Consider the following 144179-nt stretch of genomic DNA (forward strand, 5'->3'; position numbering starts at 1 on the left):
CTCTGGGGGATCTTCCCGATCCAGGGATCAAACCTGCGTCTCCTGCTTGGTAGGCAGATTCTTTACCACTGGAGAGATGCAACCTTTCAAATATGAGTTGGATCAGAAAAAGTGATAATAGCAAATCTTTATACAGTAATTACCATGTTCCAGATACTATGTAACATTTTCTAATACCCTTAACTCATCCGGTCTGTCTTCCTATAAACTTGTGAAGGAGGTGCTGTTGTTATCCCCAACATACAGTTAAGGAAACAGGCAGTAGCTTAAATAACTTGCCCCAGGATACAGAGCCAACTAATACAATCCGGTCCAAGTTCCAGTCATAGACGCCGTTAAACACAACAATGGTTTACTCACATTTTAGATGATATTAATGTCTTAGAGAAAATGAGATTCTAGAAATTTGTACTTTGTTCCTGGGGAAAAAAGCGTAGTACATTTTTTAGTCTCATATACTCATGACATGAACCTATGGCTAGTGGAAAATAGGGGTGGACAGCACATTTCAAAAGGCATTTTCCTGGGCGTTAAGCAGTTTAAAGATAGGCTTTATTTTGGTTGCTACAGTCAGTTTATTTACGCAACATGAAACGCTGGACTGGAAGAAACACAAGCTGGAATCAAGATTGGCTTAAAGCTCAACATTCAGAAAACGAAGATCATGGCATCCGGTCCCATCACTTCATGGGAAATAGATGGGGAAAGAGTGGAAACAGTGTCAGACTTTATTTTTCTGGGCTCCAAAATCACTACAGATGGTGACTGCAGCCATGAAATTAAAAGACGCTTACTCCTTGGGAGGAAAGTTATGACCGACCTAGATAGCATATTCAAAAGCAGAGACATTACTTTGCCAACAAAGGTCCGTCTAGTCAAGGCTATGGTTTTTCCTGTGGTCATGTATGGATGCAAGAGTTGGACTGTGAAGAAGGCTGAGCACCGAAGAATTGATGCTTTTGAACTGTGGTGTTGGAGAAGACTCTTGAGAGTCCCTTGGACTGCAAGGAGATCCAACCAGTCCATTCTGAAGGAGATCAGCCCTGGGATTTCTTTGGAAGGAATGATGCTAAAGCTGAAACTCCAGTACTTTGGCCATCTCATGCGAAGAGTTGACTCATTGGAAAAGACTCTGATGCTGGGAGGGATTGGGGGCAAGAGGAGAAGGGGACGACAGAGGATGAGATGGCTGGATGGCATCACTGACTCGATGGACGTGAGTCTGAGTGAACTCCGGGAGTTGGTGATGGACAGGGAGGCCTGGCGTGCTGTGATTCATGGGGTTGCAAAGAGTTGGATATGACTGAGCGACTGATCTGATCTGATCTGATTGGAGAATTTATTATAAGTCTTGTTTGAGTATGTCTGACAACTGAAACTTTACTATCTGATTATCTGGATGCTGCAGAAATGGAACCACCTTAACTATTGGAGTGGATTAGTTCCCTGGTCTGTAGCTCCTTTTATATTAAAATATGATATGTTGCCCATAACTCTGGTTGTTATACTTCATAATATTAGATGGCTTATGAAAGTGTAAGGGCTGACATTTTTGCTGTTAAGAATTTAGATATTCAAACTGCTTTCAGAGTAGATTTTAGGATATTATTGGCTAGGAGATAACAGGTAACTAAAACTTTATAATTTTTCCTCTAGAAAAGAAGTCAATGGAAAATATTATTGAGGTGAAGCTTAATTGCAGTTTTCTTTTTAAATTATAGCCCAATGACACTGTATGATTGTTTAATAGGCCGTGATGAAAATATCCAGGGAAATCGAGCATGTCAGTTTTCTCCACAAATAGAAAGTTGTGAGACATACCGCTTTTCTCCTCTAGGTGGCATGAGTTAGGCTCTCATTGAATTAACTGATTTTTTTTTCTTTTTTTCCCCCCAATAACAGGAGTGTTGATTCCATTTAATTGTTATAACTGGTCACATAACTAGATTGATCTTATAACAATATGTAGTTTAGTGACTGTAAGAAACTTAATTAACAAAGACTTCTTAAAAAACAAAAACTTGTTATCTCTAATAACTAGTAACTAAATCATTTTTATGTATTGCTGAAGTCTCTCTGCCTCCTAGCATGCACTCTTTTCTGGATTTATTTCTTTGGTCTTTGATAAACAGTTTGCCATTTGATAGGAACTGTAAAGATCTGCCTTTGTTCTTGGAAAGACACATAGATATAGCTGAAACAATCCAAAAAGAAACCAGAAATGTAGGTGCAGCTCCCAGGTGTCCCTGGTTTTGTTGCAGCCTTTACTGTTTACTAAACTGGAAAGATCAACATGTAAAAAGTCAGTATGACATGACCTGGAAGCGGCAAATGACACAAACATTCTGTTCTTTTTTTCTGTACACTAAAATGGGGAGAGGACACTTTATTTTTACCTTGCAGATTGTTTCTCTGTTGTTCACTTTCCAAAGTTTAAAAATGAGTTTGGCTGTACCCAGAATACAAGAAACACTTGCTAATCCCCAGTCATTTTCATCCTCATCCTCTTCTTCCTGTCCATGTGGCAAATGGGCTTTCATTGAGCTCAGAAGAATCTTGACCAGGTACCTTTCAGGGGCTTCATCTTGGGGGTGATGCACGTTTATATAAACGCTACAATCATACAATTCAGCATTTTCAAATTATAGCTCTCATAGTGATTATTAGCATCAGTAGCATAAGCAAAGAAAAAAAAGGCTTGAAAATATGCATAATACTGATATATCACTCTTGAGAAAAGGTGAAAATTTAACTGATGCATTGTTACAGGTTCAGATTTGAAGGTAGCTTCATTTTAGGGTGACAGCCTGGGACAGTCCTGGTTTCCTCCTGTTGTCCAATGTGTTGATGAAAAGCATCCTCTTCACTCTTGAAGGTTTTTGGGTTTGTGTGATGAATTATACTGTTGCCCTCGATGTAAGGACTAACCTTTTCTGAGACTTGAAACAAACATCAGGAAAAGTTTGTGGCTCTTAGTCTCCATTTTTACAAACCATTACTACCATGTGGCTTTGCTTTTTACAATATTTATTAAAATATATTTACACTGCTTTTTAAAGGACTGGTTTGATAGTCCTTTGCTAGTTCTTCCTTCTAATGTTTAAAAAAAAAACCACATCCAGGTTTTCTGTTGATGTGCAGTTGCTACTGCCTGTTGGTTCTTGTTTTATTTTCATTTTTTTAATTGCAGGATAATTGAAGCAGCAGAAAGGGAAGGCTTTGGAAACATGGTTGGTACCTTTGCTCATGGAAATTTGCCCATTCAAACTTTTCCACAATCTATGAAGCCCCCTGAAAGGATGACACATTCATTTAAAGACTGTATATGTTAAATGATAAAAATTCTACTTTATGTTGTCCTACTCATTTTAATTATGAGAATATCATTCTGTTTTTCTCTTACCCTTTGCCTTTTCTCTTCCTTCCTCATTCTTACATTTTTACTTTGTTCATACGACTCTGTCACACTTTTCCCACAGCAGCCTAATTCCAGTCTCTTGCTTTGTGAAGAGTCTGGGGACTGCTGACCTAGTGCAGTTAGTGAAGTAGGAGCGGAGATTCAGTAAAGGCAAGTGTCAAACCCTGCCCTAAAAATGAAGGAAAACTCTGCTGCTGGCTTCATTTGATCAGCATTAGGGTTTCATCAAGCACATATCCATATTTTACTATATGAGCACTGTCCCCATAACGTCCATGTATTTGTATCTATCACTCAATGCTATTCATTGATATCCGTCACCAAGTGCTATTTGAGTGGCTGAATTGCACCCGGGGTAAGAACCAGAGTAACCAGAGTCTGGCTGATTTCTGTAAGCCCTGGCATTGACAGGATACAGGCCTCTGGAGGTTTGCCCCCCTTGTTGGAAATCTCATGGAACTGAAGAAAATGTAGAGACGGAAGGGCCGCAAAGCCACCAGCAGTAATCCATCAACTAGTCACAGTTCCAGGGTGTTAAGACCAGTGTTCCCACGGTGCATCATCAAAGTGTGAGGAGTTTGTCTCTTTGAAACCTCACAACCTACTGATACGCTCTGCTTTCCCTTGTCCCTGTCTCCTGAGTTCACCCCTTTATCTTTTACCACCTCTGATCTTCTCTTTCAGCTTTTCTCCTCCCTACCAGTGTTCCTCCTTCATCCTTCCATCACTTCTTTCTTAAGATAAACCTGTAGATACAGAATGGAAATGATAATTGGATGATTTTTCATGGCGAAAAACAAAAAACTATATCATTTCATTATTTTGAGAGCAGAAACTTGGATAGACATGTATACAGAACATGAGACGAAACATGGTGTGGACCAAAAAATTGTTTTTGAATCGTGTTACCAAACATAATGGCAAACCATTCCAATATTCTTGCCTGGGAAATCCCCTGGACAGAGGACGCCTGGGAGGCTATAGTACTTGGGGTCAGTAGAGTCAGATTCTGCAGTCTGACACAACTTAGCAAGTAAACAAGACAAAACCAAAGATATAAGTTAGAACTTAAAAAGGCTTTTGGTATGTCTTCACATTAAAGAGTTATTTTTCATCTATCAAGTGTAACTATTGAGAGTATAATCAATTACATTTGCTCCATATATTTCTTTTCTGTACCTCCTGGTTTATAAGGCTTGAAACCCTTGGGGAGGCTTTCAGAATTGTTACAAATGAAGTTATTCTTCCACCAGACTTAGGAAGGACCTACTAGGTTATAAACTTTTGTCTGTGATCCTTAGGGGAAAAACTCCTCTGTAGGGGTAATTGTTTTGACATCAAGCATTTGTTTAGGATCTTGTAGGAACTGCAGGTAAGTTAAATGAATAGAGCAAAGAAGGGCTAGCAGTTGAAACAGCTGTACCCTCTACTGCTCTGATCTGGAAAACAAAGAATTCTATTTTAGGGTGTTAAATAATAAGAACTGAAACTGGGATTTGGACTTAATTGGATTTTGGTAATCACTAAGTGTTCTATTCACCATAGAAAAAGTGTATTTTCTTATCCTTTCTTCCTATAACTAGTAGGGGCAAAATATCATAACATTTAAATAACAGTGAGCTTGTGCTTATAGAAACTGCATGGAAGCATTACCACGAAGCAAATTCTTAGCAGCATCTTCCCTGGGTTTTTCATCCTATTTATATTGGGGAAAGATCTGACAAATTGAAGCTGAAAGAGGATACAAAAATGGTCGCTAACATTTAATGAACACGTATTAAGTGCCAGGTTGTGTTAGAAGCTCTCTTCGTACCGTGTGTAATTCACAATCATCTTATATTCTTGGTAGCTGTGTGTTATCCCCATTTCATAGATGAAGAAACTAACACAAGGTGTCTGAGTAACTTGTCCAGGATCATAAAGCCAGAAAGTGACAGATATTTGAATCCAAGAAAACTTGAATCTGGAACCTACCTTCTTTTTTTTTTTAACCACAATGCTCACCTGCCTCCTTGAGGGAATCAGGATGGTCTGTGGAGGTTAAATACCCATATGGCTATGGCAAAGTGGGGAGACAGCTCTTGAAGTCTTACCTGTTGCATCTTCAAGGGATTGCTCACCTGAGTGATAGAAAGGGGCTCCTCCTGCTATACTCAAGACACTGCTCAGTCACACTACAGTGACCAACCCCTCCGCTGTCCTCCCTTCTTAGGCTGTGGAAGTACTAAAAGTAGCCTCTTATGAATAGGCCAGGAGTCTAAGGAGTTGTAAAGTAAGCAATATGTGTTCAACAAACTAAATATTATGGACAAAAGTGTGTGTGTGTATGTTGGGAAGGGGGTTGTCAGAAGGATTTATGGCTTAGCTTGTTTTCCTAGCAGTGATGGAGATGGACTTCTGCTGCTTTATCCACACTGGAATCTGAATCCACTTAACCTCAGGTGTGTTTGCCTTTATATCTCAGAGGTAGTCTCCCTAATTTGAGGGGAGGCTGAACCTATGTCCTTGGCAGAGTATGGTGCCTGAGGTAACCAGCGCCTTCCAAAGCCACATCTTCACTCAGTCCCTCCTGCTTTATGTTCTGTCATTGCCCCCAGTGTAAGGATATTCAGTGTTCCTCATTTGTGTCTAGCTAGATTAGAGCAGTTCACAAACTTAACTCAAAGGGATGACAACTTGATGAAACTGCTCGCCCCACGGTAGGGCCTCTAATTTGCTTTGACTATTGGAATTGTAGCTGGTTGTCCTAACTCCTTTCAAGCTGCTTCAATTTTCAGCTGACCTAAAGAAAAGAACACACCTATGTCGATTTATACGTAATTTTCAGAATTATTCAGAGTGCGCTGGAACCATTCCTTTATGTCAGAGTTTTCCAATGTGTTTGAATAGGGAAAAATCCCATGTCCACAGGAGTTCAGAAGAGTCTCAGCCTTTAACATGGTGGGAAATATGAACCCCTGAGAGGGCAACAGTACCCAGTATCTCCTAAACTTCACTTCACCACAGAATCCTTGTTTATCAGACATGTTCTGGAACCAGTGCTTCTTAGAAATACATAGTGGGTGAGAACATGGAAATGGATTCTGTTCACAAAATCCAGCTCTGCTTCTTACTTGAAAAAGGTACTTAGCTTCTCTGTACCACAGTCTCTTCATCTGCAAAATAGAGATAATAAAAATACTTTGTGAAGATTAAATGAACATGTACATCTAAGGATCTACCGGCTTCTCTAGTGGATTAGACAGTAAAGAATCCACCTGCAATGCAGGAGACCTGTGTTCAATCCCTGGGAAGGGAAGATCCCTTGGAGAAGGGCATGACAACCCACTCCAGTATTCTTGCCTGGAGAATCCCATGGACAGAGGAGCCTGGAGGGCTGTAGTCCATGGGGTCGCAAAGAGTCGGACACGACTGAGTGACTCAGCACAGCACAGCACGTTACTAAGTGTAAAATGTGTCTGCTACTGTTACTACAGCTATTTTAACTCTCTACTTACTAATGATATAGACCCCATACACATGGAAAGTTTAAATTCCAAAAGTTAGAGAAAGTTCCTTGTGACCTTTCTGTAATAAAAGGAACATCTAAACTACAGAATGATATAGTGGCCTTGAGTCTGGGGGAAAACTCAACAGTTTGCAGTTTAAATCATCTGTCTAGTTGGTATGGCTACAGTCATGATGAAAATGTTTTTTGAGTAAAGGTAAAAGAAAAGAAAAAGGGAAAAGTGAACAGGGGCAAGCATTATTTTTATTCATCTCATTTGGACTAGGTTGAAATAGAAAATGTCAAGTTATAAGTAGTGTATAACAGCAGACATCTAACACTTAAAATCCCAGCTTCCTGGATATATGCTGTGGAAAAAAATGAAGTTGGTCACTCAGGTCTAGCTGGGGAAAAAGGTGAAGAGAAAGCCTTTGGCAGCAAATTAAGAGGATATCCATTCAAACAGCAAAATAAATGCAATTCATTCTCTGGGTGCACAAGATAAAGTTCTGTTTCAAGTGCAGAACCAGGCTGTGAACAAAAAAAACCATAATAAGCTTTAGGACAGAGGTAGCAGCGCAGGTGCTGTGGAATCTCAGAAAATGACTCCACTAAAAGACCCTGGTGCTGGGAAAGACTGAAGGCAAAAGGGGAATAAGGTGGCAGAGGATGAGAAATTAGATAGCATCACCGACTCAATGCACATGAATTTGGGCAAACTCCGGGAGATAGAGAAGGATAGGGAAGCCTGGCAGCTGCAGTCCACGGGGTCGCAGAGTGGAACATGGCTTAGTGAGTGAACAACAGCAAAGAAAGTGGAGCTTGGATGACCTATCTCAGGGGCTGGCCTGGCCCAGAGTCAACTGTTTGATGCTCATTTGCCTAAGTGTGCGGGTGTGTGTGTGTGTGTACAATATGGGAAGACTAAAGCAAGTGATCCCATCTGGGAAGCCGGGAGCAAGCCACATGAAGTAAAAATGGGAGGCTTGGTCGCCTGTCCTTCACCAGACGGGTCCAAAATGACTATATAAAGTAAATACCATAAATCACTTCTGTCAGGGCGCACACTGCACCTCCTCTCTCCCTGCCTCTCAGCCACCCTCATTTCCACACCCCCTCAACGGTTCAGGGAGAGCTCGTGGTCTAAGTAAACGAGAGGACTCCTGACTGTAATCCTAGCACGTCACTTTGTTGAAGGCAAACACGTGGTTCGGGGAGAACTTATAAATCTCTCCTCCCAGGCAGGATCGTGATGTTATCTGCTGCCAGCAGAAGGTTCGCTCTGAGGGGAGCTCCAGAAGCTCCCGAAGAGAGAGAGAGACAGAGACAGGGAGAGAGAGAGAGAGGTCAGCCAGAGAGATATAGAAGGACCGAGAGAGAGAGGCAGAAAGGAAGCGACACACCGGGAAGGGAGAGAGCGCAAGTGAAGGAGGCCCTGGGAGAGGGATGGAGAGCTAGGATAACGGTCTAGGGAGCCATTCGGGAGCAAACCGAGGGGGCTGTCCGGCTGCAGAAAGGAGAAAGCAGGAGAGGACCTTCTGCGGGCTGCCAAGTGCCTGCTGCCCTAAGCGAGAAAAGCCCACGTGGGAGAGAAACCAGGCGAGGGTGGGTCGGGGTGGGAGTCCGAGGGAACCCCTTCGCCACCCCGCTAGGAATAAAACTCCCCCGCCGGCGCGTCGCCGGGCTGCCGCTGCGGTCCGCCGGCGGCGAGAGCCACGGCGGCGGCCGCCGCTCGCCTGTTGCCGGGTTGGCGTTTGGAGCGAGAGCAGAAGGAGGAGCAGAAGGAGGGAGCTGGAGGCCGGACGCGTTCGCCAGCGGCGGCAACGTGGAGTGAGCGGGCGGGTCGGCGCGCCGGCCGGGGTGTCGGCCCCCGCGCGCAGCTCCGGGAGCAGGATCCTCGCCGCCTCCCTGCGCGGCCTCCGCGGCCCGCGCCGGACCCGGCCGAGTCCCGGGCGCCGAGCGAAGCTCTCCCGCCTCCCCGCCGCGGGCCGGGCTCGCCCCCAGCGCGCGCACCCGGGCGCGCGCGCGCCCACACTCACACCACACACACTCACACGCACACTCACACACACACTCACACACGTGTGCGCTCCTCCGCTCCGGAGCTGCTGCCGCTCCTGCTCTCAGCGCTGCAGTGGAAGGCAGGGCCGCGCCGCGCCGCTCCTTCTTGAAATATATAAATTGGAGCCGGCCGGCCTCGGCCGCCCCTCTGACAGCGCGGCCCGCGCCCCTCCCGCCGGCGCGCCCGCTGCCAGCCCCGGGACCTTTTCATCTCTTCCCTTTTGGCCGGAGGAGCCGAGTTCAGATTCGCCACTCCGCACCCGAAACTGACACACTGAACTCCGTTTCCTCCTGCTAAATTTATTTCTGCCTAATAGCCACTCGTCTCTTTTTTCCGCCCCCCCTCCCCTCCATCTCGTCGCTCCAAGAAAACTTTTGCCGACTCCCTCAAGTGCAGGTTCCCCCTGCCCGTCGTGTATTAATATTTCCACTTGGGGAACGACGTTGCCTTTTCTTTTGAAAGGAATTCAAGCAAGATACCTTTTTCTCTCGGACATTGACTCTCGATTGTTTGCAAAAGTTTCGCATTAAAAAAAAATCTACCTGATCTGTACTTTGAGAGTTGCTAGGGTTTTTTGTTTTTTTTTTTTTTTCTTACTTTTTACTTAAAAGAAAAAAAAAATTTTTTTCCACCTTTAAAAAAATGCACTACTGTGTGCTGAGCGCGTTTCTGCTCCTGCATCTGGTCACGGTCGCGCTCAGCCTGTCTACCTGCAGCACGCTCGACATGGACCAGTTCATGCGCAAGAGGATCGAGGCGATCCGCGGGCAGATCCTGAGCAAGCTGAAGCTCACCAGCCCCCCAGAAGACTACCCCGAACCCGAGGAGGTCCCCCCGGAGGTGATCTCCATCTACAACAGCACCAGGGACTTGCTCCAGGAGAAGGCGAGCCGGAGGGCGGCCGCCTGCGAGCGCGAGCGGAGCGACGAGGAATACTACGCCAAGGAGGTTTACAAAATAGACATGCCGTCCTTCTTACCCTCGGAAAGTAAGTACCGCTCTTCGCTTCCATTCCCCGGGGCTTAGCGCTGCCCGAGGCTTCCAGAACCGCAGCCACTCCAGGGATAGCCCTGCCCTCTGGGGTCCCCGGCTCGCTCCTTCCCCTTCTCCGGTCCTCCGTCCCACCCACCTCCTTGCCAGTTGTGTGCTTGAGAACATTAGGCTTTAAAACGTGGAGTTGCGACTTTATTTTCTCCATTTCTTCCTCTCCCCCACAACGCCCCCGTCCTTTATAAGGCGTTATTCTCTCTCTCTTTTTTTCCCTCTTCCCTGGAATTTTCGACTCGGCCACCGGCTAGGAGTCAGCCCTCCTCTGTCAAACTCCAGGCACTCCCCGGGGCCGAGTTAAACCGGGAAACCTCGGTGGGTTTGTTTTCTTTGCTCCGATTGGCCTGGAGCCCGCCGAACTGGGGCAGGAAGGGTTAAAAAAAAAAAAAAAGAGTGGCTCAAAACGAGCCTCACCGGAAGGCGCCCCATTCCGTGCCGACCTATCAGCTGATTCTGCAAGCCTTCCCTATTGTCTCTAACTCCCCGAAAAATGTCAGCATCGCCAAGACGAAACCCGATCTGGCGACCCCTCCAAAAACCTACCTCCAACCCCTCAATTCGTGAATCTCTGACCTCGACGGGGTGTTTACATCCCCCCCGTCCCCGCCAAGGCGAGATCTTGTAACCACGTCCCCTTTTGATTTCACCTGGAATGGTAGAGAGGACAGCTTCGTTTCTGGCTACGTTTAAAAGAGTTTTTCCTTCATGTTTTTTTTTTTTTTTTTTCCAGAATCCTCTCAAACCTGCCTTCTTAAAATCGCCGGTGTAGCAAATCCTTTTTCTTAGGCGTTTATCGTTTATCTTTCTCACTCTGGAGCCCGGTGTTCCCTGCCCTTTCATAGGCTTCCTGCAGTCACTTCGTTGCATTCCTGAATCTCAGCGTAGAAGACAGCCGATTTTTTTTTTTTTTTTTAAACTGGCTTCTCTGAGGGCAGTGTCCTCAAAACCAGCTGGCATACAGTAGCCATGGAAGTGAAATGATTTATTGTTGGAGTTCCTTGGGCGGAAGGGAAAAGGGCAGTTAGCTTAGAATGATTTCCAAGTTCTTAAAAAAAGAAAAAGCAAAGAAGCAGCATATATTGATACCTGAGAGGGTTAAATACCAGGAAGAAGAAAAAGAAAGAAAGAAAAAAAAAAGCTCCAACTTTTGCGTATTCCAAATCCCAAGAAAATACACTTTTCATTGGTTGCCCATTTCTCTCCGCCCCTTTTCATGCCCTATATACTCTCTGGCTGCCTTCACAAAGTCTCTGTGTCTTGCCTACAGAGATAATATGGCCATCTTGGTAATTTTATCGTAGAGGTTCTAATTGCAGAGAGGTGCTTTTCTTTTTGAATATTTATATTTAGTTTGACAAGTCGTAGTTCCGGGACTTGCCGTGTCTTGTATCTGATGGTCTCAGAATATCGCTGACGTATACAACCCCAGTGTTCCTGGCGACCTCTGTTTTGCTGCAGGATCATCTGTTGTCTAAGAGCAGAGCCGAGATAGGAGATCCTGGCAAGGGGGTCGAATTTATTATTGTAATTATGGCACCATTCACCACAGTGGTGATAATATACACTCCATCTTCGTGATGCGGGGCGGGGGGAGGTGGGTAAGGGGGGTGGGAAGAAGGAAAGCTTTCTATCTGGGGTGGAGCCCTGGAGATATTAGGAAAGAAAGTTCATTGTAATTTAGTCCAAAATCTTTGAGATCCAACAGGGAGTTGAGTCAGTTTGCTTTCTCTAGCACGTGCGACGTTCTACTGGAATTTGGGCAGGCAGGCAGTTATGTAGAATCAGAACAAGCCAACCCTTCAGTGTTTACCTGCAACAGCTTTAATGAACTGCTGGTATTTTCATAACACGGAGGAGGTCTGATCTTTTCCTGATATAGGTGTAGAGAGAGCAAGTTACCCAAGAGGGTTCATTCTTTCAAACCCTCTTCAATCTCAAGAATTGAGATGATCCCACTCAGGATCATAATCATCACCAAACTGGGAAAATTCTCAGATTATTAGGATTTCAGAGGTTGGCATTAAAGATGGGTGTGTGGATTCCCTTCTGTTTCCACTCCCAGCTACAAAGAAATTGAAAACCTCTGATCAGCACAGGATAAAATATACACTATCAGTTTTCCTACAAAGAATGCAGGCTTCTTAAAGTCTAAAAGAAAGTTTAGGAGCAGAAAGTCTTATTAATAGCAGATTTGATACTACTGTGCTAAGACTGTGGATAATTTTATAGAAAGTAGGTTAACTGATTTTCCAGCACTTTCTAGTTATACTGGAATATAGAGAACCCTTCCAAAAAAAAAAAAGGAAGAAAAGAAAAAAAAATCACTCCACTATATTTTTTAAAGGGCAAATTGAAAGGACAGCATTGGCTTATATACCAAGTCTCCCTCTTGAGGACTGTTCCGCCTAACTTTTAACTTGGTCCTCTCTGAAGCTGCTGTGGGGAGGGAGTGTGCCTGTCATTTCTCAAAGGAAATCCGAGGAGGGTCACGAGCCCCAGGGATGGAGGCATGGGAAAGATCACTGGTTCATTTTTTACCACCAACTTATTAGCGTTCAGGGAGTGACTTCAACTCAAATATTACAAATATGCTCTAATTATACTCAATGAGCTATATATCATTACAGATTCTTGATAGTCCTTTGCAGGACATTTTATACAGTTCAGACGAATATTTTTAGCAATGCGGAGTTTTAAAAGTAAAAATATAAGAGATATTGTATATGCCTTGAAGCATATTTTGTCTTAAATATTATCCTTGGACCAGTGTACTATATAAATACAGTAAATATGAATAGAACTGGCCAGGTGCCAATCTCCTAGGATGAATTTTAGTCAAGAAGGTATGTATGGGTTATAATACTGTGTCAACATTGGAAGAAGGGGTCTGATTAGTTTTGAATTTATTCATATTGATCTTTTCACATGCTGTTAGTTTAAGGCTCAAAGTGGAGTTATACTAAGGTTTACCCACACTTTACCCAGTGGGAATTAGCGGACTTCTCATCCTTTGACAATCCACTGGAACCTCAAGGCACATCTATTCCAAAGACACTGTACTAGGTAGGCTTTAGAAATTTAGAAAGAGTAATTCCACTTAATGGAGTAAGAATCCAAATGATTAACAATTGAAATATGTAGACACTTGGACAGTCAAAAAAGGAAAAAGGATGAGACAAAACTCTTTTTTTTTCTTTCTTTCTCCTCTCTTTCCCATGTAACAAATTTCAGGCAGGTGTCATGGTTCTTATTGTGGTGATGTTACCGCTCTTGCTATTCCCACCCTCAGGGAATGTTTGGCAATGTCTGGAGACATTTTTGGATGTCATGACTGGGGATGGAGAGGCCAGGGATTGCTGTTAACCACTCTAGAATGCACAGGACAGGTCCTCTTCCCATTCCCAACCCCCTTAAATAAAAAAAAAATTATGAAATTCCCATGTAGAGAAGCCTGGTAACCCTGGGATTTATTTGGGATTGCTAAATTCTGCAGTAGCACCACCTCCAAAGTAATAACCTAAAAACAAAACATCTTTAGGCTCAAAAGGACATTAACATGGAATAGACAAATAATCAGTAAGTTTTCTTAAGTAAGTTGGAACATGAATTTCACTCTTTTGTATGATATATAGTATATTATGATGGTCTTAAAGGGCTTCAATGAGAGGCATCAAAACTTGCCATTCATTTAGCCTGAGCAGTAGCGTCACCCCACCCATCTGTAACTTCAGTCAGCAGCAGTATGATGTTAGTCGGGACAGAGAAAAAAGAAGTGTGGGATTATCTTGGATTTTCCTTGCAAGGAAAATAAGCAGCTCATGTTCAGGAAGAGTGGAATCTCCAAGCTACGCAACGGAAGAAAGTCAATAATCATGTTGGTTTATTCTGTCATATTGAATTAGATAAATTCAACTGTACAGCTGGAGATATCATGATGAGGTTTCTTTTGTAATTGACTCACATAAATGCTAAACATTTAATACCAGGCAATCTCATTTTCTATTTCCCCTGTAAATTGCCAAGTGAAATCATGGAACATAGAATGGACACAGTAGTAGCACTATGATTTGGGGCAGGGGTGCAACTTAACACTCTATTCATGGGTATATCTTTTCTATGTATATATTGCTGGTGGTGGTGGTTTAGTCACTAAGTCGTGTCTGACTCTTGCAACCCCATGGACTGTAGCCCACCAGGCTCCTCTGTCCATGGGATTCTCCAGGCAAGAATACTGGAGTGGGTTACTATTTCCTTCTCCAATACATGGCTGGACTGTCAACCAGTGAAGGAAAACGCTAGCAATTGCTAGAATATAGTAGTATTTTTGCTGGACAGTAAGGGATTCTTTTTCTTTTATTGAACTATAGTTGATTTATAATATTGTGTTAGTTTCAGGTGTACAGCCAAGTGATAGGGATTTTGTTTTTGAAGATTCTGTGTGTGTGGATGTGTGAAAAAGAGAGACACAGAGATCAGAGACAGACTTGAACCTCTTCCCTAGACTTCCCCAATGACTGAGTTATTAATACACAGCAGACCAAGTTTTAATTCTCCCACTTGTATTGAATTGCATCATTGCTTGTACTAACTCTAGTGCCTAATTGTGGTCACATTTAACTTAGGCCACGTTCTTCTCTTCCAGGGTTTCCTCTTTTCTTTCTTTTACTTTTCACAGTCTGGGAAAAACCCTCAAAGAAATACACTGGTTATAACTGAAGCAGTTGGGCGTCTCTGTTGCCAAGGGAGGCCGCTCTCCTTTTCTGAGGAGTCCCTACCAACCGGATGGAGGCTGGGCTTTGTTAAGCTGGAGGAGTAGGTGGGGACCCGCTGACCTGGCAGAGGCTCCGGGAGCCGCCTGTGTCTCCACAGCGACCCCTGGGGTCTACTCAAGGAACTGCACTTTTTGAATGCTCTCTTCTCCCTAGTGAAAAGTTGATGTAACCCAGGCACAGCCTCTTTCATATAAAAAGATATGAAAGAATGACAGATCCTGTTTCCTAGAGGAAACTGAGATGTGAAAAAAGGGCTAATGACTCACTGTTGATCCCATATCAAATCTGGGTTAGAACAGAGGAGGTCACCGACTGCTAGGCCTTTGCCCAGAGATTACAACACACTTCAGGCTGCATTTTTCGAAGGTTAGGGAAGAAGAGTGGAGGAGACTACCCCTGAAGGAGATGTGCAAGCCGACCACCAAGGTGGGACTAGGGGATCCTTCTCCCTCCCTGGTCCCACCCACCCCTTTACAAGTTCAGTATTAAGGGGTGGGTGTGTGTGTGCGCGCGCGCGCGCTCAGTCGTGTCTGACCCTTTATAACCCCATGGATTGTAGCCTTCCAGGTTCTTCTGTCCATAGGGTTTCCCAGGCAAGAATACTGGAGTGGGTTGCCATTGCCTTCTCCAGGGGAATCTTCCGAACCCCGGAATCGAACCTTCATCTTACATGTCTCCTGCATTGGCAGGGGATTCTTGGCCACTAGCGCCCCCTGGGAAGCCCAGTATTAAGGTGAGCAGGGCGGGGAAGAGCTCTGGCTGCAGCTCCCTCAGCCCGCCTCATGGAGCACTTCCGGGACTGCTCAGCCTTCCTCATGGAGCACTTCCGATCCTGCTCAGTCCTCCTCTTGCAGCACCTCTGGTCTTGAGCGACCCTGGAGAGAGGGTGTGGGTTTCCCAAATGTGCTCATTCTCCCTGTCTGCCGAAGGGTGGGTCTACTCTGCCCATGCTGAATAGCTTGATGAAACGTGCCTCTGGCCGAGATAAACAAAAGTTTCCACTGTCATTTTGAAACCACATGGTGTGCTTTGTCTTTTACTCTTCTTTAAACAAGGATAGTTGTTGACCTAGGAATTCAGTGTCTTCCAGGTAGTTTCACTTTAATCACATGCTAGGGACTGTTTGATGGGTTTGTTTAGACTGCAGAGCTTGCTTCCATCCTGTGTTTGAGAGAAATTCGAGTCACGCTGCAACCACAAGTCGGTTTCGGTGGTTGTCACGGGTTTTGTTTCTTTTCTAACCTCCGGTAGGTTAGAACAGTTCTGTGCTGTGACCACCACCTTACTGCCAGATGGGCTTGGTGGCCTCAGCTCTTCATAAACTCTCCCCGTTGACCTTTTCCCCACAGGCTCTAGATTACCTTCCTGTTTTCTCTTCTGGAATACCTGTGTGTAGGGTGGGGAACTTCATTGACTCATGCCTCTGTTTCTTCATTTGTAAAGATGAATAAGATGCTGGCTTCCTAGGGTTGCAAAAGACTGACCATGACCTGTGTAAAGAAGTCCCAAACCCTGCCTCTGGCACTTAGTGGACCTTCCTTGCAGAGTACCTATTAATCACTGATTCCCAAAGACCGTTGATTTTAAAGTGAACCCTTTTTTTATGTGCCCTGAAGAAAGAAACATCACTGAAAATTGACTATAACATGCCACTGGTTATGAGATATAAAAAAGATATTTTAGAGGTGTTCTGATGTGATTAAAAGTAACACTCTGGGGACCACTCCCACCAGCCCAGGATGTCTCAGGACCTCCATCTCATTCATTTCTTTGTAACTTTCCCTCAGAGGATCTGTTTGCATGGCTCCCTGGGATAGGTCCTTAGGTGATTTTTGGCACCTAAGAGGGTGGGAACAGAGACTGGCAGGGCTGGTAATCTAGCAGGCCCATCATTGTCTAATCCTAATATAGGAAGGCCTTGAGAATTTTGGCTTTGTAGATAAGATCTCAGATATCTTAGATAACATCCAAGATCTTTCAGGGTCTGGTCCCTCCTCCTTGATCAGCATCCCGCCCCCAACTAAATCCTCCCATGAAAACTACACTCCAGCCAGATCACTCTCTTTGCTTTTACCCAAAGGGGCTATTTATTTTCCTGCCATTAGGCCTTTGTTTATGCTGTTTCTTCCACTTGGAGAGCCATCTTTTAACACCTTTAAGCATCCTTTGAGGTTAAATGAGTGCCATCTCCTTATGAAACCTTCTTTGATGTTCCTCGTCATATTTAATTAGCTCTTCCTCTGTATGCACTCTCACAGTACTGATACTCATCTCTATCTCAGCCTCTTTTCTTTTGCTGTAGGCAAAATCTAGCTGTGTCCTGACCTGTCTTCATCGGTTGGTGACCTACCTCAGAACAAGAACCCACTTGGACTTAGCTATGTTCTTACAGCTTATTGTTTTTGCTCAACCAATACTTAATAAATGAATGAGGGTTTCCCTTTAGAGAATAAGACTAAGTCACCAGAAGAAAGATCTATGAGTTGAAAGCATAGTTGAAAGACCAGGAGATGTGGACAGATGGAAATCTTACCTCTGTTATCAGGGAAACCATGCCTGATGGATCTTGTTCCTATGCTAAAGGCAATACCAGGCCTTTCAGAACCACCCAGTTCCTGTTTCCAATTTTGCAGATAAGAATGAAAATGCTGGTGATAATGATGATGATGAAAGCTAACCCTCAGCGGGTACACACTATGTGCCAAGCATAGTTTTAAATATTTCATATGTGTGCACATATTTCATTCTCACAAGTAACCCTGTATAGTCTGTTCAAGTATTTTCCCTGCAACATCTGAGGACATGGCTGTAACTATTTCTATCAGCGATGTCTTATTGAAAGTCAGGCTTTTAGGTATAAGTAATAGTGAGTGAAGTTGCTCAGTTGTGTCCGACTCTTTGCGACCCCATGGGCTGTAGCCTACCAGGCTCCTCTGTCCATGGGATTTTCCAGGCAATAGTCCTGGAGTGGATTGCCATTTCCTTCTCCTGGGGATCTTCCTAACACAGGGATCGAACCCAGGTCTCCTGCATTGTAGACAGACGCTTTACCATCTGAGCCACCAGGGAAGTCAGGTATAAGTAATAGAAGCCCTAAATAGAGATCAGGAAACAGAGAGCATGACTTTTCCTGCCCTCTTGAAAACTGACATAGAACATCCCTGAAAGGGTGGTGACTTTCCTCTCCTGGCAGGAATTCTATTCCTAGAAGCTCTGCATTCTTCCCCTCCAGAAGGCACTATATTTTTGAATCCTTTTCTACAGCCCTGGGTCTTTTTTCTTGTCTTTAACACATTCTGCTTTTATCTCTGCAGGTAGTTGATACAAATATTGTGATCTTTCTAGTCTCCTGGTCTTCATCTTGAACTGCCATGATTTCTTTGCAAAACTTTTCTAAATTTGATTAATAGGAGATTCATCTTGTCTCTTGAAAATGGATTGGGTAAGGCAGGATGGTGTTGTCTAATGAGCACAAGCTTGAGAGCCAGACAGACCCAATAAGTAAAAGAAAGAGAATAAGTAAAAGGGAATTGCACCAGAACAGTCTCAGAGGTGGAAAGGGAAAAGGGAGCTTCAAAGACAAGCAGCCCTACTCTAGGCCGATGGAAGTTGTTAAAACGTGGTCTTGTCTGGGTGAGCCACCTGACTGTCTCAGTGCAAGTTATTCAAACTGCCTCAGGGACATTTCAGTTGCTTCCTGCTGAGGGGTTTCCCAGGTGGCGCTATTGGTAAAGAACCTGCCCTGCTAGTGCAGGAGACATAGACTCGGGTTTGATCCCTGGGTTGGGAAGATCCCCTGGAGGAGGAAATGGCAACCTACTCCAGTATTCTTGCCTGAAGAATTCCATGGACAGAGGAGCCTGGCAGCCTGCAGTCCATGGGGGCACAAAGAGTCTGATAAAACTGAAGCGACTTAACGCACACTGCTGAATTCAGATCTTGGCTCTGCCATCCGTAGCTTGGTGGTGGGGCTACAGCCCTGGCACTTAAGTTGATCTCAGTTTGTTCACTTGTCATAATGAAGATGTGCCCTGCCCCCTAGGATTGTGGAGGATGGGTGATGATGTGCAAAGAAATTCCCAGTGTAGCTACTTCTGGCATTTAATAGGCTTGCTTTGCAGGCAGTTATTATGCATTGAATCTCAAGCACCACTGATTTCACAATGCACCATAATTTCATATGGATCCCTGGGTTGAGAAGATCCCCTGGAGTAGGAAATGGCAACCCACTCCAGTATTCTTGAAAATCCCATGGACAGAGGAGCCTGGCAGGCTACAGTCCTTGGGGTCACAGAGTCAGACACGCCTGAAGCGACAGTCTGTAATTTCATATGCCACTTAGAGCGCTCATTAATTGTAACATGCCATTGTTTCTAAGAGATCATTGGGATTTTAGAGGTATTAAAATATGAAAAATACCTAGCATCAGGGAAGTCATGTTTGTGGATTGCAAGAGTAGCAGTCCATGTGTATATAGCAGAGTGCTCTGTCCTGGAAACACATTGAAAATAAAATTAAGAGGGGGCATGATATCTGCCCTCAGGAAACGTTTCTATTTAGTAAACTTTCAGAGCCTCTGACTGGCAATAGCCACCTCTGGCACAGGAGATCTGCATCCTGGATCCCTCCCAGCTGGAGTGTCTTGCTAGGCATGCTCAGTGCATTAATATCAGGGTTTATTTATTTATTTATTTTTTGACATCTCAGGGTGTTGCAAGGGCCTGTACATTTCTAGGGAAATTTTTCTTGAAATGATTTTAACTGATCTCTCTGAATATGCGTATGAGTTACATAATACTTGCCTCTTTATCTTTCTGGGCCCTAAAGGCTGAAATCCAACAAAGGTTGGGGTTGGATGAGGGAGGATATTGTTCATAAAAGGCTAACATGCCGAGGGGCTTCTGGGCAGCTTGTCTCTGGGCCACGCTCAGCCCCTTCTCCCAGGTCCCTTGTCTCATCGCCTCCCCTGGTGAGAGGCTCTGTTGAGAAGGTAGCCAGGATGTTTGGACCTCATCTCACGTTCATGATCAGGAACCAGCCACAGCGGTTTCTTCACTGCCAGGCAATTTATTTATTTATTAATTATTATTTTCTAACATTTTTAAAGACTTTAAAAAAAAATGCAGACCATTTTTAAAAGTTTTATTGAATTGGTTACAGTATTACTTCTTCTTTTTTTTTTTTTTTCCTAAATTCTGGATTTTTGGCCACGAGGCATGTGAGATCTTAGCTCTTTGACCAGGGACCCAACCCACAACCCCTGCATTAGAAGGCGAAGTCTTAACCACTGACTGCTGGGGAAGTCCCAGGCAATTCATTTAGCAACAGACTTCAGCAACAAAATGCCATTACAGGGTAGAAGTCTCCCAGAGGAGGACGGGTGGGAAGAAGGGGAGAGGGTGGTGAGAAGTTGCTGCAAAGGGTTTGAGGAGGAAATGAAAACTGAGGAGGTGTTGTCCGAGAGGACAGGCCACACTCGGGCAGGAGCAGCTGTCATTAGAGTAAGATGCTCTCTGAGTGACGCAGCATCCTGGCTTTCCTGGAGCAACCGAGTAAAACCACTTCATTGGTGTGAGAGGGCACTGCTGTCCCAAGGGAACCAAGTTTACTGGGCTTAGGGTCTGTTAGGGGGCTTCCCTGTGACTCAGTGGTAAAGAATCTGCCTGCAATGCAGGAGACCCTGGGTTGGGAAGATCCCTGGGTCGGGAAGGTCCCTTGGAGGAGGGCATGTCAACCCACTCCAGTATTCTTGGCTGGAGAATTCCATGGACAGAGGAGCCTGGTGGGCTACATACAGTCCATGGGGTCACACAGAGGTGGACACGAGTGAAGCAACTAAGCAGAGTATCAGGAGCTGTTAGAAGGAGGGGAATGCCTTCTTGTGCCCACAAGCTCTTCTCTGTGGACCAACCCCATCCCCTCCTTCTCAGAAATGAGCCTTTGGACTTGGTTCTGCCTGATAAGCCAGAAATGTGGGGCTTAGATGTCCCCTTTAATCACAACAACTTGAGGAACTTAAAGCAAATGGAAAATGCTTTCTGGATGTTGCAAAGCCCAGACCTTCTGGAAATAGTTCGGATGCATTTCCAGCCTCCTCAGGCAGCTGTTTGCTCTCACACTGGCATGTGGCACGTATCTCTGTCCACAGAGAGAGTGTGGCTCTTCCTTCAGGCCTTCCTCGCGGCCTCCACATGGGTCATTAGGAAGCAGGACGTTCCTGAGGAAGAGACGTGGTGTTTTGGAAAGGAGGGTCACGAGGCAACCATGAGCCCGAGTAACACTCGGGCTGCTTTTTTGGAGATGTTAGTTTCAGGAAGCCCTGTAGCATCTTTCCAGTCTCAAGGAGGAAAAAGAAAAATGTTGTGACTTTGACCTTGGCTCAGTTCATTTGGCTTTCCCTATCTAACCCACACCACACTGACAGATTCCACATCTGTCTTGACAAGCGTGTTCACAAATAACTGCTCATTCATAACTTCAGGCTGTTGTCACAGCTCTTGTTTGTTACTCCAGCATGTGAATGAGAAGGCAGAGTTTGGTTTTAAGAGACACATTGATCTCAGAGGAATAACTGTCTAAACGAGGAGACAGTAGTTTTTCATGCATTTTAAGGTCACTAAAATATATTATTGCACATAAATGGGAATTTTCTAAGAACTATAACCTAAGTTTTGGAGTCATTTCTGTATTGGGAATTCAATAGTTCTTAGACCAAATTCAACTAAGGTTATTCTCTCTAGATCATATGTAGCAGTAACTTTATTATTCCTTCCATTGGTGGGGGGGTTTATTCTTAAAGGATTATTTATTTCCCTATCTGGGCTCCCCAGGTGGCTCAGTGGTAAAAAAAAAATCTGCCTGCCAGTGCAGGAAACCTAGGTTCAATCCCTGGGTTGGATGATCCCTTGGAGAAGAAAATGGCAACCCACTCCAGTGTTCTTGCCTGGATAATCCCATGGACAGAGTCTTGCAGGCTACAGCCCATGGAGTTGCAAAGAGTCGGACACGACTTAGTGACTGAGCACACAGCACATTTCCCTATCTGTTGGCTTCATCTCGTTTTCACTTCGGTTTTGACAACTTAATGACTATGCCATTGAAGTGATTCTTTCTTTATAATAAACTCCTATCATTAAGTTGCTAGCTGAGAAAGGCCAAAAAAAGAAAGAAAAATAGGTGGCTGACTTAACTCTGATTTGACTTTAGAAGGAGGAAAAAAAAAAAAAAAAAGAAAATCACAGACTGAGGACATGTCTTTATAGAAGATGGATGATTTGGTAAAGGAATTGGCTGCTTGGAAGTCTGTCAGGGCTTTCTGGAAGAAGGGTTTCCACATCCAAGCTTGCATCTTAGCATCTGGCTCCGGAAGTTAAGGAGAGAGAAACAGAGCTTTTACCCAGAAATAGCTGGGCAGAACCAAAGGAGAATGATGGCTATCACCTAAGGTTCTCAGACAGCGGTTCTCACTCAAGCTTTAGGTTGTTAAGTGTGTTAGTAGAGTTTGCTGTTCATATGTGTGAACTCAGTCCTGAATGGCCACTATTTCACCTACTGTGCTTTACACCTCTGTGGAATGAGGTGGCAGCTGCTGGTTTGTCTTGAAGCAAGATATATTTCAGAAGAATTCCGCTGTCAGAAAGCATCACCATCAACAATGAAACTATGTGTATAGGGTCAGGTCTAGTTTCATTAATTCTTTGGCAGCTGTACCCAGATTCTAGAAAGAGGGTCTTGAGCCAAACTGACACTGAGTCGTTAGACGCTGGGGATCAGCAGTTTGTAAGAAACCTTGGTTGGGAATCCTCTGAGAGGAGTAGAAACTCCCTGTCATCTCGTGCTGGGAGAGATAACGGTGCCCACTTCTGGAACTGTTGTCATCGTGAGAGAGATGTCTGTGTGGAGGATGTTTGTGTGGAGGCTGGGGAGGGGTTGAGGCAGGGACTAATTTGATGTGGAGTTGACTGCAGCATTTTTGCTGCTCCTGCTAAGTCACTCAGACGTGTCCGACTCTTTGTGACCCTATGAAGCCTGCCAGGCTCCTCTGCCCGTGGGATTCTCCAGGCAAGAATACTACAGTCGGTTGCCATGCCCTCTTCTAGGGGGATCTTCCTGACCCAGGGATGGAACCTGAGTCTCTTGCGTCTCTTGCAATGGCAGGCGGGTTCTTAATCACTAGCACCACTTGGGAAGCCCATTTTCAGTGACATTTAATTCTGCTTGAGAAGTCATTGCAGCAAGAATGTCTTTCTCTCTGGCTAAGAGACACTTTCACGCTACATAAAAAGACTAACTACCCAGAACAGACAACCCTTATGAGAGGATTGTGATCCACCTGATTGGGTTGTTTTGAGGACAAATGAGCTTTTTGTAAAAGGCCTTTCTAACCTCTAGGTCACAAAGGCTATACTAGTGTTTCTGGAATTCTACCAAGCAAAAGGATCGCCTGGAGTGCTGGGTCTGGATTCCTGGATTTGTCTCCTACCCTCCATCCAAATTATTATTCAATAGTTTTATTTTTTGTTTTTGTTTTTTCTTGGCCATATCTCGTGGCTTGAGGGATTTTAGTTCCCCACCAGGGATCTAACCGGGGTCCTCAGCAGTGAGAGGGCATTGTCCTCACCACTGGACCCCCTAGAGTTACCTAGATGATTATTCTTTCATTTCAAGGTGAGATCCAAGTAGGTAGCTCAGAAGCAGACTCTGGAAACCCTGTGTGTTTAGGTTTGATTGCTTTATTTCTTAGTTGTGTCATCACAGGCAAAAAGGAGTCCTAGCACTTTTATAGTTAGCTTCATTGTCTTTTAGTTATTTTGTAAATTACTCATGCAAAATTTTAATTCCAGGACTGTTTTTATCTTCTGACTTACCTGAGCCATGCTCCCCCATTATCCATGAGTATACCCAGGGACTTCTAAAAATGATTGTATCTCTAAGACTATTCATGTCTCAGATTTTCCCTAGGGTTTCACATTTTAAAAAGCATTTCACACAGACCCCAAACCTTATTAATAGAAAAAGTTTACCTGTATTTAGTGTGACTTCAAACACACAGATCTTGAAAATTGATTTTTTTTTTTAAACTAACAGTTACTTTCTTTGGCATAAATCACCCTTATTTGCATCACTTATATCTCATCTGATTCATGGTCTTAACTTCGAGGCCCTGGATCAGCACCAGAGCACCCTGTTCTTTATGGCGGTGGTTTAATCGCTTAGTCGTGTCCGACTCTTTGCAACCCCATAGTCTGTAGCCTGCCAGGCTCCTCTGTCCATGGGATTTTTTTCAGGCAAGTATACTAGAGTGGGTTGCCATTTCCTTTTCCAGGGGCATCTTCCCAACCCAGGGATGAAACCAGTGACTCTTGCATTGCAGGCAGATTCTTTAACAACTGAGCCACCAGTGAAGCTCACCCTGTTCTTGGGCCCTACTTAAAAACAAAACAAAATAAACAAAAAGGGGAGGGGAGGAAAGGAAGGATTTTAATGCTGTAGCTTGATAGCAGAGGGAGAGCAAACCAAAGGTGCCTACTTGAGGACAGCTTGTTGGAAATGACAGATGACAACAGTCAGCTTGCCCTGTTCTCTCATAGACTTCCTTTGACCTGGGTGATCAGGGCTGAGTTCAGCGATCTGGATTCCATTAACAGAATCAGTATCCCTCTGGAGCACCACACAGCCACTGGCCTGAAGAAGGTGCTATTTCCCAGGAAAAGGAGTGAAATCCCCCCAGAAACGCACAGGGCCCTCGTGTGAAGAGAACGTGCTGCTGACCCAGCCACGCTCTGCATGCCCTGCCTGTCTCTGGTTCTGTTCCTTGAGATTTTTATCGCAGAGAGCTTTCAGCATCTCTTTTTAGAGGTCAGATCTGAATGAGAAGACATCGTGTGCCTTGCTGATCTTGTGACACAGTTTCTACCCTGTCTGTAGCTTCCTATCTTTGCTGACGGGTGATGGGAGGGAATTTTCTCTCGGGGAGGCTCTGAAAATAAACACCGTGGTTGCTTGTGGGTGAGAACGTGTGTGAGCAGATGTCAGCTGGTAGCAGCGTATGGTGGCGACGTGAGAGCAACATGTTACCGAGGCCTGGGTGTTGGGCCTTCGCCTTCTGAGCCATCCAGGCCGGGCACCTCCCTCATCTCAATTAAAGAGGGTTTTTACTGGAAGGTATAATTCCCACAAGTGTGAAAATGTGTCCCTGGGATCTCGTTAGGGGGCTGAATGTTGGAGGTGGTAAGTTATAGGGTATGGAAAAAAGTGTTCCTTATCTGCTTTAGAATTGAGAGAGAAACAAAAATCTGGCAAAAAAAAAAAAAAAAAGAGAGAGAGAGGGGAGGGGGAAGTCCGTAAGATCTGTGTGTTTTGTCCAAAGAAATCAAGTCAGGTATGAATAGTGGTCATGGTACTTTCAGAAGACATGCCCTAGGTGAATGGAAGTTGCATGGATTTTAAATTGGTATAAGGAGCTGGGAAGGAAGTCTGTTCATGCAGACCTGGAAGGCCTTCGGGGATTCACCTATCAAATAAGTTAGATAACTGGTATTATTATATCCCTGAGCACCTTTTATTTGTCAGTTTCTTTTAAATATCTCATTTCAATCTTTCATAAATCCTCAGGAATAGCATAATGTCAGTTTCATTTTATAGCAACAGAAGCTTAGGTGCATCGAGGCATTTGTTCAAAGATTCCAGGAGACTGATGACAGAGCAGGGGTGTCCATCCACATCATCTCATGCAAAAATCTGACATTTAGTATGCATACAAGATCTTTAAAGAAGGCAGAGTTCAGAATTTCAGGATGTCAAAAAGTATCATGGAAGATGCGTGTAATCCATTCCAAGGAGGCCTAGGTTTTTAAATTGTCACTAAGCAGCCCTAAACCAGTATATACTTGAATTTTTGATCATTGATGTAGGAGTTTTCATGTGTTAGAAATGGTAACAGGTGGTTTTAAGAAAACTGAAATCGAGGCCAACCAAATGAAAGTGAGTTTTACTCTTAAGAGGGAGTCTGTCTTTTGTTCAAAAGGTCAGGGCCTTTCCTATTCATCTTTAATATAAGTCAAGGTATTTATGTGACTGTTTCAGTATATAAATTGTACATTGTTATTTTAACACTAGAATGTGTTAAGGGGAACGCTAAATTTAGGAGCCTGATTGCTGGTTAAGGCATGCCAAAAGATCTGGGGTGAGAATCCACAATCCCCCAGACTTGCTTACCCCGTAGTCCCCTGGCCCTGAGTAACGGGGCCCTTCTGTTTCTGGGGGAATGATAAATACATGCATTGAGTCCCTCTTCTGCGTTGAATCTTTGTATAGCTCTGTATAGGCATCTCCTTAGTAAAATAGCTAATGACTGTGCTTTTTAAAACTCCTAGCTGTCTGCCCAGTTGTTACAACACCCTCTGGCTCAGTGGGCAGCTTGTGCTCCAGACAGTCCCAGGTTTTCTGTGGGTACCTTGGTGAGTACACTCATCTGCTTTATATACCTCATTTGACGTAGTGGTAGCCGGTCCATCTTTAGTGTTTGTCTCCTGGGTGGGGGGGGACTTGTCAGAGGCGAAAGAGAATTCTGAAGTGCAGCCTCGTAGCTGGACAGTCACACAGGTGCCCCCAATCTTGTAGTCAGAGCATCTATCAGAAAAACTCATGAATGCTTTGAAGTGATATGATGACTTGATTCTAATACGGGAAAGGATGGATTGTGGGTCTATGAGATGTGTGATCTAGGGCTTCCCAAGTGACTTGATAGATTGATCTCTTGACTCCCTGGGAGGATACTCTGTGGGGCGGGGGTGGGGGGAGCGGGGATTGTATGGTCAGAATGTCAAGGGTTCCTTTTTTTTGGTCTCTTATTTGAACCTGTGTTCTTATTTCTGACACACAGCAATGGCTCAATGAATGTTTCTGGTACTGAACTGAAAGGGAAGAAGGAGATCTTTCTCTCCTTTGAAGTTCTACAGGGAGGACAGTGGGAAATGTACGCTGATCATTGTGGCCTTCATACAGTCATTAATGGGTTGTTTGTGGCCTTCATATGGGTTGCATGAGAGAATGGGGTGATCACGGTCAAGGCTTCAGTTGGCTGAACCTGAGAGCTTGCCACTGTGCCCTGACCCTCAGGACAAGTGCAGGCCCCTCAGAGCCTAACCCTGTGTGATAGGCTGGGGTGGGGTGGGGGGGTCACCAAAGCTGGAGGGCTCACCCCTTTCTGATTTGGAACATTAATAAATCAGCCAGCTTTTATTGAGTACCATCTTTTATCATCTGCTGAGCCATGAGACCACAGCAAAGAACAGGTCTTAGGTGATTGTGACACTGAAACACTCTGGCCCAGGTGGTACCCTGATCCATGCTCAGGAAGGGAGGAAATGGACTTACTGTCCTGACATTAGTTCCCTCTACACTTTTGAGGCCCTGAGGAAGCATGAATTATATGGATTCTAAATTCAAGTGGAGATCCCAAATAAGGACAGGAGAAATGTTTTTATTTCCCCGATAGATGTCTGCACTCCCTGGGTTATCCTGCTGTGCACTTTACCACTCCTAATTGTGAAAGTGTTAGTCACTCAGCCATGCCCGATTTTTTGCGACCCCATGAACTGCAGCCCATCAAGCTCCTCTGTCCATGGGATTTCCCAGGCAAGAATACTGGAGTGGGTTGCCATTTCCTTCTCCAGAGGATCTTCCCGACCCAGGGGTCAAACCTGGATCTCCTGCACTGCAGGCAGATTCTTTACCAACTGAGCTACTAACCTTGCTCCTTAGGAATCAAGGAATCAAGAAATGAAATAGTCTATTTACAGTGACCTAAGCTGGGCTTTCCTCAAAAACAAAACTGATTCCATTGAGAATATATGTTTATTTGAGTACAGAAAGCCTCAGAATGGCTACAAGCTGCCATGTGAATAAAAAGAGTGAATGGCTTCATCCATGCTTTTTAAGTTCCTGTTTGTAAGGCAGATTGTATTTGGTTTTCCATCTCTAAATTTGTATTTTATTGTACTGTCTAAACCAAGGAGTTAATTGTCTGATTTTTGTTTGTTTGTTTGTTTCGCCAGCTTGTTGGAAAAGACAAGGGAAAGGGATAAGAGAAGGAAAACATGTGTTGAATTCCAGTCCCCCCCACCCCTCCCCCATGTCCCGGGTACTGAAGGCCTCTGGTCCTTATTCTTCCCATGTTGGTTGGTTGGCGAGGGTGGGATGAAATCCCCATTTTTCAGGGAACTCTGGCTTGGAGAGGTGAATACCTTGTCCTCAGTCATCAAACTAGCAAAGGGAGTAGAAGCAAATCCCAAAGTCAGGTCTGGTCCGCGTACCCTCCACCACACCACAGAGACCCCAAACTTCTTTTTTTTTTTTTTGCTTTTCTTGTATTTCCCCTGGGAATCCCATCCCATTAGTTTTTATAATTCTCTTACCTATCACTTTGGATTAATTTCCTTTTCATCTTTTCCTCATAGTAAACAAGTGGAGAGGTCTACCCTTCCACTTGGCCTCGGACACGCCTTCTCCCTTGGGGTTATTTTCGGTCATTTAATGGCTGCAAGCTTCCCCCTTTCTTTGATGGAAAAACATTGGAAGCCCACCCTGCCTCTCCTGAGTCTGGGAAAATCAGGAGTGTCTCAGAGGGTGAGGCTGGGGAAAGAGATCCCTGTTCAGTGGGAGGCCCTCTTGCCCCACCCAGCTTCCCGCCTGGGAGTCAAGCCTGCAGACCCTTCCAGACCTTCCATGCAAGACTGCTGAGCAGTGGGGCTCTGCAATTTTTTTTTTTTTTTTTTGGTCTCTGTTCTTAGAAACAGTAATTGAGTAAAAATGTAAGTGAGCCGATGCCAGGGGGCAGGCGTCCAGGGTCAGGGTGAATTTCTCCATGCTGACTGTGATTCTGAACACTCGTTAAGTGGAGGCTGGCTGGTGCCAAGCGGCTTGAGGGTCATCCCTGTCACCTTGTGTGAACCGCCTCTCCATTCCAAGGAGATGTTGGGAGTGGCCGCAGGGAGTCGGGGGGTGGGGGGACCCGTGGCGCCTCTGGCTTTCCTGCCTCCCTCTCTAACCTGGGTGTAGTTATCACCACGTAACCTGAACCCATGCTTGGACTGGCAGCGCTGATGCCTCCTCAGTTTTACATCAAGTCCCCTGGAGGAAGACATCGTCCTTGCTCCTCGTAGCCTGTGTGGCCGCTACATCATTTCCACTCCACCCCCTCCCGCCCTTTAAGTTCACTCTCCTCCAAAATGTAGGTTGAGGTGAGCTTAGCCTGCCTGAAGGTTTTTCTTCTAAGATAGACGAGTCCAGGAGATAAGCAGTCCAGATGGTCTCTCCAGGAAGGAATGGGTTAAGAGTCATGAAGGCAAATCCAGCTTTGTTTGTTCTTTAAGTATTTACTGAGCGTGATGCCTTTCATTAGCTTGGTTCAGATTTAAAGATGAGCTCCTCAGAGTGTGGCCTGCATTTTTTGGTACGTTCTGAAGGGTCATCAAAAGCCGATTCCCGGGCCTGTCTTGAGTCAGAGTCCCTGGGGCGGGTGGAACCCAAGGAGTCTGTACCTTTAAAAGGCAGCGCAGGTGCACCGGTCCCCATTAACCTGATGCAGTGGAGGCTCTTATTCTGCCAGTGTGTTTACTCCAAGTCCTTCAGCCTGAAGGATTCAGATCTAGCAGGGCCTCTGTTTGATCAGCTGGTCCCACAAGTGTGAGACCCCGAATCCATAGCGTGACCACATTTTCACCCTGTGCTCTCCATGTCCCTCAGTGCATACAATGATCGAGTTAGGTCCGTAGTTAATCACGCTGATCACACATCACCCCTGCTTACCATTCACCACAGAGGGGCTGTGAATGTGCAGGCAGATGACCGAGTGGCGGGGGGTGGATGCCTCGTTGGGAGGTTACGCACACTGGATTGGACAGCGCAGTTTCAAAACAAATGTATAATGTGCAAGTGATGTACAATTTATAATGCCATAGCCGATGTATAATGTTTAGTTCACTGAGGTGGTGTTTGGTCAAAGCACCGCTGACCTCTTCATGGCCTGAAATCTGTTCTGAGACATTCCACGGGGTAAGGATCTCGCCAACAATGGAATGTAAACTCTACTCACTCAGCCCAACTCAGTTCCAAGTAACTGAAGTTTTCTCTTTCCAAATAGCTTTTTTTTTTTTTTCAACCAGAGGTATTCGAGCAGGTGAAAATCTGACCCAGATATTAAACAGAAAAAGTTAATAATAAAAGTTAATAATAAATGACTTTGGTATTTTCTCCTGTGATTTTGATGTTGTTTTAGAACCATCCAGTATTTTGAATCCAACCACACAATATGGCTATTCTATAACTACTGTAGTGTTTTTGATGATCAAGATAGAGAAATAGCCAGTTCTTCTACATGCTTTGTATCACTGAACCAAAAAAAAGCATTTTTTTTTTAAATAAACATGCCCAGGAATTGTCTTTGTGCCCCAAGTGATTTCTCTGTTATTTTTACCAGTTTGAGAGCTAAGTTCTTTGCTATGTGGTGAAGAGTAAATATAACAGTGAACTAACACCAGAGGAAGAGGCACTAACTACAGTGGTCACTTTATAACTGCCCTAGGATTATACTGGTCAGGCTTTTAATAACCACTGGAAAACAGGAAGTTTGAAGTCTTAATACCATAATAACTCTCATCACTTTGCAGATTTAAACAATGGGAATAAGCATTTTTCTATTGAAGCAGGAAAAGAATGACTAGTCGTATTCATTCTACTTCCCAGCAAGCCTTCCATTAAAAAGGTCTCTACGTGCACTACAAATATAGATCTAGTTGTAAGACAGATGTCTAATGCATGCAAAGATCATAGGAAGACGAAGGTAAACACGAGACATTCTTACAACAGTCGTTCACTGCACAGTGTTCATTGTTGCAATGCACTAGGCATCCATCTAGGCACTAGTGATGCCATCAGTGAATAAAACAGAAAACTTTGCCCTTGGGGTGCTTCACGTTTTGCAGAAAGAGGATAGACAATTAATTAAAAAGATGAGAATGGTAGAATGTGATCAATGTGATAGGACAGAAAATCAGAGCAAGGTTGGGGAGTGGGGAGGTGAGTTGCAATTTGATCAGACGTATCCTAGGAGATGAGATTAGAGAGATAATGACACATGGGTCAGGTGGGGACTTGGAGGCCATTGCCAAGTCTGTGGTTTTTCCTCTGAATCAAATGGGGAGAAGGGTGGTTTTAGCCCAGGGGTTCTGCAGCAAAATTGAGGACAGTGACCAAGGCAGGAGCCAGAAGCCCAGTGAGCTGGTCTTGGCAATGCACTGGGAAGGCACTCAGCACAAGGAAGTTCCAACAACTAGGAACTTCAACAAGACCTTCCTTGTGCTGAGTTCTTTCTTTAACAGATAATTTGATAGGCAGGTCACAAGTGGGTTCTGTATATAGAAAATATTTTTTTTTGTTGTTTGTTTTAAATGGACACTCCTGAATTACTGGCAACCCACCCCCTTGCTTTCTGGAAAGAAGCTACCTTTGCACCTTCTGTGTATGCAAATAACCTCTTGGGTCTCCCATCTTGTGCTGACAAGTGTGGAATGGCAGCTGCTGGAGGCTGCACTTACTGGACCGCTTAGTCATGGCCACCCTTGATTCGTGACCAGGAACACAGGACACTACACTCATAGGTGACCACGGTTGGCCCCCGAGGATGACAAGCTGTCTCTTCCTGTAGGAAGTGGAAAGTCAGACTTGGAAGGCTCTTTGGATCTGTCCAGCTGTGCCTTGTACATTTGCCTAAACTTTGAAATGAGGTCATAAGCCAGGGAATGTGTAACACTATGTCTCTTATCAGTCAAAAAGCATTTCTGTTGGACCAGAGTTTGTGTTCCAATTTTTAAGTTTTGAGCAGCAAGACTTTACACTGGGATGTCGGTTCGATTCCTTCATCCATCTCTATAAGACATGTCAATCGAGTCTACTGCATTCAGGTGCTGTGTGAGCTCTGCCGGTGGATGGAGTAATAGAACACAGATCCTGACTTCAAGAGCCTTTGACTTAGTGAGGAGCTCAGGCCGACCAAACCAGCCCAACCAAACTGAGAAGCTAACACCATGTGGTTGATTATAAGTAAGGGTCTGAGAGGTCAGAAGAATTGATGAACTTGCTCTAGACAGGTCAAGGAAGCCTTCTCAGGGGGAGCTGGTATTTGCTGCTTCAACAGATGGCCTTTGGGAGGATAGTTTGGCAGTCAATCAGTAGCACTAGGAAGTCTTCAGCTTTCAGTAAGGGGAAGATTTGCCCTTTCATGTTTTCTCCCTCTTTGAGCTCGCATGATTACTGTCTTGATGAATCATGAAACAGCAGAAGCACTTACTGTAGTCTTTGAAAAATTGAACGTGTACCTACAGGAGACCCACTATGAAATAGTGAGGCTGGAGAACAGGGCAAGATCGTTATATGAGGTATCTGTTATTCAGAAGACATAATGGACCCATGGTATACAAAATCCATTAGACAACTCAAAGTCATTAGAGATTCTTTCCCCTTCTTCTTAAGGGCACATCACAAAGGTTGATCCCTCACTTATAGTCTATGGATTCTATGACATCTTTTGTTGTGGGACCCGGGCATGCTGACCTCCTGGCTGGACCACAGGAGATGTATAGTTATCCACTACGTTCCCGTGACCAAACATGACTTCAGTAGGGCAAGAAGGGGCACAAGAAAAGGATCTGTTTGGCGGTGGGTCTAGAAGAGAAGAGTTTGACCAAATGGTATAGTCTACCGTAGTGTAAGTGGTGGAGTTGGGGAAAAGAGAAGGATTTCACCCATGTTAAAAACTTTCTATGTTGTTGGTATGGCATGGTTGGATCCACACTTTTGCTTTGTCCATGGAATTATGAGGAGCTTTATAATGGATATTTGCTGAATACTTAGTCAGTTGGCTTTATAAGACAGACATCAATTTCCTTCTGCTCCACTTTTATTTTATTATTATTTTTAAAGTCTTTGTTGAATTTGTTACAGTATTGCTTCTGCTTTATGTTTTGGTTTTTTGACTATGGGGCATGTGGGATTTTAACTCCCTGACCATGGATGGAACCCATATCCCTGCACTGGATGGCAAAGTCTTAACCACTGGACCTCCAGGGAAGTCCCCTTCATTTTTATATACAACTTATTCTTCCAACCAAAACAAGTTTGTTTGGTGTCAGAGGCACAGTTGGTAGTACTAGGTTTAGGAAGCAAGTCCTGATATGTTATGTGAAATTTATGTGTGTCAGGGAAACTCAGGCTTACCTCCAAAACATGTACTCACATCTCTTCGCCTTAGGGTCTCAGGTTGCCAGTATGTTCCTGACATGCCCAGCAGTATCTGGTAAATGTTCTTCACAATCCAGGTTAAGTTTCTATGAGACTGTAAGTCTGAAGATGCCTAGCTGTAGCTGGAGGTACCATGACTCTCCTATTTCTTATCTCTTTTGTATGAGTTCCATGCCAATTGAATGAGTTAAACATTGAGTACCATGTGGCTGCCTCAAATTCTACCTAACCTGAGCCTTAGTCTCCTGACAGTGACTGATGAGGTCAATGGGTTAGTTTCAGGCTCCCTCCTGCTGTGTCCAGTGAGAACACTGCAGAATGACCCCACCTGGCATGGGGCATCTCCTGTGCCCCTCTCAACCCAAGGGCAGCCATCCATCTGCTCTGAATGCCCCTGAGCACGCTGGGTAACTCCCTGCTTGCAAGTTCCCCATCATCTCGGCAGCCTATTCTTAGTAGCAGCAGATGCTGAGCATCTCCATCCTGCTTTTGGGGTCAGCAGTGGGAAAGAGCAGAAAAAAATGAAAGCATTGTTTTGCACATGGCTGGACATCTGTATTTCTGAATTGCCCTGTTGTGTGGATGATGCAACTGCTGGAGCTGTTTTGCTGAATGTGAACTTTGTCCACCAACTGGACTCTAAATTGGTTTTGGATCCTTGTGAAATCTAAACGGTCAGACCATATTTTTCTAATCTTCAGTTGGACTGTATCTTTGCTCTGAAGTGGAGCTGATTCGTTTCTGTTCACATCCACCGCAGGGGTTGCTTCTCTGTTTTTCTGCTCTGCGTTGCTTGTTTTCTCAAGGCTGCTACTTACCTCGTCCATTGTGTGTATTCAGGAGAGCAGGAGGGCAGCTCCCTGTGGTACTGTGGCCACTGTGGCTTCAGGGATGGTTTACTCAAGTGTTATTGTTAGAGAGAGAGCTGACTGGTTTTCAGAAACTGAACAGGGGAAGCGTCAGGACCAGCTCACCCACAGGTATGCTGGTACTATGACAAAAACTTGGACTTGGACTTCAGATAGCAGAGCACTCAGATCCTTTACTGGAAGCGCTGACCCTCAGGGCTGTGGTCTCTACTTGGGTACTCTGCTACTGAGATTCTCAACTTCACTGTGTATAATATAAGAATCATAAACTCAGACTGGGGTCCACCTCCAGAAATTCTGATTTGATTGGTCTGGGCTGGGAGCTGGCATCTTTAGTTTTACAAAGCTTCCCAGGGCATTCTGATGTGCAGCCAGATTTGAGAATCTCTGTTTTGGGAGTTTATGTAACATTTGCTACTGTGATTTTTGTCTAGCTATCCATGTCCTGTTATGAGTTTCAGCATGAATTTCTGCATGAAAAAAAAAGGCAAAGATCTAGGTGGGGTGTTAATAAATGAAGAGTCTGGATCCTGGCTTTAGTAATAAGAAAATGAATAATAATGATATTGATCACTGTTAGTTATTGCATACTTACGTTGGGCACTGTGCTAATCTTTATACTAGCCCTATAGGATAAACAGGGCATCCCTGGTAGCTCATCTTATAAAGAATCCGCCTATAATGCAGGAGACCCCAGTTCAATTCCTGGTCAAAAAGTTCCCCTGGAGAAGAGATAGGTTACCCACTCCAGTATTCTTGGGCTTCCCTGGTGGCTCAGATGGTAAAAAATCTCCCTGCAATGCAGAAGACCTGGGTTCGATCCATGACTTGGGAAGATCCCTTAGAGGAGGGCATGGCAAGCCACTCCAGTATTCTTGCCTGGAGAATCCCCTGGACAGAGGAGCCTGGTGGGCTACAGTCCATGGAATCACACAGAGTTGGACACAACTGAGTGACTTAGCAAAGCACAGCACATCATAGGATAAACACTACTGTTATTTTCAGTTTTACAGATGAGGAAACTGAGGCTTGCAGACATCATATAATTTCCCCACAGTCACACAGGTAACAAGTGGCAGAGCCAGAACTTGAACTTGGTCTTTCTGGTTCCAAAGTTCATCCAACCCAATCACTCCCCTAAGACGATGAACTTAAATATGAACAAGAATATTTGGGGTAAAGGGATGAGATGTCAAGAAAGGAGAATTCACTGAGTGAAAATAATATATAACTATATTTAAGGGAGATCATTCTTTTCTGAAAAATGAAGGAAAAAAAGATATCTTTGGATGACTTTCTTATTTTCTTTTGAAGCCAGTATTTGTCTCCCCCAAACCTATGGAAATTCAGAGTGAGCAGCAGAACCCAATGACTTGCATGATGGTGTTGGAATTAGGCAGTGGCTTCTGAGTTTAGCTCATCTTTACCTCCTGTCTGAGGAACATCTTTACCTACCCCCATTTGAGGAACGACCATGGTTGCTTCTTATCCAAACTTGTTCACTGTATGGAACATCCTGAAGTGATTCTCTTGTCCACACTGGGTAATTACTGGAGTGTGCAAGGGAAAATCCTGGAGTTTTTCATTTTTTCTCCCTATATAAGAACAACTGTTTTTTTTTTTTTTTTTTTTCAGGCTAGTAAATCTGAGTTCTTAAACTACTCCATTAATCCTTTAATGCCTATTAAAAGTTCAGAATGGTACCAGACCAAGGCCCTGGAAATTCAGTCTCCAGCTCTTGGCCACCCTATATATATCCATACATGTGAAAGAATGTTGCAGATTGAGGCATCCAGTAAATATTTGTCAAGTGAGGGAGTGAATGAACTTTGCAAATATGGACCATAATAGATATAGCATATTGCTAAGGATTTCTTGGGGAATGAGTGAAGTCTTAGTCCACTGGTCTGCTCCCAGGTTTTCCATGGGGCCACTTGATCAATTAGCCAACTCCTAATTCCTTCCTGGGGTAACTTTTTGTACACTAAGCACAGCAATATTAATAGGGTTAAAACAATCTTATTATCTCTGACCTCTGTTTGTGTCTCTCAGCCTGGATGAAAGGACACTGCTTTTTTCTTCAGTCTCAGTAGTATTTTTCATGTTATAAGTTGGGTAAAATTCAGAGTCCCCTGGAACATGGAGAGAGAAAGAGGCAAGTTACTTGCCAGCCCATAGGAAAGCCAAGCCCAACGCTGATGCATTCTTCTCGTGGATGGTCCCACGGGAACACCTGGATTAGCCCCCGCTCCCGCTGTGGGTTCAAAGTGCTGTCCCTGGAGTTATAGAGGGGCAGTTGGGTCCTCAGCCAGACGGCACAAGTATTTTTAGGGCTGTTCGCCTCTCAATCTAATTTCTGCTTGAAACTTTAACACATGCAGACTGCACAGAAATGACTTTTAAACTACTCTCTGGGTAGTGTAGGAGGGCTTGGATTAGTACCACAGCCTTTGAGCAATTTTTTTTTTTTTTTTTATTGCTAACTATCCAACAGGCTGAACAGAGGAAATTCAAGTCTAACCCTGGAGGGACCCCTGTTTAGTCATCTGTCTAGACAGACGAGTTCATATAATGGGCCTCTCTGTTTCTTTTGCTTTGTTATAACAGACGGTGGTCCCTTCCTTTCAACTCTATGAGGATGTCAACCTTTGGTTTTTGATCCCAGCCTACTGTTGATAAGCCAAGAAAGTGACTCACACATGAGCCAAGGATGACTCTCGTGTGTGACACAGTCTGTGATATAATAGAAAGAAAACATAGACTTTGCATAAAGGAGAATCCTGGGTAAAAATCCTGACTGTGAAATATTAGGCGAGTCACTTACCCTCTCTGAACCTCATTTTTATCTTCTCTAAAATGAAAATTAATTTTTAAAAATACTCTTCTAAATGCTACTTAAAAAGAGAGAGAGATTAGCACATAAAAATGCCTTGCATGTGGTAGGGAGTGAATATATTTTTTATTCATTCATTTATTCATTAAGGTGATCAGTAAAGACTTAACTTTTCCTGTTTTTTGGTATTCTGAGACCTCTAAGAAAACCAGAAATTCCAGCCCATATTTTTAATATCAAGTCATATGTTGAGAAAAGCAAGTGATAGATATTTTTTAAGCCTAGGAAAAAGTTGAAAATAGTTCCAATTTCTGTTAGACAAAAATAATATTGGAGATATCATTTAAATATTGGTAGAGGTAAATAAGGCAGAATGATATTTTCAGTTTTATCAGAAGGGCTCAAAATTCTCAGAACCTGCCTAAAAGAACTCGCTTTGTTAGTAACTATTTCTGCAACTAAGTGGTACATCTCTCTCCCTTGTTATTTCACTTTATTTTTAAGCATTTTGCAGGTTTCCATTATATATGCACAATATTATACATGATATACATGCACACTTATATACATGTTAACCTTTGAGATATGTTCCAGTTCACTTTTGTTTGCCAAATTAGGCTACTATGAAATGAGGAAAATATTAGAAATATCATAAACATAAAAATATTAGATATTTTGAAATATCAAATATTAGAAATATTATCAGGAGCCACATAGGCTCCTGATCATACTTTTGTTTTCAGTTTAAACAACATTTTTTTGTGTGTGTGTTATTTTACTTTAATCTCTTCCAGGACTGTCCCTAAAAGCAGTAATGTGGAAAATACCATTTGATTCAATTTAATTCAGTAAATATTCACTGAGCATGTACTGCCTCCAGGGCTTGCTGCCTGACTCACACGGGTGGATAAAAATGGGCAGAGTCGGGGTGGACTCCCCCAGAGGAGGCAGCACAGATAGGCCAGGGGAAGGCACTGCGATCACACGACACAGGTCTAAGTGGAGACACCAGATTCCTTTTGATGGAACAATGGTTGGGTGCGCTCCTTCTTTAAGCTTCAGTTTCTTAGCTCACACCAAAATGAAGTAATCATGGTGGGTACATGACAGAGGGGATGCGCCTCAGAACATGTGATATTGCTTTTGTCAGTGTTCTTCTTATTCTTTTTATTGTTATTTTTCTATTATGGCTGCCCCCAAGTAGCTTATAACGTATTGGTGAAAACAAGTTGATATACCCACCACCCTACACAAAGCAGCAGAACCATTCAAAAGTTGCTGAATGATATTTACAAGCCAAGGCCAATGGTAACACAAAGACAGAATGATTGAGTAATGAAAACAACTTTAAAAAAAAATTTGATCCGTATCGTATGCAGATTGCTATGTGTACCTGAGCGGTGAATAGCCACAACCTCCATATGGAAAGGAAAATAGGAAAATCAGTGTCTCCTTCAGCTGTTAAAGGACAGAAGCAAATGATGGCTGTGTTGATAGCAAAGCTTTTCCCATCTCAGAGTACAGTTCTTGACGTTTCCATACATTGAAATTCCATTAGAACCCACTGCTTTACGTGGCTTTGGATATGGTTTGTCTGAGTCATGTCTCTTTCAATACAACTGCAATCAATAAAAAAACCAGTAAAATGTGGTTAACCACAAGGACATCCCTCCCCAGCAGCCCCACCCCCAGTCAGCACTGTGATTCATTCAGTTTACTGCTCCTCCCCGGTCGTAGACTCTGTATCGAGAGACAGGCTTCTTCGAATACAAAGAACAGAAAGTCCCCGTCTTGTGCTGGTTTGCCCGCTCCTGTGTTGTCTCGCACGCCCCACTCCTGACTCCTGGGAAGCCCCGTCCTGTCCTGGCCTGGGGTGTCTGTGGCCTCAGCATCACAGGGACACAGGATAGATGTCTTTGGAGGATGTGGCCTGAGGTCCCAGCAAACCTTACCGAGTAAACAATCTTGCCCTCTCTCTACCAGTACAACTGGCTTCCTGTTGCATCCTTTGTCATGGGAATCTTGAGGTCCCCACTAGACCTCAGCTTCGTTTTCATTCCTTATGTGTCTTGTACTGCTTTTTCCTTCTTGTTCTTACACAGTAGGGAACTCAAGCAGCGGGAGGGGTTGTGAATGCACTGGGAGACCAGAGGGGAGGAGAGGAAGGGAAGGTGGGAGACAGGTGTGCAAAGGACCGAGGCAGCCTTCACTTGCTCGCTGCCTGGACTTGGCCATTCCTTATGGGGCAGCACCTTCCCAGGCCAGTGAAGCCAGAAGGGTGTCTGCCAGCAGCCTTAAGCTGTTATCCTGGAAATCCCAGACCTTCCATTACCCACAGGGGCTGTCAGGCTTCACGATTACCTTTAACTGTCAGAGCAGACTGAGAGAAGAGTATGCTCTATTTCCTTTATTCTTAGGACAGTGGTGTACCTTTCTTAGTTCCCACCTTGATAGTTTTTCTCAAGGTTGCCATTTGGGAGGAGTTTTTCTTTAAAAATGCTGAGGTTGGCTATTCGGAAAGTAAGATGAAGCCAATGGAAAACGGTGTCCTTTTTCTGTGCTCTTAACTGAGGGAAGTTCAGTCCTGATCAAATCAGTGAAGCCCAAGGTTTAAGTCACTGGCTGTGTTAGAATCCAATTTTACCACTTTTCTCTACTTGCTGCTAGTTAATGGAGAGAAAGGTGGACCTAAAGATGCCTAATTACACTTAACTTCTTTTATTTATGGGGGGAACCAGTCACCCTTTGCTAAGAATCTGTATCTAGTTTCTTTTATTCACACTTAGTATTTGGTCCAAAATAAACAATAACAACAAAAAGAACAATATTTATAATAATAACATTTATTACTTATACCCATGTAGTGCTTCTACCCTAGGGACCTTCCTAAGCACTTGAGAGATACTGACTCATTTGATCCTGGCAATACTAGGTAGATATTATTATTTTCTCCATTTCACATGGGAGGAAACCAAAGCACAGAGATAGATGAAATCACTCCCCAGATCCGTAGCTAATAAAGGGAAGAAACAGGACCACCCCCCCCTCTCATATCTGCCATTATCATCATACTCTCATTAATTGACCCTTGAGCTGATCATGTGACACAGAAGTGGCAACGCTGTGTCATCATTAAGGGCACAAACTCTGAAATGAAAACTGCTCCAGAAAACTATCTGTTTGGGGAAAGGCAGTGAGATCTGAAAGCAGACTCCACCTGGCTTAAAATATAGAAATCATTTATATATGAGAAACCTATGTGGTGAATATCCACCCACGCAGTGCTCCTTTGGGATGAAACTGAAAAGAGCAGTCAACATGCCAAGTTCTCTCCAGATGACTTTTTAAAACTCACCCCTCTGATTAGCAAACAGTACAGATGTTGATAGAGTTGGAGGATTTTTAATATCTTTATTTGAATTACACAAAGCAGCCAAATGTAGTTGGCCCTGGGCTGCAGCCTATATGTGTCTGGATGCCAAGAAGCAACTGTGCTCCGCTGGGATGCCGAGCATTCCAGACCTGTTACCTTGTAAGTGTAATATTTACCAGATTTTTGCTTCATCTGGAGATGAAGAGCAGAGCTGCCCAGAGTGGGGGCGGGCCTGGCTGCTGGGAAGGGAGCTCCGTGTGCAGAGGCATCCCCGAATGAGCAGGGAGCTGGGGAGGTGAGCGCAGATCTGCCAGAAACAAGCCTTTTTCCTGGCAACCAGGAATCTAGGAAAAAATAACAGACCTTACGTGGTTGGGGTGCCCAGCAAACTCATAGGACAGAGTGCTTTTGCTTTCACAATCCTATTTTACCCTCACATCTCTAGGTGATAGATGCTGTCTTGTCCCTATTTTGTAGATAGGATTAATGCAGTTCAGGGCTTCCCTGATAGCTCAGTTGGTAAAGAATCTGCCTGCAATGCAGGAGACCCCAGTTCAATTCCTGGGTTGGGAAGATCTGCTGGAGAAGGGATAGGCTACCCATTCCAGTATTCTTGGGCTTCCCTGGTGGCTCAGCTGGTAAAGAATCTGCCGGCAATGTGGGACACCTGTGGGTTCGATCCTTGGGTTGGGAAAATCCCTTGGAGAAGGGAAAGGCTACTCACTCCAGTATTCTGGCTTGAAGAATTCCGTGGACTGTATAGTCCACGGGGTCACACAGAGTTGGACATGACTGAGCGACTTTTACTTTCAACGCAGTTTAGAGACATAAGTGGATTGCCCAAGCTCACATATTTAGTTCTCTTCCAAAGTCTGTCTTTATTTTGACTTTAGTAAAACTGATTTGGAGAAAGGAGGTGAAGGTGGCCAAGTGGGGCTGACTCATTCCCTGTAGCCTCTTTTGAGTCTCACTTCCTCTGACCTTCCCAGCCTCCCTGCCAGGTAGGTGTTCCTCGCTTTCTACAGGTGAGGAAACTGAGACCTCGAAAGGTGAAGACAGGTGCCCAAAGCCAGATTTTTTAAGTGACAAAGCCAAAGCAGAATTGGGGTCTGCTGAGTTCCAGACCTTAAATCTTGTGTTATAGCACTGTGTCTTCCTTCATCAGCTGGCAGTGCCAAGCTTACAAACAAAACCCCATCCTAAAACTCTGGACAAGCACAGCTCTCTGTGATGTTCCTCAGTTCTGAGAAGGGGCTGGAGGCCATTTCAGACAGCCTGTACTGAACCCTGTGTGTTAATAAACAGAGCTAGTAAATGAGACAATGTGATTAAGAGTGTGTGTGTGTGTGCACACACGTGTGTGTGTATGTGTGTGGTGCGCACGTGTGTCCCTGTACAAACAGTGAGGCACTCATAGGCTGGAGGAGAGGAGAATGATTTTCAAATCAAAGAGGTCAGCAGTTGCCAGAGTAGCACATGTGTAATGAACCATATTTTACTTTCATCATCACTTCATCAGATGAGTAAATAGAGACAAGATCCCCAAGGTCAGCAAAAGGAGATGGTGAAACCGGTCTCTAGTTCTTTCTGCCCTTCCTGGATGGGGGCTGCCATCAGCACCCTCACCATAGCTGGGTTTTGTTTTTTTTTTTTTCTATTTTTTTGGCGTAGAAGTGTTTGACTGAAAATGAAGCCAGAGCATTGGCAGCAGCCCCCCGCCCCCACCAGAAGTGCTCAGGGCTGTCTTCCAATGAGGCTGGAAATATAAACAGAAGAGCTAGTTTGCCTGGGGGCCCCTTGCAAGAGCCCTTATTCGCTACTGCTCCCTTTGCTTTGGGGGTGGGGGAGGTAGGGAGGGCGATGCTTTGGTTGAATCTCACCCAAAAAGCTGTTTTTTTAGCCGAAGATGGAAAATTATAAAAGCAAAGATGTGAAATGAAGCTCTTCGGTGAGTGTTGTCAGTGGAAGAAGTCACCCCCAGCATAGACGAAGTCGCTCCAAGATTCCCATCCACACTGGAGCAGGGCCCCTGACTCCCCGCAGCACCGGCTCTGGCGGGACTGATAAAGGGACTGGTCTTAAGCACTTGGTTTTGCTTGAACACTGAAGTCAGTAGACAGGTTTCTTTCTCTGTGCAAATTCAGAGTTTTTCTTTACTACCTTCACATGCCACTGTGTCCTGTACTGGACACTTGTCATAGGAACTGAATCCAAAGGATGATGTTCCATCATTTCAAAGTTTGGTGGTGGTGGTGGAGGGGGTCATACATACAACAGACCTTGGTTATGCTACTATTTTGTGGAGTGGATTTTGTTTCATGAGTGAATTTGGTCTCTACATTCCCTTTTCTGATTCGGTTTTGGCATCAAGTTTATACTGCCTGCCTGAGTGAGTTGGGATATTTCTCCAATACTTTCTTTTGGATAGTCTGCATGGTTTAGAATGATGTATTTCCTAAAAGTCTAGGGAGATTCTTCTGTACAACTTCCTGGGACTAGTATTTCTTTTGTGGGACATTTCATAGGGATATTATTTTTAAATTATTTATATGCATTATCATCCTTCTAGTTTCTTTTTTCCCCATTCTTTTTTTTTTTATTAATAGTTTTTTTTTTTTTTTAGGTTGATTTACAATGCTTTGTTAGTCTCTGGTATACAGCAAAGTGATTCAGTTTTATATATGTATATATATTCTTTTCCATTATAGTTTATTACAGGATATTGAATATAGTTCCCTGTGCTATACAGTAGGATCTTGTTGTTGTTTATCCAGTCTACATATAATAGTTTGCATCTGCTAATCCGAAACTCCCAACTCAACTCCCCCACAACCCCAAATATGGAACGCTTTGTGAATTTGCATTCACAACGAGACCATGCAAATCTTCTCTGTGTTGTTCCCACTTTAGTATATGTGCTGCCAAAGTGAGCACTCCCCATTCTTAATGGAAGTACTATTTGCATATGGTGAAATGCACAGGTCTTACGTGTGCAGAAAGGGATGCCTTCAACAAAATCTTGAAGCAGAGGAGAGAGGAGTAACTTGCCTTTGGTGAAACAGCTAGTGTTTAGGGAAAGGAGTCAGGGTTAGGAAGAGGAGGATGAAAGACACCGACTCCTGCTCCCAACATAATGGTAAGATCATCATCATATACTGTCTCTAGTTTTCTTAGAAGTGCAGATCTTTAATGGGCTTTCCTTTTCAAGCTCTGGTGGTATATGGAGCTATGAGGTGCTTTTTCTCTTTTGATACCTCACCTCAATTATTAAAAAATATTTATTTTTATTTATTTGGCTGCGTCAGGCCTTCACTGTGGCATGTGGGATCTAAGTCCCTGACCAGGGATAGAACCTGGACCCCCTGCACTGGGAGCACAGAGTCTTAGCCACTGGGCCACCAGGGAAATCCCCTTCATCTCAGTTTTTGGAAATTAATATCTATGGAGACTAGGAGGTTGTCACGTGACACAAGTCTACTGTGTACATTATTTTCAGAGTCTTCTTGGAAATAATTGGGGTTTTGAATTAAACACTAGATGGTTAGGAAAGGTTTCAGGAAAGAATAGAAAGCAAAAGGAAAGACAGTTCCCAGTCAGGAAATACTGACAGAGCCTTGGAAATGTGGATGCTGCCCTGGGATATTACAGAAGAGCAGTGGAGCTGGATTTATGCTCTAAACAGAGGCTCAGTGGGAAGCTTAGAAGCACAGACACACTCCCGTTTAGACAGGATAGCCCACTGCTGCTTTGTTAATTAGAATCCTCCTGGGATTTGTAAGCGATGTTTTAGGCAGGTCAAAACTGCAAGACAGCAAAGTGTGTGCCTTTAAAGAAAATGTACCATCTATTGTCAATATGAATCTACATTGAATAAAGCACAGGAACATTTGGAAATGCAGAGATGTTGCTTGTGTAACCTTCAGAGGTCCCTTTTATGTTTGATGGGGAAGCAGGTGACGTGGGGGAGGGAGTCACAGGCCTTCGTTGTCACACAGGCTCCTCTTGGCTGCACAGGCAGTAAGAAGTGGCAGCCCTTACATAAACTGTTTATCCCTTTGACCATAATATCTGGAAGTTTTTTTGCTGAAGAATTTTAACACAGCTACATGCCAGATTTGGTGATATGTTCTATGAGTCAGGTTTCAAGGAGTTAGAAGCTGCAACAGAATTAACCACAAGCTTCTGAAGAACTTTCCATGAAACACATTTTCAAGGAAAAACTGTTGCCTTTGGATTTCCCCACCTTAAAAGGTAGAGCGTAAACACACACTGACCAGAGAGTACCACATTCTGGAGCCTCCCAGAAATTGTGAAATAACACAAGAATGCCTTCCCTCCACCCTTCATTTCTGCCTCACAGAGTTTGTCATGCATGGCAATTTTATGGTGGTGTGACAGTTCTGTAGAGATGAGATAAAGGGAAAATTTATTTAAGATTAATTTGAATGGTATAAAGTAATTCATGGGGTGCCCCATCCCTCATCCAAAACATCTTGATTCATTTTTAAAAAATGAAAAAAGGAATTTTGTAGCAGAAGTGTTTTGAGTGCACTGGGTGTGTGTCTTATTTTTTGATGACCGTGGATTGTCACTTATTATTTTGTAGGGTTAGAAGTTATAACCTTTTTCATCTAGACAATTAAAATTGCTCTGTTTGTTGGAATAGAATCAGAATAACTTGAGGTGGGGAAAGCATCAGTGGGTATGTGGTCTGTTTGCCAAGCTGAGAAATGCAGGTATGTTAAATACTGTGTGTGTTATAAACAAGATTGTATGTAAATGGATCTCTCTCACCTTATGAAATGAAGTCCTAAAAGTTGTACCACTTACTGGCTATATTGTTGTTCGGTCACTGAGTCATGTGTGAACTGCAGCATGCCAAGCTTCCCTGTCTTTCACTATCTTCCTCAGTTTCCTCAAACTCATGTTTATTGAGTCAGTGATGTAATCAAACCATCTCATCCTCTGTCACCTTTTTCTCCTTCTCTCAGTCTTTCCGAGCATCAGGGTCTTTTCTGATGAGTCAGGTCTTCGCATCAGGTGGCCAAAGTATTGGAGCTTCAGCTTCAGCATCAGTCCTACCCTAGATAAATTATGGAATCCTCCTGAACCTTAGTGTTCTCATCTGCAAAATGGGAACAAAAAGAGTGTCTACCTTGTCGAGTTTTTGTGAAGTTTAAAGGAGAGAATGTGGGTAGGAATCTGATCTACTGCTTTTATTATCGGTAACTTATATATTAAAGGCAGATTTAGAGGCAGTGTACCTACTGTGCATTTGCTTCACCTCATTCATCCTTAAGCTTAGGGACTGTGACAGTCCTTCACATCCCTAGGGTCTGGCTAAAAAGGAACAGAAGGCAAAACTCAAATCTGTTGGTTAAAAGGCAACTTGGAGGATGACCTGAGGGGCTTCAGGGAAGCCAAGGAAACAGATCAGAGTTGGCTACAGATGCTTCGGGGCCCCGGGAGGTATCATTCTTAGGACTGATGATGCTGTGGTCTCATAGACCCCCTGAGAGGGCTTGGGTTCTGTGCATTGTAACCTGAAGGATCCTTCTCTATGGTGAGGTGGGAATCAGGATTTGGGTTTTATAATCCACTTACCAGTGCTTTCTGGTTACCAGCTCTGAGCCTCGATTTCCTTATCTGAAGAGTGGGATATGTTCCTCAAAAGTTGTTTCTAGGGGATAGATCAGCTTGTGTAAGCAAGTGCTTGCTATCTCAGTGACCTCTGAGGAGGTGTGGTGGATACATTCTTCTTCAGTGACAGTGTCAGAAAGGCTGTCACTAAACAGAGAGCAAAAAATGAGTGTTGGGGAGGATATGGAGGAAAGGGAACTCCCATGCGCTGTCTGAGGGAATGTAAAGTGGTGCAGCTCCTGCAGAAAATAGTATGGAGATTCCTACAAAATTTCAAAACAGATTCAGCAGTTTCACTTCTGGATACTTATCTAAAGAAAGTGAAAATTCTCATTTGAAAAGATATATGTGCCCTGCATGTTCTTAGCAACATTATTCACAATAGCTAAGACAAGGAAGCTATCTAAGTGTCCATGGATAGATTAATAGATAAAGAAGGTGTAGTATACATATATATATTTACACACATGCATGTAATGGAATGGGAGAAGGCAATGGCACCCCACTCCAGTACTCTTGCCTGGAAAATCCCATGGACAGAAGAGCCTGGTGGGCTGCAGTCCATGGGGTCACGAAGAGTCAGACGTGACTGAGCGACTTCACTTTCACTTTTCACTTTCATGCACTGGAGAAGGAAATGGCAACCCATTCCAGTGTTCTTGCCTGGAGAATCCCAGGGATGGCAGAGCCTGGTGGGCTGCCGTCTATGGGGTCACACAGAGTCGGACACAACTGAAGCGACTTAACAGCAGCATGCAATGGAATAGTCAGTTCAGTTCAGTTCAGTCGCTCAGTCATGTCCGACTCTGCGACCTCATGAATCGAATCACGCAAGGCATCCCTGTCCATCACCAACTCCCGGAGTTCACGAAACCTCACGTCCATTGAGTCGGTGATGCCATCCAGCCATCTCATCCTCTGTCATCCCCTTTTCCTCCTGCCGCCAATCCCTCCCAGCATCAGAGTCTTTTCCAATGAGTCAACTCTTCGCATGAGGTGGCCAAAGTACTGGAGTTTCAGCTGTAGCATCATTCCTTCCAAAGAAATCCCAGGGCTGATCTCCTTCAGAATGGACTGGTTGGATCTCCTTGCAGTCCAAGGGACTCTCAAGAGTCTTCTCCAACACCACAGTTCAAAAGCATCAATTCTTCGGCATTCATTACTCAGCCATAAAAAGAAGAAAATCTTGCCATTTGTGACAACATGAATGGACCTAGAGGGTATTATGCTAAGTGAAATAAGTCAGAGAAAGACAAATACCATATGGTCTCACTTATACATGGTATCTAAAACACAAAACAAGTGAACAAATAACAAAACAGAAAATGACTCATAGATTCAGAGAACAGACAGGTGGTTGCCAGAGGAGAGGGGGTGGAAAGATAAGTAAAATAGGTGAGGGAGACCAAGAGGTAAGGACTACCAGTTATTATAAAATAAATAAGTCTTGGATATAATTTACAGCATAGGGAATAGAGTCAATTATACTATAATAACTTTGTGTGGTGACAGGTGGTAGTAAGACTTAACATGGTGATCATTTTTCAATGTGTAAAAATACTGAATCACCGTTGTACACCTGAAACTAATAATATTTTAAGTCAATTACACTTCAGTGTAAAAAAGCCATTAACAAAGAATAAGCATAAATACAGTCATACCACCTTGCACTATGGATTAGTTTGCATTTAACAAAACCCTTTCACATACATCATCATATTTGAGCCTGACCAGAGCCCTGTAAAGTGGTCACGAGCTCTAAAGACACTGCTAAGTCGCTTCAGTCATGTCCGACTCTGTGCAACCCCATAGACGGCAGCCCACCAGGCTCCCCCGTCCCTGGGATTCTCCAGGCAAGAACACTGGAGTGGGTTGCCATTTCCTTCTCCAATGCATGAAAGTGAAAAGTGAAAGTGAAGTTGCTCAGTCGTGTCCGACTCTTAGCGACCCCATGGACTGCAGCCTACCAGGCTCCTCTGTCCATGGGATTTTCCAGGCAAGAGTACTGGAGTGGGGTGCCATTGCCTTCTCCATCTAAAGGTACGGAGAGATCTAAAACAACACAGTTTCAGAGGCAAATGGGAGTTCTTACTAAGAAGTTGTAGCCCTGTGTATTGGACTTCCCAATGTCTCAGATGATAAAGAATCCACCTGCCAATGCAGGAGACTGGGATTCAGTCCCTGGGTGGGGAAGATCCTCTGGAGGAGGGAATGGCAACCCACTCCAGTATTCTTCCCTGGAGAATTCCATGGATGGAGGAGCCAGGCAGGCTACAGTCCATGGGGTCAAAAAGAATCAGACACAATTGAGCGACTAACACTTTCACTCTCACATAGACCCTTCATCCCTTTAACCAGATCAGAGAGTTTTTTACTGAAGGTTTTTTAACACAACCACAAGGCAAGATGCGGAGAAGGCAATGGCACCCCACTCCAGTACTCCTGGCCTGGAAAATCCCATGGACGGAGGAGCCTGGTAGGCTGCAGTCCATGGGGTCGCTGAGGGTCAGACTCGACTGAGCGACTTCACTTTCACTTTTCACTTTCCTGCATTGGAGAAGGAAATGGCAACCCACTCCAGTGTTCTTGTCTGGAGAATCCCAGGGATGGGGGAGCCTGGTGAGCTGCCGTCTATGGGGTCACACACAGTCAGACACGACTGAAGTGATTTAGCAGCAGCAACAAGGCAAGATGAAGACCAGTCTCCTCACTCAGTTGCAGCAACTTAGTTACAACCGACAGCATTGAATCAGGAGCTAGAAACTCTCACACACACATCATGTGCTTGGCTGGTAAGGAGCCAAGGTGAAGGGGCAATAACACAGACACATCACACCTTCAAAACCTAAATGAGGCTTTTCAGAAGCTCAACCTCTGAACCCTCAGTGTTGTGTTTCCTTCCCTGTATATACTCTTTGAGGAAAACAGAAGATTCAAGAGGCTGGAAGCCAGACCTGTCCAATGAGCCTGAGCACAGTGTCACAAGTTGTCAGGATGGTCACACTTCAAAGGGCATCTGCTTCTGTCATCTCTCCTTGTCCGGAGACTTTGGCTGTTCCCAGTCAGAAGTTTCTGACTCCTTCTGTAGATGGTTCTGACACTTGGAGATGGCTCATCATTTACTGAGCTTTGGCTGTTCTTTTGGAACTTTCCGCCTTGAAGAACTTCAGCATGAGCCCTTATTGGGAAGAAAGGGCCACGGAGCAGTAGAAAGAGTGTGGAGTTGGGGCCAGATAGACTTAGTTTGCAATTTTCAGCCACTGCTCTAACTGCATGCATGAGTGACTTGCCTGCTCTAAACCTCTCTCTTCATTTGTACAACGGGAGGTGGATTCTGGCTCATAGCAGGCACTGTTCTTATATGAGAGCATCTAAATGAAATGTCACTGAAGTAAGAAATGAGATCATATCCAAGAAAGCATGTTGTAAACTGCATGTTAATGACTTTTAATAGTAAAATCACCAGAAATCTTCTTTTACACCTGATTTTATGTGAGTTATCCAATGGGTCAGGAAATCTAATAAGTCCATTGGATTGGGTTCATAGGGTTCTGATACTAATAGTTATCCACTGAGTAGGAGAAATGGAGCCAAGGACTGTGCTTGTTTGTTTGACTCTAAAGGAAGAGAAAATACCTTCCATCCACAAGGTCTCAGATTCTCCTGTAGTTTTGACCTATGTGACTTTTTCTTTAGGAGAGTCTTCCTGACATCAGACTCAGAGACTGGATGCTGCCTTTCCTGTCTGCTCTCAGTGGTCAGTTACAATATAAACTTAAATTTCTTGAGCAGTGGCTGTGTTCATAGTCATTACGTTAGTTAATTCTTAGAGCGATTCTTACAAGCAAGAGTGAGTATTATTACACAAAAATTAATCTGAGTCCTTGCGCTCATCTATCAGGTAAAATCTAAGAGAGAACTGTCATACACAAGAGTGTTGTTGCGCCTAAAGAAGGGAGAGGTTGCTTCTGCTCTGAAAGAGCTGGAAATTCCTCTAAAAAGAGGACAAATTGGGCCAGACCTTCAAGAATGAGTAGAATTTGCCAAATGTAAAGGGTTTCTAGGTGAAGGATTCATGTGGCTTGGGTGTGGTGGTGTGTCAGCATTTGGCATGTTTGGAGATCAGAAGTCAGATGGTGCATTTAGCGCTTGGGGCCGAGTCAGCTGTGGTGAGGGAGTGTGGGCAGGGGACAGGGCAGCAGAGATGACGGTGTGCCCACAAAGCTAGGAACGCAGGTTGGGGTCCTAGGGGACAAAGCAAGACGTGTCTTGGAGTTGTCTCTTCATTTGAAAATTGTCAGGGCTTTTCACTGGGTAGGGGTTAAGAGAGAGAAAAGGATGGCTGAGAAGAAAAGTGGGTTTTCCTTGTACCACGGTGTCTTGACAAGCTAGAAAAGGCCAGCCAATCCCCGTGACCTTATGGGTAGGGAGTGACTCTCCCAGCCTTAGAGCCTAGTCCCAGCCCAGTGTTCTTGTAGATACCAGGGAACTGAGCCCAGGCAATGGCACCCCACTCTAGTACTCTGGCCTGGAAAATCCCATGGATGGAGGAGCCTGGTGGGCTGCAGTCCATGGGGTCGCTAAGAGTCAGACACGACTGAGCGACTTCACTTTCACTTTTCACTTTCATGCATTGGAGAAGGAAATGGCAACCCACTCCAGTGCTCTTGCCTGGAGAATCCCAGGGACGGGGGAGCCTGGTGGGCTGCCGTCTATGGGGTTGCACAGAGTCGGACATGACTGAAGCGACTTAGCAGCAGCAGCAGGAAGATCCCTAAAGAGATCTTCCTAGAGGTCACACTGCCGAGTCCTCTTCAGGCTGACATCTTCAGAGCCCCGCCCACATTGCGCTGTAAGTTGCTCTGCGGTTCGAATAGCCACTGTCCAAGGCCTGCGCCACTTGTGCATTGCACTTCCCTTCACTCACGCTAGACTTGGGAGGAAAGCTGGTCAGATGGCAGTCTGGGCAAATACGACTGAGTCCATGCTGACTGTCTCTCCATATGTCAGGCTCATAAGACGCTTTTGGGATTCTAGGATTCTTCTGAGGCATAGTTTATGTTGCCATGAAGTTCGTGTGTCTGTCTGTGCACCCATTATGCGTACTGCAGCATTCCTCCTATCAGGGTTATCCTTTATGGAGGACAGCGTAGCTTAGAAGGCCCACCAAGAGCAAGATGTGTCTGTCCTATGTGAGATTAGAAGCTCTGGTTAGACTCATGAGCCTGAGCTTATTAGACACATGTGCAATTATAGTAGAGCTATGCTCAGTCACTCAGTCGTGTTGCCATACCATGGACTATAGCCCGCCAGGCTCATTTGTCCATGGGATTCTCCAGGCAAGAATACTGGAGTGGGTTGCCATGCCCTCCTCCAGGGGATCTTCCCAACTCAGGGATCGAACCTGAGCCTCTTGCCTCTTCTGCATTGGCAGATGGGTTCTTTACTACTAGTGCCACCTGGTAAGCCCCTAGTAAAGAGATAGAGAAGGCATATTTACCTCTGAGAGCTCCCTAGCTTCCTTCCTGCAATGAACAAGGAGTAATTAATATATGATAAATTGATTTCAAGAAAGCAATTAGCTGGTCTTTGTATAAGTCTGTCTGTGTTTGGGCTGCACTGATTGCCTGTTCAAGGCAGAATGACTTACGTGAGGCCATCCTGAGGGAAGAGAGGTCAGCTGATCCCCTATATTCAGAGAAAAAATTTTACAAATGCAGCAAAAGTCTGAGTAATTGTGGAATTACTTTATACACCAAAAAGTGATTTTGTCATAGTGGCTGATGGCCAAAAAGCATCACTGAGTCTTTCATTCATTTTTTAATATTGCTTTTTTAATTTTTATTTTTTGCTGTGCCATATGGCTTATGGGGCCTTAGTTCCCTGATGAGGGATCAAAACCATGCCCCCTCCTGCGGTGGGAACACAGAGTCCCAATCACTGGACCTACAGGAAGTCCCTCTGAGTCTTATGCCCACTGCTTCAGGTGGCCCTAGGGGTAAATAACCGACCTGCCCATGCAAGAGACATAGAAGATGCAAGTTTGATCCCTGGGTCAGGAAGACCCCCTGGAGGAGGGAATGGTAACCCACTCCAGTATTCTTGCCTGGAGAATCCCATGGACAGAGGACTCTGGCAGGCTGCAGTCCATGGGGTTGCACAGAGTCTGACAGGACTGAAGCGACTTAGCACACATGCACACACGCAGTTGCCTGTGGTCCTGTCTCTCCCTCATCCACTGTGGAAGACAGAGATGTCCCAAAGACATCTTAATCCCCCGCTGAAACATGAGGGAAACTGCTCCCTTCTTCCCTCTGGAATTTTAGTATCATTCTCAAAGTGCTAGTTCCAGGGAAGGTCACTCACTGTACGTCATGATCCCCGAGGTAGCTGCCTGAGCATAAGTCCCGTTCTCCGTCTTGGTCCCTTCTAAGCACTGCCCCTCTCAGGCTGCTGGACACGTAGTACCCTTGGCACCAGAGCAGCCCTTCACAATAACAATGAAAACCGTTCTTACCAGAGAGGATCAGAGCCGGTGGAAGAGATGGTGTGTTTATTCTAATGTTTCCATATCTCTTCAAGGTGGAATACCATGAAGGCCTCAGAACTGGTCTCCCCAGCCTTCACTCAAGAATGCATTGTCTAAGAGCTTGTGCGGCTCCGTAAACTGATTTATATCTTACAGGAGGGGGCGGGTCCTGAGCCTGGTGTCAGAGGTTAGCACCAAGGGTCCCCAGACTTATTTAAATGAGACTGTCTGGCCTCTAAACTATGGTTTCCTCAACAGTAGAATAGAGATAACACTACCTAGTTTATGGAGTTATCAGGCTCATAATGTATGTGAAAGTACATTGTAGGGCATAAAATCCTAGGAAGACGTTACAGCTTGTGGTTTACGCTGGTCGTCATCATTGAGAAAAGGATTCATCTCCATGGTGATATTTATTGAGAACTTATTATGTACCGGGAGGCGTTGGGGAGGGACAGGTTTCAGTCCCTGTACTCATGAGACTTACGAAGGCTCGTCCCTCCAATATAGAGGCAATGTTTCGAGGGCCCGACCTCCCGATGTCAGTCCAAGGGGCAGCTTGTCACAAAGCTCTAAAAAGGAGCTCTCCTATAGGTGAAATAGATGTGTGCAGACCTCTTCCTGACCCTCGGGGTCTCTAGTCAAGTGCTATAGTCAAGCAGCAACATGACTGCTTTCCCCGAGGAGAGTTCCTGGGGTGTCTAAGAGTCCTTGAAAGGAATTGTGAAGTGCTAGGGTTAGACCTCTTCTGGCAGCAGTTGCCCTCAGGACACTGTCACATGCTCTGTTGTGCATTGTGTGCGTTCTTTACTGGTGATCTTCCTGTCTGTGTGCAGAAAAAAGCCCAATTAATTTATTCCAGTGAGATTATGAAACTGGCTATTTTCTCAGTTTTCTGACATGTAGAAATCTTTCTTATATGTTGTCTAGGCTTTAAGAATAGTCTAATGAAGCCAATGGAATATGACAAGAAATGGAATATGGTCAGGGACATAATAGACACACCCCAACCTGGTAAAAGTTATTCCCTTGATTTTAGGGCATCCTTGAGTGAAAAGTGAAAAGTGAAAAGTGAAGTCACTCAGTCGTGTCCGACTCTTTGTGACCCCGTGGACTGTAGCCTACCAGGCTCCTCTGTCCATGGGATTCTCCAGGAAAGAATACTGGAGTGGGTTGCCATATGTAAAGCCCATGCTGATGTTATGGAAAGGTTCCATCTCTCTCCCTGAGTTTGCTGCTTATTTTATTCTGGTTATGCATGTGTGTGTACATCACTACGGTGCCCTGGGAGTTCTATTTGCTTCCACTCTAACATATTTAAGAAGCACTGGCTTATTCAAAGGGGCTTCCCTGGTGGCTCAGGTGGTAAAGAGTCTGCCTGTGATGATAGAGATCCAGGTTCAATTCCTGGGTCAGGAAAATCCCCTGGAGAAGGGAATGGCAACCCACTCCAGTATTCTTGCCTGGAGAATTCCATGGACAGAGGAGCCTGCTGGGTTGCTGTCCATGGAGTCACAAGTAGCTGGACACGACTGAGTGACTTTCAAAAAGCTTTTGAAGCTTACTCAACAAGTTCTTCTTTAAAGGATAGTTGGTAAATGCTTTTTTAAGATGTGTAGGCCAGCCCTTGGCTTAGAACTAAATAAAGGTGTTGGTCTGTGCCATCTACACATCCACCTTTGAGAAAAGAGAGTGGGGAGAGCTTCAGAAAGTGCCTGAGTTTTGACCCCTACCACCAAGACTTTGTCTTTCCTTTTTATAAGTTTATTATTTTTAAATACTATTTATTTGTTTCTGGCTGCCCTGGGTCTTTGCTGCTATGTGTGGGCTTTCTCTAGTTGCAGCGAGCAGGGGCTACTCTCTAGTCATGTGCAAGAGCTTCTCTTGTCGTGGAGCATGGGCTCTAGGGTGAACCAGCTTCAGCAGTTGTGATGCTCGGGCTTAGTTGCCCTGTGGCACATGGAATCTTCCTGGATCAGGGGTCAAACCCGAGTGCCTGCATTGGCAGGTGGATTCTTAGCCACTGGACCATCAAGAAGTCCACCACTAAGGCTTCTGAAGGCTTAGAAAGATAATAGAGCTGTAAGACAGAGCTAAAGCTTCCCCAAAGAGAAGAAACTTTTTTTTTTTCCTTAAGAATTCTCTTTCCATTTTCAAAATGGCAGTGCCCTTTTCCTTTGCTGGGGTGTAAAGTGACTTGGGACCAATTGGATTCACTCTGTGGAGGTCCCGCCTACTACTGTGTAACCAGTTTTCTTTCCCAGTGTCCCTTCGAGCGTATGAAACTGTGTACATGTTATACCTCTATACACCAAAGTCATGAGATTGAAGCTAGATGGCAGGGCTTGCTGTCAGATAATTAAATAAAAATAAGACACTCAAACATTTCAAGGTACTTAGCTGTGGTCTAGTTCTGCCTTGGAGATGCTCACTTTAAAAGCTGTGTTTTCTCTTCTTGCAAATGGTGGCTCGACCTTGAACGAAAGCTGCTTAGCACCCAAATGCATAAGAATTCTTAAAACAAGCATAACACCTGCGGCTCCATTCCAGAACTCGGTCATGCCACAGTTCATCTGGATTCCTATAATTCCTGTATGTTCCCATATCTTAATTGCCCATAGCTGTGTTGCCAGTACAAACAGGATGGGGGAAGAGTCCACGCCCTTAGTGAATACATCTACCAACCCTGAGAAAGCTCCATCTTTTGAAACTCTGGTATTCTTTGTAAGGTACTGAATGACCATCTACTGAAATGCTAATAAAGATATCTGATAACTAAAAATTCCTTTCAAGCAATTCTTACTCCCTACCATCTTTCTAGTCAAGATTCAAGACTGGCATTTAGCAGAATAGTTCTGATTTTAAGACTCTGTCCTCTGCAAAATGAATACACAGGTTCACCAAATCAGATTTCACATCCATCTGAGCATGTTTGAAATGAGTAGTTAAATCAAATAAATACATATTGAATAGGGGCATACTGTACAATTTGCACACAAAAAAGCCTCAGGGTATGAAACATAAGATAATGACATCTGTAAAATAGAGGTTGTGTGGAAAAGACTGAAGACTTATAATTTATTATGCACTCAAAACACATAGGAAAAAATGAGTAGAAAGGTTAAAAGAGAGAGAAAATGAGAATAATTCACTGTTGGGATGCATTAATAAAAGCATAAGTTCTACCATAAGGAAGGTGATAATTCTACTCTATTCTGACTTGAGAATTATGTTTAAGGGTCCAGTTTTAAAATTGGAGCAGAGAGGAGACCATCCATGGAGGTAAAAGGCTGTCATAATAAAAAGAAATAGGAATGTTTGCTTAGAAAAGAACAGACATGGGGGCAAGGAGACATGAAATCTGGCCTCACAATTTCTGAGTAGGGTCAAGTGGAAAAGGAAGTGAATCATCTTTTGCGGCAGCACCAGCCCCAGTAGACAGACCTTGGAGGTAAGCAGATCTCAGTCCAGCATAGGGAAGAACTCTTTGTACAGCGGGAGCTGTCAGACTCAGCAGGTCATCTGCCTGAGCTTTGAGGTCTCTGTCACTGAAAGAGTTCTAGAAGATACTGTCTTGTCTCGAACAAGACACTGCAGCAAGAGGGAATTAGATCCCAGGAACATGGAGAGAGCACATAATAGACGCCAGGCAAGCCCTTTATGTGTTCTCATTTCTAAGTGCAATGAAGTTTCAGGGAGAATCAACGTTAGCTGTATTTTCTTTCCTTTTCAAATGAGATAATCCAGACCATCTCTTCCTCTTCACATGTCCTCACTCCCAAGTCATGAATTTAATACATCAGCAATCATAGCCTGTCCCACTTGGTGAAGTTGGTAAATAGCTTGCAATCCTAGCAGGGTGTGCTTATTAGCTTAGCTCCAGGGCAGAGCAGCAAACCAGCACAGTGTCTCCAAGTAATTAGGTGATTGCCTGACAAAGAAGTCAGGCCACAAGCAAGAGGCTTACAGACAACACAGAGACACGAGCTCCCAGTACAAGACACGCAATGACCATTATATGCATCACCACTATAATTTTAGGAAGATTAGAGAAAGATTTGCAAGCTAATAAGAGCCACTACACCCATTAAGCATGTCAAACAGTCCACACCAATCATCACAGAGCTCCAGGGAAAGTGCAGAGTTTCTGAAAAGGGGAATGTCTGTTTGTTCTGGGTTAGGAAAGCTCTCTACAGGGATGAGCCAGAATGTCCAACAGGGTACATTTTCGTCTTTATTTTGCCAATGTTTTGTGTAATTCTGGCAAGATTTTACTCATTTCTCAATCTGCAAAAGAAGCTTAAAAATAAAAGGTGCCTCTCATCCATGAAGAGATTAAGGGTGAGATCCTACATTTCCAAGTTTACTTTGTTAGTGGAATCAATGCTTATTTTTTTACAAAATTTTAAAAAATATTTATTTATTTATTTGGCTGCGCCAGGCTTTAGTTGTGGCACATGTGACCTTTGATTTTCGTTGCAGCATGCAGGATCTTTAGGTGTGGCATGTGGGATCTAATTCCCGGATCAGGGATTGGACCTGGGTCCCCTGCATTTGGGAGTGCAGAGGGTCTTAGCCACTGGCTGCCAATTGCCTTCTTTTTGTTAACCATGTTGTGGCCATTGCTGGGTTCTGGAATGGCTGTGTGGCTAGCTATGTCTTGAGGTCATTGGCCTCTTTAAAGGCCATTTGGTTCAGTTCAGTTGCTCAGTCATGTCCGACTCTTTGCAACCCCATGGACTGTAGTACACCAGGCTTCTCTGTCCATCACCATCTCCTGAAGCTTGCTGGAACTCATGTCCATCGAGTCATGACTGCTTTGCCCCCCATTTTTTAGAGGAAAAAAAAAAGCACAGATTGAAGAGAAATAAGAAGAGAGAGAAAAAGTGGAGCAATGGAAGGAGAGAAGACAAGGAGGGAGAAAGAAAAAAAAAGAGTTTTATGAATTTAAAGATGAGACAATGGCAGGGAAGAGTGACTCTGATCACTTAGTCCAACCAGGAGGAGAGCCTCCCACCATGACGTCATCCCTAAGGAGTGTGTCCCGTTCTTGGTCCACCTGCCTGCACAAGTGGATCCAGGTGCCCTCTCCATACACAATCCTGAGCACGATGAGAAACGTAGAGAAATCGAAATGGAATAGGTGTCTCCATGTAAGTGGAGTTTTATGAAGGTGATGGAAACTTTGGAGTCGAAGCTAGGAACCCTGTCATAGTTCAGTAAAACCAACCACCCTGGGCTGGCATCATTGTGATTTTTACTTTCTTTCTTTTTTTGGCCCTGTGTAAGAAGGGGCCCAAACAGTTCTGCTGACAGTGTGCATAGTCTCAAATAGTAGCTAGATGAGGGCCAAGTCACATACACTGATGCTGATACAGTTAGACTCCAGACTTCCAGCAGCATGACAGGTCTGACACCATCTGCCTCTCCAAGACACCCAGTTTCCATCAAAAGTGCTCCAGGGCTGGGTTACACTTAATAGGAGGGATGGCCAGGGAGAAAATCAGCAACCGCTGGTGATGGGCTGTTTATTCCTCAGTCATTTTGTATTAAATTGCTGTGACTTGAGTGTCAGCAGTGCTTGGGCTGTGGTAGTGAAATCAAATACATCTCCCATGTGCCAAGACAAATTGGAGAAAACCCCCGAACACAATTGTCTTGGTTTCTTGCTGGCCGTGTCTGTGTGCACACAAACAGCAGCTCATTCTTGCCCTCTGGCCCTGTGGCGGGTTGCTTGTCTTGCTGCACCCCAGAGGATGTCTAAGGAACCCCAGACTACTTCTCTCAAAGCTGGGGACATCAGGAACAAGGAGTCCTGATCAAGCGCTGTTGAAAGTCCATGCAGATGACTGCAGAGCTTCAGGGAACGTATCGTTATTTCTGGAAAGAGGGATGAGAAGTTTGATCTGTTTACTTGAGGAGCTTGGGGATGGGAACCAGTGGATGCTTCCCAGGCTCGAGGCATCATGCATATCTTTATGGGGGTGCAAAAGATCGTGGGCCATCCTGACCTTAGCACTGTGTCTTTTATGGGGGAACTTTTGCACTGAGCATACCACAGATCGCTGTATCAGGGCCATTCTTCTAAGGACCATCAATGAAGATACTAGGCTTTGCATTCAAGTTTCTGGAGCTTTTAATAAGTCAAACAGTTGTACAGGAGTTGCTTCCTTGTGCCTGTTTTTGCTACAATACTCCAGTGAGTTTTGGTATTTCTGCCTGGGGTTGGATTCATGTCTTTGACTCATGGGACTCCTTTGTGCAGAAGGCAAGATATTGTGGTGAAAAGCCAGAGCTTTTGATTGACAGGCCAGCCTTACCTTGACCTTAGCCAGAAGTTATTTCACTCTCCTTGCTTTTGATTTCTTTATCTGTGAAATGGGGATGGAAACACCTCCTTAGCAGAAATGAAGCATGTGAAGCTATTAGAAAATGGGAGAGGGTTGTAAGATAAAATTCTGAGGCTGAGTTGAGACTGTTCTTTTCAGGGGAATGGGGAAATGGGCGTATTTTATTCATCCCTAACTAGTTCATGAGATTGAAGGGAGGGGAAGCCTAGCCAAGTTGATTATAGTCTATAATGAACTCATAAATTGTAGTCTAGGGCGTTCACGCATGTGTGCGTAGTCACTAAGTTGTATCTGACTCTTTACAACCCATGGACTGTAGCCTGCCGGGCTCCTCTGTCCATGGAATTTCCCAGGCAAGAATACAAGAGCAGATTGTCATTTCCACATCCAGGGGATCTTCCTGACCCAGGGATCAAACCTGAGTCTCTTATACCATCTTCTGCATTGGCAGATGAGTTCTTTACCATTAGCACCAACTGGGAAGCCCATGGTTTGTTTCATGGTCCTCAAACTTTAGGGTACATAAGAATTGCATAGGAGTTTGTTAAAATGCAGAGCATTGAGCATTACCCCATGCCCACTCATGAGAAACCCTGCTATAGAATAGGATCTGTACATCCACACTAAACAACAGGGCCCTAGGATGCTCTGTAAGCCTCTTACAACTTCTCCCCTACAAAGGAATCTAGCTTGTATTTAAAATTCAGTAATGTACACCTTTGATACCATATATTAAATAGATAACTAATGAGAACCTGCTGTATTGCACAGGAAACTCTACTTAAATGATCTGGGGTGACCGAAACGGGAAGGAAATCCAAAAAAGAGGAGATACATGTATATGTACACCTGATTCACTTGGCTATACAGCAGAAACTAACACAGCATTGTTAAGCAATTATATCCCAATAAAAATAAAACATAAAATGAAATTCAGGTAACTAGTGAGTGCTTTGGGGAGTAAGACGAACAGAACCTCTGGGCCTCTAACAATCCTTCATTCCCATGTTGTTGTTCAGTCGCTAAGTCGTGTCTGACTCTTTGTGACCCCATGGATTGCAGCATGCCAGGTTCCTCTGTCCTCCGCTGTCTCCTGGAGCTTGCTCAGGTTCATGTCCACTGAGTTGGTGACGCCATCCAACCATCTCATCCTCTGCTGCTGCTCCTCCTTTTGCCTTGAAACTTTCGCAGTATCAGGGTCTTTCCCAATGAGTTGGCTCTTCTCGTCAGGTGGCCAAATTACTGGAGCTTCAGCTTCAGTATCAGTCCTTCCAGTGAATATTCAGGGTTGATTTCCTTTACCTGGGATAGAGGCCCCAGTCTAAGTCTTCTCCAACACCACAGCATCAATTCTTTGGCTCTCAGCCTTCTTTATGGTCCAACTCTCATATCCATACATGACTACTGGAAAAACCATAGTTTTGACTATAGGGACTTTTGTCAGCAAAGTGATGTCTTGTTTTTTAATATGCTATCTAGGTTTGTTGTAACTTTCTTCCAAAGAGCAAGTGTCTTTTAATTTCACGGGTGGCACTAGTGGTAAAGAACCTGCCTGCCAGTGCAGGAGACATAAAAGATGTGAGCTCAATCCCTGTGTCAGGAAGATCCCCTGGAGAAGGAAATGGCAATCCACTCCAGTGTTCTTGCCTGGAAAATCCCATGGACAGAGGAGCCTGGCAGGCTATACAGTCCATGGGGTCGCAAAGAGTCAGACATGGCTGAAGCGACTGAGTATGATGCCTGTCTTTTACCTTTCAGTGTGAACTACTGCCCTCTGACTTATCCTAGAAATCCCCCACGGACATTGAGACCAGTGCCAGTTTCCCTTGGGGGTTCTGTGAGTGCCAGCTTCAAGAGAGCAGTTTGTAGAAATTAAGGTCTCTTTCTTCTTCTTTGCCTCTGCTAATCTGCTTGCTTTGTTAAATAGCACTGGCCTCTCCAGCTAGTACCTTTTAGCACAGTGGTTCTTAAACTTTGATGGTGCATCAGGCTTTCTTGGATAATTTGCACTTATCCCAGGTTTCCAGGTGAGGCAGATGCTCTGGTCCAATACCACACTTCCAGAACCACTGCTTTAATAAATGCAACAAATACTCAGGGATACTTGACCCACAATTCCAATGTCTGTCACACACTTTTCTCCCACTAGTTCTGTGGTGTAAGCAGCTCAATGGGGAATAGACAACAGATAGAGATGATTGAAGCATTTCCCCCCTAAAGGCTGAACTCTGGATGTCCTTAGGTATTTCTTTCAGGCTCCAAATCTCCTCTTTCTGCCAGAGCTCCTCACATATTGGTGACATTGTAAGACCTTTCTTTGGTTTGTGTTTTTCACTACCTTATTTGTTAAACAGTTCTAATCTGAGCATCGTAACGGGAGGTGGAGTTGTTTGATGCAGAGGGTGTTTGGTGGGAGGATAGAATTCTCTTGTCATCCTTTCTGATGGTCAGGGTTGAGCACTACAGGTAAATATTAAAGTCTGGTGGTGGGGAGCCTGTGAGTATAGTGGTGACTGTCATTCCTCTCTGCAGTGGGCAGGAACTGAAAACCCAGAGTCCTTGATAAACTGCCCCAGGACACTTTTCTCCTTCTCCTCTAATTCAGTTAGGTGGTAAGTTTTCTCTCTCTGTGGGACATTTAAGGAAGGTCCAAGGATCACTTAGCCCCTTTGTTGCAGGATGGAAAAGGGGATAGGAAGGGACCTTTTTTGAGAGGAAATTTGTTCTAAACCCAGTTCTCGAATGTTCCTTCTGCTCATTTGTGTGATCCTGACAACCTGAGTCAGTACATATGAAATAGGGGATTATTTACCTTGTTATATAGATGAAGAAATAGGTTCTGAAAAGCTAAATGCTGTCTTTGTTGCCACATAGATAAGACTTTTTTGATTTGGGGTTAAAATTCAGGTGGCCTTAAAGGACCCCCTGCATACAGATCCTGTAATTATATGGGACTGTGGCAGGACTCGGTCCCTGCTGCTACTGAGTTGTGTCTGATTGTGCTGTTGCATTGCCAGCCTTGGGTGACACAGCTGCCCCCATGCCCTATCTGAGATGCTTCGGGTATGGGTGCCTGACATCGGCTTTCTGAGGGGCAGGGGACAGCGGGCCCAGCACCAATTCTTGGGACGCTAGGAGTATGGAAGGGTGGCAGAGCTCAGGAGTAAGGCTCCATGGCCCTACTCCAGCCCCGTTGTCCCAGTAGATGTCACATTCGAAGCCTGAATTCAAAGGTGAAATGATCAGGGGTTCAAGATGGCAACCACAGACTATCAGATTCCACTGTAAGCCTTTTCTGAGCTTGGGAACTGGTACAACTGCCATGACCACATGCCCATGAAGCCATCCCTGGGTCACGGGAAACCGAAGGACTCTTAAGTGAAGATTGCTGACCACGGAGTGCTAACATGGGGAGGAGACAATTTACAATGAGTTGATTAGTTATTTGGAACCGATGACAAGTCAACCTAGAATGCATGAAAGTAGCTTGTGATCAGACGCTACCACTGGGCATTCTGTACACCAGTGGTCCCCAGCCTTTTTGGCACCAGGGACTGATTTCGTGGAAGACAGTTCTTCCAAGGGCTGGAGGGTGGGGAGAGCAGGGATGGTTTGGGGTTTATTCAAACTCGTTACATTTATTGTGTGCTTTATTTCTAAGGTGCTAGACTTTAGGAATCAGTAGTTAGACTTCCTCCTTTTTTTTCTCCTCTGTCTATTCCCCTAAGCGGGATTTAGCAGGGATTTGAGGTGAGGGGAACACCATTCATTGGGTGACATTCTGGAATCTCCTATGTGCAAGCCTTTTAAAGACAGGAAGGTGCATGGGATGGCGAGGGGTGAGGAGGGAGGGGAGGTACGGTAGGGGAGCAGAACCAGTTTGGTGGTCTGAAATCCACAGAGCTGGCAGAAAGTGCATTTGACAGAACCAAAAAAAAGTGGGTCAGACATCTAGAGGAGAGTGCCAACTAGGATATGCGAGGGCAAGTTGGCAAAGGTCAAACCCAGTCACTGAATACCTCGCAATGGGGTAGAAGCTGAGTTGAAATACCAGAGGCCTTTAGAGAGAGCTCCCATTCCAAAGGGGGACACAAGTCCTTGCAGAAGGTGGAGAAAAAAGCTGCATCCCTCCCAGGCCAGATGGGTGGATCAAGCCATTAAATACGAGCATGGGAAAGGAGCCCCAGCACCAGGCTAGGTATAGAGGAGCTATGTTCAGCTCTCTGTACATTGCCTCTGAGAGCTTCTATGAGGTAAGGTCAGGATCATGAGCTGGGTCTAAGCAATTCGCTGTGACTTTTAGTTTTTCCTCCAGTGCAGACGTATTTGGGAAGTTGCTCAAGTACCTTAGCCAGGCTATGGGCTGGTCACCCATAGCAGAGGACAGCTGGGGACAGCTGGGACCGACCCTTAGAAGTGGTAGTCAGTTCTTGAAGTTACCAGTCTTTATCCAATGAGCTCCTGCTCTTGGATGCTGCAGCAGGGGTTTGGGAAAGGCTGCTGTGTCCTGCTGGCTTGGTCCCTTCGCAGAGTCATGGGTCCAAAGCCCAGGCACTGGCGGGGAGGGAAGGGGTGCCCAACTGTCATTTCACCTCCTCCGTGAACAGCTTCGACTTATAAAACGAGCACCAGATATGTGGATTTGTATTATCAGGCAGTCAAAATAGCTAACACGGTTATCATGGCCAGAGGGGAGGAGGGCTGACTGCCAGCTTATAGAAGAGAACAACGTACTTAACTCTCCAGCGACGCCCATAAATATTTGCAAACACCCCTTCAAAGCTCGAAAGCCTAGGACCGGACCATTGGATGATTTGCTTAGAAAAAGGAGAAACAAAATTGACCTCCTTGTCTGAAGCGGCCGTAAAAAGCAAGTGTGTGTACGGGCAGATGACCAGAAAGGGAAAAAAAAATGTTCAAAGTTTAATAAACACAAAAGAGAATAAAAATAAATCTCAAGAGCGCTTATTTACAAACTTGATGGAAGGATAAGATTGGGGCGGCCGGGTGTGAACGCTGCATGTCTGTGGAAGTAGCGTAGGCCCCCGGGGTGGGGGGGGGTGGTTTCCACTGAAAGGAAGGGGGAAACCAGCAAGATTGTTTACTCTTTCTAATGACAGGAAACCCACTGAAGCAGCCTTGCCCTTTCAGGATGCTCTTTCCAAGCATGTTTGAAGCTTCTGCTCTCTGATGGGGAGGCCATGAGAAGATAAATGGAGAAACTAGGCCCGCGGAAGGTTCTGGCCAACCTGGAGAGTGTGTGAAGCCATCCTTCCAGGCCTCTCTGCCTGGATTCCCAGCCTATTTTCAGCTGAGCTGTCAGGATGGGACCAGCCTGTTCTGGGCCGGTCCCATCCTGGGCTGGTCATGTTCCAGCAGAAAGGTTGATTTCTTCATTTTTTTTTTTTTACACAGGTGGTTGGATTTTTAATGGTACTATCTGCTGCACTTCACATTTCAATCTTAAAACAACCAAAAATGTCAGTAGGCATTGCTTTTTTGCCAAAGGCAGATGCTACAGCAATGTAAATCCAAACTATAGCAAATTTGGATTTGGGGGCTGTGGCCAACATCACTGCAGATTCTAGGAAGGATCCCTCACTGGTAACTGAATGACATTTTGGTTCATCTCAGTATCTCACTCACAAATGATCTTACACGGGGCATGGACAAGTAATGTCGGCACAGCTATCTTTTCAAACTGTTGTGCTGGGGGCTCCCATGACCTTTCTGCCTGGGTGAATGTTTGTCTTCCTGAAACTGTCCAGCAAATGTTTCAGAGTAGTGATGCAGTGCATCAGCCCTGTGTCTATGCAAATGCATTCTTTTCTCTGAAACTTGAATGGTTTAGATGAGGTTTGTTTGATTGTTTCTGAGACTTTGGATCTACAAAGTTTCAGTCCACACAGTCCTTTGTGAAGCAGTCATCAAGCAGAGCATGGTTTTAAATGTATCACTTCCCCATGAGCTGCTTTTTGAGAGTCATGGGACATGGGGAAAGGATGGAGAAAAGCCTCTGTGAGGGGAAAAAGTGCAGAGCTCTTCAGATGATGAAATGCTGGTGTGTTCCTAGCATTCGGTTTTTCAGTGTAATCATCCCAGAGCAAGGATTTCCCAGGAAATCATGAAAGGTATTTATTTCTATTTTAAGATCAGCAAGATGGTACATTTATTTAATAAGAAGCTAGTCTTGCCAATAACCAGATGCTTAAGTCTTTCAAAACTGTTGATGACCGACTATGCAAACAGTGGATATTTGCTGAACTTCATGTGTGCAGACTTCCGTTCTAGTAGGTGCAGAAAAATATATGAAAAATACTGTCAGTCCTCAGGATTCTTAAAATTTCATTGGGAGAACAAAATAAGCAAGCATAATAGCAAAATAATAAAAAACATTTGTAAGTAGACTGTAGCCCTCCAGGCTCCTCTATCCATGGAATTCTCCAGGCAAGAATACTGGAATGGGTAGCCATTTCCTCCTCCAGGGGATCTTCCCGATCCAGGGATTGAACCCGGGTCTCCCCCATTGCAGGCAGATTCTTTACCATCTGGGCCACCAGGGAAGCTCCCCCCCACCCCGCCCCCGCCAAAAAAAAGAAAACATTTGTAAGGGGCAATAAAAACTGAGAATGATTACGTTGTAACGACGTGACATAATTGAGGAGCGGTAGAACAACATCGAACCATCAGAGTTGGATGCTACATTCCAGAATAATGAAAGTAAGTTTGCAGGAGATTTTCAAAGAGTATTGTAGGAATATACCTATTCTACCTATACTATAGAAACATACCTGTAACAGCTAGCCTGCCCAGTGTAGATACTTAATAAATGGGTGTTGTATAGGAAGTATGGGGATAGAATTCAGACTTGGTTTGGTTTTGTTTTAACCCTGAGTTATATATCCAAAGGCAAAGACAGGTTACCTCAAAATAACAGCAAAATTCTAGCAGCCCATGAACTTGAAATTGTTGTGGGCTGTCTGCAAATCTGTGTTTTTCATGGCTCAGAACAGAAGGCATTGAGGTTGATTCTTTCTCTTCATTCGCTAGGGTTCCCTCCCACCAGTGAACCTTTATGCCGAATAAAGAATTTTAAGACTGGGCCTGGTATCACCACCATGGGTGTATTTTCATTCAACAGTCCTTACCCTAACTTCACTAGAGGGTGTATTTGGTCCTATGTGTGTCAAAGACCAAATTATAGAAGCCAGAAAAGATGCAGTCCATGAACCTGGAGAGAGTAGAGTGTTTGGGTGCCAAAATTTCAAGGGAAAAAATACATGGGCAAACTGCTTGCCATTAGGAGCTATTTTCTTGGCACATTTGATTAAAGTGTATGCAAGCCTGACAGCTTTCTCCAGGCATCAACTGTCATGAACTTGTTCCAGTTCATAACCATTTAGGATTTTCCACCACTCCGTCAACTTTCAAAGAAGAGGGTTAACTTCGTGCCCTCAAATAGAATTGGAAGTGGTTTGTTAATCCCTTTTAATCGGCTACTCCTCTAACCAAATGCACAAGCTTATTTTTTTTTTCCTAGTTCAATTGTTAATGATATTAAATTGGCCATTGGAAACGAAATCATTCTATAGATATTTCCCGTATGATTTCTTAAGGCTGTCTCATGCTGCAGGGTCATTTGTGAGAGAACAATGGATTTTTATCATTTTCAATGATTGCCCTAACTTTTTACAGATGCCATCCCGCCCACTTTCTACAGACCGTACTTTAGAATTGTCCGATTTGACGTCTCCTCGATGGAGAAGAATGCTTCCAATTTGGTGAAGGCCGAGTTCAGAGTCTTTCGTTTACAGAACCCAAAAGCCAGAGTGCCTGAACAACGGATCGAGCTGTATCAGGTAATTTTGTTTGGGTTATTTGAATGGACAATGAGTTTTAAGTCTTAGGGTAAAGGACTTACTACAGACTGAAATTTTTCTGAGCTGATACGTCATTTTCTACACTCACAATCATGGGACAGGCCCTCATTTGTTATTCCTCTCACAGTGATAGCTCATTCCTGAGTTGCTCAGGAAAGCAGAACCTTTAATGTGAAGGGGGGAAGCTCTGAGCGTAAATGGCTGGAATGACCATCCTCTGGAAGGCTCCAGTCCTGAAATTCACCCCCTACCCTGGAAAATCAGATGGTGCAAGACCAATCCCGCCCCAAGGAGAGAAGTCAGCTACCTTTCTTTTCTCATCTGATGGCCATCTTTTTCTCTTTTTCTTCCCTTCCTGTTGTCTCCTCTCCATCCCTTTTACTCTCTTTTCTTCCTGTCTTTGCTACCTCCTTTCTCTTCACTAACCTCATCCAGCCTCCTCTTCCTTTCTGATTCTACTCAGGCTTTCCAGTCCATCCGCCACCAAATGCACATCCTCTGTTCACCTCTGCCCTCCATTATTTCCGGCAGCCCTGGCATCTCATCTCCCTGGGTACAGGTGCTGGGCAGCAGTGTCAAAAGATGATGATGATAATGGTGGTGGTGATGATGGTGATGATGGTGGTGGTGATGATGGTGATGAATGATGATGGTGATGATGGTGATGAATGATGATGGTGATGATGATGGTGTTGGTGATGATGATGATGGTGATGATGATGGTGGTGATGATGATGGTGGTGATGATGATGATGGTGATGATAGCAGTGATGATGATGGTGATGATGGCAGTGATGATGATGGTGATGGTAGTGATGATGATGGTGATGAATGATGGTGATAATGATGATGGTGATGATGGTAGTGGTGATGATGGTGATGAATGGTGGTGATGATGATGGTTATGAATGATGGTGATGATGGTGGTGGTGGTGATGATGGTGGTGGTGATGATGGTGATGAATGATGATGATGATGATGATGGTGATGATGATGATGGTGATGATGATGATGGTGATGATGATGGTGATGGTAGTGATGATGGTGATGATGGTTATGAGTGATGGTGATGATGGTGGTGGTGATGATGGTGATGAATGGTGGTGATGATGGTGATGAATGATGATGATGATGGTGGTGATGATGGTGGTGATGATGATGATGGTGATAGTAGTGATGATGATGGTGATGATGGTTATGAGTGATGGTGATGATGATGATGGTGATCAATGGTGGTGATGATGGTGATGAATGATGATGATGATGGTGGTGGTGATGATGGCAGTGATGATGATGGTGATGATGGCAGTGATGATGATGGTGATGATGGTAGTGATGATGATGATGATGCCAAGTTACTAAGACGTGAGAGATGTTCTTAACAGCTTATTACTCATGTGGCATCAGCATGACCCAAGATCTTTAGGGGACTCTGATGCACATGAAAGCACTGCTGTAAAAGCCCTGAGTCTAGTAGGGCAGGCAGACATGGTCGTAGTGAATATGTCATAGTGTCATATAAACACGATATGTAGGGGGCAGAGTTGGAAAGATTTCACTATGGACTTGATGTTTGTGTGGGGCCTCAAGAAGCATCTGTTAGAGCAGGATGAGGGATGGTCATTCTTGACAGAAGGAGTCACCTGTGCAAAAACAGGGTCTCCTTTGAAGGGGCCTGTAGAAGATACTGTAGAGATGGTGCCCAGTGCTAGGAGGTGAGGAAAGACTCAGGGAGAGGGTTGCCCTCCAGGGAAGGTATGTAAAGGGAGATAAACAAGATCAAGAACTGACCCAAGAAACCTAATGTTATGGAGGAAACATGTGAGACAATATGACTGAGAAGCGGGCATATCTGAGGGAATGAGAGGAATTGACATCTGTAGGTGGAAACCTGTAATTGTCCTGGATTGTAAATGTTTGGACATTTGGTGAAGACTTTTCTTTGCATTTATTAGGAAAATGGAAAAATTATCATACAAATAAATGTTGGTTATGAAATCTCAGAGAATGAAGTTAAAGCTGTTAAGAGTTTTCAAATACTAGTTACATGTGTGTTCATGAAAAGTGATTCTTATTATAATGGATCCTCAGGTACCTACCTTGGAGACCTTCGAATTTTAAGGCATGTTCTAAAAGCATCAGACAGAGTCACCTTTCTGTGTACCAGACCCTCTGCTAAGCCCTTTATTAATATTATCTCTGTTCTTACAGCTGTGCTATGAAGTTTGCATGATGAGGCATCTTTTTCCCCCATTTATTGACATATAATAGCCACATAACATTGTATTAGTTCAAGCTGTACAATATAAGGATTTACTATATGTATATATTGCAAAATGATCACCACAGTAAGTTCAGTTAACACCCATTGCTTCATACACTCATACGTCTGTTTTTCTTTGTGGTGAGAACTGCTAAAATTTACTCTAGTAGCAACTTTCAAATATTCCGTATAGTATTGCTGGCTATGGTCACTATGTCATACATTACATCCCTAGAATTTACTTATCTTATAACTGGAAGTTTGTGCCTTTGGACCACCTTCACCCTTTTAAAATATTCTTTCTACTCCTGCATTCTTTCTTATTTTTACAGAAGAAGGTGCTGAGTCACAGAGAAATTAAGTCCCTTGGCCAGAGTCACAGAGCTAGGAGGGGGCAGGGCTGGGATACAAGTCTAACTCTGACTCCCAAGTGCTCACTCCTCACCACATTTGCTGTTTGTAGCAAATCCTTTCCTACCTCTTTGCCTCAAAATCAGCCAGAATAGAAGAAAAATAAGAGAAACTAGGCCGGCCAGAGGGTGGAGTGATATTTGGAGGGAAAGCAAAGACTGAGTTCTCTGAAAAAGCAGCTTGATCAAAGTTAGTCAGAGATACTATAAGATGATTTGAAAATTAAAAACATGATTCCCTGTCCTCCTTTTTCTTCTTTTTTCAATTAAGACACTCTTACATGCCTCCCTGTATAGATGGATTGTGCTCTCTGGCCCTGTTTTAATTATGTGACATGTGACTTCAGTTAATTGAAGGCAAGGTTTGTTAGGTTTTGTTGCCTGTAACGTAAGCTGCTAAATCACTATTATTCTTTGGCTCCTGACTTTTTGCCCTGAGGTGTGACCTCTGATAGTGGAATACTGATGGTTTGTCTTCCTCACAGAGGCCATCTCATCTCCAGGAGGGGATCTGTACTTGGAGGCTGGAATTTAGAGGACTTTAATGAGTCCTCAAGGGATGTGTACATTCCCAGAGGTTACTGCAGCACTGGCTGCCCCATGACATGAGCAGCAAGCTCTGTTCCAGTTAAAGTCCCCAAATTGGAAAAGATGGGGCTTCCCTGGTGGCTCAGCAGTAAAGAATCTGCCTGCCAAGCAGAAGACATGGGTTCAATCCCTGAGTTGGGAAGATCCCTTGGAGAAGGTAATAGCAACCCACTCTAGTATTCTTGCCTAGACAGAGGAGTCTGGCAAGCTATAATCCCTGAGGTCTCAAAGAGACAACTTAGCGACTGAACAACAATTGGAAAAGATACAGGTCAAGATGGAAGCCCATTGAATGGAGACTGTGACCTTGGGTTTGTTCAATGTCACTGAACACAGGAATCTGGGAAGGAGGTACTTTTAAGGAAAATAAGGAAGCCTAACATCTCCTTATCTATCTGGAGCTCAGCTATGCTGCAATCTAACCTCCTGAAACACAGCCAAGGTCCAGAAGTAAGTCAGAGAGATCCCTGAACACCTTCACAGAAGACACAGCACACATGCAGCTGAATCACTGGAAAGGCAGCCGTTGGTCCTCTCTGGGACTAAGAAATTTGAAACACTGGATAGGAAGGAGCTCTGGAGGAAGACACTCTGACAGGAGGAGGTGAAGCTTTAGACTTGAGGTGTTTGCCAGTGCACCCCAGTGATGCCACTTCAGATCAAGTCACAGAATGCGATGTCTCTTATGGATAATTTTCCTAAATCTTATCCTGTTTGTAGTTAACCCAGTCTTTGTCTCTGTGGCACCCTGCCTGCCTTCTGATACCTGCTGTGGCCTCATTGGAAATCCCATTTTGGCTTGTTTTTCTCCAACTTTCCACTTGCCTTCAGCGCATTTGGAAGTCTTTGCAGCCTTCAGTGGTAAAGCTCCCTGGTATAAAACTCCCTTCTGTCGGGGGACAGAAATGGATACTTATGATAACAGCCTTGAATTACGTAGGTGAGGCTAAATTATATTCAGGTAATAACTTGAATGCATGCCATAAAATGCTAGAGAGTTTTATATCCAAAATTGCTTAAAGGTTCTTTTGAAAAATAAAAGACTTAAATGGACAGATCTTTAGCTGTTTGGAGAGCTCAACTATTCAGAAGGACAAAGCCTCTGAAATTTCTAGGTGCCCTTTGATTACTGTATTACTTAACACATAGCTGACAGCCTACTTCCTAGAGGAAAAAGATAGGATCACTAGGAAGAGGTTTTCAGTGTGTTTAGATGGTTGTATGATGATTTATTAGGATTATTCAGGACATTGATTTTAAGCAGGGGAAGAGTATGTGGGTGTGTGCTCACATGTGGGTGTAGGAGATACTCCCCTACCTATAAAAGCCCTGGGGGAGCTTCTACAAGCCCTGCCCATGGCCTCTTTCCTGGAGATTCTGATTGTCCCTGGAAAGGAAAAGATTTCCCTGTGGACAGATGTGGTTTCCAAGAGCTCTCCTTGTGATTCAGATGCGGTCATTTGCCATGGGCATCACAGATTTAAAACATATCCCAAGGTTGGGGGTCATTCTGTCCCATATTGTAGATGGTTACTCTTTCTAGAGTCAGAATCCCAGGCGGGAAAGACCTAAGATAGCATTTCTGGGAGCAAGCTCAGAGTTAGTTTCATCTGGGGTTCTGCGTCTGTTGATTTCTCCCTGCCCGGGGGAGTCAAGACACCCGAGCTTCTGTGGAAATCATGTTTAGTTTGGCAAGGCGACTCTCTCCTTCCCCTCTCTACAGAATAGTCTGTCAGAGCCGTGATGAATGGTGGTAACATAAAACCGTCCTGTCTTCCTCCTACCCCTGACTTCTGTTATGTTCACGGACTCCAAAGAGCATATAGTGGTGTGATCATGTTATGACTCCAGATGGACAGCAGTATCACACGGAATAGGAAAGGGATAAAGCCTTCTGATATGAAGGGAAAGAGGAAAACGGAAATTTTTTTTCCAAATAGCAGTGACCCTTACTGTATTTTTAGAGATCTATGCCAAAGGGAGCCTTTATTGAAATGTGTTCCGATAAAGCTCCAGTGCTCTGGGAATGTTTTTGAACCTACTAATATTTAGTAGAGCTCTCAGCCTTTTTGGAAAATTGAATACATCTTTATTTGATTAAATCACACTTGTATTTATGATTAAAATCATGCCCAGAGTTATGAGAAGGGGAAAAAGTAGGAAAGAGGAATCTTCTTCAATTTGGATATCGCCAGCATGAGCAAGTGAATCTGCCACCATGGAGGAAGCTAAGTCCTCAAATTTACAAGCAAAGAAATGAGTCACCAAGAAATTAATAAGTTAGTTAAGGGTATCTATGACCTTGTGGCCACAGGAAACCACCAAGGAATACTTGTGTTTAGGGATGATGACCTCCAAAGACCTTGGACCTTCCAGCTATTTATAGCTTCCTCTCACCAACTTATACCCTTTTCACACTTATTGCCCTTTTTTTTTTTTTTTAATTGAAGTCAAGTTGATTTATAATGTTGTGTTAGTTTCCGTTGTATAGCAAAGTGATTCAGTTATATATGTATATATTATATATATATATATATATATATACACACACATATATATGTATATATATTCTTTGTCGAGTTCTCTTCCCTTATAGATTATTACAAAATATTGAGTATACTTCCCTGTGGTATACAGTAGATCCTCAAACTCTTAATTTACGCCTATCCCCCTCCCTTTTCCCTTCGGTAATCATAAGTTTGTTTTTTCTGTCTGTGGCTCTGTTTACTGCTCATTTCAAACTTTATCACCTCTAGGATAATAAGATTTGTACCTTTATAACTTTTTCGGTTAGTCACTGTTTAACTGACTCCCCCAAATTTTATGGCCTCAGATACCAATTTTTTATCGATTTTTAGGAGTCAGAAACTTGGACAGGACTTGACTGGGCTGTTCTTCTGCTCCATGTGGCTCTGACCTGGGTCGCTTGATGGTGCTCAGGTGGGAGCTGGGCTGAACTGGACGATCTATGATGAATTTGCTTCTAAGCTTGGAGCTGGAATGGGATGACTGAGCCCCTACTCCTCTCTAAGTAGTTTCAGGATGTACCCATGTGGTCTTCCCAGAAGAAGAGTCAGGATTTTTTACCTGAGGCTCAGGGGCCCAAGTGTCCAAGGCAGAAGCTGCCGGTCCACTTAAAGACAAGGTTCAAACCTAGCAGAACTTCCCTTTCACCTTATTCTATTGATCAAATGTGCTACAACCCAGGTGAAATTCAAAGGGAAAGGAAATAGACCCCATCTCTTGATAGAAAGAGTGTCAAAGAAGTTGCACCCATCTTTAATCTGCCACACCAACACACTGTACAGGGTCATAGACAGAAAACTCTGAGTGAGTGCCTCCTGGCATTGGTAGCAGAATTGATGCCAGTCATCTAGCAATATGGAAGAAGAGCTATGACAAACCTAGACAGCATATTAAAGAGCAGAGACATCACTTTGCTGACAAAGGTCCAGATAGTCAAAGCTATGGTTTTTACGGTAGTCATGTATGGATGTGAGAGTTAGACCATAAAGAAGGCTGAATACCAAAGAATTGTACTTTTGAACTGTGGTGCTGGAGAAGACTCTTCAGAGTCCCTTGGGCTGCAGGGAGATCAAACCAGTCAATTCTAAAGGAAATCAACCCTGAATATTCATTGAAAGGACTGATGCTGAAGCTGAAGCTCCAATACTCTGGCTACCTGATGTAGAAGAGCCGACTCATTGGAAAAGACCCTGATGCTGGGAAAGATTGAGAGCAGGAGAAGGGGATGACAGAGGGTGTGATGGTTGGATGGCATCACTGACTCTATAGACATGAGTTTAGGCAAATTTTAGAGGTAATGAAGGAGAAGGAAGCCTGGTGTGCTGCAGTCCACACTCTGCAAAGAGTCAGAGTTCAAAGTTAGTGACTGAACAACATAAATAATCTAGCCATATATATCAGACTCAGCTTGTGCCTTGCAGTTGCTCAGGGTCTGGTGGAGGAACAGATGTGTAAATGGTGTTTCAATAGTACCGTCTTTCTGCTAATTGAAATATACCCAAGAGACTTCTAGTGCAAAATCTGGAGAATCCAAAGGAATGCCTCAGAACTCATTCCTTCCAGAAGGGAATTGTGAGAATTTGGCAACATCCTACCATCTTGGTTTGATTCCTTTCGGGGACAGGCAGATAATTCCAAGATAATACACCATCTGCCTGAATCAAGATATTTCTTTGAGCCCAGCAATACTTATAGCAGAAATATCTGAATGCATCAGCTTGAGATAGAAGTAGGTTTGGTGAATTACTATGCACAGTATTTTTTTTTCATTGACTAGTTCACTAGTCACCCTTAATGAGACAACATGGTGTAGTGTTTAGTGGTGTGAGTATTGCGATCTAAACTTTCTTAATAATTCCAGTTCACTTGCTGTTTATTGTAAGGGTGAAATAAAACCATGTATATAATTGCTGGATGGAGAGTGGGCAGTCGATCTATGTTAGTTCCCTTCCTTCCTTGTCATCTCTTAGATTTTGACTTCTAAGTCTTTACTTCCTCCAAGAGGAAGAGCCTTTTACAAAATTACCTATCAAAGTCAGTTGCCAGATTATTTTTAGGTTAATTTATTAGCTTGAGGCCACTAAAAGAAAAACAAAAGAACTCCTTGATGCAGTGTGATGTACTGGGTTGATACATCATGAAACATCAGGAGAGATGTCATCTTCTCACATGGGGCTGGCATGAGACCACAGAGGTTGCTGTCAGATAGCTTTCTAGAATACAGTCTGCTGGTGGTTCTCTGTTAATCAGTGGAAGATAAATGTGTTGGGGTGAAATGAGCTCAGTGGATTTCCAAGGAAACGTATTTCCTGACCTTGGTCATAAGAAGGGCAGTAGTAGTGTTTATTTTTGTAGAGATGGAGCATTCAGCTTCAGTTGAAGTTACCTTTGCCTTAATAAGAGACTCCCACCCCACCTCTACTGGATACTCCATCACAACTTTGATGAACAGAAGTAAAATACAATCTGTCCTTCTGCTTTTCCTCATCCCTTTCTTTAATCCTTTGGATTTTATTTTATTTATTTTATTTTTTTGGACTATGCTGTATGGGTGGGATCTTAGTTCCCCAACCAGGGATTGAACCCTTGCCCCCTGAAGTGGAGGCACAGAATCCTAACCACTGGAGCTCCAGGGAATTCCCAATCCTTGGATTTTAATGCCTAGTAGGATTTGTGTTTAGACAGGCTTGCAAATGTGATGATTTCTTATCTTTAGAGATCTCTTGCAAGGCTATACAATACAAAAACAGTGGCTAAATCTAAGTCACATCCATTTATCTCTGGCTTCAAACTGTACAATACACATGAAATGACTTTTCAGAGTTGCAGGTGAAAGCGTGACTTGATGGTTATGGAGCAAAATAAATAAACGAAGATTTTAGTGGGAAGGAGTGAATCACCCACCACTTTAAGTAAACATCATATCTCTTCTCTGAGAAAGATTTTAAACTATGCACACCCCTAAGGCTTTACAGTGAAAATTCAAAGTAGATGGCCTCCACTTGCTTTTTAAGGGATTCTAAAGCTGCAATTCAGCCCTGAGTATTCACTTGCAGGACTGATGCTAAACTGAAGCTACAATAATTTGACCACCTGATGTGAAGAAGAGTTGACTCATTGGAAAAGACCCTGATGCTGGGAAAGATTGAAGGCAAAAGAAGAGGGCAGCAGAGGATGAGATGGTTAGATGGTATCACCAACTAATTGGACATGAACTTGAGCAAACTCGGGGAGGTAGTGGAGAACAGGGAAGCCTGGCGCACTACAGTCCATTGGGTCACAAAGAGTCAGACACAACTTGACTGACTGAACAACAACAAAACTGCAGAGTGAAGGATGAGGTTCTTGTCATTGCAAGGACCAGAGTACTCAGTGGGGTTAATGAAAACTGCACCCTTTTCCTGATCCCAGACCCATGCATGTGCACATGCGCATATGTGCCATCGTGCTGCACACACACACACGCTCACATACACACACACACACACACACACAGTTCAGCTTTCAGTTCTCATATTGCCCAAGGGTTTATAAAATATAAAGAGGTCAGCCAAGAAAACTGACTGTCTGTTAAATTAGACTTGCAAAAAGTGCCACTGAAAAAAAAAGTTATACTATGCTCCTGTTGTCCAGAATTTTACAGCATACAATCCCCTTAATACTGATCCTAACTCTGGCGCCACATTGGAGACACACGCGGTATAGTAACCCACTTAAAAAAAAAAGCCATGAGGTATAATAAACACTTTGTTTGCACAAGGCTATTAATACCTCAGGTTTTTGCAAACTGATCGAATGACATGCTCGCCTCGTAAGGAAATTGGATCGTTATCATTTGCATTAAGTTATGACGTTACCCAGAGTCTAGGAACCCTGTGAGCAGACAGGACCCCAAAAGTGGTGCAAACAGCCGCCCTTCCCCACTGTATAATCATGCAATTGTAACTAATAATTCTCTGTTCTTTTGCATAATGCGGCTCAGTAACCATGTTGATAATTATCACTGACATATGCATTACTAACCATGTGCAGGGATTATTTTAAGTGCTTTATAATGATTGATTCATTTAATCACTATAATAATCCTATTATTACCTTAATTTTACAAATGAGGAAACGGAGGCACAGAGAAGTTGAGCAACTTGTCCAGGCCACACAACTTGGAAGAGACAGGGCCAGGATTTGAACCCAGATGGCCTAGCTCCAGATGCTGTGCTGTTGCTCACTTTATCCTACTGGTAGGAGGATCACAGGCTTCAGCGTTGGGCCAGTGTGGGTTCCAAGTGTGACTTTGGGGAATCTGAGAAAGGCACAGCACCGAAATGATTCCTCTATCTGTTAAAAGTAAATAAAAACACCTCGTTGGCCAGGATTTTGTAAGGCATGAGCAAATGCATGGAAATTCCTAGCACAATGAGTCTACTCAATGGTTAGTATTATTGTTATTCCCAAAGCACTGATTTTGAACTTTTATGAGAAACCATCTCTTACATTTGCAATCTTTTCAAAATCTCTTAGTAATGAGAACACTCACCTTAGACCCTAGCTCTCCAAGTCCTGGGTGTGCAGTGGCTGTCCCACGAGTTTGCTTCAGGACTTCCTTAAATAATATTTTCAACTCACTCTGCAGGTGGTGGTCTCATTCAATTGCTGGTGAGTAGCTCTGGGTGGGAAAGAAAAGGAACATTGCAGCCAGTCAGCCCTGGTTTCATCATTTACCTTTTTTTGTTTATTAATATTAGTTTTCTGCTCTTACAAATCACTTATCTCTCTGAGCCTCAGTTTTTCATCATCCAATGGAGATACAGTTCTTGTCTAATGAGTTGGTGTGAAGAGAACGCCACTATAGAGTGTCTGGCACATTGGCTGTGTCAGGAGTGGATTATTTTCATCAGGGTTTTGCTTGTCATCTAGAACTTGTTTATATTTCCCCTAGAGTGGGTTTGTGATCGTAAAACTACTCCTCGATGATGTCAGTCATCTCTGGTTGGATGATGTCATTCATCTCTGGTTGGACAAGGTCTCCTCTGACCCATTTCCGGGGATCAGCAGAGCAGAGCAGGATTATGGGAACAGCCGAGGTGTTAGCGTTCTGGATATTTGCTTTATCAGGACTCTGACACAGCTCTGATGAGTTGACTCTGTAATGTGTCTGGCTTTTCTTTTTGAAGAAACCATTACAGAATGACCAACCCCAGTGAGGATATCTTTGTACCTCTGCCTCACCACCGCACAAATAGGCTTGATACCTGCTTCCTGTGTTGACTTCAGTAGTTTTATTTTCATCTTATAATTGTATGCCAATTTTTCTATAACTCCACCAGGGCAAAAATTGTTCCAAAGAAGGATATATGTTTATTTCCTGGTAGCAACAATAATCAGAATATTGGGAGGAACTTTTGCTTTAGAACTGTGTTTAGAACCTACAAATACTGAACCGTAAATTCTTTCAATGGGGACGAATCTATATTTTTGAAAATCCTGTTGATTCTTGAAAATGGCCAAAAACGGCCAGGTTTTTTTTTTATTTTTGAGAAATTTGTTTTGTTTCAGTATTTCCACACTTTCTGTTTTTGGCTGTGCTGGGTCTTCACTGCGACCTCCAGGCTTCTCTGGTTGCAGGGCATGGGATCTGGAGCACGTGGGGCTCAGTAGCTGCAGTCCATGGGCTCTGTGGTTGTAGCGCATGGACTGAGTTGCTCTGCAGCATGTGGACTCTTAGTTCCCTGACCAGGGATCAAACCTGCATTCCCTGCGCTGGAAGGCAGGTTTTTTTTTTTTTTTTTTTTTAACCACTGGACCACCAGGGAGGTCCCAGCCAACAAAGTTTAAGTCGAAAATAAAAATAGCTAAGTTGATTTTCCTATGTGATTTAAAGTGTTTAAAGGATGGATCCCAAATCCAACCACTTCTAACTTCTCTGCCTCTACTACACTGGTCCCAGGACTTGGACTTTTGTAATGGCCTCATCTCGCTGTTTGCACCCTAGCCCTGTTCAAGGCCATTTGCAACACAGCAGTGGGGCTGATTTCTCCCAAGAGGTTGCTTAGATCCAAATCTCCTGCCCAGAGCCCTGTCACGGCTTCTCACCTCACTCTGTGTAAGAGCCAACAGCCTTCTTGTGCCTCGTGAGGCCGTCCCTTACCCATTGCTCACTCGTCCCCCAGCGATGACTGGTTCCACTCAGGGGGTTCTTCGTCCTTCCCTCTTTGCTGCTTCTCACCCTGGGCTCACCTCCTCCTCACGTCTGCAGCTGCTGTTCCTTCCACCCACAATGCTCTTTACTGCTTCCCAGAAGCCTCTCTCTCATCGTTCCTTCAGATTTTTCTTCAAATGTCACTCACTCAGAGACCTCCCTGGCCACCCTGTGTGATGTCTAAGGTCCCTCTTCCTAACATGTACCATCCCCTTTCTTCACTGTTTGTTTCTCCTCCATACCCATGCCCTGTGGTACACTTGATCTTCTCTTCTTCATCTTATTTATGATCTTGTCTGTACCTCTGGGGGTAAACTCCCAGATCAGCACCTAGTGCATATGTATGCTCGACAAACGTCTTTGAATACACTGAAGGAACATTTCAAAATAAGATTTAAGTACAAGGAACACTGTGGAAATAAGATGTTACTGCTTGTAACATCATCAGGGGACTCTTGAGAAACATCATTTATTTGGATTTGGAAATTCTGCTAGATTTGTTCTAACCATAGCCGTGTAGCTATTTATGAAGAAAGAAACATGGATAGCTACCCATTTTCTGTTACTTATTCAGAGCTACTTCTGGTAAGTGAATAATAACCATGTAGATAAAATACATACATATGCATATAATAAATTAGTGAAACTGATACTCTTGGGTAACCCATCAACACAGTAGAAAAGACAGGCTCTTTGTTTTTTTTAGACTCCTTACTTTAGAGTCACACCCCCTAAATTAAAGGGCTCAGCTGAATGTGAGCTGGGACTTGAATTATAGTACAGGTCACATGGGTTGTTGGGAGCCAGGAAGAAGGAGAAGGGGGTTGGAAGTGTGTTCCCCAAGTATGTGTGTGTTCGTGTGGAGTTGCAGCAGGATTGGAAGGGGAAATTGAATGAGGAAATGAAGATATGGCCTGAGAGAGCTTGAAGTTTTGTTGGCAGGACTCATTCACCCCATGGTAGGAAGCAACCTGGTCATTATCAGCACCCTCGGTACTGAGCTCTGTGGTTTGGCCCCAGGGACCAAGTAGAACTATGGTCTTGACTTTGTTGCCCTTCAGATTCCATCACTGATGGGTGGAAGGCACGTGCCTCTTTCCTTGCCTGTGAGGATGTGACTTGTGACTGCTTGAATCGTTTTCTCTGTTGTGTGATTTACATCCAATGGTCTTGTGAATGCTGTTGAGCTGCAGAGCATCAGAGACTTTCCATTTCCACAAAGGACTCCTTCATCCCCCAGACCTATAGAGATTCATTTGCTTGTTTATACAGATGTGCAGTCAGCACAAAGGCCTGTGTATGGAGACTGAAAAAAAGTGAAGGAAACAATAGGGAATTATGAGGTGTTTCCATCAGAAAGGAGAGGCTTCCCTCTGTGTGTGTGTGTATTTATATGTATGTGTGTGTATGGGCTTCCCTGGTAACTCAACTGGTAAAGAATCTGCCTGCAATGCAGGAGACCCTGGTTCGATTCCTGGGTCTGGAAGATTCCCTGGAAAAGGGATAGGCTACCCACTCCAGTATTTTTGGGCTTCCCTGGTGGCTCAGATGGTAAAGAATCGGCCTGCAATACAGGAGACCTGAGTTCATTCCCTGGGTTGGGAAGATCCTCAGGAGAAAGAAATGGCAACTCACTCCAGTATTCTTGCTTGGAGACTCCCCATGGACAGAGGATTCTGGCGAGCTACAGTCCATGGGGTTGCAAAGAGTCAGACACAAATGAACAACTAAGCACGTATCTGTGTATATATTAATATATTGTGTACGTGTATGTATGTGTGTGTATATATGTGTGGATGTACATTTGTGTGGTGTGTGTGTATGTGTGTAGCTTGCAAGTATCATTTCCATAAAGGTCATTGAAGCCCTCTGTATGCCATACGTTATTACTTGCACTTGGATCTGTATAACATAGTAGCCTATCAATGTGCATTCAGTTCAGTTCAGTTCAGTCGCTCAGTCGTGTCCGACTCTTTGTGACCCCATGAATCGCAGCACGCCAGGCCTCCCTGTCCTTCACCAACTCCCAGAATTCACTCAGACTCACGTCCATCAAGTCAGTGATGCCATCCAGCCATCTCATCCTCTGTCGTCCCCTTCTCCTCTTGCCCCCAATCCCTCCCAGCATCAGAGTCTTTTCCAATGAGTCAACTCTTCGCATGACGTGGCCAAAGTACTGGAGTTTCAGCTTTAGCATCATTCCTTCCAAAGTAATCCCAGGGCTGAACTCCTTCAGAATGGACTGGTTGGATCTCCTTGCAGTCCAAGGGACTCTTAAGAGTCTTCTCCAACACCACAGTTCAAAAGCATCAATTCTTTGGCGCTCAGCTTTCTTCACAGTCCAACTCTCACATCCATACATGACCACAGGAAAAAACATAGCCTTGACTAGACGAACCTTTGTTGGCAAAGTAATGTCTCTGCTTTTGAATGCTATCTAGGTTGGTCATAACTTTCCTTCCAAGGAGTAAGTGTCTTTTAATTTCATTACTTTGGTCAGTAAAGAGAAAGAGTTAATGTTAGACATAATAATGTAGATTTCTCAGCTCCAAAGAGACTGTGTTGTCAGGTGAGTCTTCCTTTCAAAGTTGATGTGCATTCTGTAGGCTTCTACTATACAGGATCTCATGAAGCTCTTACGAAGAACAAATTCCTTACAACCCCCTAGAGGGATACAGTCACTGGAGAGCCATGGCAATTACAGGATGTGGTGATGAGAGAAGGAGGCAAAGAACTGGGTCTGTTAGGCCACTTTTCAAAAGATTCATGCAGTATGTAAGCTTGTTAGATACCCACAAGGTGACCCAGCGTTGCTCAAGGAGGCTGCAGTTAAACGGGGCTGGGGGGTTATGTTTATGCCTCATGGAAGAGAAGTCTTTATCCAATTCTGCTCTAAGACTCCACTTTCTATTACATGGAAATTCAGCTCTCTTGCTTTTTGTCATCATTTTCATTCCTACAATGAAATATATTAAGTAAGGTAAAATGCAGTATAAAATTATTTACATTGTCTGGTGATTCTTTGTCATCATAGTTAGATAGAGATAAAGATATATAGATACAGATGTCTATCTATGAAGTCTCTGTGAAGTGTGTGTCATATGTATGTATGAAATTCTGAGAAGTAGTTTCTATCACTTCTAAAAGATTGATTGTTCAGGGGCTTATATGTCACTTGATCATATATGTCTTTCTAATGAAGTCTGTTAGTCAATAAGAATTTACTGAATTTGGACATGTAAACTGCAGTGGAAAATACTCTTTGGAAGAATAAGAAAGTGCTTTTTGCTTTGAAGAACTTCCTAATCAGACTGAGCACCCGAAAATAGCCAACCCTGTGTAATGTATGAGCATCTACTGTTATAAGTTGAATTATATCCCTTCAAAATAGATACATAGGCATCCTGACCCTCAGCACTTCAGAACGTGACCTTATTTGGAAATAGGTGCATTGCAGATGTAATTAGTTAACATGAGGTTATACCGGAATAGGGTAGGCTTCTAATTTTATATGGGCAGTATCCTTCTAAGAGGACAGCCGTGTGCACGTGAAAAGATGTGCAACATCCCCAATTATTATTAATAGAGAAATGCAAGTCAGAACTACAGTGAGGCATCACTTAACACTGATGGCCATTAGAATGGCCATCATGAAAAAATTTACTAATAACAAATGCTAGACAGAGTGTGGAGAGAAAGGAATCCTCCTACACTGTTGGGAATGTAAATTGGCACAGCAGCTATAGAGAACAGTATGGAGGCTCCTTAAAAAACTAAAAATAGAGCTATCATATGATCCTACAGTCCCACTCTTGGGTATATATACAGAGAAAATTCTAATTGGAAAAGATACGTGCATCTCAGTGTTCATAGTGGCACTATTTACAATAGCTAAGACATGGAAGAACCTAAGTTAACATTGATACATGAATGGATAAAGAAGATGTGGTACAATGATATATACAATAATATACACAAGATATGTACAGTGGAATATTACTCAGCCAGAAAAGAGTGAAATAGTGCCATTTGCAGCAACATGGGCGGACCTAGAGTTCATCATACTCAGCAAGTGATGGTTTATGTTTGCCTGGCTTCAAAGCCTAGTGTATGAACCTTTTCCCTACACTAATGATTTCCAAAGGCACTTGGCAAACTCCATGGGTTTTTCAAAGAAACCTAAGGAACTACAGAGGGTATGGAATGTCTTCATCAACCCGATGAATATATTGGATGCATAGTGACTGGTACTGTGGCAAGGATAGTTGAGATGCTGAATAGCAGAGTTAAGGTTCAGAGAAATTCTAAAGTGCTAAAAACCCAGGTCAAAAAAGAGCTGCAAAGTTACTGGAGACATATGTCTAATTTGCATTTAGATTCAAAAATGAACTGTGTCAGTTACCCCACTCCGGTACTTTTGCCTAGAAAATCCCATGGATGGAGGAGCCTGGTGGAGCTGGGAGATAGGGGCAAATAGCTTAATCTCTCTCTAAACCTCTCTCTCTAAACCTGCAGTCCATGGGGTCGCTAGAGTCGGACACGACTGAGCGACTTCACTTTCACTTTTCACTTTCATGCATTGGAGAAGGAAATGGCAACCCACTCCAGTGTTCTTGCCTGGAGAATCCCAGGGACAGGTTAGCCTGGTGGGCTGCCGTCTATGGGGTCGCAAAGAGTCGGACACGACTGAAACGACTTAGCAGCAGCAGCAGCAGCAGCAGCAGTATATACTAGAACGGTAGTTTTCTGAGTAGTCCCGAGACCAGCAGCTGGTGCATCACCAAGGAAGATGTTAGAAATACAAGTTCTTGTGCCCCTCTTATCCCTATTAAATCAGAAGCTCTAGAGATGTTTTAATAAGCCCTCTAGTTGTGTCAATGCAGGCTGAAGTTGAAGAACCACTGGCTAGAAAAACCAACCTTCTTCTCTGCCTTCTTTCATTTCTTTGTCTTTATTCAATGTCATTCCAGAAAGGACTTGGGGTGGAAAATCTGACTTAATGGTTTGTGTAAGAACAAAGGTTTTATTTTACGAAAAGTTTAGATTCAGTGGTGTGATGTGGCTGCTGCCAAAAATAAAGAGTTGGCATTGGAAATAGTGACCAGAACAAGGGAAGCAAGAGGCAGCCCCCTCCCCATTTGGCATATTCTCTATATTTGCCATATTGCACTAGACTGTACCTGGAGTTTGTTGAGGAACTGATTTTCAGAGGGATATTGAAAAGGGGTTTGACAAGGATGGCAGAGCTCCACAAACCTTGTCTCGAAGGAAGAAGTTGAGGAAAGCCCCCTCCTATGATGGGGGGCTGACAGAGAGAAGAAAGAGAACTTGACATCTTGTTCCAGAGGGCAGAAAACATACAGTGTTGGAAAGCCCCCTCCACTGGTATGAACAGGGCAAGATGTTTCCAGGCTTTTTCTGCAAGGTGTTGGCAATCCAGGTAAGTCCCTCAGGCTTTTTCTCCTCCAGCTGTAGTACTTAGATGATAAGGGCTAGAATGTCCACTTCACAGGTGTCTGTGAAGACTGAGAAATGTGACAATGTTTCAATATTTGAAAAACTAGCATAATTGTATGATGATGAACCAATGGTACTGTTATTAACTAAGACGAGTTGATGGAAATTTTAAGTTCAAGATGAAGAAAAATTTCAACCTACCAGTTGGCCAAAAGAGGGATGATCTTCCTCAACAAGTAGCAAGTTCACTGTCATGAGAGGTCTTCAGATCAAGACAGAGATGTTAGAGTATGAATTGTTTTGGTTTGGAGAGATGGCCTCTGAGTGCCTCTCTGACGCTTGTATTTCATGACACAGAGATTAGTGACTCAAGGTGAGGTAGATCTAAGAGATTGGTGCTTGGAGCCAGCAGAATGAAGGTTTAATTTGGCATTGCCTCGTCACTCTGTGCATGCCAATACGTGCCACAGCAAACGTTTTAAACACTGAAATGCGTTTAAACCTTAAGTACATTAAATATCAGGCTTCCCAGGTGGCACTAGTGGTAAAGAACCTGCCTACCAATGCAGGAGACATGAGCTGCAGGTTTGATCCCTGAGTTGGGAAGATCCCTTGGAGGAGGGCATGGCAAGCCACTCCAGTATTCTTGCCTGGAGAATCCCGTGGACAGGTTGCACAGAGTCGGACGTGACTGAAGCAACTTAGCACGCATGCACATTAAAAACATTTAAAAAGTCCATCCATGTCTCTACAAATGAACCAATTTTGTTCCTTTTTATGGCTGAGTAATATTTCTTTGTATGTATGTACCACATCTTCTTTGTCCATTCCTCTGTCAATGGACATGTGGTACATGTGTATTTTTAAATTATGTTTTTCTCTACGTATATGCCCAGTAGTGGGATTGCTGGGTCATATGGTAGTTCTATTTTTAAAGGAACCTTCATATTGTTCTTCATACTAAGGAGGGAAGGAGAGTGGAATGGATTGGGAAATTGGGATTGAAATATATACAATACTATGTTTAAAATAGATAAGTAATGAGAACCCACTGTATAGCTTATAGAAACCCACTCAGTGCTCTGTGGTGACCAAAATGGGAAGGCAATCCAAAAAATAACCACACACACATATAGCTGATTCATTTTATTATGTGGTAGAAACTAACACAACATTGAAAGCAATTATACTCCTATAAAAATTAATTAAAAAAAGAAAGAAACATAAAAAAAATTAAAAAGGAACAAGATGGGCCCATACTAGATAACCTCATTTTTGTTTTTCTCTCCTATGATTAAATCTCTCTTTCCATTAAAAGTCTGATTGAATGGGCCCCTAGGTTTTTCTATAGATCTATTGATGTCTGAATATGGAAAGTAAAGTAGAATTCCCAGTGCTTTCTTATAACTCTTTGCAATGTTTCATAGGAATGGAAGAGGTGTCTTCTTCGGGTTCTAAGCCAAATCCTGAATTGATTTACATCATTTTTCCTTTAAGACTAAGATTTCCTCTGGCTATAATTCTGCATCTAGAGTTCTATTTCTTCTTTTTTTCCTTGCTCCTAAACTATTGGGTAACATTGGTGACTTTTGCCTCTCTCCACTCCCTGATTGGCTGGTTTCCAGTGTCAGAGGGATGAATGGATCCTTTTGTGCAAGGAGTTTTATAATTTAGGGAAGAACTGAGAGCTTTGCCAAAGATAGTACGTGGGCATTTTACACATATTACAGATAATGTGTATATATCAATAACATAATGAAGGTACCATTCAGGCATCGCTGTGGGTGGTAGCTAAGTAAGAGACAGCTATATCTCATTTTTAATATATTAGAGACTCTCTTCTAATTTAGTCAACAACAGTTGTTGGTCTGTTATTTAAAGAAAAAAGTCAGTTAAAGCAAAAACTTTAGAAAAAAAATTGTAAAAACAAAATTGGGAAGGCAGGAGGTAAACTTTTATTTTAACTTAAAATGTATATATGTGTGTGTATATATATGTTTCACACACACACACCCTAACACAATGTAAATGCTGAGTTTTCTGTAAAAGACCAACGCCTCTTCTTTGACTATGGCTCTGTCTGTTGCCAATCCAGGGCTTCCAGGTGGCTTAGTATTAAAGAATCTGCCTGCCAGTGCAGGAGACATGAGAGACATAAGATCCCTGGGTCAGGAATATCCTCTGGAGAAGGAAATGGCAACCCATTCCGATATTCCTCCCTGGAGAACCCCATGAACGAGGAGCCTGGCGGGCTACAGTCCATAGGGTCACAAAGAGTTGGACATGATTTAGCAACTGAACAATGACAACAAATTGCCAATCCATGTCTACTATTTTGCCTAAACCACATCCATAGCACATTGTCAATGATTTTTAGTTTTTAGTTTCTTTGAGGGAGAGACTCATTTCAGGACATCTGCTAAGTGAACAGAGTGCAAGATCCTTCTAAATTTTTAACACATTGTTTTTTTTTTAAATTTGATAGCTGTCGCTCCCACATCTAAAATTAGAAAAAAATTATCACAGTAAAATACACCTAACATAGAATTTAACTTTTAATCATTTTTTAGAGTATACAATTCAGTGGCATCAAATAAATTCACAGTGTTGTCCAACCATCACCGCTATCCATTTATAGAAAAATTTTTATCATCCTAAATGGAAACTGTGCCATAAAAAATAACTTTCCATTCCTGCTACCCCCAGCCCCTGGTCACCTCTGTCCTACTTTATATCTTCATAAATTTGCCTATTCTAGGTATCTTGTGTAAGTGAAATTGTATAATATTTGTCCTTTTGTGTCTGGCTTATTTGACTTAGCATAATTTTCAAGATTCATCCATGTTTTAATATGTCATCATTTCATTACTTTTCACGGCTGAGTAGTATTCTATTGTATGTGTAGACTGCATTTTCTTTATCTGTATATCTGTTGATAGACACTTGGGTTGTTTTTATCATTTTGCTATTGTGAATAATGCTGCTATGAACATTGGTATACAAGTATTTATTTGAGTCCCTATTTTGAATTCTTTTGGGTATGGATCTAGGAGTAGTAGAATTCCTAGATCATATGGTAATTGCATGTTTACCTTTTTGAGGACTCACCAAACTATTTTTCAAAAAAATTTTTTTTAAAAGAAACTTGTTTTGGGAAGACTTTCTAAGGCATTCAGGTCTGTTCTCACAGAAGCATAGCTTTCTTTACATTTGGTCCTGTATTTCATCAGTTTCTAGAACATCTAAAGAACTTGGATAATTACAATATCATGTTCAACTTGATATTGAACAGGCTTAGAAAGATATACGATTGATACTCTCTAAGCACTCAACTGGTAAGACCAGAAGTCCTTGGAACATACTAGAGAGTATCTTTCCAGTAATGAATCCCAGTGTGCTGTGGGCATCAGCCAATACCTATTACAGAAAAAATGGAGAACACTGGTTAATCTGGACAGTAAAACAGCAGCCAGTTAAGAGAGTTTTTACCATTCAACTAAATTATCTTTGTTATGATAAAATGTATAAAGGAATTTAGAAACGATTGTGATTCTAGGAAAAAAAAGCCATCCAGGACTGTTAATATCAATACACTTGTTGGGACACTAGCAGAAGAAAGGCTGACAGAAAAGGCTAAATAGAATGGGAAGTTGACCGAGGTACTCATTTTTGTATCAACTCTTGAATTTAAGAAAATTCTACTTGATAAAAGCAGTGGGTTGATTTTCTTTCCTTACAGCTTAATTTAGCGTGGGTGATAAATGGAGGATAAACAGGGAACAGGGAGAGTGTGCCTATTCTTAGAAAATACCTTTCAAGTTAAGATTCGAGACTTTGGGATGTGATTAGAAGGTTTTCTAGCCAGTTCTGAAATTAAACCCCTAAGCTGTAGGAGGAGTACTTTTATACAGCATCATCCATCCTTATTGGTGACCCAAGTGATTAAAGGTTTGGGAAACTGGCCCTCAAAATATGGTCTAAAGGAATTGGGTTTATTTAGCTTAGAGAGGGAGACTGAGCATGCTGAGGGGGACTTAATAATAGTCTCCAAGAATATGAGGGATATTCTATGAGTGATGGAAAGCAGCTGTTTCCTGTTTCCACTAAGGACTGGATAAGAAAGAATGGAGTTAAATTGCAACAAGTGGGTTTAAGAACTCCTTGGCCATAAAGTTCAAGACAACAAACCCACAAGACTGAAGTCACTTTTCTGTTTCAGAATTTGGTAGCTCAATAGCTGTCTTTCTTGGTGGTTTGAATTGGCCTGTTCTTGAACTAGTAAAAAGATATGGAGGACCTTTCACCCGTGTGAGAGTATGAGGTTGTCCGATGTCAGAACATACCAGTGTTCTGTGGCTGAGGAAGCACTTATCTTCTAATGAGATTTAAAAAGAAAAAAAATTCAGAATCTCTTTGCTCCTCCTTGATTTGATTTTAAAGCCAGATAATCTAGATTTACCTTCTCTATAAGATAAGTTTAATTAGATTTGCTAGTGTGCATTTTTTCTGCCCATGTTGTCAATGTGGTCATGATTTTTTTTAATATTCTGTATTTTTAGTGAGATTGTGTGTATTTGTATATATACACATATGTGAAAAGTGAAAGTGTTAGTTGCTCAGTCCTGTCCAACTGTTTGTGGCCAATGGACTGTAGCCTGCAAGGCTCCTCTGTCCATGGAATTCTCCAGGCAAGAATACTGCAGTGGATGGCCATTCCCTTCTCTGTGGGATCTTCCCAACCCAGGGATCCAACCTGGGTCTTTTGCATTGCAGGTAGATTCTTTACCATCTGAGCTACCAGGGTAGGCCCACATATACATACACACACACATATATGTATACAGACATATATGATATCTTAAGTTATGAGATATATACATATATCTCACAGATACATATTGAAGATATTTGATATATGATAGATATATCTTTATCAGATGTAATTAATTCAACAATGAAAGCAATGTGTTTTGTTCTAGACAGTACATCTAAGTGTTAGGGTTATGAAGATGAATAAGATATACACTATGCTAATTAGAGCTTCCCAGGTGGCACTGGGAAAAAGCTGGCTTAACACTCAACCTTCAGAAAACTAAGATCATGGCATCTGGTCCCATCACTTCATGGCAAATAGATGGGGAAACAATGGAAACAGTGACAGACTTTATTTTCTTGGGCTCCAAAATCACTGCAAACGATGACTGCAGCCATGAAATTAAAAGACGTTTGCTTCTTCGAAGAAATGCTATGACCAACCTAGACAGCGTATTAAAAAGCAGAGACATTACTCTGCCAGCAAAGGTTCATATAGTCAAAGCTATGGTTTTCTGAGTAGTCATGTACAGAAGAGAGAGTTGGACAATAAAGAAGGCTGAGAGTCAAAGAACTGATGCTTTTGAGCTGTGGTGTTTGAGAAGACTCTTGAGAATCCTTTGGTCTGCAAGGAAATCAAACCAGTCAATCCTGAAGGAAATCAGTCCTGAATATTCATTAGAAGGACTGATGCTGAAGCTGAAGCTGAAACTCCAGTACTTTGGCCACTGGATGCAAAGAGCTGACTCATTAGAAAAGACCCTGATGCTGGGAAAGGTTGAAGACAGGAGGAGACAGGGAAAACAGAGGATGGGATGGTTGGATGGCATAACCGACTCAATAGACATGAGTTTGAGCAAGCTCCAGGAGATGGTGAAGGACAGGGAAGCCTGGAGTGCTGCAGTCCGTGAGGTTGCAAAGAGTCAGACACGACTGAGTGACTGAATAAGAACGGCAAGGTAACAGTAGTGGTAAGGAATCTGCCTGCCGTGCAGGAGACATAAGAGACACGGGTTCAGTCCCTGGGTCAGAAAGACCCCCTGCAGGAGGGCACGACAACCCACTGCAGTATTCTTGCCTGGAAAATGCCATGGACAGAGGAGCCTGGTGGGCTACAACCCATAGGGTCACAAAGAGTCAGACATGATTGAACTGACTTAGCATGCACATGTTAATTAGGAACAAAGCAAGTACACAAAGCATTATGAAATAACACATCATGATAGAAAGTCAGCTAGAGGAAGAAATGTAAAGTTGGAAAGGTGAGTTTTGGGAATGTTACCGTTTTTAGTCAGAGATGGATGGAAATGCCTGAAAACGTCTTCTCAACTATTAGGTGAATTGTACTGATTTTCCTGAATTGGATAGATAGTGTCTTATTTCCCCAACTGGGAGTATTTCCAAGGCAGGAAATCAAATCAAGGTTTGATTTCCAGAGGATATAACTGTTAAGGTGCATCTTGAAAGTTATAGATAAGTCAGCATTAACTAACTACATATATGTCCCATGTGGTATATTTTCATCTTCTACCAACATTTACTATAATCTTATTAGAAATATTTGCCTCTGTCATTGACTATTTTCTGTCATCTGGAAAGGGGTAAGGGTGAGTCATGATCCAAGGGGGCTCTCACAACTCTTTTGGCCTTCAAGAATCCAGCATCAGAGTTGGAAAAATAACTTGGAATTGCTTTGAATCATTTGTTCACTGTGAGGCTTTGGGCAACTTATTCAACCTCTCTGAGTTTTGGTTTCCTTCATCTACCTGACAGGAATGTTTTCAGAATTAAATTAAATGAAATAATGTGTGCCAAACTCAGGGCTCATGTACTCAGCCCTTAAATCATGTTTCTTTTCTTCCTTTGGTTCACAAAGGGCATCTCTTGTGTATGGTAGGATCACGATTACCTCTAGATTCTCTGCGCATAGTGGGGTTTGTTGCACTTGAGAGGCAGGCTTGTAGAGTAAGGTTAGTCTAAAGATTCATGAGGACATCTGAAGTCCAATTATATGATTTTCTCCCTATTTTGTACTTCCTTAATCCAGAAGAAGCTCTAATACTTTGCCACCTGATGCGAAGAGCCAACTCATTAGAAAAGACCCTGATGCTGGGAAAGGTTAAAGGCAAAAGGAGAAGGAGGCAACAGAAGATGAGATAGTTAGATAGCATCACTGACTCAATGTACATGAACTTGAGCACATGCTGGGACATAGTGAAGGACAGGGAAGCCTGACATGGTGCAGTCCTAGGCGCTGCAGGGAGTTGGACACAACTTAGTGACTGAACAACAATCCAGAAAAAAAAAAGTCTACTATAATGCCAAATTTCCTAGGAAGTGTCTGTTGTTGGACTGCTTGAAACCAATGATGTGCACACATGGAAGGAAAATGCATTGTAAAATCTGCAGGAACACTATGTGTTTTTGTTTTACAAGGTTTAAAGGAGGATAAATCAATCTTCTAGATATGCAGGCAGTCCTATTAATAGACATTGATTAAGTCAAGTGCTGTGCTTTGAAATGATATCAAATTGATGACCTGATCCCAGCCCTGGCAAGGTTTATGAACTTGTTGCAGAGACCAAACATGTATACATGAAGTAACCACATCACGGTTAGACTCAGTCTCAGGAAATAAATATAAAGAACAGGGCTTGAGCCTGTAAGTACTGAGGAAAGGCAGGATATGGGTTTGGGTAGGGATTTAATATAGTTCTTGGAGACTTAGAGTCGTGGTTTGACTGGTTCATAAAACACTATCATTTAAAGACAGACAGAAAGTTTTTTAAAAAAGCAACCTAAAATGCTCACTTCCTATAGAAACCCAAGAACAGACTGCAGTTGCTCTTAACTTATTTGAAATAAATGCATCTTTCTAAATTGTTAGTGTTCAGGCTGATTTCCTTTCAGACTCTCCCTCCACACCGTGCCAGACTGCTCCTGCCCAAATTCGTTCTTTGTCTGCGGGATGTGGAATATCCTTATAAATCATAACAAGTCACAGGGAGAGTAAAAATCCCAGCTAGAGACTTACCTCCAAAGTTGAGGCATGTCCCATATTTTATTAAAATGGTGGTGGATTTAGGAACCAAGATTAGGGCCTTTGTCTCTTTATTTGAAGAAGATTTATATTCAGAGCCTTCCAAGGGTGAGCCCAGATCCTCTGACCTGGACCAGTCCTCTGGTCCCTCCCCACATCCCAGCTCCCCATACGAAATATAGTCGGGAAGCAGAACAACAAAACCATTAACTTAATAGCATAGAATTTATGGCCGAAATCTTGCAAAGCTGTGTCAGCAGAGGAAAATAATTACTGTCACTTTCTTTGAGACACTTGGCTTTATGGTTTCTGTCACCTTTATCAAAATACATGGCTGATTTAGTAGCTCTATTTTTCATGGCATATGGCCTGGTGTTACTTTTTTATGCATGTGGCCATGCCCATGAGATGACAGTACTTGGGTAGACTGGAGCGGGACTCACCTCAGACAGTGAATTGGGATACTGTTAATAGTTTGGGTTTAGTCCTGCTGTCAGTATGCCAGCTGAGCTTTTCTCTTGCCCTTTCCTCCTTTAGATTCTCAAATCCAAAGATTTAACATCTCCAACCCAGCGCTACATTGACAGCAAAGTCGTGAAAACCAGAGCAGAGGGTGAATGGCTCTCCTTCGACGTCACTGATGCTGTTCACGAATGGCTCCACCATAAAGGTGACCACTGCTTTCTATTTTCCTCCTTCGATGTTCACTGATCCTAAATTATTTGCAAAGCACTGGCAGATGGAGGGGTATTCGATGCACAGAAAAATAACCTCCTTGACTTCATGTTTTCCAGACAGGAACCTGGGATTTAAAATAAGTTTACACTGTCCCTGCTGCACCTTTGTACCATCGAATAATTACATCATCCCCAATAAAAGTGAAGAACTAGAAGCACGCTTTGCAGGTAAATGAAACTTGGGCAAAGGAGGTGGGGGAGGGAAGGCCTCTGTCGATAATCTGGGGGAATGAGGTCAGTTTGTGTGTGAAAATGAGATTTGTTTGGTCAAAGCTATGGCTGGGGTAAGATACATGAAGGGAGAAAGGGATTGGTTTCCAGTTTACATTGCTCGAAGCTGGGTGATGACTTGGCAATACTAATTGACAGACTTACCAGCCTTCCAGACTCTTAAAGAACCTGTTAAGCTCTTCATTCTTCATTTAAGCAGATCAGCATTCCCTCAATGCTGCTGCTGCTGCTGCTAAGTCACTTCAGTCGTGTCCAACTCTGTGCGACCCCATAGACGGCAGCCTACCAGGCCCCACCGTCTCTGGGATTCTCCAGGCAAGAACACTGGAGTGGGTTGCCATTTCCTCCTCCAATGCTAATGTTATAGAAGAAAAGATAACATGCATTCAAGGACATCCATTGATAATGCTCCCAAACCCAACATCAGGAATCCACCACTGGATTTCACAGAAGGATGTCCCCTCCTGCCATAGCCTCTGTAACTAACCTGATCTGTGTCAGAACACACCCCCTTTTCTGGCTGATGTCCAATATTCCAAGTGGCTTCCTTATCACACTTTCATAATTAGTTTGTAAACATGGAACAGAGTGTTAGTTGTTCCCCCAGTCTTGCTCACCTTTTAGTAAATTAGCCAAAAGTCAAAGGGGATGAGGTGATGCTAAGGGTTCAAGTCATGTCCTCCACTAGACAACAAGTCATTGGATGATGAGAGATGAGCAGAGAGTCTGGACCAACTGCGGGTGTAGCACTTACTCCATACCACCAGGTTAGGGAACTGATCGCCCTTCCCTAACTAACCCCACCGGGGACCTCCATCCCTTGGCCGAAGCCTCCAGTGGCCCTTGCTCATGGAAAAATCCTCCCAGAAGTCTAGAGATTTATTTCAGTCTCTAACCTAGTCATGATTCTTGAGAAGTACAGAGATTAAATGCTTAAGCTGGCAGTCTCTTGAGCATGCTCTGGGAAGCTCAGGTTTCTCCATCTCAGATGGAATCAGGAAAGTGTTGAGGATGCCATAAAAATCAATGAAAAAGCCCTTTCTTCACAGCTTCCCCAAACAGCATTAGGTAAGGGTGACTTCTGTTTCACTTGAACCTCATTCACTGCAGTTTAGTGTAAGGCTCAGTTTAGGTTCATGAGGAAAGTCTTTGAGTTGACCAGTCCTAGGAAGAGAGGAACCCAGCGGGTGACAAGGCATGTTCTATAGCCGTGTCATCAGTTGTTGAAGGCTTGAGCACAGCCTACGCTGAGGACTGACTGAACTACTGAGAAAGAGTGCCCTTGGACTAGAGGTCAAAGACTCCTTCTGTAGTGACTTTCATAAGCAACTCGCCCTGCCTTGGACACTGAACTGCCTTCTGACAAGAGCCCCATTTAGCCGTGTTCCTTGTCACCGGTACTCTTCCTGTCCGTTGCTGTGGGGAGTGAGCCAACTGCTGCTGCTGCTGTGTGGTCATCACTGCTGTTTGTGACAATAGACAAAGGGGGGAAAAAAGGTATGGCTGATTCTACTTGATGAAGGTAAAGCTAAATGTTTATTACCCGAATGCATTTTTTCAAGGTATTGATGGCACCTCTACCTATACCAGTGGTGATCAGAAAACAATAAAGTCCACTAGGAAAAAAAACAGTGGGAAGAGCCCACATCTCCTGCTAATGTTGTTGCCCTCCTACAGACTTGAGTCCCAACAGTCCAACCGGCGGAAGAAGCGCGCTCTGGATGCAGCCTATTGCTTTAGGTAAAGGAAATAAAAAGAAAACAAAAAAGGAATTGTGTTTCTGTTTAACTCCTGTACTGCCTTTGCCTTTGTTTTACTGAAAATGGACTTGAACTGTAACTCGTTGCTTAAAGCCGGGGATAGAAAAATAGAGCCATCGTATTTTGTAACACCAGAGGTTTAAAGTTATTTCTATGCTGTCTTCATCAGTTCTTTAGCAACGAACCCACTATGAAGGGAGAAAACTAGCCCCTTGAGTTCCACCCCTCGCCCCAAGTCTCTGTGAAGCACTTTGAGGCTGAAGGAGAAAAGGAACTCTCGACTCCCCAGAGCAAAGATAGGTTTATTTGAGGAGCATGATGGTGGCTCCCTAACTGGGAGACTCGCCATCTGTAGGAGCCTTTCCTCTCCCTGAAGGGTATGCGGGCATGCGTGTATGCTAAATTGCCTCAGTAGTGTCCGATTCTGTGCGATCTTATGGACTGTAGCCCACCAGGCTCCTCTGTCCATGGGATTCTCCAGGCAAGGATTCTGCAGTGGGTTGCCGTGCCCTCCTCCAGGGGATCTTCCCGACTAGGGACTGAACCTTCATCTCTTACATCTTCTGCATTGGCAGGCGGGTTCTTTATCATCCACTCCACCTGGCAGGGTACCCATGGTCAGATCTCCTTCACAGACAGTAACAGTGGTGAGAGAGATAGAAGAAAAGTACTATTTGTTGTGTCTTTTGCTACAGAATACGGGAGAAGGGGGAGTAGCATAAATTTATCTCCTATTCCTACATGAGTTCATGGAGGGAAAGTGTGAATGTCCTTCTGTGGTTTCTTAGTGAGCCTGGTAGGAGAAAGGCTCTTTCTTTATGTTGTGAGCTATGGGGTGGTGAGAGGTTGTCACTGATAAAGTGCAAGGAAAAGGGTGTTTTTTGTTTGCGAGAGCCAGTGGTTGCACTAATAAGCAAGACTCCGTGTTTCTTGATCTCTGGTTTATCCCTAGATCCAGGGCCAGGAAATGAAATAAAGGATTTTTTTCTCAAAGGAAAATGCCTGAGATGGTTCTCTGTAAATAGCTGTTGTACTTCATCCATTTGCATTTGAAAAGGCAATAGAGGCTGGATGGCAAAACTGTGCTTTGTAGGTTGGAAGGGGCTTGGTCTCAGTCTGCCACCTTTCTGCTATGTCTCATCTTTCAAGGGAAGGGTTTGGTTTTTGAGGACACAGATAAGAGGGTCAGAGTATAGAACTCACAAGGGAAAGCAGTCCGGCAAATCACCATCACACCCCATTTTGAAAGTCTGTCGAGATTGCTGTACAACCATTAAAACCTTGTCTGGGATATATGCTCATATACGTATGTATGAAAATCACTCAGTTGTGTCTGACTGTTTGTGACTCCATGGACTGTAGCCTGCCAGGCTCTTCTGTTCATGGAATTCTCCAGGCTAGAATACTAGAGTGGTAGCTGTTCCCTTCTCCAGGGGATCTTCTCAAACCAGGAATCAAACCCAGGTCTCTCCCATTGCCTGGGGATTCTTTACCAACTGAGCCACCAGGGAGCCCCAATGCTCATATTTATTTGTTGAATATACAAATGAGTCATTTCTCTGGTTTGGAATAAGGGACCTGGAGTGGGACAGAAATCAGCTTTAAAATCTCCATTGCTCTTTCTTTTATCAGAAATGTGCAGGATAATTGTTGCCTACGCCCACTTTACATTGATTTCAAGAGGGATCTTGGGTGGAAATGGATTCATGAGCCTAAAGGGTACAATGCCAACTTCTGTGCTGGAGCATGCCCATATCTGTGGAGCTCAGACACTCAGCACAGTAGGGTAAGTACAGGCTTCACTTGTCTCTTCGTTCTTGGGCTGCTAATTGTAACTGCTGATAGTTTTACTGCATGGATTCTCAATAGCCTCGTGCCCTTTTGTCACCACACATAAATGGATGCTGGAGAAACCCTTTTGAATGATGAGAAAAAATTCGGGCTGTAGGTGAACTCAGAAAGCAATACTGATGAGTTTAGACAAGTAGGTCTGGCCTTTCCAATTAGCCTGTAAGCAACTTGAGGACAATTTTGTTTAATTTTCTCTTTGTTTTATGTTCTTAACATCTGTAAGAATAAATAGGTGGAATCAAAATCTTACTAAGTGTCGGATATTGTTAAAATGTGCAGGGACCCAGTTCTCCAGCTGATAAAAGGATGTGTTATCACCCCTATCAGGGTCTATCATACTAGAAAGAACACTGAGGACTTCTGTAGATGCTTTGGTGGAGTGATTCAGTGTTGTCGTTGTTGAGTCACTAAGTCATGTCTGACTCTTTGAGACCCCATGGACTGTAGCCGGTCAGGCTGTCTGTCCATGGGATTTCCCAGGCAAGAATACTGGAGTGGGGCGCCATTCCCTTCTCCAGGGGATTTTCCTGGATCAGAGATCGAACCCACATCTCCTGCATTGGCAGGCGGGTTCTTTGTCACTGAGCCACCAGGGAAGCCTGAGTGATTCACTTGCTTGCTTGCTAAGTCGCTTCAGTCATGTCTGACTCTGTGCGACCCTATGGACTGTAGCCCTCTAGGCTCCTCTGTCCATAGAATTCTCCAGGCAAGAATACTGGAGTGGGTTGCCATGCCCTCCTCCAGGGGATCTTCCTGACCCAGGGATCAAACCCATGGTTCATAAGTCTCATCTCCTGCATTGGCAGGTGGGTTCTTTACCATTAGTGCTATCTGATTCACTACTGTATGACAATTATAAAATCATTTAATTTCTTTGAACCTCAGTTTCTTACCAGTAAAAAGAATAAAAATTATTTTTTGAAATAATAATGTCCAACTCAAGAGTAGATGTGAAGAACATAAGAGGATATATGTGACAGTGATTTGAAAATCAGTATCTCTAAGTCTTTTTGAATATCACCTAGAGTAAATGAGAATCTCAAAATTTTATTAAGTTACTTTGATGAGGAATGAAGTCTCATTCAGAAGTCAGGTCCCAGAGTAGATGCCATGAGTTCCCAGCCCAGATTAGCCAAGACTTTTTCTATGTAATAATGATATTTCTCAAATGCTTCTTTTCTGGTGCCTTGTCGTGTAGAATTTTAGAGATGGAAAGGACTTGATAAATTATCTTGTCCACCCTGTAGTACTATCCATAAAATAGATAAATAACAAAGACCTACCGTACAGCACAGAGAAGTGTGCTCAGTATTTTGTAATGGCATATAAGGGAAAAGAATCGGAAAAAGAATGTCTATCTATCTATATATATATAGGGTTGAGCAAAAAGTTCGTTCAGATTTTTCCATAACATCTTAACCCCAGTGATTTTTTTGGCCAGCCCAATACATATATATGTATAACTGAATCACTTTTATGTACACCTGAAACTAACACAGCATTTTAAATCAACTATATTCAATAAAAAACAAAATAATCATAATATAAAATACAAAAAATGGGTTATATTGTCCAAATCCTTTATTTTTCTAGAAAAATTAGAGTCCATATCGTGTAGATGACTTATCCAGGATCAAACAGTTGGTGACAAACCAAAGCTTAGGACTCAAGACTCCCGGTTTTATAACCAGGCCTTCATTTGCTCTGTCTTGGCTACACATTGGGGTTATGCCTCTGTAAATCTTCTTATTAAAGGAGCATTAGAAAAATTGCCTTTCACTGCAGGGTAGGAAAATGAATGCGCTGCCAAAAAAAGATCGCATAATGTGTTCAGCTGAATTCGAGAGTTTGGGGGATATCCATTATTTTGGACAATCTGTCTTAGAAAATGCCTCTTGTGTTCAGTGGAAGAATCACGTGTTGGTGGAGGATAAAGTCTATTTATTGATAAATGCTTACATCCACAAAACTTTCAGTTGACAAACATGGCCCCCCTTCCTTCAGCTGTTTTGCTGACTCCCTTGGAGATTTTTGGCTCTCAGGACTGACCACGTGCTTGGCCATGTGAGGGAAGCTTGCTCCTGCCTGTCCCTTTGTCTGAGCTCTCAGGCCAGGCTGCTTCAGCAGGGCTGTGGCAACAGTAGCCGTAATGTGGGAAGGCCCAGTTGCCAAGTAGAAACATAATTCTCCTTCTTGATACACAGAGGGAGTGTGTGAAGGCTGAGACCATGCTTGTTTTTCAAGGAGAGAGGAAGAATCACTGTCATGATCACAAATATGTGGTTTGGACAGTTACCCAAAAAGCCAGAGGTAGCTTAATAAAGTAGTCAGTGTTGGTGTGCTGAACAGATTTTCTGTCTTAGGCTGAAAATGTTGCCGTGGATCTCGAGGAAAAGGTCACTTGCTGTTTGACTAACACATTAATGGCATCCTTGGAAAGGTCTCTTTATCATCACTGGGGATGTGCCACACTTCTGCTGGTAGAAGTCACGTGCTCCTTTGATAGAGGACAGGGTTAAAGGTATAGCGCAAACTGTAGAACTTCCTTTTCATTCTGTACTTGCTGCTGCTGCTGCTGCTGCTAAATTGCTTCAGTTGTGTCCGACTCTGTGCAACCCCATAGACGGCAGCCCACCAGGCTCCCCCGTCCCTGGGATTCTCCAGGCAAGAATACTGGAGTGGGTTGCCATTTCCTTCTCCAATGCATGAAAGTGAAAAGTGAATGTGAAGTTGCTCAGTCGTGTCCAACTCCTAGCGATCCCATGGCCTGCAGCCTACCAGGCTCCTCCATCCATGGGATTTTCCAGGCAAGAGTACTGGAGTGGGGTGCCATACTTAGCCACTACTATTTACCACATGAAAAGTTAAATGGAGGGTTGATTATTATTATTATATTTTTATTATTATCATCATTGTTATAAGCAAAATGTGACCAACTGGATAATTAAGAACATAGGTTGCTTATTTTTTCACATGATTGTATTTATGAAGCAATGACAAGTGAAAAGAATTTGAACTTTTTCTTTTAAATGAAAATTTTAGATGACATTAAATTGGCCTGAGAAGACGCTTAGCATAGAAATATTTCACACTGCAGACAGGTGTCTTTTGCTCTACCTAAGGATAGATTAACATTCTGCTAAGAATTTTAATAAAGAAAAAGTTATTCTCTTACTTATTTGTGTATTCGTTTCTTCACCTAGCACATGAGTCTCATCTTGTCCAGAGAAGTCTTACTAGGGCTATAAGGTTTAAAAAAAAAGAAAAATGAAGAGTGTAGAGTCCCCGACCTCAAGGGAACTCTTCATCTGGGTGGGAATTGAAAATATCTATTCATGAAACAACTTCGGTTATGAAGAAGTCTAGTGCTGTGCTTGTGTAGTCACTCAGTTGTGTCCGTCTCTTTGTGACCCCATGGACTGTAGCATGCTAGGCTCCTTTGTCCATGCGGATTCTTCAGGCAAGAATACTGGAGTGGGTTGCCATTCTCTCCTCCATGGGATCTTCCCAATCCAGGGATTGAAGCCAAGTCTCCCAGCATTGCAGATGGATTCATAGCTCAATTGGTAAAGAATCCACCTGCAGTGCAGGAGACCCCAGTTTGATTACTGGGTTGGGAAGATCCACTGGAGAAAGGAAAGGCTACCCACTCAGATTCTGGCCTGGAGAATTCCATGAACTGTATAGAGTTGCAAAGAGTCAGACATGACTGAGCCACTTTCACTTCACTTCACTTTTTACCATCTGGGCCCCCAGGGAAGCCTGAGAATACTGGAATGGGTAGCCTGTCCCTTCTTCAGGGGATCTTCCCAATCCAGAAATCGAACTGCATTGCAGGCAGGTTTACAAGACCAAATGCCAAGTTTGGACCTAGTTTTCTGAGGGCCTGTGAAGTGCAGACAGCAAAGCTATGATCAAAGTTAAGACTCATTGGAAAAACTGGAAAATCTGTTGAATGAGCAATTTTGTCCAACGTGTGAGAAAAGGATTCTGTAGGAAAATGATAAACTCAGGGATTCTTGGGGACGCCTCCCCATTTGACTATAATTGGAGGATAAGTAAAGTGTAAGCCCCAAATCATTTAAACTGCCTACTCAGTACTGGAACTGATAACATTGTGGGATGGTTCTATTTAAAAATAACTGCCCTAGTTTTTTAAGGAATCTCCACACTGTTCTCCATAGTGGTCAGGATGTAGGGGACACATGTTTACCTGTGGCCAATGCATATTGATAATTCATATTCATATCGTATGGCAAAAACCATCACAATAATGTAAAGTAATTATCCTCCAATTAAATAAATAAATTAAAAAAATAATTGCCCTTCATTTTGTTTGGGCTTTTCCTATGTTTTCTTTCTTCTCCTGCGTTCTTTCAGGTTCTCAGCTTATATAATACCATAAATCCAGAAGCGTCTGCTTCCCCTTGCTGCGTGTCCCAAGATTTAGAGCCGCTCACCATTCTCTACTACATTGGCAAAACACCCAAGATCGAACAGCTTTCTAATATGATTGTCAAGTCTTGCAAATGCAGCTAAGATTCTCGGAAAAGTGACAAGATGATAATCGCACGATGATGATGGTGATGATGGTGACAAAGGCAATGTTTGTAACAAGAAAACACAAGAGAGCCTTGCTTCATCAGTGTTAAAAAAAAAAATTGAAAAAAGCGGTACTAGTTCAAACACTTCGGAAGTTTGTGTTCTGTTTGTTAAAACTGGCATCTGAAACGAAAAAAAAGTTGAAGGCTTTATATTTTACCTACTCTGTAAGTGAGAGAGACAAGAAGCAAAACCTTTTTTTTCTTAAGAAAAAAATAAACACTGGAAGTATTTGTTAGTGTTAATTATGTGAAAGAAAAAAAAACAAACAGGAAAATCCCGTTCAGTGGAGTTGCTGTACATATGTTCTTATCCCATGCCTCACTTGATTTTTCTGTATTGCTATGCAATAGGTATCTTTCCCATTCTTACTCTTAGAGTTAACAGTGAGTTATTTATTGTGTGTTACTATATAATGAACATTTCATTGCCCTTGGAAAATAAAACAGGTGTAAAAAAAGTGGAGACCAAATACTTTGCCAGAAACCCATGGATGGCTTAAGGAACTTGAACTCAAACGGGCCAGCAAAAGAGGTCATATTAACAAGATGAAAAATGCGAGTGAGATCTATTATATGACCGAGTGAGTCTGCATAAAGAGAGAGACCCTGCAAATACATGCTTTGTACCAACTGCCCAAGGAAGCTTCTTGTAAGGTTCAAAACTGAAAAGCCTGTTAATAAAGGAAACTTTCAGTCAGATTAAGTCTGTAAGATTTTTTTGTTCTCTTTAATTGTAAATGGTTCTTTGTCAGTTTAGTCAACCAGTGAGATGTTGAGATGTTTAGATACGTACTGGTCAAACTTCAGACCTTAAAGTATTGCTGTGCAGCTGCGCTCTAGATTTTTCTTTCATTTCGGTGTATGTAACCATACCTATATTATTACAATAGATGGGTATAGAAGCCAGTATAATTGGAAACACAACTGCAGATCTCTTTTGCAAATGATGAAATCAAAACATTAACTACTTTATGTGTAATGTGTAAATTTTTACCATATTTTTTAATGTTCTATAGTAATGCCAACTCTGATTTAGATTGGACTTAAATTTGGGCTCTTTCTAATGATCGCTGGGAATTGTGTGTTTCCTTTAGCTGGCCAGAACTTTTGAATAAAGCCCCTGTATTTCGACTTGCACTACAAATACATGTTTGATAGTATTTGTTCCACTCGTGCTTTTTCATTGTCCATTATTATGACATAAACTACCTGAGTCCACTTGTCCTTTTTTTTCTTTTATAAAAAGACATAGTTTTTCTTCATTTTCTAAGCATCATTACTAATCAATTCAGACATTAACAAGCTTCTATTTTAGGAAAATTCGGGATTATAGATACATAGATAATTGAGGTGAAATGTTTAGATTTAGCAAGGGCTTAAGGATCTGACTGGAACTCAGAGTCTTAGTGACTGGTTTAAGAAAGGTGTCTCTAACTTGGTTTAATCAGTATTTTCACAGAATTCTGCTATTAAAAAAAAAAGAGCAGACAGATCACAGGAAACAACTTTTTCTTTAATTGAGTTTTTAGTGTTCAGGGAAAAATGGAAAGATTAACATTTCAGTTGACTTTTTTAAGGAAGAAAAAATAAACCCATGTCAGCATAAGTCATTTAGTGTATTTAACTGAAATTAAGGTTTTATAGATGTTCTTTGAAGGTTGCAAAGGCACAAGGCAAATTCTCCCATGATCAAAAAGTCCTTTCTTTCCTCTGAATGAAACTTACCAAATCAGAGGCTAGAATTTACCTTGCCGAAATACACGATTTGCTACATTTTTGCAGAGGAGGTAACCTTATGTCAGGGTTTGTAGGATATGTCAGTTTGTCAGTTGTCTCTTATTTAGCTTTAGAATAATCATTAATAGTAAGACAATGGAATATTTGCAGTTTTACCTAAAGAGCAGCACAGTGAGGTGTGAATCCAGAGTGAAGTTGTTTGATATAGTATACTTCCTTTTCTTGGAATTTCCTGGCCATTATTAAAATGACAAATTGGATTTGTCTGAAAACTGGAAAAGCAAGAGATAGGATGCCACAATACCAAACAACCTTTGGATTGGGTGAAATCCAATCCCAGATTGGAGTGTGTTGATTTTTTTTTCTTTTCCACTTTTCTATTCATTCTATGTAAATCACTTTTATTTCTGCAGGTATTTTCTTCTCAGATAGAATGACATTTTTGTTTTGTATTATTTTGTCTTTCCTCATGAATGCACTGATAATATTTTAAATGCTCTATTTTAAGATATCTTGAATCTTTTTTTTTTTTTTTTTTTAGTTTGGGGGGTTCTATAAGGCCTTTATTTCCCATAAGTAAATATTGCCATGAGACGGGAGGGAGGTGGGAGGGAATGGGGAAAATGTTAGTATGTGGGTGGGATGGGGCTACAGTTTTTCTGTGTTAAACAGCAATGCAGTTTTATGGTTGGCATGATTTTTTTTTTAAATGGAACATAAGAATAGCTGTTTTGTATTTTGATGACTGATTACGCTGTATTTTAACACAATGTATGTCTGTTTTTGTGGTGCTCTAGTGGTAAATAAATTATTTCAATGATACGTCGATGTGTTTTTCCTGTCCATTGTGGAGATCAGAGAATGCTTCTAATGCAGAGAGCATCAGCTCAAGCTAGAAAAGTCATACCAGCTTTAATATCATGCTTTTTTTTTTTTCCTCAAAGAGATTCAGTCCAGAGATGTCATACTTTATAGTTCAAGAGCCAGGATGTATCTATCAAAGCCTGAAGAAAGCCCTGTGCAGTCTTTTTATTCCCTTGTTTATTGCTATTTGGTAATTGTTGGAGATTTAGTTTCCATCCAGCTTGACTGTCTACCAGAAAAAAATGCAGAGAGATGTTTGGACCATGCCTTGGCTTTCTGATCCTATGTTCTGCCAACCCCAGGGCCAAAAGAACTGGTCTAGACAGTATCCCCTGCAGCCCCATAACTTGGATAATTGCTGAGCCAGCCAGATATAACAAGAGCCATGTGCTCTTCGGGATTGATCGTTGAGAGCAGCTACTCCTCTCTCTATTTCTCCCCTACCGCTGTACCAAAAACCCCTTATTCCCGCAAGCTTCCTTGGCTGCTCCCTACAAGACCAGACTTTGCAAGCGAGTTGCCAGTCTCTTAATAAATAGAACTAATTAAAAAAAAAAAAAAGCCACTGTGGCTCCGATTGCCCACTTTATCTCGTGAGAGAACTAGTTTGTGCCTGTTGTCTAAAAACATCACCTAGAAACAAACCATCCATTCAGACGAATAGGTAGAACAGAAAATGTTTCCTTTTCTGCCATTTGTGTTTCATCTTTTATATCCCACTCATAGAGGAAGGGTTTCACTTTGAAATAATTTGTGTGTGCTTCTCTGCAGGGGGCCAGTAGCAGGCCAGTACCACCCCACATCACCTTTATCTGACATGTGAGAATAAGAGGGTATCATAGGGTTCTGAAGAGTCACCTAAGAGCTATATCAACTTGGACAAACTTGTCAGCCACTCTGAGCCTCTGTTTCCTTATCTTTAAAATGAGGATGAGATGACCTGCTCTACAGGGCTTTGCACGTTTGTTTCTATGCCCTTACTATTGTTAAGTAAATGGACGCACAAAAAGTACTTTGGTGTTTGGCCTGTAGTTGATGGTCAGTAAATCATAGTCTTAACAACATTTCCCAAACTAAGCTGGTTTGGGCTCTGCAATCCTGTTGTAATGAACTTTTTAACGTCTGTTCAGACTTTAAGCTGGGGTCGTATTTCTTCCTCTTGTTACTAAATGTGTAACCTCTAGACCCTAATCTCATGAATGAATCAGGCCATCAGTTATTTCAGAGAATGTTCTGTCACTCTGTTTCTTAACTGTTTGGCTACATGACTGACCAGAAATTGTTTCAGATGGTGGGGAAATGTTCAAGTGAGACTTTGCTTCCAGTCCACCAACTGAATTCACAATAACAGAGTCAAGGTGGTTAGTTGCAGGACCTGTTTTCTAAGATGATGGTTGCGAGAACTCCAGTTTGTTGAGCACCCACCAGCTGTGTTCTCTATTATCTTACTTAATCTCACATATCACCCTAGGATGTAGGGTTTTTTGGATAGAATTCCATTTTATAGAGAAGTAAGCAGACTCAGAATGGTTAAATGACATGTCCAAGGTCACCCAGTTTGCAAGAGGATGGTCGAGAACTTCATTGTTCAATACACTAGCTACTAGCCATGTGTGACTTTCAAGCTATTGAAATGTGGTGAATCTGAACTGAGATATTCCAAGGTATAATATACAAACCATTCTTTGAAGACTTAGTACAAAAAAGAAAGAATGTAAAATGTCTCATTACTTTTTTATATTGATTACATGTCTAAATAATACTATTTTGAATATATGGGATTAAATAAAGTATATTATTGAAATTATTTCACCTGTTTGTTTTTACTTTTTTAATACAATTACTAGAAAATTTAAACTTACATATGGGACTTGTACTCATACCCTATGTTCTCTCTCTCTAGAATTTCTTTTTGATTCTTAGAATTTCCCCATCTCTCTGCTTTCTCTGCCCATCTCTTCTTGCATGCCATCTACTTTATCCATTAGTGCCCTTTGCATAGTGTTGTTTGTCAGTCGCTGAGTTTTGCCTGACTCTTCACCCTCATGGACTGCAGCATGCCAGCCTTCCCTGGCATATTAATCATAATTGTCTTAAATTACAAATCTGATAATTCCAACATCCCTGCCATATCTGGTACCATCTATCTCTCCATCCTTGGAGGGAGGGAGGTTGCCTGGTTTCCTCTTCTCTCTTTTGGATCCAAGAAGATTTGCTGATTTTTTTCAGTCTGTTCAGCTTTTTATTAGTTGTTAGGACAGAGTGGTGATTCCTAAGCTCTTTACACGTGGAGCCAGAAGTACTTTCTACCTCTGTTAGACAGCTCTCTATTAGAATAGAGAATAGAATGGTGTAGAGCTCGATAACAGCTCTGTTCAAAGACTAAGCTATTCCCATAAACTGTATGACCAGCTCTTGTTTTTGTAATTAACCTATGATTAAACAATACTGAGTCAAACACTATGGAGACTGTTTTTGTAGGTTGTGATTTGTTGAATGTCGTCAGTTCTTTAGGGTTCAACCTAATAGTTGGAACTGATTGACAGATGTATTAATGAAAATACAAATAGGTCTACTGGCAAAGTTCTAGGTAAAATTAATGGTTACATATCAGCAAAGCACTACTGAGACAGTACAACCGATTTCTAGGGTAGATAGACTATTGTAGCAGATATTTTCAGTTCATAGAAATCTTCATTAATGTACCTGTAATGACATTTTCTACTGTGTTGAAGTCGGCTGGGAAAGCCAAATACTGTGCTCCTTCAAGTCACTGAGAAGACATTGCTTTCCTATCTGTGAATAAGCTGTTCCACCTTTACTAACAGGTCTTGGAAGGGTGGATCCAGACTTTGTGTTCCAGAAGCTTATATAAGGGAGGATTTTGTTTTACCAAAAATAAAAATCACAAATACAAAATTAGAGTCAGAGCCTTTGAAAAGGCCCATATAAGTGAGAACCTAGAACATTTTGAGCTGTGAGAGCTTCACTGAAACTGGCCTTGGGGCTTCGAGCTAGCACATGCCTTAGTTCCTATCAGATGGTCACCTTGTAATTCCATCAAAAACTAGATCCCGTCTCTTTTTCAATCATCTGTTAAACCACATCTGTGTGCTAAACAAAGGAGAAGAAGACCATGGTTTTTCTGACATCCTGGATCAGAGGAATAGAAGCAATGTTATTTTTATACCTCTTTTGAAATACCCCATGAGATTGGAGATGCAGTTCATATAAATATCAGGTAGTTGTATCATGGATACGAATAACTTCTCCTGAAATTGCAAATTTCAATTAACTTTGTTTGAAAGGAAAGAATTGCTCTGATCCCCTCCCCTCCCCCATTGGGATGATTGTACTTGTGTCCTTATTTCTCTGAAACACTTTGTAGTTGGTTTCTCTATTTCAGCAAGTAATGGCTGTTTGGAGAAGAGATGAGTGTGTTCCTGTAATTGGGCAGAGACCTAGTAAAAGGAACAGAATGTACTGAGGGAGACTGTGTGATCAAAACTGGGAAAATCATTCAGCCCAAGAGAACAGACATAATTAAACAGCAAAGCTTGACATTAGTGGGCAAGAAAAAGGCCCAATACCATTTCTGAGGCTTTTCCCCCAAAGTGGGATTTTTCTCTCCTATAGATTCCAACCCAACTAGAAGAACACAGATGGGTGACTCAGGTGGCATTGTAAAGGGCTAGCCAGCCCTAGAGATGGAAACCCTCTCTCTCCTCAGGCTCAAATCTCCATTCTGATTCATATAGAAAATAATGACTCTCAGGATGTTGGGAGCAAACAAGTTAAGATATTACATAATCCCATCCAGCTCTGAAGTTGATGTGAAGTCATGTAGTTTGGCTTGTCCTCAAGCATGGGTGTAACACTAATTTCTTCATTTGAAGCAAAATTAAGTGAAACAGTACGGAAAATGGAGAAGCGCTTTCAATCAAGCAGTGGTTGTCCATTTCATGAAGTAATACATTTTGCATCACCAAGCATGTACATCTTCCACTTGCTCACACCCTGGTGTCCTCCAAAGCCACTGGCTACATTCAGAGTCCTACAACGGAAAAATACGGAGAGAAGGTGGCATAGCAGATCTGGAGAAGGCCCAGGGAGGTCTGGCAAACCCTTGACAGCCGGCTTTTACAGTCAGCCATGAGGAATTATTCCTATAGAATTTTCCTCAAGGAGATTAGCTAGGTAGGTAGGTAGATTTTTTTAACATTAATTTTGGTATCCTTAGGGGTGTAGTGCAGGAAATAATTCCAACCAGAGGTGCTAGGGAAACAGGAGGGAGGCGGGCAGGGCACACTCTGAAAGAATGACACAGCCCAAAGACACATCGTGAACTAGGTCAACGTAAAAATAGGTCAAGATGGTGAATGAGTCAAATTCCACTAGATCTTGAGCCTGAGTATATGCTCATTGTAATACATTAGCATGCTAAATGATGCACCCGTTAGGCCATAACAGTTCCGAGGCTAAACTTAAAAGACTGAGTGATGTCCAAATTCCTAGAAATCTCTGCCTCCTCCCCCAAATAATTGGAATAATCTTCCCACTCATTAGTCTATGAAATTACCCAGCCCATAAAAACTAGCCATGTCATATTTCTAAACTCTCTCACTCTCTCCCTTCTTCTGAGATGGCCCATAGTCTGTCTGTGGTGTGTGTTTCTCCTTAAATAAATCTGCTTCTTACCTATAACTTCATTTCTGAATTCTTTTGCAACTAAGTGAGAACCTTTAATTCACTGGGAATACTAGGGTCGATTCTGATTTTTTTCTCTTGATCTGGGATCTGGAATAGTGACACCAGTGAACACTTAGGGCACAATGGAAGGGGACAGGAAAGGGAGTGGGTTACATGATCACCAGACTTGATGTGCATCGCACATTGAGTCAAGAGATTGGTGTCTGTATATAACACCAAAGTAGCTAAACAAATGCGGTGAGAAATACAGAACAAGTTAGTCAACTGGGCTCAAGCAAAAGATTCAAAGGGGGAGTTCTAATGTGCCACTGTTTTTTAATAGGTGTCTTGAGAAGTAAAGAAGCTAGTTGCATATATGATGTGACTGGAACAAGTAATTCTTTTTGCTTAGTCTCTGCCCAGCTGTGCCAGGTGTTAGGAATGGTCCCATCTCATGCCCAGGAGTCTCCCTCAGAACCCTGAGCCATCCCAATCCTAAATTTCCTATTCTGGACTCATCCTCATTTATCTTAATCCTCAGCATCTACTATACAACTTGTGGCTGTGGCTTAATTGCTAAGTCATGTCCAAAGCTTTTGCGATCCCATGGACTGTAGCCCACCAGGCTCCTCTTTCCATGGGATTCTCCAGGCAAGAATACTGATGTGGTTTGCCATTTTCTTTACAGGGGATCTTCCTGATCCAGGGATTGAAACTGTATCTCTTGCAAGGCAGGCAGATTCTTTACCAACTGACCCACCAAGGAAGCCCACTATACAACTTAGCTTATGGCATAAATCGAAGAAAACCATGAGATGGGATTATACCCCCCACCCAACCACTGACACACTATCTGGGATGCAGAGATATCACTTTCAGTGTCTTTTTCAATTAAAAAAAAGGGGGGGGGTTAGATTAGATGATCTACAAAGTCCTTTGTAAATTCCTTTTTCCCCCTCCTGTTTGGTAGGGTGCTCTGTGTGTTTTTCTATGATTGCACCAGTGAGCATGAAACAACTCTTCACTACAATTCATTCAACAAATAATTACCGAGCATATCATATATACTAGATTTTTTTCTAGGTTTTAGGTTCTAGGTTCACACAAGTGAAGAAAACAGGCCCTTCTGAGCCTTCAGTAGGTGATGCTGTGGGTAGAGGGGGGTGAATTTCACTTCAGTGAAACTCTAAAGAGAGTGCTGTAATCTGCCCTCCTGCTGTATTTTCCTTGCTGCAGGCACTGAGGCTTGGTTGACCATCTCTGGTGGAAGCAGAATCGGCAGCCACTTCTTTGGCTGATTTTAGAGGAAATGGAGAAGGAAGAAGCCCTTCTTCCCCAATACTTTCTCCAGTAGAGCCAAGCCTCTCGTTTGCCGATCCAAAATGTGACTGGGCTATAACCCAGCATGAAAGAATTGATAAACTGCTCTTCATGAGGAAGGAAGACTGGAAGCATGTTGCTGCTACAAGTGGAGACTCAGCAAAGAGGGCTTCAGATGCTCATTCCACCACAGTGAACAGTAATTAGTTCTGCACCCCAGGAGCTCACAGTTCAGAGTGAAAGAAACAATGAGCCCAATTATACTTACCATTGATTCTGTTGCCAACAATATCATCATCAACAAAATCATCACTGCAACTTACAAGTGTGTGTATCTTGATTTATCTCCCATGGCTAACTTGTTCCATCTAAACCAATTATTCCGAACTGGGAGCTGTTTTCCCTCCTCCCCTTTCCCCCATGGGACATCTGACAAAGTCTGGAGACATTTCTGTTTGTCACAACTCAGAAAGTGCTATTGGCATAGAGGAGGTAGAGGTCAGGCATGCAGCTAAGCATCCCACAGTGAACAGGACAGTCTCCTTCGATAAAGAATTTTCTAGCCAAAAAAATGTCAGTATTGCAGAGACTGAAAAACTCTGATCTAGATCAAAACTTCAGCAACATTTGGTAGTTATCAAGTATTTCACAAGACAGTAAATGTTGATGAACATATTTGCAGAAATGTAGTGTGAGTAACTGGAGAAGGCAATGGCACCCTACTCCAGTACTCTTGCCTGGAAAATCCCATGGGCGGAGGAGCCTGGTAAGCTGCAGTCCATGTGGTCGCGACGAGTCGGACATGACTGAGCGACTTCACTTTTACTTTTCAATTTCATGCATTGGAGAAGGAAATGGCAACCCACTCCAGTGTTCTTGCCTGGAGAATCCCAGGGACAGGGGAGCCTGGTGGGCTGCCATCTATGGGGTCGCACAGAGTCGGACACGACTGAAGCGACTTAGCAGTAGCAGCAGCAGTGTGAGTAACTATAAGGAGTTTCCGAAATCAGTCTAGTCACACAGCAACAGAAGTGAGAGTATCTCTGAAAGCTTTCACCTCAACCCGAGTCTCTAAAAGCAAGTTACTCATTAATCTGTGTCTATTACAGAGCTCCAGTTATGACTGCATGTACTGGAATGTCATTTCAACCCCAGTGTGTTCAGAAGTCTTAAGTCTCCGGAAAATGCAAGCATCAGGAAACATCTTTATTAATAGTGAAGTGGAGTAGGACCCTCTGGGACCCTCCTGGGTACCAATCCTTTCTGTGTCCCCCACTTGTTTGTAGGAAATAAGCTTCCTTGACCTTCCCTGAGCTCCAAAAGGCAGATTTGAGGAGTTGCTAATCAGGGAAAGGAAGGAATGTAGAAACTAAGGAGGAACAGTTAAGAAACAGTAATGCATCAATAAAGCAGGATCCGGCTTCCTCCTCCGAGGATATATGTAACAGGAACCTAGTTCTTCTGCAGGAACAAAGGCCCCTACCTGGGGGGAGGATGGGAGTTTTGGGCTGAGCACAGGATTCCTGGAGCACCGCCCTGTTGCCTCGTTACCACCCAATCTGGAAGAAGTCTGCACACGGTGGAAGAAAACGAAGACTCTGAACCCCTTCCCAAATGATTCACCCTTTAAAAACTTTCATGGCTGTGCATAATCTTCAGAGTTCGATTTTGGACATGAATCTGCCTTCTCCCCAGGTTGCCAGCCTCCTGAATAAAGCATCCTTTCCTTTCCAATTAACACTTTCAAGTGAATAGCAGCCAAACTCGAATTCGGTGACAATAGAAAATTCTATTAGAGGGTGTACGAAGTTGTCGACAAAAGGCAGTAATCAAAATGATTGTTGCCCTTTTAAGCCACCAATTTGGGGTGATTGGTTATACAGTGATGGTAACTGAAACAGTGACTATTTTTTTGCTTTTGTAATTAAGAAGTTAGATGCCTGACTTTTATCCCTTAAACTAAAAGCCTGTGTAAAATAGGAACTTTAATTAGATGATCTGCATGGACTCTTTTCTCTCAAAAAATAACTTTGTGAATTCAGTCTCTCAGCAACTTTTTAAAAATACGTATTTATTTGGCTGCACAGGGTCTTAGCTGTGGCGCACGTGAACTTCGATCTTTGTCATGGCATTCCGGATCTTAAGTTGCAGCATATGAATTCTTAGTTGTGCTGTGTGGGATCTATTTCAGTGACCAGGGATTAAACTTGGCTTCCCTCATTGGGAGTGTGGAGTCTTAGCCTCTCGACTACCAGGGAAGTCCCAGAAACTTTAAATATTAGCAGGATCTGTATAAATTGCTGGAGATTCAGAGATAAAAAAAGTCCACAATCTCTGGCCATGAAGTTTTCAGTTTTCTGAAAGAACCAGGTATATAAATATTAATATATAAAGTACAATATGGAAGTCAAAAGCAGTTAATTTATCCAATATTTGTTGAGTACCTGTGATGTAGTATGCACTCTGCGGGTACTGGGAATACAGCAGTTTTGAGATGACAGATGCATGGAAATGATACTAGTGGGTGATAATAATACGTTGTGAAATGCATTAGAAATGTATTAAGGTTCTGAGTAACAAACAACAGAAAACAAGTCTAGTAAAATTATTAGATCAGACCATATAAAACTGGTTTATTGTAGGTCCCATGTAGCACTAGCAGTAAAGAACCTGCCTGCCAATGCCGGAGACTTAAGAGATAAGGGCTTGATCCCTGAGTCAGGAAGATCCCCAGGCGTAGTAAATGGCAACCCACTCCAGTATTCTTGCCTTGGAAATCTCACGGACAGAAGAGCCTGGTGGGCTACAGTCCATGGGGTCACAAAGAGTAGGTAGGACATGATTGAAGGGACTGAGCACACACACACACACACACACACACACATACACATATCTGCTAATGGCTAGATATTTGTGCCAAAAATAGAGAACAATTTGGGCCAATTAGACCAAACTCTGTTACCCCGTTTCCTTCATAAGACATTTTGAAAAGTAGGGGAGTGGAAAAAAGTTCACGATTCCTTAGGATGGGTGCTCTGTCTATGCTCAATGGTCCTACACCAGGGTACAAACAGAGTCACATGGAGGAATTTAAAAACCAGAGATTCCTATGAACATCCCAGCCTACTAAATCAGGTTATTTTTGAGATAGAGAGGGAATTGTACAGTAAAAAAAAGAAAATCTTTCAAGGAAATCTTATGTGGTCCCATGCTAGCATTTAATCACAGTTGAGCGTTGAACAACAGGATTTATACATGGATTTTTTTCACTATTAAATACCATTGTGTTATTCAGTCTGCAGTTGGCTGAATTCTTGGGTGTGGGAGGGTTGAATGTAAAGTCTTGTTTGTTTGTTTTATTGAGGTATAGTTGATTTAAAATGTTGTGTTCGTTTCAAGTGTATAGCAAAGTGATTCAGATATACATATACATGCTGCTGCTGCTGCTGCTAAGTCGCTTCAGTCGTGTCCGACTCTGTGCGATCCCATAGACGGCAGCCCACCAGGCTCCCCCGTCCCTGGGATTCTCCAGGCAAGAACACTGGAGTGGGTTGCCATTTCCTTCTCCAATGCATGAAAGTGAAAAGTGAAAGTGAAGTTGCTGAATTGTGTCTGACTCTTAGCGACCCCATGGACTGCACCCTACCAGGCTCCTCCGTCCATGGGATTTTCCAGGCAAAATTACTGGAGTGGGGTGCCATTGCCTTCTCTGACATATACATACACATGTATACAAATATATATATTCTTTTTCAGATTCTTTTCCTTTATATGCTATTACAAAATACTAAATATAGTTCCCTGTGCTACACAGTAGGTCCTTGTTGGTTATTTATTTTATTAATATATATCAACTGTTTATATTATATGTGGGTTTTCGGTTTGGGGAGTATTGACACCCCTAACTCCTGCATGGTTCACTGGTTTACTGTATTGTCTAACAAATGGGTATAAACTTATGAGAAAATGTTCATAAAAATGGGACCATTTCAATGAGAGAGGTTCCAGATACTGTAAATATTTGAAAAGCTGTCAGTCAGAAGATGAGTATTGATAATGTTGTGTGCTCATAGACTCCCACTCACGTGTCCAGGGATCTGATTGTCACAGCTCTATTCTCTGCTAAGTCATGCTTGCGGTTGTGTCTCGCTCTCCAAAAGCAGTATTGCCTGTCTCTAAAAAAAGAAGCATCTTTATCTCCAGTCCATTGCGTGGTGAGGTTGGGTCTCATGGGAAAATGTCAAATATCAAACATGAAATGTTTAGAAGACCAGTTTGTCATTTCCCAAAAAAAGATGTATCCCAGGACAAAAAGGAGAATTGTTTCTTCACATGATGGTGGCTGCCGGAGCTTGAAATGGAAGCTTGGCAAATGGGGTGGTCTGTGATCCATCATCTCAACTAGACATTTCCTGTGGGCCTGAGTTTTTCTATGGGAACTTTCTTGAGAGTTTCTCTGGTAGAGAGTCCTTTTCTGATGGCAGGCCTTGATTGCGTGTCCCCAGATGATGCCGAATTCTGTTTTGCTGTTGGTCTACAATCAACTCAATCTCTCATGATAAAAAGAGCAATTCAAAACTTATTCATTGTTCCAAAATTCAAATCAGTCTACTAATTGATTCATCATAAGTACCAAATGTAACTAGTTTTTTTGTTTAGTTTCCCAACAGGGGTTTGGTGTCCGTGGTTTGGTGTCTGCCTACGTGCCTTTATTTTATTTTTGGCTGTGCTGGATCTTCACTGCTTTGTGCGGGCTTTCTCTAGCTGTGTGGAATGGGGGCTACTCTTTATTGTGCAGCATGGGCTTCTCTTCTTGCAGAGCACAGGCTCTAAGCATGGGGGGTTCAGCAGTTGCAGCACACAGGCTCAGTAGATGTGGCACAAGGGCTTACTTCAGTGACATGTGGAATCTTCCCTGACTAGGGGTTGAACCTGTGTCTGCTGCACTGGCAGGCAGATTCTTATCCATTTTTCCATCAGGGAAGTCCCTGCCTATGTGGCTTCAAGGAGGATTGTGTCTGGACTGGATTGTTATCTGAGGCAAGAGGAATATTATCTGGACTTGTGGCACATGCAATGAATGTTTTCCCAGCTATGTTATAGTATTGGTTCAAGCTTCAGTTTTCCGCCCCTAGCACCTGCCTGTCAGGGGCAGAGGAAAATGGAGTGAATAAGCAAAGAACTGATTTGTCTGTGTGGCCCAACATTTACTACTCAGCTGGCTCGCAGGAATCAGGTTGCCGCAATTTATTTCTAAAGAAAACAGACCCTTCAGGAGGATGTGAGTGCTTGATTGATCTTTAGAGTCCCGTGATAAAAATGATAAAAATGCCAACTCACAGGACCTGGCACATAGAGGTGCTCAAAATTTCAGCGTCCTTTCTTTGTCTCTGTAATTGTGTATGTCCTTAACTCATGGCATCTTTCTTCATAGCAAACCTCGCCTCTGAAGACTGTCCTTGCTTTCCTCAAACCTGTTGTAGTGAGGCTGGCTTGATAGCTGTTACCACAGCAGGCAACACTTGTGCAAAGAGCTCATCGGTTCGGAGATCCACTCGCAAAGTGAGCCCAGGTCTGTAGATCCCTCATCTGTCTTCACAGCTCTCCAGTTACCCATTTCTCTTGGAAACCTGCCCTGGTACCAGTGCTAGGTAACCTCCAGAGTGCAGTCGGCCATTGTCTGTGTCCTTGGCAGGAAGACAAAATCTGATTTTAGGGGCCAGGGGAGGTAGCGATGTCCTGACACGTGTTGAACCACTTCAGCATCCTGGGAATTGGCTCAGCTGGTTCTCTGAAAGTCATCCACCCCCTAGCCATAGCAGAACACAATTGCTTTTAAGGAATGTTTGGATAAAACATTTTCCAGGCCACATTTATCCCTTTGGAGGACTATGTTATATGTGACAACATTCCAATTTTGAGGCATGACTTGTGCCAATCCACACAGGCAATTAGAGCTGACACATTCCACGGGCTATTGGTCAAGCCCTCAGTAGACCAGAAAGAAAACCCACAAAGAAAAACTTTACCAATAAAGGGAACCAATTGGAGTCAGCCATGGAGCCTCAGAGCAGAAATTTCTTCCTCAATTTGTATTCTGGACTTTTCTTCTATTTCACCATTTCTCCTGCCTAAATATCCCCAAGGTTAGGTGTGTGGGATGCTAACGTGGTAGGTGATACCTGGACATTTCCCATCTGAGACACACAAAGCTCGGTGACTGTTTCAGAAGAGTAGAGTCATTTAAAACTTTGTCACTTTCAATTTCATCAGTCATCCTGAAAGTGGCCCTCACCCCCACAGAAGTACACTGCAGGTGGTATAAAAAGAATCTCCCTGCTCCCCGCTCCAGGACCACTGATCAGCATCAGAAAAACTGGAATGTACACAAATGATGAAGCAAACCAATGTCACCCTTGGTAAAGTTGTGATGTCATTTCCCAAATATGAATCTTGTCAACACTTACTTAACTCTTTCTTTCACATGAAGAAAATGTTATCTTGAGGTTTCTGTGATCTTTTGCAAAATAAACTAGCCATTCAAAAAGGAAGCCTGTTCCATGGATGCGTTTGGAGATATTCACAGCTCTAGGGGACTGGTTCTGATCACTGACTTGTTTTTATCCTTTGTCTTTAATTATAGGAATGTATTAATTAATAGAAAATGTGTGCTGTGTGCTTAGTCGCTCAGTCACGTCTGACTCTTTGCAACCTCATGGACTGTAGCCTGCCAGACTCCTCTGTCCACAGCAATTCTCCAGGCAAGAATACTGGAGTGGGTTGTCATGTCCTTCTCCAGGGGATCTTCCTGGGATCGAACCCATATCTCCTACATTATAGGTGGATTCTTTACCCCTGAGCCACCAGAAAAGCCCGATTAGCATATATTGGCACTAATTTTTAATTCATATTTTCTTCTCAAGGGGAATGAATTCATGTATTTTCTATGTTGGGCTCAAAATGGAATCTTTCCTGCAGCAAACCAAAAGTTAACTAAGCTTCTATACTCAGCTCTCCCAGTAAAGGGAAGTGTAAGTTATCATTGTTTGCTTGCTTAGCACTTACCAGACAAGGCACCAAGATTTCCCCTTACTCAATATGAGGAAAGAAACCTTGCAATAGCCAATCTGCTTTTTCCCAGAATAACTTCCTTGTTCCTGCTCACTTTGGTTATAAAACCCTCTCAAATTGTACTACTCTTTGCAACTTCTATCTGTTGCCCAACTGGCTGATGCCTGATTTATGAATCACTGACTAAGGCCAATTAAGATTTTTGACTACTCGACTGAATTTTGTTCTTTCACATCTGTATCAAAAAAGAGTATAAGTAGGAATTATCCATAGCTGTAAAATGAAATGCCACATTAAACCACACAGACTTAAGATAAAGCAAATAGAAGCTACCAAATCAAGAGCAGTCTGTTATGTGTGGGGTGATTTATGTTTGTATTTTCAAATATTATCGAGTTTTAAAAGCAAATGATTATGTACATGGAGAGCCTCCAAAGAAGATGAGAGACAGTTACCTGAGGAATATCTATGTTTTGGGTAAATATTTAAAATCCAGCCCCTAATATGTTCTTTATGGTCCCATATAGGAAAGACCATACAATAGTTCCTCTTGGAGTCAGCTGTTACTAGAATATGTCTTTCTTGATGTAACATGAAACTTTCTTTAATGAAATTGTGAGAAAATACAGTGCATCAATTATTTATTTTTATTTTGGCTGCCACTGAACTCAGAGCTAAATTTTATAATCAAGCATAGGAGTTTCCTTAGCTTAAATGGCAGGTAGAATTTCCCCGCTCCTTCTGCTCCTCTGGTCTTTACTGCTGAGCTCCTCTCTGTTATCTTTCTTTTGGCTGTGACACATCCTTCCTGGAGATTAGTTTGTAGAAGGGTCTTGGAGATCAGTTTTATTATAGTCCCCATTTTTCAGATAAAGAGAGTTGGTTGATGTGAGGTTGAATAGACTGGCCAAAGTCACATAGGTTGCTATATGACCCAGCAATTCCAAACCTGGGTATATATTTGAAAAAAAACAAAAACGCTAATTCAAGATACACGCATCCCAATGTTCACAGCAGTGTTATTTGTAATTGCCAATATATGGAAGCAACCTTAGTGTCCATCCACAGATAAATGGATAAAGAAGGTGTGGTATGTATATACAGTGGAATACTTGTGCTGAGTGGCTTCAGTTGTGTCCGACTCTTTGTGACCCTATGGACTGTATAGCCCGCCAGGCTCCTCTGTCCATGGGGTTCACCAGGCAAGAGTACTAGAGTGGATTGCCATGCCCTTCTCCAGGGACAATGGAATACTACTGAGCCATAAAAATGAACAAAATTTTGCCATTTGCAGCAACATGGATGAACTTAGAAAGAATTATTCCAAGTGAACTAAGTCAGACAGAGAAAGACAAACACTGTTCAATATCACTTGTGTGTGGGATCGTAAAGAATACAAAAACTAGTGAATATAACCAATAAGGCAGACTTACAGATACAGAAAACAGGCTACTGTTTACCAGTGGGGAGATGCAAGGGGGTGGGACAATATAGGGGTAGGGATCAATAGGTACAAATTTTTATGTACAAAATAAGCTACAAGGATGTATTTTACAACAAGGGGAATATAGTCAATATTTTATAACTATAAATAGAGTATAACCTTTAAAAATTGTGAATCACTATATTTTATACCAGTAATTATATAATATTGTATAACAACTAAACTTCAATAAAAACAAAAGGAGTCACACAGGTCTCAAGTGGAAGAGCTAACATAAAAGCAGTCAGCTGTCTCCATCTATTCCCTTAGTTCAGTCACTCAGTTGTGTCTGACGCTTTGCGACCCCATGGAATGCAGCACACCAGGCTTCCCTGTTCATCATCAACTCCTGGAGCGTGCTCAAACTCACATGCATTGAATCAGTGATGCCATCCAACCATCTCATCCTCTGTCGTCCCCTTCTCCTCCCGCCTTCAATCTTTTGCATCAGGGTCTTTTCCAATGAGACAGTTCTTAGCATCAGGTGGCCAGAGTATTGGAACTTCAGCATCAGTCCTTCCAATGAATATTCAAGACTGATTTCTTTTCGGATTGACTGGTTTGATCTCCTTGTTGTCCAAGGGACTCTCAAGAGTCTTCTCCAACACCACAGTTCAAAAGCATCAATTCTTCAGCACTCAGCTTTCTTTAATGGTCCAACTCGTATATCCATGTGTGACTACTGGAAAAACCATAGCTCTGACTATATGGACATTTGTCAGTAAAATAATGTTTCTGCTTTTTAATATGCTGTCTAGGTTTGTCATAGCTTTTCTTCCAAGGAGCTAGCATCTTTTAATTTCATGGCTGCACTCACCATCTGCAGTGATTTTGGAGCCCAAGAAAATAAAGTTTGTCACTGTTTCCATTGTTTCCCCATCTATTTTCCATGACGTGATGGAACTGGATGCAAAGATCTTCATTTTTTGAATGTTGAGTTTTAAGCCCACTTTTCCACTCTCTTCTTTCACTTTCATCAAGAGTCTGTTCATTTCCTCTTCCTTTTCTGTGTGGTGTTCTCTGCATATCTGAGGTTATTGATATTTCTCCCGGAAATCTTGATTCTAGCTTGTGTTTCATCCAGTCTGGCATTTTGCATGTTGTACTATGCATAGAAGTTAAATAAGCAGGGTGACAACATACAGCCTTGATGTAATCCTTTCCCAATTTGGAACCAGTTTGTTATTCCATGTCTGGTTCTAACTGTTGCTTCTTGACCTGCATACAGATTTCTTAGGAGGCAGGTAAGGTGGGCTGGTATTTCCATCTCTTGAAGAATTTTCCACAATTTGTTGTGGTCCACACAGTCAAAGGTTTTAGTGTAGTCAATGAAGCAGAAGTAGATGTTTTTCTGGAACTCTCTTGCTTTTTCTATGATCCAGTGGATGTTGGCAATTTGATCTCTGGTTCCTCTGCCTTTTCTAAAACCAGCTTTAACATCTGGAAGTTCTCAGTTCACATATTGTTGAAGCCTAGCTTGGAGAATTTTGAGCATTACTTTGTTAGTGTGTGAGATGAGTGCAATTGTGCAGTAGTTTGAACATTCTTTTCCATTGCCTTTCTTTGGGAGTGGAATGAAAACTGACCTTTTCCAGTCCTGTGGCTACTGCTGAGGTTTTCAAATTTGCTGGCATGTTGAGTGCAGCACTTTCACAGCATCATCTTTTAGGATTTGAAATAGCTCAACTGGATTTCCATCAGCTCCACTAGCTTTGTTCATAGTGATGATTCCTAAGGCCCACTTGACTTCACACTCCAAGATGTCTGGCTCTAGGTGAGTGATCACACCATCATGGTTATCTGGGTCATTAAGATCTTTTTCGTATAGTTCTTCTGTGTATCGTTGACACCTCTTCTTAATATCTTCTGCTTCTGTTTGGCCCATACCATTTCTGTCCTTTATTATGTCCATCTTTGCATGAAACGTTCCCTTGGTACCTCTAATTTTCTTGAAGAGATCTCTAGTCTTTCCAATTCTATTGTTTTCCTCTATTTCTTTGCACTGATTACTGAGGAAAGCTTTCTTTTCTCTCCTTGCTATTCTTTGGAACTCTGCATTCAGGTGGATATATCTTTCCTTTTCTCCATTTGTCTTTCACTTCTCTTCTTTTTTCAATTATTTGTAATCCTCCTCAGACAACCATTTTGCCTTTTTGCATTTCTTCTTCTTGGGGATGGTTTTGATCACTGCTTCCTGTAGTGTCAGGAACCTCTGTCAGTAGTTTTTCTGTCTATCTCTGTGTATCAGATCTAATCCCTTGAATCTATTTGTTATTTCCACTGTGTAATCATAAGGGATTTGATTTAGGTCATACCTGAATAGTCTAGTGGTTTTCCCTACTTTTTTCAGTTCAACTCTGAATTTTGCAATAAGGAGTTCATGATCTGAGCCACAGTCAACTCCTAGTCTTGTTTTTGCTGACTGTGTAGAGCTTCTCCATCTTTGGCTGCAAAGAATAAAATTAATCTGATTTTCAGTGTTGACCATCTGGTGATGTCCACGTGTAGAGTCATCTCTTGTGTTGTTGAAAGAGGATATTTGCTATAACCAGTGCGTTCTCTTGGCAAAACTCTGTTAGCCTTTGCCCTGCTTCATTTTGTACTCCAGGGCCAAACTTGCCTGTTATTACAGGTATCTCTTGACTTTCCACTTTTGCATTCCAGATCCCTATGATGAAAAACATATCTACTCCCTTAAGTCCCATGCAATTCAGCAGAGAAATATATTCAAATGCTAACAGTTCTTATGTCCAAGGGTTGGATCCCAGTTCTTATTTCTGTGGTTTATTATTTTGCCTTGTAATCTTCAAGTAGTAAACATACATTACTATCATACAAATAATTTTTACTCAAAAGGCAAAATCATTAAATAATATTAATAAGCTAAAACTAGTAAGTACTGCCTACTTCATAGATTTTGGTGAGGGTGAACCAGAAGACAGAGAAGGCAATGGCACCCCGCTCCAGTACTCTTGCCTGGAAAATCCCACGGATGGAGGAGCCCAATAGGCTGCAGTCCATGGGGTCGCTAAGAGTCGGACACGACTGAGCAACTTCACTTTCACTTTTCCCTTTCATGCGTTGGAGAAGGAAATGGCAACCCACTCCAGTGTTCTTGCCTGGAGAATCCCAGGGACGGGGGAGCCTGGTGTGCTGCTGTCTATGGGGTCGCACAGAGTCGGACACGACTGAAGCGACTTAGCAGCAGCAGCAGCAGAACCAGAAGATCAGGCCGTCACTTGGTAAAGTAATGCAATAATTTTGCTAGGATTGTTATCTGATGTGTATCTTGGTTTTGACTTGCTGACTTTCTGGAGAGCCGTGAGATGGAGGGGATGAGCCCTGAAAGGACACCTGTGGGGATTTCTTTAGACAGGTGGCCCAGATGCAGTTTGGCCAGCTCTGCAGCCTCGACCCCAGGGGATCCAGGAGATTTGGTGCAGTCATCCCCATCCCTGCTTTGAGCCTTCAGTCTATTTCCCTTTTGTCTACTTTCTGTCATCTGCAAAGGGTCTTCTTCTAAAAACATTTCACTTATTAAAATTAGCCCCACCTTGTCTTTTAAAAGTGGATCCACATCATGCAAGTCCCTTCTCCTGGAAGCCCCCCAGGGCAAGACAGGAATAAGTGCGGTTGGTGAGATCTTGGCAGCCAAGTTGACCTCGCCTGTATGTAGCTCAGATGCTTCCTCGCCACAGAAATGGGATTCCAAACCAGACCCAGTAAAAGCCAGTTGCAAAGGTTCATGGAATCTGAGCAGGGTGTTCAGCCTCACACATAGTTTTGAGATGACTCACAACCCAGCGCTTCCTAAAAGAGACTCATTAAGTTACGGTAACATTTGAAAATGGTATTTATAGTGCCAATAGAAAAAAGGAGGGGCAAGTTATTTGGATTTTGCCTCTTGCTGTGTACCACCATGCTGGCTATTTCTCTTTTTCAGTTTTCTTTGTCCCCTGACCAAAAGCAAAGCCTGCAAGAGACTGCTTTCTGATGCCCCATGCCCCAGGGGCCCTGCCCCTGACCCCTCAGAGCCTCTCAAGAACTCAAGTGTTTCTAGTATATCTCCCCCTATCAAACCCTCACCCCGGACCCTCAAGCTGGACCCTCCAATCTGCTCCATTCCTTCCAACAATTCTGTTCTCTGTTTATTAACAATTCAGATGGACTGTCCTGAAATGAGTGGAAATGCCAGAGGTTATTTGTTCTGGTTTCCTTCCACTGTGTATGCTCCGTTTCCGTGGCTGTCTGTTGGTTACCTAGGATATGGCCAGGAGAGGCAATGGGCTGGCTGGGAGCTTGGATGGATTCCCTGAGAGGCTGTGGAGCAGGGCTTAGTGGTCAATAGGATGTCCTATTCGAGTGCCTGATTAACCACTCCATGACCCCCCTGACTGAGTTCACAGTGTCCTGTCCAGGATTCCAGAGTTCCACATATATGCCCCTGTTTTGGCTTTTCCCCAACTGGTGGTATAAATTTATATCTCTGCCTACCACTAAGCTACAGAATCCTCTAAAGCAATGACCATATATTATTCTGTGCTGTGTCCAGCACAGTTCAAATCACACAGAATCACACACATCTGCTTATTTAGGCAGATACATGCCTAAAAGAGTCTTGTTTTGTTTCTTTGGTATTTGAAATAAACTCAGCATTTGATATTCCATCAGTGGTTTTGTTGAGAAATAAAAATGACATGTATTGTTCACCTATAGGGTCAGGACCCTTTTGGATATATTAACTTTTTTGACCCACATAACAGTTCTGATAAACTAGGTACTATTGCTTCCAGTTTTAAATGTAAAATTACAGAGTTCAGGGAGATGAAGACATTTTCCCTGAAATCAGGATTTGGGAACTTGGATGTCTTATTGTTTGCATTGCTTTAGAATGCCCTCCCTAACCCCCCTGCAACTAGGCTGCCAACTGTATGCTTTAACTGTGTGAATTAAACTGGGAAGTTGTGCATTTTTTGAAGGAGTCACTCAAAGAGTTCAGACGGAAAATAAATGAATGACTGCATAGAACTTTAAAAAGCTTTTTATTATGGAAAATTTCAAACACACACAAAAGCAGCAAGAACAGTAGAATAAACCTCCTGTACCCTTTATTCAGCTCTAAGTGTTTTATCTACATCTCTATTCACTTTCTTCTTCATCCCACTGGATTATTTTGAAATAAATCCCAGATATTGTATCAGTTGACTAAGAAGTTTTTACAAATTTAACAAATCATTAGTGTAATGATATTCCTCAGGAATATAAACAAACTCAGACAATCTGGTTAAAACCAACTAGAGAAATTGATTCCCTCCAGGTGCCAGAACCATACGGCTGCTGCTTTTTCCAAGAGGATAGAGCAAATCGTTCCATTACTCTCGGATCCCATTAGTCCTTTAAAGATGCCATGTGTTCTAGATTAGCGGAAAACCAAAGCTTCATTAAAGCGTACTCCATATTTTAGATAGATTCACAGCTTTGGAATAAGCACATGGGTCTGCACGCCCCTTGGGGAACCCCAAAAGACTGCTCTAGATCAGTCCAAATAGGGTCAATGTTCACATGTTATTACTTTCTTTTCCGCTGCAGATTTTTGATACCACATCACGCAAGGAAGTTTTTCCCATTCTTTTCCGTGGGCTCCCTGTCCATGTTTTTCCCCCAAACTTTTTTAAGTGAAGGATAAGTGCTTCACAATATTGTATTGGCCTCTGCCATCCATGAACATGAGTCAGCCGTAGGTATACATGTGTGCCCTCTCTCTTGAACCTCCCTCCCACCTGCCACCCCATCCCACTCCTCCAGGTTGTTACAGAGCTCCGGTTTGCGTTCCCTGAGTCATACGAATTCCCACTGGTTATCATTTTACACATGGTAGTGTATACGCATCCATGTTACTCTCTCCATTTGTTCCACCCTCTCCTTGTTCTCCCTCCCCCCGCACCTGTCTCTGTAAGTCTGTTCTCTGTGAAAGCATCTGGGAATAGAACTACCATATGACCCAGCAATGCCACTCTCTGTCCATTTTTAAAGACTAGTGGTTAGTAGTCACTGCAGGAAGGGTAATATCCACACCATTTTTGCATGACAGCCTCAGAGTTCGTGAGTGGTTTTGGAGAAATCACTAACATTCAAATGCTCTGGACAAATTTGCCAAAACCCAGGCATTTTTAATTACAGTTTTACGGGGGAAGGGCTTCCCTGTGGCTCAGTGGTAAAGAATCCTCCTGCCAGTGCAGGAGATGCAGGTTTGATCCCTGGGTCAGGAAGATCCCCTGGAGAAGGAAATGGCAACCCACTCCAGTATTCTTGCCTGGGAAATTCCACGGACGGAGGAGTCTGGCAGGCTGCAGTCCACAGGTTCACAAAAGAGTTGGACACAATTCAGTGACTATGGGGAAAGTCTTAGCAATGTCTTTTATCTGCAGGACACAGTTAAATATTTCTACTCCTCATCACGGTTTGGATTATGATCACAACTAGGGGTTGTGGCAGTCGGATTTTATGAAGGGGTCTGAGGTGTGTGCATGTGTGTTCACATATGTGTGCATGTGAACAGATGCGACAGAGCCAGGGGACTGCGGTCTGTGGTGTTGGGAGGGGCATGCCCACCAGACTGAGAACCATTTTGGTATCTGTAACTTTATATACACTTTAGAATCTCAGATCTAAAAATAAACCCGTGTGGAACTGTTGTTGTTTATCTGTATCTTGGGTTTTCCCATTCTTAAAAATACCCTGACATGCCTATGGAGACTGTGTTCCAAAGGTTAATGCTCCTTAATCCTGAAGGGAGTGGTGAATTCCTTATATATCAATCTAAGAATAGGACTTGGAGCTATTCTAGTATATGTCATAATGTGAGTGGTTTCTTCTTTTTTTTTAAAAGGAAGCAAATAGTAATGGCTGGGCAAGGAGAGGATTCAAAGGAAGAGATGAATAAAAGCGTTTGGACAAAATAAAAATTATCCTTAACATTTGCCCATAGCTTTAAAGGATTACTGCCTCGAAATGGTTTTATCTGAGAGAGTGGAAAGGAAAGAGGAATTGTGTTAGAATAATACCACCACAGGGCTTCCCATGTGGCTCAGTGATAAAGAATCTGCCTGCCAATGTAGGAGATGAGGGTTCAGTCCTTGGGTTGGGAAGATCCCCTGGAGAAGGAAATGGCAACCCACTCCAGTGTTCTTGCCTGGAGAATCCCATGGACAGAGGAGCCTGGCGGGCTATAGTCCATGACTTTGCAGAGTCAGACAGGACTGAGCAATTGAGCACACACACAGTCGCACCCACAGTGGCATTTCCAACTGAAGCCTAACCAGAAAACTCTGGAAATCAGAGGAGAGTCAGCACTTAAAAAAAAAACTTTTTTTTAAAGGCTGCTTTCCACTCCGATATTTTTGATTCAAAAGATTCTGACAGTTTCTCCTGCGTGCAAGGATAACAGGCCTTGCCATGTGTAGCTTGCCCTCCCCACACAGAATCCTTTCTGTTTCTGGCAACCAGCCTTTCTGAATCAGCGTTGTTTCTGCACTGCTGCTCCCGACACGTTGGAGTCCAGGCAAAGAGCGAATAAAAAGATCTGAAACAAAGTCAGGGGGGCTGGTAAAGGTTTCAGATAGATTGCCCTCCTCCACGCTCCTGTGTGCTCCTGCCCACCACCTTCTAGGCTGATGGATCCCCTCTGCCCAAGACCCAGCTGTACTTCCCCACCATACCTGCTTTTTGGTGAATTAAAAACAAGCAAAAATTTAAACGGTGTACATCTGAACAAGTTGGAAAGGTCAACTAGGTTTTGTTTTTGTTTTCTTTCTTTCTTTCTTTTTTTTTTGAAGGATGTATTTCTGCATGAGTCACTGGGCCTTCTTACTTCCTGCTAGAATGATTACAAAATGAATCCAGGAGACAACAGGCCTGCTGAACACTCCACAGAATATTAACAGGCCTACTCTAGTATCAGATGCCTCTTTGCCAGTGAGTCTTTCCTTGGTTCCCTTCCAAGAAAGAAAGAAAGAAAGTGTTGCTCCGTCATGTCTGACTCTGTGGCCCCATTGACTGTAGCCTGCCAGGTTCCTCTGTCGGAATTCTCCAGGTAAGAATACTGGAGTAGGGTGTCATTTCCTTCTCCAGGGGATCTTCCCAATCCAGGGATTAAACTCTTGTCTCCTGCATTGGCAGGCAGACTCTTTATGGTCTGAGCCACCATGGAAGCCCTGTCCCCCTCCATGGTCCCCAGCAAAGTCACAAGTTGGGCACAGATATCAATTTCTTCCTCCAAGCTGGCTTGTGACATTAGGCGTTTTGATGGTAAAGAATCTGCTTGCAATTCAGGAAACCCAGATTTGATCCCTGGATCAGGAAGATCCCCTGGAGAAGGTGATGGCATTCCACTCCAGTATTCTTGCCTGGAGAATCCCATGGACAGAGGAGCCTGGTGGGCTACAGTCCATGGGATCGCAAAGAGTCAGATATGACTGAGTTACTAACACACACACACACACACACACACACACACACACACACACATACAGTGGCTATTGATGCTGCTGAAGACTTCTGCTCATGTGCAGCCCTGGCAAAAAACTCCCTGAAAAGGGATTATATGATGGATTGTGGTGACATTATTTATGTGGAGTGTCATTTTGAAATGTGTTCTGTCATAATTATATATTTCAGCACTCAAAATAGTATGTCGTAAGAAGGGAGCTCTCTGCCTTGAAAACTGTCTGGTTCTGGTGTCAGGCCTGTAATCATATTTGTTCCTATAAGTTATTTAGATGTCTTCTGAGATAATTAGTCATAGGTAGCCAACCTCTCCCTTTACTTGGAGTGTTTTCAAAGGAGAATCATATATCAAAAAACTCACCAGTTCAGAGTAAAGGCAGGAATGTTTTAGGAGTTTTCAAAACAACAATTTAATTTCAAAAAATACATTTCCTAACTACTGTTATGTCTTATGTTATATCCAGTCTCGGGCCCTTGAAAAAAGGGCTTTCTTGGTAGCTCAGATGGTGAAGAATCTCCCTGCAGTGTGACCTATTCTCTTTGATTGTCATTGTTCTTCCTAAGTCCCCAATATTTTAGTCACACAGTTGTGAGGCTAACTCTCCATTCTGAATTTTGACCCCGACTTCTCTCCTGGGCACTAGTGGTTCCCCATCTTTAAAGATCAGTTGAATAATTTACTTGGATGACAGGCTACCTTTGCTGCATGGGTTCTAACAGTGGTCATTTTGCAGGCCTCAGGGGATATATGACAATATCTGGAGATTCTTTTGGTTGTCACACTTGTTTAGTCACTAAGTCATGTCTGACTCTTTGACCCTATGGACTGTAACCCTCCAGGATCCTCTGTCCTTGGAACTTCTTAGTCAAGAATACTTGAGTGGATTGACATTTCCTCCTCCAGGGGATCTTCCTGACCCAGGATCAAAACTGCATCTCCTGCATTGGCAGGCAAGTTCTTTACCACTGAGCGAGTGATATTACCAGCATGTTGGATAGAGGCCCAAGATGTGGGCATCCTACAATACATGGAAAAGGCCCCCACAACAAAATCAGTGCTTAAAGCAAGAAAGCCCACCTTAACCCAACCCAGAATTTATACAGTTTTCCTCCTAAATTCTATTTCTTCCATTAAACTTTCTCTGGACAATCCTATTTTCTTCCTTCTTTGGACACTGCTATGTGTCTGGCACCAAGCCATGTTTTGCACAGCATTGTTCTTCTGAATGGATCTACAGTTTATCTCCCTACCTGGACTTGAGGTTTCCTGACAGCAGAGTTCATCTCCCTTTCTTTTTGTGCTTTTGATTGTACCCAACCTAACTCTCTGGAGAAGACGATGGCAACCCACTCCAGTACTCTTGCCTGGAAAATCCCTTGGGCAGAGGAGCCTGGTAGGCTGCCATCTATGGGGTCGCTAAGAGGTGGACACGACTGAAGCGACTTCACTTTCACTTTTCACTTTCAATCATTGGAAAAGGAAATGGCAACCCACTCCAGTGTTCTTGCCTGGAGAATCCCAGGGATGGGGGAGCCTGGTGGGCTGCCGTCTATGGGGTCTCACAGAGTCGGACACGACTGAAGCGACTTAGCAACAGCAGCAACAGCAACCTAACTCTTGGTTTGGTGGTGATTTAGTACCTAACTTGTGTCTGACTCTTGCAACCCCACGGACTGTAGGCTGCCAGCAGCCTCCTCTGTCCATGGGACTTCCTAGGCAAGAATACTGGAATGGGTTGTCATTTCCTTCTCCAGGGAATCTTCCAGACCCAAGGGTCCAACTCATGTCTCCTTTGCGGGTGGGTTCTTTACCAACGGAGCCACCTGGGTAAAGGTGGCTTTATATATATAAGAAGCCCTTATATTCAATACACTCCTGATATTAAAAATATCAGGAAAGTTATGACCAACCTAGACAGCATATTAAAAAGCCGAGACATTACCTTGTCAACAAAGGTCCAATTAGTCAAGACTATGGTTTTTCCAGTAGTCATGTATGGATGTGAGTTGGACTATAAAGAAAGCTGAGTGCGGAAGAATTGATGCTTTTGAACTATAGTGTTGGAGAAGACTCTTGAGGGTCCCTTGGACTGCAAGGAGATCCAACCAGTCCATCCTAAAGGAAATCAGTCCTAGGTGTTCATTGGAAGGACTGATGTTGAAGCTGAAACTCCAATATTTTGGCCACCTGATGTGAAGAGCTGACTCATTTGAAGGGACCCTGATGTTAGGAAAGATTGAAGGCAGGAGGAAAAGGGGACAATAGAGGATAAGATGGTTGGATGGTATCACCAAATCAATGGACATGAATTTGGGTAAACTCTGGGAGTTGGTGATGGACAGGGAGGCCTGCTGTGCTGCAGTTGATGGGGTTGCAAAAAGTCGGACACAACTGAGCGACTGAACTGAACTCAACTGATTAAACATATATCTTCAGTGAACAATTGAATCCTAAATTTTGAAGATGATACACTGGAGTGAAACAAGGGTTCCCCAAGAAACTTAGTATAAAAAAGAATGGTCTTAAAAATTCAAAGATGGCATCCACAGAAATAGCCATTCAATAATTGGTTAACAACCTTAACAACTTTAAATAAAGATGTGCAGCACAGAGGAAAAGAGGTAAAAGAATTAATGATTTATGTTAAGTCTTATTGAGTAGACTGAGTGACTAAATTTGGGAGACAGAGATCTCTGTAGAGTGTTGTTCCTGTGAAATGATGGGAATTTCATTGAACCTTATCTTGGCTTAGATAACATGATCCTCAAACATTCCCCACCCATGGGTTTCAGTTCCATGCCAGCCAAGCAGCATTTAGATGAATAACCCAGCTTCCTGTCTACTCAGTACATGGAAAGGGATGTCTTAGATGGGAGGGGCAAGCATTCAGCACCCCGACCTAGACACCCTCCATAAGAAATTAGTAAATTGACCTTTGGATTCACTCATACCCTTCTGTGAACTTAATGTGTGAATCTCTCCTCAAGATTCTGACTACATCGGAGAGTCTAGATAAGATCTAATTAAGGACTGCGAAGGCAAGGGGCCAGACTCTGGTCTGTGACTCATTCACCACAGCAATGCCATGTTGGAAACTGCTTGACCCGTAGCTAACCAGCCCTCCCCTGCGACTCCCTGTTTTATCTGAAGCCTTTCTATTCAGCTTAAACATATCTTACCATGGTCCCGTTTCACATCCCATCCCAGGTCCTGCAATTATCCCTTTTTACTTCCAAAGTCCCTTGAGAATTCCATTCATAATTTATTTAGAAATATTCTTATTGGAAAAAAAACAACAACAAGCAAAACCCCACATGTAGCTTCTTTTTAATAAAGGAAATGAAATGGGAAGGTCAAATTGCTCTTAGAACTTTTTATAGGCCTGGCAGCACTGGAAATATTTCATCATTAAAGAACTTGTGACAAGTCACTGGGACCATTTACTGAGGGTTTCTCAGGGACAGACCAAGAATAGTAAAAGGGAACTTTTCTAAAAGACTCCATGATTTGTCCCGATTTTCCTGAGAACAGCTAGGACTAATTAGATACAACTTACAGCTTGTATTAGTTACATCTGAGTATTTGTTAACAAGCTCTTTGTATGCAAAACAAAGATTGATTTCAACTTGATTCATCCCTTGAGTTCTCTTTCCATGTTCTGTTCCCATCTTTTCATTTAAATGCAAGAGTTTCTGGTTTAATGACATTAATTAACAGAGGAAGCTAGGTTGAAAATATCTTGAATCCTCTGCCTAATTATAGTCCCAGTCGTGAATGCTGGAGAAAATGTGGCTTCTTAATAAAAAGAAAACAGTCTAGAACAATATTATGCAGTTTATAAATTCCACTGAACCACTGTACAAATAAACAATGCTACCGAATCACACAACAAATCATCTCACAATTAGGCCACACAAGACCAGCTGCCTCACGAAGGAGCCCATGAGCCAAAGAGGAAAACTTTGAAGATAAATATTGCCATATGTGAAAAGAAAAAAAAAAGTTCCCAACAAACCTTAATTGCATGGAGCATCATTTTCAGATGCTGTTTGCCGTGGGAATAAAGGAGCTTGTGTTGTGACCCATGACTGTTGTAAGCATCTTCTTCAGTATGGGGGATAGAATTACGGGTCTGATTGGAGTCACCGTAGGCTCGCCAACGCGTGAATTATGCTTCCTTCTTGCCCCATCTCTTCTTCCCTTTTCTTACCACACTGGCATTTCTCATCACCTGACATTTAAAATCAATTCTCCATTTATCTGGGTGGATTGCCCACGTTGGAGCTCAACTGAAAAAAAATGTTAAGTGTAGGCTGGCCTCCCAGAACTAGGAGTTGGTGGTTATCCCCAGGGCATAGACTCATTTTAGTATTTGTTAGAGTTCAACAAGAAGGCTCCCTCAATTTCATGATCCATTCCAAAGCCAAGCATTAAAGCTCTTTGGCTTAACCGCAATTCTTAGATTATCCTTACATTTGACAGTAACTGCAGTTCTTGGATTAGCCTTGTCACCACTCCACCCCCTCCCCCCACCTTGTTTTGAAGCTTTGACAGTGACTATATTTGCAACTTCATTTCTTATTTATATCAAAGAGTAGCCAGGATGGGAAAATCAGCCCAGGAAGAACTAGAGAATTTCCAGGGTGCCAAATGCAAGGTAGCTGTGCTCAGAGTTGCAGAGCTTTCATTCTGAAGCCCGGAGAGTCAAAGTCAAACAAAGACGAGAAGGAAAATCCTTGCTCAAATTTCTAAGGGTGTCTCACTCGTCCTTTAATATTGTAATCTTTGTAGATGCAATATTTGAAGAGCTCTTTGGAAGAAAAAGTCACTCCATCTTATTATCACTTGTGAAATGTTGACATCTCTTTATTCATAGGTGCACCATCTTATGTGGACTCTTCCTTTGATACATGATGGATGGAGTAATAGCATTAAAATCAAAACTGTGTTCTTACAATGTCCTATTTACAGTCTGTTTCCTAAGACAAGTTCTTTTTCCCCTCGTGCTTTGCAAAAGAAATGCTTCTCTTTTTAATTTTTTTACTTTCTCCTTCTTCAGAGATTGAGCAATCAAATTTGCCTGAAATCAAAGTAGAATCTCCTAAAAGGGCAATCAAACATACCAGAGAGTTACAGTTTATTTGTCAAAATATGATGCAGGCTGTTTGAAGGTTGATTATGAAATAATGTTATATTTTTGAGCAATTACCATAGCATGTATACTGTTGTATTTTAGAAAGCTTGAGAAGAAAGTGAAAGAGTTAAGAAAAGATTGGCTACTCTGCTCTTTTGCCATGGGAATGCATCATTAACAGAAAAAGTTTTAGAAACACCTATTTACTTTAAAAGATATTTAGGATTTAAATTATATATAATTTCAAAGGTCTTTTCTCCTGTGTAGTTACTGGTCACAGATAATTATCTCCAAGAGTGTAAATCAGGCACCTTCCATTATCATTTTTTCAGGAGTTGCTTGGGCTTAGCTCTTCCATTATATCTGCTTTATATTTGAAATCAGCAGTGTTAACATAATGGACGTCTGTGGTAATGTTGTAAAGAATGGTGGTTACTTGATGTTTCTTTCTGTACCACATATAATGGTTCTTGCTTGTTATGAACTCCAACAGAGGTGCAGCATGGTAGTTAAGATCACAGGTTATGGAAACCCACATATTTGGGTCATAAAATTGTTTGTGCATAGAAGCATTCCATGCCTAAATGGAAGCACTGTGAACAAGATCAGGTTAGAGCAGGTCCTGAAGGTTAATGTAAGTTGTATATGCAAAGGCAGTGATGTTCATGGGACAGCCTTCAGAGATACGGCTTCTTCCTTCTCAAACATATGGCCCTGTGGCTGTTCCCCGTTATCAGCTAAGGAAGGATCATTTAGGTCTAATTTATGGATGGTTTTTGGCAATATGCTGGCACTATCCCAAAATAGACAATTACAGTCCTGGGCTTCCTAGGTAAAGAATCAGCAATGCAGGAAATGCAGGAGATGCAATTTCCATCCCTGGGTCGGGAAGATGCCCTTGGGGAGGTAATGGAAACTCACTCCAGTATTGTTGCCTGGGAAATCCCATGGACAGAGGAGCCTGCTGGACTATAGTCAATGGGGTGGCAAAGAGTTGGACACAACTTAGTGACTGAGCATGAGCCATACTCTGGGGTGACCCTAAAGACAGTGGTAAGGGAAGGAACTTCAAGCAGTGTACTTGGTTGTTAATTTTTCTTAGAAGGAGAGAGTAAGAGATGTGTATAGACAATAATTCGTGGGTTGTGGTCTGGCTATTGGTTTGCCTAGATGGTCAGGAACTTGGAAGGAGCTCAGTGGGAAAATTAGTGACAAAGAAGTCTTGGGAAGTTACTGGTCATAGGTCTTTCCTCCAAGAGTGTCAATCAGGCATCCTCTGATTGTGCGTGGACCTCTGTGAACATACATCAAAGAGCAACCTAAACAGAGAAGGAGCTTAATCAGGTGTACAAGATAGACTAATGGATACCAGTCAGTTTCTCTTCCCAGCAACCCTTACCCTTGCCCAATTGGCTTTATGAACAAAGTGGGCAGAGAAATAGGGGTGGAGGTTATACATGGGCTCAGCAATATAGACTCCTCACTAAGACTGATTTCACTTCAGTGACTGCTGAAGATATGTCCTGCAACAGCAGAGAATGACAATGAACTCCCAGTAGGGCACCAATCCCTGAAGAATTTAAACAGATACTTGATGGCAGGTTGATTCAGTTGGGCCAGTTCTACCATGTAAGGGACAGCACTGGCACTTTGCTCTCATTGGAATAGATGTAGATTTGCATTAACTTCTTTCAGTGCATCTGCCAATACTACATTTATAGACTTACAGATGCCATGATCACCGTACAACATTGCTTTCAACTGAGGACCTCATTCACAGGAAATTAAATACAGCAATGGGCTCATACTCTTGTAATTCACTGGTCTTACTGGGTTCCACACCAGTATGAAGCAGGTGGCCTGATGGAAGAGTAGAATGACCTTTTGAGACTAGTTACAGTGCTAACTGGATGTGAATAGGTTGGAAGATAGAAGAAGAACCCATGGAATTCTCCAGGCAAGAATATTGGAGTGGGTAGCCATTCCTGTCTCCAGGGGATTTTCCTGACCCAGGGATTGAACCCAGGTCTCCTGCATTTCAGGCAGATTCCTTACCATCTGAGCCACTAGGGAAGCTGAAATAGCATCCAGAATCATTATCTGCTCTAAACCAGTGAGTTATATATGGTACTCTCTCTCCCATAGATAGGATTTACATTCTAGGAATTCAGTTCAGTTCAGTTCAGCCATTCAGTCATGTCCAACTCTTTGCAACCCCATGGACTGCAGCACACCAGGCTTTCCTGTCCATCACCAACCCCTGGAGCTTGCTCAAGCTCATGTCCATCGAGTTGGCGATGCCATCCAACCATCTCATCCTCTGTTGTCCCCTTCACCTCCTGCCTTCAATCTTTCCCAGCATCAGGGTCTTTTCCAATGAGTCACTTCTTCACATCAGGTGGCCAAAGTATTGGAGTTTCAGCTTTAACATCAGTCCTTCCAATGAATATTCGGGACTGATTTCCTTTAGGATTCACTGGTTTGATCTCCTTTCAGTCCAAGGGACTCTCAAGAGTTTTCTCCAATGCCATAGTTCAAAATCATCAATTCTTCAGTGCTCAGCTTTCTTTATGGTCCAAATCTCACATCCATACATGACTAATGGAAAAAGCATAGCTTTGACTAGATGGACCTTTGTTGGCAAAGTAATGTCTCTGCTTTTTAATATACTGTCCAAGTTTGTCATAGCTTTTCTTCCAAGGAGCAAGCATGTTTTAATTTCATGGCTGCAGTCACCATCTGCAGTGATTTTGGAGCCCAAGAAAATAAAGTCTGTCACTGTTTCCATTGTTTCCCCATCTATTTTCCATGATGGGACCAGATGCCATGATAGTTTTCTGAATGTTGAGTTTAAGTCAACTTTTTCACTCTCTTTTGCTTTCATCAAGGGGTTCTTTAGTTCTTCACTTTCTGCCTTAAGGGTGGTGTCATCTGTGTATCTGAGGTTATTGATATTTCTCCCAGGAATCTTGATTCCAGCTTGTGCTTCATCCAGTCTGGCATTTTACATGATGTACTCTGCATATAAGTTAAATAAACAGGGTGACAATATACAGCCTTGATGCACTCCTTTCCTGATTTGAAACCACTCTGTTGTTCCATGTTCAGTTCTAACTGTTGCTTCTTGACCTGTACACAGATTTCTTAGGAGGCAGGTCAGTTGGTCTGGTATTCCCATCTCTTTCAGAATTTTCAACAGTTTGTTGTGAACCACACAGTCAAAGGCTTTGGCATAGTAAAAAAAAGCAGAAATAGATGTTTTTCTGGAACTCCTTTGCTTTATCAACGATCCAACGGATGTTAGCAATTTGATCTCTGGTTCCTCTGTCTTTTCTAAATCCAGCTTGAACATCTGGAAGTTCACAGTTCATGTACTGTTGAAACCTGGCTTGGAGAATTTTGAGCATTACTTCACTAGTGTGGGAGATGAAAGCAATTGTGTGGTAGTTTTGAACATTCTTTGGCATTGCCTTTTTTGGGGATTGGAATGAAAGTTGATTTTTTCCAGTCCTGTGGCCACTGCTGAGCTTTCCAAATTTGCTGGCATATTGAGTGCATCATTTTAACAGCATTATCTTTTAGGGTTTGAAATAGCTCAACTGGAATTCCATCACCTCCACTAGCTTTGTTCATAGTGATGCTTCATAAGGCCCATTTGACTTCACATTCCAGGATGTCTGGATCTAGTCCAGTGATCATACCGTTGTGGTTACCTGGATCATTAAGATCTTTTTTGTATAGTTCTTCTGTGTATTCTTGCCACCTCTTCTTAACATCTTCTGTTTCTGTTAGGTCCATACCATATCTGTCCTTTATTGTGCTCATCTTTGCATGAAATGTTCCCTTGGTATCTCTAATTTTCTTGAAGAGATTTCTAGTCTTTCCCATTCTATTATTTTCCTCTATTTCTTTGCATTCATCACTAAGGAAGCCTTTGTTATCACTCCTTGCTATTCTATGACAGTCTGCATTCAAATGGGTCTGTCTTTCCTTTTCTCCTTTGTCTTTGCTTTGCTTATTTTCTCAGGTATTTGTAAGTCCTCCTCAGACAACCATTTTGCCTTTTTGCATTTCTTTTTCTTAAAATGGTCTTGATCACTGCCTCCTGTGCAATGTCATGAACCTTCAGCCCAAATAGCCTCCAGAATGCATTATCTGCTCTAAACCAGTGCATAATATATGGTACTCTCTCTCCTATAGATAGGATTTACATTCTAGGAATTAAGAGGTGGAAATGCAAATGGTGTCTCTTATTATCATCCCTAGGGATAAGCTAGTGGAATTTTCCCTACCTGTACCTGCTCTGTTGGTCTAGAGGGCTTAGTCCTCAAGACAGTGGATATAGCAATGGTTTCATTAAATTGGAAGTTGAGAATCTGATGGGTTTTCATACAGTTTTCTGGCAAAATGCACCAGCTCTTGTGCAGAGAAGTCAGAGGCTTGGAGGCATTGGGATAACATTGGCTCCAGTTCATCCTCAAAGATTCTAGCTGATTTTTATGGATGTAGCTTGTCCTTGCTCTCCCTTCCTTCAAGTCCATCTTTCCTTTCCTAAAGCCTGCCTTTCTGACTTCAGGCCCAGCTGTATGTAAACCATTCAGTTATATCCTATAATTGTGTAAGGGCAAATATAGGGTTGGCTAAAAATGTGTTCAGGTTTTTCTGTAACATTCTATGGAAAAACCTGAGCAAACTTTTTGGCCAATTCATATATATCAATCCTGGTGATTTTGCTTTTTTGATTGAGCCCCAAGTAACTGATTAGATTAGAATCCAATATCTTCCTTGAGCTATAAACACAATAGTAGGCAAATCTCTCTAAGCAAATGTCTTCATCTATAAAATGGGGATAATACTAATTACCAAAGAGGAGTGTTATGAGGATTATGAGAGCTGAGAACTCTGCAAGGCCTATGGAAAGTAATTAATGCTTACCAACAAAACTTGAATTTGACTCTATATAATTTTCCACAGTATTATGGGGTTTTGAGGACTCTCAGAGCTTTTGAGACGTTATTTGAACCAGTTGTTGTTGTTCAGCCACTAAGTCATGTTCAACTCTTTGTGACCCTATGGTTGTAGCATATTAAGCTCCTCTGTCCTCCACTGTCTCCCAGAGTCTGCTGAAAATCATGTCCGTTGAGTTGGTGACACTATCAAACCATCTCATCCTCTGTCATCCCCTTTTCCTCCTGCCCTCAATCTCTCCCAGCATCAGGGTCTTTGTCAATGAGTTGGCTCTTCGCATCAGGTGACCAAAGCATTGGAGCCGCAGCTTCAGCATCAGTCCTTCCAATGAATATTCAGGGTTGATTTCCTTTAGAATTAACTGGTTTGATCTGAACCAGTAACTTACCCTAAAAAGACCAAAATTCCCAATGATGTTAGGGTAGATCTCCTATTCTTGCTGGCTTAATGTCACTAAACTGCAATATCCAGTTTTGTTTATAAGATGTATACTGGAGGGAAATTAATTCCATGTTTATTACTACTGACAAAGGTTCGAAAGCCAAATATGAAATTTTATAAATGCTATTCTTCAAATAAATCTTTCTGAGTCTGCTTCCTTCTTCATCTTTTATAAATAAGAAAAAAAAAAACTATCACAGCAGTCCCTTCTAATTCTAATATTGTATAAAGATTAATCAACTAGGAGCCTATTCATTTTTCCAGTGAAGATTCCTTTGCTTTCTGCAGACAGGGGTAGGTGTTTCTACTTGGATATTCCCTTCAGAATTGGCTTTGAAGGTCAATCCAGAGAAAAGGTCTTATTACATTATAGCCAAGCCTTGTTTGCATCTCAAATGCAGGTTATGTGTTTATGAGAGTTGGCCTCAAATGTTTTGGAGCTTTTTGCAAAAATCAAATATACTGTTTAAGGAAAGAGATGTACCACTGTTGAAGATAATCTGATAGATGCTTCAAACATGGGAGGGCAAAAGTTTGGGGTTAGGATCAGTATAATCTTGGGACATTATTAGTCTGACTATTTTCCTTGGCAAATCAGAGGAAGCACAGTTTGGTATATGCCCTAAATTGGAGTGGGTGAGAGGTTAGGGAGTACAAGTTTAAGTTTTGGTTCCGGCATGTACCAGCTGTATTCCCTCAAGAAGCTTCTTCTTCTTCTTCTTCTTCTTTTTTTTGGTGGAAGTTTAGGGAACTTCAACCATAGTATAGGGGTATTGTACCAAACTGGACTTCTCATGTAATTATGAAGCACAAATGAGACAGTAGATGTCAGGGTGCTTTGCTTGTTTGAAAGCTTCTAAGACTACAAGCTAAGATTGGCAAACTATAGGTCAGATTGAGTCTGTTGCCTGTTTGTGTACAAACAGCCAATCAGAAGAGCATGGTGCCAATGGATATGTGTATCAGGACTTCCCTAGCTGTCTAGTGGTTAAGACTTTGCCTTCCAGCGCAGGAGGTGCACTTAGCAGAAGAGCTAAGATCCCACCTGCCTCCTGGCCAAAACACCAAAATAGAAACAATATTGTAACAAAATTCAGTAAATACTTTAAAAAAATGTGTGCGTGCTGGCATGCTAAGTCACTTCAGTCATGTCTGACTCTTTGAGACTCCTTGGACTGTAGCCTATCATGCTCCTCTGTCCATAGAAGTTATCAGGAAGAATACTGAAGTGGGTTGCCAATTCCTTCTCTGGGGATCTTCCTGACCCAGGGATCGAACCAGGTGGATTCTTCACCACTGAGCCACCTGGAAAGTCCATGAAAAATGTTACCACTCCCTTTATCCAAGAATTCTTTCTTTTCCTTGTAGGTCTATATGACAATAGAATTGGACTCAGTTATTATTACTACATTTTGAATTTTATCAATAAGGATTTTATGATATTCATCTTCTCTTTGGTTATATAAATACCACCATAATATCCTCTTCTTTGCCTCTTGGCCCCAAAAGGCCTAAAATATTTACTATCTGAATCAGTGCTATAAAGTATTGTATGAGAGATTTCTGTTATTGATAACAAGGATACTCCTTGCTCTCAAGCAACGGTTGCTGTAAACTATTTGCTTTTCTTCCCAGTTATAGTAAGTCTTTGTTTACACTTTTAATTTATGTAACACAACACCCTTTCTTACAGATGGCAAAAAGAGACAGAATTACATTGCCTGGATGAATTATAACCTGAATTTTATAATCTGAATTGCAAAATTCAAAATTTATGAAAATTTGAAGGAAAAAAAGAAAATGAAATAATAAAAGAGGATTTGAAGAATCAAACCAGGAGTAGAGATGCTAGCTTGTCCCATGCTCTGAAAGTCCCTCTGAAGGCTTCTGTGATTGGTGGGCCCCGGAGATCTCAGTAAAAAGAGATTGGTATTGATGTGCCAAGAGGCATCGTGTACACAGGTGTGAAAGCAGGAGCTTCCTTACCTGCCCCTTATAGAAAACCAGGCAGTTCTAGCTACAGCGGTAATAACGTCTTTAAGTAGGGAAATCATTAAAATGAATCACATTTTATCTTGTCTGAGAACGATTTCAGATATGGATTTCTTTATTGGAAATACAAAATATTAAAGTCATCTCTGGAGGTTACAGCTTCCCTTTGTGTCGGTCAATGCACACGTTGATATCTTCATTCAAAAAAGAAAGAAAGGAAAAAAGAATCGGAAAAGAAAGGAAGGGAAAAAGATTTTCGAGTGTGCAGTGCTCGTTTTTAACATTTCAAATATTTGTCTCACAGTGTGTCTGGAGCGCCTTTGTTAGAGATTAATTAGGCAGGTTTGATTTTCTAAATGATAGGAGCCAGAAGAGCTAAGGGGGTGGCTCTCTTCTCCTGGGAGTGGGAAGTCAGGGGGAGATGAAAGAGAGACTAACCTTTACCTCATAATTTCCCTTCCCCTCCTCTCTGTGTAAGCCACATTAGTCTCTCAGTAAAGGTACTTGGAGAAACTTGCTAAAATTTTCCCTCATGCTTGAAATTTACTTACCCTGGGTAACAGGAAATGTGGAGTCTTGTGATGTAGATTGTTATACCAGATGGTAATCTTAGCACATGCTATTTATGTAGATCAGCCATGTGTGTGAGTCACCCATTTGAGGCTGACCTCAGCCACTGTGAAACTGGGTTCCATACCGCTGTTATTCACGAATAATAATAATAATGGTATGGATTATGCACCATTTTGATGCATACTTAATGAGACCATTCCCTTTACACGGTATTAAATATGAAATTGTTTTCTTTTTCTAAATTGTACTTTTTTACCAGCTGAATGCCTTGTTCAATTGCTCTTCCTTAATGGCGAGGACAAGCACAGCGTTTAACTCAGTTGTTAGACGATATCTGTCGTTTGCGTTGTACTTGTCATTGACTGCCCTGCTTTTCAAGCACATTTTTTTCTTATTCAAACTGCCCTCTTCTGTTGTTCAGTCGCTCAGTTGCCTCCGACTCTTTGTGACCTCATGGACTGCAGCACGTCAGACTTGTGATTAGTGCGAATCGATTGTCTACTGCTTGCACATGAGCCAGATATTGAAGGCTGGCCATAGATAAACTCTTCAAAGTCAGCATGTATGTTTTCTTTGCCTCCTACCATCCGTTCATTCAACCGTTCCGCCATTCGCCCTCCTGACTTACCTTCCCTTCTGCTTCTTTCTCTGGCACTTTTCCCTTCATGGTGTCTAAACTGGGTTTTGCACAAAACAGTCAATATCCCTTTGGCTTCGTAACTGTCTGCAGACGCTTTTTCATGTGACGCTTTTCTGTCCTCTTGCTTGAAGGGTTTCCTACTGACGCGCTGTCTTCTCGTTGACATCGGGGCCACTTTTCTGCCTATCTGACTTGCCCTCACATTTTACAGCCCCTGAATAATGTGTCTCTTCTTTCTTTTCTTTCCTTTCCTTTCCTTCCCAGCTGTTGTTTACTTCTGCTTGTGGTCAGATATTGAAGCGAGAGGAAGTGCACAGCTGAGATGCTCTGCTCCTGACCTTTCCCTAGCCCAGCTCTTGTTGTGCTGCGGTCTCCTTAGTCATGTCACATTCTTCTTACAGTCTTTCTCCTGAGAGGACTCAGTCTTCACCCTCTTTTTTTTCTCTATCCTCCTTCTCTCAGGAGTGCTGTCAGAGCTCCCTTCAATCAGAACTCTGTTTCCATGATGAGGGGTCATCCCATCTTCCTGGAATCCTTCTTCCTGGTCTCTGAGAGAAACACCTCCAGTTTCTTGCTTGGTATCTCTTACCCAGAGATAAGATTTCTGATCCATCACTAAGGACTCTACAGCTTAATGTGAATAGCTTACAGGCATTCCCCCCAACACCAGTGACAGTGACCAGAGTCCTTCATTTTACAACTGAATTTGGATTGGAAACAAAAATAGCAAGTTCATAAGGGGTTTTGATCTGTACAGAGTTCCACTAGAGCAACAAAATGGTACAGAAGAGAGAAGTTTCAATGGGAAACAGGTGATATTGGTTTACTTCTTTCCTTTGGAAGCTAGGATGTGGACTGTTACTGGTATTGTGCTGCTAATGTTTCTGAGCTCTAATTTTATGTTGGTTTTTAAAAAAATTTTTATTGCAAGATATTTGCTTTACAATATTGTGCTGGTTTCTGCCATACATCAACATAAACCAGCCACAGGTATACATATGTCCCCTCCCTCTTGCACCTCCCTCCCATCTCCCATCCCATCCTACCCCTCTAGGTGGTCACATAGCACTGGGTTGAGCTCTCTGTGTCGCACAGCAAATCCCTATGGGTTATCTATTTCACATGCGGTAATGTCCACATTTCCATGCTACTCTCTCAATTCATCCCATCTCCTCCCTCCCACACTGTGTTCACAAGTCTCTTCTCTGTCTCCATTGCTGCTCTGAAAATAAGTTCAATGGGTTGTTTGTTTTTAGTTGCCTTACTGAGTGAGGGATAGAGCCATAAGGTCTCTGGGATTCCTCAGAGCAAGATCCTTTATCATCAAGGGTTTCTAGGCACAGGCTTCCCCAAGAGTCCAAGCAGTTCGCCTTGCCTGGCTCCGGCTCTCAGAGGAAACAGCTCTGTCCAGTTCACTAACATCCAAGCAAGAGCTCATCTGAGACTGTCTCAGCTCCCTGGTGGGAGGGCCAGTCTCCACCCCCAAGAGCAGGCTTGGGATTCAGATCCGCGTAGGATGGGGTTCCAACCCCATGACCGACTGTAACATCTGACAAGTAACAAAACCTCTCCCAGTCTGAGATTCCTCACGTATTACATGCGGTAACATGGCACCCATCTCATAAAGTGGCTGTGAGGATTCAAGGAGAGAATCATGTAAAGTCCCTGGCACCGGGAGATGGCAGCTATTTTTAATCTATGATCCAGGAGGTAGAACATTTCTGTACTCTCTCCAGCCTGAAATGGAGATGCCTTTACATCATCCTTCATGGCTATTCTTAATGACTCTTGTCATTTGACTTTTAAATGCCCATTGTTAGCTTCCTGTTAAGCCAAATACCTATAAAGCAAGATGAATAGCAGTTATATAAGCAGTCTCTGCAGAGCTTTGGGATCCTAAAATTTTGTCATAATTTGTAGATCATCAGTGATTAAGGTCACTGAAGAACAGAGGATTTCAAGTCTAAGTTTATGCCTAAAACTAACCGCTACTACTGTCTTACCTTAAAATGCTAAGGCTTTATAATAATACATGATGCCTAGGTAGTAACATACAGGTAAACTTTAAGAGGTCAGGGCTGGAGTCAGGAGATGTGGGTTTCAGAGTCATCCCTAATATCCTGTAATCCATGATGATGAGTTCCTTAGCTAGATTCAAACTCCTTGAAGGGCTTATTGATTCTGGAGAGAGGAAGAGTGCAGTTAGAATGTATAGTCATCTGAAATTGAATCAGTTTCTGTACTGCTTTCTGGGCTTATCGGAAAATTCCACTCCTCTGTGAAAATGAACTAATCTCCCCAAATAGTGAGCCGTACTATTATCTACATGTAGCAAGCATCTACCTAGTACCTCCCAGATCTCTGAACAAAGCTCACACTTCACAGGAGAAACTTGCATATTGATTTCAAGGTCATTATAATAATCTACTTAAGGAGATGAATTGTTTGATCTTGAGACAAGACGAGCACCTGTTACACAGAATTTATGAATATAGATTGTACTTGCTCCCCTCAGTTCTCGTCAGTGCACAGAGTAAATACTCAAGCCTGAGTTGTTTTCCTCTTTTCTGAAGTTCTTCATTCAATTATTTACTTAATATCTACAAGATGCTATAGGAAATAAGAATTAGAAAATTCTTGAATATGATTCTTATAAGGGACCATTTTAAAAGATCATGGTTTGCTAGTCTAAGATTCTGTGACGGCAGTTATCAACATGATGGCTGATCAACGTGATGGCTCCATTAGAAAATGCTAAGAATTCAAAGACACTTGTGTGATGAGTCACTGCTATTCAGTTTCTTCCACAAATGGTCTTAACCTAAGCAGGACTCTTAAATCAACAAATGGCTGTTGCCAGAGAAGAATTTGCAATTTAGCAATGAAGTTTTAATTACTGTTCAGTTTCTGTTGGTGGTTCTTTAACCTATAGCATAAAGTTCAGAGTCTGAAGGACTTAGAGATGGGGTTCAGTCCTTACGCAATGTGTAAACTCCCTCCACACTCTATGCATATCCAGCCACTGTTAATACATCAGTGCTGTCCTCTAGCAATAGAATGTGAGCCAGAAATATAGACACATATGTAATTTAATATTTTCTAATGGTCACCCTAAAAAAGTAAAAGTCATCAGTGAAATTAATTTTAACACTGTTTTATTTAACTCAGTATGTCCAAAACATTATTACTTCAACATGTAATCATTATAAAGTTATTAATGAGATATTTTACACTCTTTTTTTTCATACCAAGTCTTGAAAATTCAGGGTATTTTACAATGAAAGCACATCTTAATTTGAACTAGCTGCACTTCAAGTACTGAATAGTCCCATGTCATTTGTGGTTAGTAGTCACACAAGATATCTTCCAATATCTTCTGACCCTTCCCCAGAAACCCATTACACTTTCAAGAGCTCTAGGGACCAGAAAGTTCTCCCTTGTGTTGCACTGAAATCTGCATATTTTCAATTTCTCCCCTTGGTCTTAGTTCTACTGTCTCAATCCCACTTTGAATACTACTGAAATTTCACACTGGCTTCCAGTAGCAATGGTATTATCATGATGTAACCCTCGTTATTTTTAAAGTTTTCTCTTCTTAAATCATATTTCTCCATTTTTTGAAATTGGAATTTTTTTTTTTTTTAGATCAGGTACAAAATTTTCTATTTAGAGTTATTACATTTCCCCTTACTAGTTGACTCATTGTTTCAGATTGACCCAGTTTCC

General features: G+C 42.7%; 1 protein-coding gene across 5 annotated transcripts; it reads left to right on the plus strand.

Moving 5' to 3' along the window:
- The first annotated feature begins 9000 nt into the window (after positions 1–9000).
- On the plus strand, positions 9001–103594 carry TGFB2 (transforming growth factor beta 2). 5 transcript variants are annotated; one of them, XM_027564456.1, is made up of 8 exons: positions 9001–9955; positions 26162–26245; positions 66376–66539; positions 92390–92522; positions 92647–92757; positions 94383–94560; positions 96213–96366; positions 98795–99032. In XM_027564456.1, exons 1-8 carry the CDS (start codon positions 9610–9612, stop codon positions 98948–98950), a joined length of 1326 nt encoding a protein of 441 aa, XP_027420257.1. In that variant the 5' UTR covers positions 9001–9609; the 3' UTR covers positions 98951–99032. The 5 variants fall into 5 exon arrangements, with proteins under 5 accessions (XP_027420257.1, XP_027420260.1, XP_027420261.1 ...); XM_027564459.1 differs by having other exon boundaries at positions 94498–94560; positions 98795–98922; XM_027564460.1 differs by lacking the exon at positions 98795–99032 and adding an exon at positions 100812–103594 and having other exon boundaries at positions 9059–9955; positions 94498–94560.
- Positions 103595–144179: the final 40585 nt, after the last annotated feature.

Source organism: Bos indicus x Bos taurus, chromosome 16, assembly GCF_003369695.1.
Source record: "Bos indicus x Bos taurus breed Angus x Brahman F1 hybrid chromosome 16, Bos_hybrid_MaternalHap_v2.0, whole genome shotgun sequence".
Classification (NCBI taxonomy): Eukaryota; Metazoa; Chordata; class Mammalia; order Artiodactyla; family Bovidae; genus Bos; species Bos indicus x Bos taurus.

Excerpts from the sequence above, each read along its gene's own strand:
- TGFB2 (XM_027564455.1), top strand. The coding sequence starts at position 9,610 with ATGCACTACTGTGTGCTGAGCGCGTTTCTGCTCCTGCATCTGGTCACG. Across the intron at positions 9,956-26,161 it reads GTCCTTCTTACCCTCGGAAA|CTGTCTGCCCAGTTGTTACA; the intron begins GTAAGTACCGCT and ends TAAAACTCCTAG. Across the intron at positions 96,367-100,811 it reads CAGACACTCAGCACAGTAGG|GTTCTCAGCTTATATAATAC; the intron begins GTAAGTACAGGC and ends GCGTTCTTTCAG.